General features: G+C 43.3%; 1 protein-coding gene across 1 annotated transcript; it reads right to left on the bottom strand.

Annotated features, from left to right (window-relative positions):
* Nucleotides 1–12,299: 12,299 nt before the first annotated feature.
* Nucleotides 12,300–102,122, bottom strand: DPY19L1 (dpy-19 like C-mannosyltransferase 1). The gene is made up of 23 exons (XM_090050166.1): nucleotides 101,806–102,122; nucleotides 101,199–101,267; nucleotides 90,861–90,885; nucleotides 89,390–89,477; nucleotides 88,519–88,656; nucleotides 84,573–84,693; nucleotides 82,580–82,673; nucleotides 67,531–67,588; nucleotides 59,264–59,355; nucleotides 58,093–58,192; nucleotides 55,305–55,382; nucleotides 51,763–51,849; nucleotides 49,505–49,564; nucleotides 46,999–47,079; nucleotides 44,576–44,677; nucleotides 42,701–42,772; nucleotides 41,881–41,930; nucleotides 35,987–36,011; nucleotides 35,110–35,229; nucleotides 28,952–29,126; nucleotides 24,895–24,994; nucleotides 15,171–15,296; nucleotides 12,300–14,367 (listed from the first exon to the last, which is right to left on the bottom strand). The coding sequence occupies exons 1-23, from the start codon at nucleotides 102,041–102,043 to the stop codon at nucleotides 14,211–14,213; spliced, it is 2,256 nt and encodes a 751-aa protein (XP_089906292.1). The 5' UTR covers nucleotides 102,044–102,122; the 3' UTR covers nucleotides 12,300–14,210.
* Nucleotides 102,123–121,896: the final 19,774 nt, after the last annotated feature.

Below are 121,896 nucleotides of genomic sequence, written 5' to 3'. Positions count from 1 at the left end.
GACATCAGCCCAAGTGGGTTGATGGGTCTGCCCAATAGATCGAAACAGGTCCCTCATCTTTTCAGGGTCTTCACGAAAAGAGGAGCTCTGATTCTTCCAGTTAAATAAATCTGAAGTACTAAATGGGGTGTAGACAAAAGTTGCATTGCCCCCCTCTCCGATAACCTCTTGCATCGGGCAGTTCAGCACCGGCTGTGACTCTACAGGCTTGCGCAAATAATAGCCCTTATTCCCCGATTCAGATGGGGCACTTGGCTGAGGCTCACGCTCTAAATCATTAGGTATGTTTTGATACGCCGGTGGTAGTCTCCCTGAGGGAGGGAGCGGTGGTGCAGAGGGACTGGATCCCAAGGAGTTGTCTGATTCATCCTCACTACCTGACAGGGCAACCGGAGAGCGGGTCCGATACTCAGCCAATTCAGAATCCCCCCCCTCATTAGACTCAGGGAGTACAGGCGGTCCTCCTCGAGTCTTTCCTTTAACAACCATCACATGAGACTTTACTAAGCATTTTTTAATCCAAGGTGGTTGATTTTGAACCACCCACAACCAACAATCAATATGAGGAAATTGATTCCAATACCCATTCTGCATAACTATTTCATGGATAGCTATCACTTCTTTTACTACAAAGGATCCTTTCGGGGTCCAGTGGACCCCAAATGTTGGCCACTCGAGTTGACAAAACTTAATTAAATCACCCTTTTTCATCTTCACTCCATAATCTGCCGGCTTTGCAAATTTATTAAAATTCCATAACATGCATTTTAAGGGTGTATCCGGGTTTTCTACACGGGAGCTACCCGCACCCATTGCCCACAAATGTGCACCCAAGGCACACCAAATACCAAAAGATCCTTAACGACAGATGATTTACAATGAGAGCCAAGCCAAAAATCTCTCAGCAATCATTCACATCCTTTGTTTTTGGACCCAGACACCAAACTGGGCAAGGGAATTCGTATACTCACTCAGATACCCCAGAGATCTCGATCAGAATGCCGGAGTGTGTGCCTGGCAACTCCAGAAACTAAAATTTGCACAGGAGCCTTTAACTTTCCGAATATCCCAACTCACGTCTCAGACTTCAGGGCGAGCCCAAAAAGTCGGCTCGGTGCGCACTCCCCGTGGTGCCAGAGGCGATTTGTCGCTGGATTTTGGAGTAGTCCAAAAGACTCCTGGCTGGCTCACCAGGAATTTGATGCAAAAATTGCGTTTCTTTTGGAGACTCGCAAATAATAATTCTCAGGCACACACTATTAGCAGCACAAAAGGTGTATTTGCAAATAGGGTCAGAGCAGAGACAGAAAATCTCAGATTACTCTGCTGCCGAGGAAACCTCTTAGCTGGCTTTTATCTCTTTCCTCCTGGGCACGTGTGCAGAAACAGGAACTCTTACAACTCATTTCCGGTTCATACAAACATACATGTGATTACGTCACGTCATCCGTCGCATGTGCATTATAATTAACTACTTAAGTATGCGGGGCGGATAGGCATATATGCATCAGCTAATTACGCACGCTCAGAAAGCTCTCTAGGTCACCAAGAGTTGAAATCCCCCCCCCCTTTCAAGGACACAGTCAGTTGAATTCCAGCTTCTGTAATCTGCATGTGAATTGTCAGGAGGAGAAGAAAAGGGAGTGATTTAGTATAAGAATAGGGGGAGGAATGTCCTTGGCGGTGTTGCTGCTTATCAGGTACGAGATGCAAACTGTGCAGTTCTAACAACACTTTATTCATTATGCGTTTCTAATAATATTTCTAACATAATCATCACAACTGGTTATTTAGGGTCCTCAATTTCAGTCATCAAAGTGTCATTTTCTGAGCCTGGGTTCTTGGCCTTTTCTGAAAGTCAATCCCCTTTAACACTAGGCACTTCTAAATCACTAATCACTTAGGAATCTTTTAGTTGAATATGCATCCATGCAGTTTCCTTGACAAAAGTGCTAAGGAGCCAGCTGCTCACTTGATGAGAAGTTGAGTTCTCAGTGCTTTTGAAAAATCAGGCTACTCCAATGTCAAAAATCTAGATTAATTTTGGGCATCTAATTTGAAAACCTTGGCCAACAGAACAGGATTTACTATGTTAACTTGCCTCTTCCTAAAAAACAGATGGCTGACACGGGGCTGAAGTGTTCTGATTATATTCTCTGAATGAATTGATTTTGATTTTAAATTCAGCATTTTGAGGTTCTACTGTGCCAAAAGCTGGATTTCCCCCTTCCAAACAAAGCAGCAACATGCAATTTGGACTCAATAGATTTTTTGCCTCTTGTCCCTTAACAGCAATAAGGGACTATAGCAAAATGGATGATGTTGTACTTTTTGGCATAAATGGGGAGGACAAGAGTCTCAAGTAGCCTCAAGAGTTAGCACCGAGGGCCTGATTCAAAGCCACATAAAAGGTGATAAGAACAATACTTTAGACATCAGGAAGAGACCAACTATAGGAAAAGTTTACTTATAACCTCAGAGATCAGCAGCCAAACTGTAGGTTTACCATTTCTTGGTCAGCCACTAGCTGCTGTTTCTATTTTTATAGCAAATCAACTGTGTTTCATGTAGCATGTTTTCCTAATTGTAACTTCACACTAGATCTCTTGGCATCTACATGTTCTAATTGGAGGTAACAAAGCTGTTGAACTTCCAGATGATAAATCCACTCAAACAGCTGGTCTGTTTTGCACATTTCTTGCAGCTCATTTACAACTGAAACACACAGCACACGTTGAGGAACAGATGCCTGTTTGCTCAAATGGAGCCTTTGAAACTGGCAGATGTATTTTCAAATTTATTTAGATACCAAGTTTTGCGTTCAAAATAACTCTGTATAATGTTCTATTCTTTAGAGAGAAAAACACAGCTGGGTAAGCAAGACATTTTTCAATGGAGAAAATTAAAGTCTGATTTTTTTGCCACAGACACACAGACATGGAATTCTTCCTTCATCCCCGCCACTGTACCTCCTTCCCTGCTCCCCAAGATGACTGCATCACTTTGAAGTAGCCATGGACTAGTGTGCGCTATTAAGCAGAAATAGGATCTATTCCAACATAAGAACAAAAGATGGATTGAACATTGTTACAAGATGAATGGAATATAATTTTCATCTAACATAGGAGGGATGGTCTAAATCAATATATATAGTTGAAAAAAAATCATGAAATATGAGGAAAAAGATAAAGGCGAAGAATAGGCCATATAATGACCTACAGACAGTCCCACAAATGCCAGAAACATTCCCAAACATCTCCTATATCTCAGGTGGTAGAAAAGGAAAGAGAGGAACCACACATTCAAGGAATAAGTCACTTGTTTCTTTAGTAGACTTTTCAACAGCACCCAGCACAATGCAGGAAGGGCCTCCAGGGGTCTCTTGTAATGTCAGTGGCAGTTTTTCTATCGACTTCAAAAGGGCAATAGATCAGACCCTGGAAGGAAAATTAAAGATAATGTCTTGTTAGCTACTCTAAAGTATAAAATGGATTTGTTCAGGAGGAACTGGGTAAAATGTAACGCCCAGTAACATAGATCAGAGTAAGTGATCTAATGGTTCTTGCATCAAATAAAGCTGACTGAAACCCAACATTTCTTGTACAATACTTATCACACAACTTGCCCAAGACATTTAATATTTTGACTAAACTACGGGTACAAATAATGTATATTTATCCAATCTTCCTGTACGGCAGGAAATACATTCTTTTATACTACAAAAAACTGAGTTAAATCTACAGGTTGTTCACAAAGTAGAAAAATCATAAGACTATATGTAAGACTATAAGGAATTATTTTTCCTTCAGCATAAACTTCCTTGATGCATCAGTATAACACAGATGGCTGTTTATTAGATGCATCAGGGGACAGCACATGTGACTAAATGAAAATAGCTGTTAGCATCTCAAAAGGGTACAGATATAAATATCAGGATAAATTTGTTTATAATTTGATTATTTTCTTAATGCTTCAGTAGTTTGCTTGCAAGGAACAGAAAAACCTTTACATTTAAATGAATCGTTTTACTTTAACAACTGCAGACACTGCTTCTGTCAATACAAACTGAACAAAATGTCTCACAAGGCAGTGAAAGCTCTCAGCTTCCAGCAACTTGCATAAAAGGTATTCTGCACCTTGCAAGATTAGGCAGTAAGTCTGCAACATGCAAGACATTTTTATTTACCCAATAAATGTAAGATGCACATATGTGAATGTGTGCGCACGCATGTTACTCTAGAGCACTATACAGTATGCACACACGCACATACTTTTGCCATAATGATATAAAACGATTACCTAACTGAATAATGATTAGAATAGCCTCAATTCTGCATTTTTTGTGCATAAAACTGCACATTAAAACTGGTGAAACTACTATAAGCATTGCCACTACCAATGTTTAAAAGGATTCATCTATGGTTTCCTCCTAAATCCCTCACTTTCAAAGTTGAAGAACAGAACAAATAATCTCAATCTCACGGTCAAAATCAGTAATATTTCATGTTGGGTCAGTAATATTGAACCTAAATCCACTCGATTAAAAATGTAATTAATTTGTGGGTGTTTAAAAAAGCTACAAGAATTTTAGCTGGCTAGGAACCAAGAATTCTCATCTATACTGAGGCCTTTATACCACACTCCAGCAATACCCAGAAGGCTTGAAGTGCCTATGTATTATTTTACATATATGCCTTAAGGCCCCTGGTAAGTGCCAAGCCATTACCAGGGCCACTGTGTAATTAAGAAACAAATTCCAAGACCCCAACAAAGCTCCTGAACATAGGTTTCATTCAGAAATGGCCACTCATGCTGTAATAAGATTCCACAAAATGATATACAGGCATACCTCGGAGATATTGCGGGTTCGGTTCCAGACCACCGCAATAAAGCAAATATCGCAATAAAGCGAGTCACACGAATTTTTTGGTTTCCCAGTGCATATAAAAGTTATGTTTACACTATACTCTAGTCTATTAAGTGTGCAATAGCGTTATGCTTAAAAAAACAATGTACATACCTTAATTAAAAAAAATACTTTATTGCTAAAAAATGCTTACCATCATCTGAGCCTTCAGCGAGTCGTAATCTTTTTGCTGGTGGAGGGTCTTGCCTCGATGTTGATGGCTGCTGACTGATCAGGGTGGTGGTTGCTGAACGTTGGGGTGGCTGTGGCAATTTCTTAAAATAAGACAACAATGAAGTTTGCCGCATCGATTGACTCTTCCTTTCACGAAAGATTTCTCTGTAGCATGCGATGCTGTTTGATAGCATTTTACCCACAGTAGAACTTCTTTCAAAATTGGAGTCAATCCTCTCAAACCCTGCCGCTGCTTCATCAACTAAGTTTATGTAATATTCTAAATCCTTTGTTGTCATTTCAACAATGTTCACAGCATCTTCACCAGGAGTAGATTCCATCTCAAGAAACCACTTTCTTTGCTCATCCATAAGAAGCAACTCCTCATCTGTTAAAGTTTTATCATGAGATTGGAGCAATACAGTCACATCTTCAGGCTCCACTTCTAATTCTAGTTCTCTTGCTATTTCCACATCTGCAGTTACTTCCTCCACCGAAGTCTTGAACCCCTCAAAGTCATCCATGAGGGTTGGAATCAACTTCTTCCAAACTCCTGCTGATGTTGATATTTTGACCTCCCCCCATGAATCATGAATGTTCTTAAAGGCATCTAGAATGGTGAATCCTTTCCAGAAAGTTTTCAATTTACTTTGCCGAGATCCATCAGAGGAATCACTATCTATGGCAGCTATAGCCTTACGAAATATATTTCTTAAATAATAAGACTTGAAAGTCGAAATTACTCCTTGATCCATGGGCTGCAGAATGGATGTTGTGTTAGCAGGCATGAAAACAACATTAATCTCATTGTACATCTCCATCAGAGCTCTTGGGTGACCAGGTGCATTGTCAGTGAGCAGTAATATTTTGAAAGGAATCTTTTTTTCTGAGTAGGTCTCAACAGTGGACTTAAAATATTCAGTAAACCATGTTGTAAACAGATGTGCTGTCATCCAGGCTAGGATTTTCAGAATGGTAAATGAGCATTGGCTTCAACTTAAAGTCATCAGCTGCATTAGCCCCTAACAAGAGAGTTAGCCTGTCCTTTGAAGTTTTGAAGCCAGGCATTGACTTCTCTCTAGCTATGAAAGTCCTAGATGGCATCTTCTTCCAATATAAGGCTGTTTCGTCTACTTTGAAAATCTGTTGTTTAGTGCAGCCACCTTCATCAATTATCTTAGCTAGATCTTCTGGATAACTTGCTGCAGCTTCTACATCATCACTTGCTGCTTCACCTTGCACTTTTATGTTATGGAGACGGCTTCTTTCCTTAAACCTCATGAACCAACCTCTGCTAGCTTCACACTTTTCTTCTGCAGCTTCCTCACCTCTCTCAGCCTTCATAGAATTGAAGAGGGTTAGGGCCTTGCTCTGGATTAGGCTTTGTCTTAAGGGAATGTTGTGGCTGGTTTGATCTTCTATCCAGACCACTAAAACTTTCTCCATATCAGCAATAAGGCTGTTTCGCCTTCTTATCATTCGTGTGTTCACTGGAGTAGCACTTTTAATTTCCTTCAAGAACTTTTCCTTTGCATTCACAACTTGGCTAACTGTTCGGCGCAAGAGGCCTAGCTTTCGGCCTATCTCAGCTTTCGACATGCCTTCCTCACTAAGCTTAATCATTTCTAGCTTTTGATTTAAAGTGAGAGACGTGTGACTCTTCCTTTCACTTGAACAATTAGAGGCCATTGCAGGGTTATTAGTTGGCCTAATTTCAATATTGTTGTGTCTCAGGGAATAGGGAGGCCCGAGAAGAGAGAGAGAGAGACGGGGGAATGGCCAGTCGGTGGAGCAGTCAGAACCCATGCAACATTTATCGATTAAGTTCGCCATCTTATATGGGCGTGGTTTGTGGCGCCCCAAAACAATTACAATAGTAATATCAAAGGTCACAGATCACCATAACAAATATAATAATAATGAAAAAGTTTGAAATATTGCGAGAATTACCAAAATGTGACACAGAGACACGAAGTCAGCAAAGGCTGTTGGAAAAATGGCGCTGATGGACTTGCTCGACGCAGGGTTGCCACAAACGTTCAATTTGTAAAAAACGCAATATCTGCGAAGCGCAATAAAACGAGGTATGCCTGCATATTCTCATGTCATGGATGTTTATAGATTTTTTCCTATAGTATCACATCCCTATTTGTCCATTATGAATCCACTGTTAGTGTAAAAGGTTTAAGTATTAGACTGAAAGAATTTATTCAGGTTTGAAATCCTTTTCTCCAGAAAGGCCAAAGAGAGAAAGAAGGAAGTTTAAGATCTCAAGAGGGACCATTCACTTTCAGAGATGTGGGATGGAACATTTTCCAGTGCTTTATTTTTCCATGGGAAATTTTCCATTTCTAAAAATTCATTGACTCATAAAATTCAATAATAACAATGAATAGATAACAATACAGTATTAGGCAAGCTTGGCAGTTTCAAAGTAGTAATTAATGTTTTTAAGGTGATTATCCCTAGGAAGTGAGAGAGACAGAGAGAGCTCATGTATATATATTTTATTGATTTGTAAACAGGAGGGTAAATACACTCACATAATAATCCAAACCAAAAATCAGGTTATGAATTCACCTAATTGGCTGTGCAGGTCAAATCAAAACCAAAGTTAAAATTCTTATTTCATCTCAGACTGCAACTGAAAGCAAAACTAAAACTGTGATTAATTTTTGTTTCACTTTCAGTGCAAACAAACACACAGAGCAGTGTCTCATTCCTTTTCTTGAGTCGGGGAAGTTGGAAGTGTTTGCATAAGCTCTTTTTTAGTGCTTTCTTAGATAGTTTTTTAGTGCTTTTGGTTTGAAGTAGTCATAATAATGCTTAATCAGAAAAAAACTACTGTGTGGCATTATAGTGAAGTTCAAGCCACCGAAGGAAGAAAGTTGGCATATGTAAATATTGCAGGCAGGGTTATGTTAACAACATGACAAGAATGAAGAAACCTTTAATAACATGTAAAAACTGTCCTGAAAGGAGTACAAGTCATGTACAGAAAGCTAATACAACCAAGTGGTGGAACATCATCTGAGAAAAGTCTACTTCAGGAATCCTATGTAAGTAAACAAATTAATATGTTAACCAACACACAATATAGACTAGCATCCATATTGTTTTAAAACATTATAATTTCAAAAGTTGTTAATGCAACTCTGGACTATTATTTATTTTATTTATTTAAAATATTTGTATCCTGCTTTTCTGCTTGCACTAAACACCCAAAGTAGCTTAGGTTTAATAATATATGTATTTTTTAAAGTACATAAAAGATAAATAGTTAACTACTTCAGCCCAGCAGATTGAGCTTAGTCCTCTGGCTGATGGCAGAAGCTATACCATGCTTCCCTTTGACGCTGCAGTCCCAGGGCAACTGAGCAGCACTGTTCTTTCTGGCAGGGAGGGGTGAAGCAAGCTCTCTGCCGCTTCTCCTTCTGATGAAGCCAGACTAGAACAGGCTAAAATAAAAATCTTTTCTCCCTTTTGTTGCAGGAACTTGGTAGCTCAAGTGAAATAGCAGATTTGCAAAACATGGAAAACGAAAGTGTTGAGCTCCCAGGTCTGGAGGAAGAACCAGCAGGATCCTCGCTTTCAAGATCACACTCACCAGGTATATGATCCACCATGAGTAGCTGTTCAAGACAACCAAGCTTTTTATCAAGCTTTGTGGACAAAATGTCAAAAAGATCAAGAAACAGCAGATGAGACATTAGCTCAAGCTGTATTTGCAAGTAGTACACCTCTTTCCATATCTGAAAATCAACACTGAAAGAATATTACAAACTAATTCGCCCATCTTATAAGTTACCGTCACATTACCACTTATCACATTCTCTCTTAGACAGAGTTCAAACAATGGTTATTCAAAGGACTGGTCAAGCAGAATCACTGACTCTGATGTCAGATGGATGGACTGCTATACAAGGAAATCCTTTATTGAACATTTTGTTAGCAACACCTGACCCAATATTCCTGAAAGCAATTAGCCAAATTACTGAATGAAGAGATTGAAAGTGCAGGTCCCTCCAGGGTACAAGTCCTTGTAACTGATACTGCAAGTAATATGAAAGCTGCATGCCAAAGTACCCTAAAGGCAAAGTATTCTCATTGAATATTATTTGGCTGTCTTGCTCACGGGTTGAATCTTCTGGCAAAGGGCATAGTAAGTGTGAATACAGTGAAGATAATAATCAGCAAACTGCAAAAAAATTGTGAAAGTATTCAACAAGCATCATGTTGCTAATCAGACTTTGAAGAAATTACAAGAGAAGCAGCGGAAGGAAAGTACACTTTTAGTGCCAGGAGAAACTAGATGGGGCTTAGATTCAAAGGGTTACATAGTTTGCTATACACAAAGAACTGTTTGCAGCCTGCTTCAATAAATGACACAGTATCCCAGATTATTCTCATGAAGCAGATTCTCGACAATGATGTGCTCTGGGTTTGAGTTCAAGGAGCATTCAATTTGCTACTACCTGTTTCAGCAGCTATCAAGAAACTTGAAGGAGATGCACCAAGCCTTTCAAGTATTCCAGAGATATTCAAACAACTGAATGAACATCTAATTGAGCCTTTGCCTTCTTCACCTCTATCCAAAAAAGTAGTAGTAGTAAAACAAATGTTTACTAAGAGACCTGAGTTTTGCTCTCATCCAGTTAATCTGGCAGCAAACCTTTTGGATCCTCAACACAGAGGACATTTATCAAAAGATGAATTATTGACTGCTGCCAATACAATTATGGAAGTAGTTCAGAATGTCCCCAACATCGATGAAACAGCCGCGATAACAGTCATTGCCAAGTACCATGCAAAAGAAAAACTTTGGGGCAAATATGTCATTTGGCAGGCAGCAGAGAATGTCTCCTCTCACATGGTGGAAGGGATATTGTAACACCCGACTGTTGTCCAGGATTGGTCTAAGGATCCTAAGCATTCCACCAACAACAGCTTCTTGTGAATGGAACTGGAAGGTTTTCAGCTCAATCAAGACAAAGAAGAGGAATAGACTAACAAATGAACACACCGCTAAGCTTGTTTCTATTTCTCAAAATCTCTTGCTTTTGGAGAATCAGTCAGAAGCACAATTAGTGAAGAAGATGCAGTGTGATAAGTTGCCATTGCCCATAGACTCATTAGTAAAACCATTCTTTAGTGAAAGAAAATGGGTTCAATTCGTTCTAAATCAGATTTGCCTCAATCTGATTCTGAAATAGTTTCATAGTTGGTAGGGTCGGAAGGGACCTGAGCAGATCAAGTCCGACCCCCTGCCATGGCAGGAAAGAGTACTGGGGTCAAACGACCTCAGCAAGGTGATTGTCTAGCCTCCTCTTAAACACCCCCAGGGTAGGAGCCAGCACCACTTCGCTTGGAAGTTGGTTCCAGATCCTAGCCGCCCTGACAGTGAAGTAGCGCCTCCTGATATCTAGCCTCTGCCAGCTTGTGACCGGTATTTCTTGTCACTCCTGGTAGTGCTTGGGGGAACAGGGACTTTCCTAATACCTACTGGTCCCCCTGACTCGTTTGTAAATGGCCACTAGATCTCCCCTCAGCCTTCTCTTGTGGAGGCTGAACAGGTTCAGGTAGCCTCTCCTCATAGGGCCTGCCCTGCTGCCCCCAATCATGCAAGTGGCCCTCCTCTGGACCCTCTCCACATCCCTCCTGAAGTGCAGCGCCCAGAACTGGATGCAGTACTCCAGCTGCGGCCTGACCAGTGCCGAATAGAGGGGGAGGATCACCTCCTTGGACCTGCTTGAGATGCATCTGTGGATGCACGACAAGGTACGGTTGGCCTTCCTGACTGCCTCCCCACACTGTTGGCCCATGTTCATATTGGCCTCAATAATGACTCCAAGATCCTTCTCTGCCTCTGCACTGACGAGAAGGGAGTTCCCCAGCCTGTAGGTATGGTGCTGGTTCTTCCTCCCCAGGTGCAGTACCCTGCACTTGTCAAGGTTGAAGCCCATCCCAAATAGATAAGTGGACAACCATGGCATAACATGCACAGTTTTTTGGGTGTGCTAAAATTAGTGTCAACAGTTTTTAGTGCCTTCATTTTTTCCCCTTAGATTTAAACAATATAAGGGAAATACATGCTATTCTGTATGGTCTTCACATTTTTTTCCATATTTTTACAAATATTCCAATAAAAATAATTTCTTTCCACATAAAGCTTTGAATTTGTTTGAATATAACATTTAAACCACGTTAAGTGTGCTGTATTTAATTTTGTTCCTGATCAAATATTCAGTTCATATAGTTGTGGCTATTGGGACATAAAATTAACATGGGGGTACTTGTTAGCTTTGTTTATTAAATGCAAGTAAAATAAACATGCTAAATCAGATCACGCTGTATTTAGGGCATTGGAAAAAATTCCAGAAAACCTACATCTCTGTTCATTTTCAAAGAAAAGTATACCTCAATAAAAATAGTGCCTGGGAATATACTCACTGACATCTACAACTGCCATTACCAAATGAGTAGGGTCTTTTACTGAAATGTATAGAATTTCTGAAGACTACATTTTCTAAAATGTTTCTTTGAAAGTTGAGCACAAGCATCAATAAACAAACTGATTGAACCTTAGGGTTTAGGAACCAATTTCCACAGAAGCAAACCAAACATTTTACACTGGGCTCAAGACTATTTTGCATCTACATTATCAGGTCCCATTTAACAAAACTGAATATATTATCTGCTAAAATATCTTATTACCTCTGATTATTAGGACTTTGGTATGCCTCAAATCAACATTTCACAGTTATGATCCCCCATAGCGTCTAACAATTCTGTTTAAGCACACAAGTTAGCTGAACATTTTAAAAATATTTAGATATTCTCTAGAAAACTAGGTTCTCAACCCCAGGCCAGCATGTCTGATCCAGCCCATGGAATTGTGTTATTCAGCCTGCAGGGATCCCCATGAGTCCAAAAACTCAGTGGTGGAAGAACACAGCTGCACTGTCACTCCTCTGCTGCCAAATTTTAGAACCCCTGGAGGCCAAATAGCGTAGCCTTGCATGCTAGATTGGGAACATGAGGCCCATCAGAGGTGGTGTGTGGGGCCTGACCCCATTGTGCACACTAGCCTTGTACCATTCATCCAGCCCACAGGCCCAAAAGATTGAGCACCATTGATCTAGAAATAAGTCATATCTGTCGTGATAATCATAACGTATTCGTAGTAACCTATCTATGTAGAGTAAAAGTATGAACACACTTTCAATTAATTTTTTATTTAACCACATATAAATACATCAGCAATTGGCATAATTTCCATAAAAATACAGTATTTATTTGTGCTATAACACTGTTTAGTCACAATGTTATATAAAGATATCCTTTTACCACTTTCTTGCATCTCAAGAACTTTTAAAAATGTTACTTCCTCCAAGCCCTTTAATGTGAGTTTCCTTATAGAAACTTTAAAGTCCTTTTTGTAAAAGTTAAAAAAGTTAACATATTTATTTTCAACTCTTCACCTTCACCCTGCCAAGGAGGCAGATATTAAAACTGGCAAATACTTATTATAGTGAACAGTTCTCTTCAAACTTTTTTTAAACATATGTTCACATTCTATTACTACTGTCACAGCTGTACATTTTTATTTCTACAGCATCCACTACCACTAAGGTGCAGTCAAGGCTGAATATGCAGTACAGGCACCTAAAATCAGTGTCCTGTAATTTAGCTGCTGACTGAGCAGAAAAAATAAAAACACTTATGACATTCAAATAAGCTATCAAATATTATAAATTGAGATTACTGCAATGCTTTCCACGGCCAGTAACAACACATGTAACTTGTATATGTGCTAATAGCCTTTATAAATGTCTTTGCTCTGATACAAAGGGAAGTGAAGACTTCTGGGACATGAGAGCCCTGTCCATCTACAAATTCAGGGCCACATTTGGATGACAAAAGTATCAGCAGAAGGAAGAATAACTACACTACCTGGTAAGACAATTCAAACAGAGTATATTTAAACATTTGTTGTAGTGATTATATTTACACAATTTTTGACCATGCTCATACCACAATCAAGTTAATTTTATTACAAAGTTTTCTCCACTATTGTTTAAAGGATTTTTTTCCAGCAATTTTAACACAAAAGCATTAATTTAATGAAACTAGATGAACAATATATAAGAAAAATCCAAGAGGGTTTACATCACTGGGAAGGAAATGTGACATGAGCTAGGAAAGATTTTTTTTTGATACTGAGTTAGTTTGTAGCTCTCGTTGAGTTAAGGCAGTTCAGGGTTTATTCTAGTACTTTAATAAGGCTATACAAATATAAATGATACATTTTTCCTGAATATTCCCCCCTCTCCATATAAAACTTCCTATGTTTATCTGGTTATTTTAAATGCACATGGATGCTAAAAATTCTCGGACAGCAAGACGCTAAGCTATTCCTCAGGTGCAAATATTCCTCTTAATAGTCTACAACTTTTAAAAATAATATCCAAGTTAAGGTTCCAGTCCAAGTACATGCATTGTGTACACCTAAATGATAATGTTTAAACATGGTTTAAAAACCTTTCCCTTAGAAGGCAAGTTTAAATCATGACGTGTTTTTAAAAGGGATCCAGGACTAGCCGAGATCTTCTTGAGCTTCTCTAAAAAGAAAAGAAAAATTACTTCATATAGGCATGGCTAATGAATTGATGTCACTTCTTTGGAAATGTGTGATCAGTATCATGTTATCCAAAAGGAAGACCGGGGTGGTTAACATTATTCTGTGACGGTGATGGGAAAATCTTGATGCTATAGCACCATCCCTTAGCACCAGTATTTTAAATAAGCTTGCTTTGCTGAGACATACTGACAGCCTTGTTTCACAAATTCATTGGTTTTGAGAGCTGTAGTTGCTTTCTACAGTCATTTTGAACTTTTTTTGGATCAGTTAAGTAAAGAGTATATAATCATTTGCATAGCAAATTGTGAGGAACTAACCCTAAAACAGAAACCCACACAGTTTAAACAAATTCTGATTCTAGAAGTGCTCAAAGTGATAAAAGAAAGAATACAGACCTTCTCATTTTGAGTTGAGTATAAAAGGCGTTTCTAACAAGGATTTTTATAAAGTTACCAGCTTAAAAAGTTGAGATAGTTCTTTGAACAGAAGTTAGTCCTTTATTATCTTCAACACTCTATAAATACTGTTGTGGAATACTGTGATGAAATATGGCCTGGGATCTTTACTCATCACGTTACATAAGGGAATTTTTCCAACATTGACAGGATCTTCTACATCCCAAATTTCAGGCATACTGCAACCAGGCCTAGAAAATATTTGAATATATAAATAAAAATAATGTAACAGTAAAGAAATATAATCAAGTAGGTGCAATTAAGTTTACAAAAGGAGTTAAATGCAACTGACCTACAAAAAAAAACTAGGGTTATGAACTCTTCCCGTTTTACATAGAATTAAAAATTTGAATTGTACAGAGGTAGTCTCCTACAATACATTCAGAGACATTCCTAGGAAGTTTGGTGACACAGCACTAAACACAGATATTTGCCGTGATGGCTGCCTCCCCTCTAACTCAAAGCCCAGTGCTTCTATCCCATTCACTCACCCCCCTGCTACTGGTAAAAATGTCTCAGAAAATTTTCCCAGAAAAAAACAAACTAGTTTTTTTTGGTTCACCCAGTATAAAAGGTATTCATGTAGGTTGAGGGTCTGTTTTATATTAATTCAAGCACTTTAAGTTTAATTCAACACATTTCAAGTTTAATGTACAATAAAAATGTACCTATTCTGATGAGTACTGTAATTCTACCATTAACTAGGCACTTTGAAGATAAGATATAGGTTATCTTAATTTAGACGTTATAATGTATACTGATATACAGAGACGACCCAAGCAAGGTGTGGGGCCTGGGACAAAATCAGCCTGTGCAGGACCCCACCCCTGGATGCAAGAAAGCCAATGGCAGATTTGGGGGGGGGTGCTGCTGAGCAGCTGGACATTAAGCTGGCAGCAGCGTGGAGTCACCATGGCCACTCCGCCAGCCCCCCAAAGCACGGGGCCTGGGGTGGTTCGCCCCCACCCAGGGACAGCCCTGCTGATATACTCACTTAGCTCTTCTTATGCACCATGACTCTTCCAGAATGTAATAATTGACTCCCAGTTTTAACAACCCTTCCTTCACTTCTTTTGCTGGCTTTCGACTATACATGGAATATACTACTTTAGTTCTGGCCCTTCGAAAAGAAAAAGAAAAAGGTGTTAGCAAACAGCACGGCAGACAGGACTACATATTTCTTGACAAATGTCAATCTACTGGATCACGGTGTACATGTAAGTGGTCTATGCAACCATTACACCAAGATCTTCAGAGCATACATCTAGGCAAGAATATCAAGTGGAGGCTGCCCTAGATCTGCCAGCCCTCCTCTAGACCATCAAGACAGAATCCAAAGGCCAGTCTAAACTCTGGACATTCAGTGCCTTGATGGTTGTAGCTTCTGCCAGAGAGCAACAGATTAGAGTTGCTGCTGACTGCCTCAGCAAGGGCACATTTCTGTCAGAATGATGTCCCTTAGCTTTTCTCCAATCAAGGAGTACCTGCAAGGCACTGGCGGCTAGGGGTTTCAGGTGCCGTATACTCATCTTACACTGGAGGCTGCAATACTGTGGCATTTTATAGGAGCTACCCCCACCATGTTGCCACCCAGCCCTCTAGTCAGATGCAGCTTACGGTCATACCCATGACCAACAAGATATTAAGTATGATTAAAACGAAAAGCCTCGAATACTACAGTGAGAGGCTTATTATAATTAAGGCAAAGAACAGTGGATAAAAAGGCTGTAATAAAATTATATTGATGTATTGATGTAGTTTATATAATTTGGCATCATTTAAAATAGAATAGCAAAACCAAAAGACTATAATGTGAATTGTGCACTAGCTGGATCAACAAAACTGGGAATTAATTCTAAGATAGATTTTACACAGGAACGTGAAAGCAGAAATGTCAAACAGCAAGTAGATGTTAGGCTGTAATATAAAATGGCTACAAAAATGCCAACAGGCTAAGGAGACAGAGGTACATGTCACAAGAAAATGGATTTGAAACAAAGCTTATTAACCTCAAAATGAACATGGGCCACCAACGCAATGCCATAGCTGGCAGAGTTAATCAAACACTGGCATGCATCTACCGAGGCATCTCGAGCAAGGCTAAGAATGTCATCTTCCTGCCCTATTTGGCCTGGTGAGACCACAGCTAGAGTACTACATCCAGTTCTGGGTGCCGCACTTCAGGAAGGATGTGGAGAAGCTCAAGAGAGTCCAATGGAGGGCCATACACATGATCAGAGGCCTAGAGACTAGGTCGTAAGAGAAGAGGCTGAAAGAGGCTGTTCAGCCTGGAGAAGAGGCAACTCAGAGGGGACTTGGTGGCAGCCCATAAGTATGAGGGGCATATATCAGGGCCTGGAGGAGCATTTATTCACCAAGGCCCCCTAGGGGAGGACGGGAAATAATGGGCACAAACTGATTGAAGATCGCTTCAAGCTAGACATAAGAAAAAATATAATTACAAGTCGAGTACTGAGAGTTTGGAACCAGCTCCCCCCCGAGGTAGTACAGTCACCCACCCTGGTGAACTTCAAAAAACATCTTGACACCCACCTTGCTGGGGTCATCTGACCCCAGCAGTCTTTCCTGCCCAAGTGCAGGGGGACTGGACCTGTTTATCTGTATGGTCCCTTCCAGCCCCTAACATCTCTGAAACTATGAAATATGATGTCTGAAATTTCATAGATTTCATAGACATTAGGGCTGGAAGGGACCTCGGGAGATCGAGTCCAGCCCCCTGCCCAAAGGGCAGGAAGTCAGCTGGGGTCATAGGATCCCAGCAAGATAAGCATCCAATTTACTCTTGAAGGTGTTCAATGTAGGTGCTTGAACCACCTCCGCTGGCAGACTGTTCCAGACCTTGGGGGCTTGGACAGTAAAGAAATTCTTCCTTCTGTCCAGCCTCAAACGGTCTTGTGCAGGAGTTTGTGACCGTTCGACCTCGTCATCCCTTGGGGTGCTCTGGTGAACAGATGTTCACCCAGATCCTGGTGGTCACCCCTGATAAACTTATACGTGGCCATCAGATCACCCCTGAGCCTGCGCTTTTCCAGGCTAAAGAGTCCCGTGGCTCTCAGCCTGTCATCGTAAGATCTGTTTTCCTGACCTCTGATCATGCGCGTGGCTCTCCACTGTACTCTCTCAAGCTTCTCCACATCCTTTTTGAACTGTGGAGCCCAAAACTGGACGCAGTACTCCAGCTGCGGCCTCACCAAGGCCGAGTACAAGGGGAGAATGACGTCCCGGGATTTGCTCGAGAAGCATCTACATCTATGGATGCACGCCAGCATTTTGGTCGCTTTACTAGCCGCAGCATCGCATTACAGGCTCATGTTCATCTTGTGGTCAATGATGACCCCCAAGTCTCTTTCTTCTGTAGTGCTAACCAACGTAGCACTGCCGAGCCTATAAGGGTGCTGCAGGTTTTTCCTCCCAAGGTGGAGAACCTTGCATTTTTTGGTGTTAAACACCATGAGGTTCTCGTCTGCCCATTTGCTGAGCTTGTCCAGGTCAGCCTGGATCACCTGCCTATCTTCTGGCGTGGATGCTTTGCCCCAAAGTTTGGCATCATCGGCGAACTTGGCCAGTCCACTCCTAACTCCAATGTCCACATCATTAATGAAGATGTTGAACAGTATGGGTCCCAGGACAGAGCCTTGAGGGACCCCACTGGTTACAGGGCACCATGATGATTGACTGCCATCAATCACAACCCTCTGGGTCCGACCACGAAGCCAATTTCCCAGCCAGCGGATCGTGGTGGAGCCAAGGCCACAACTGGGCAGTTTGGCCAAGAGGTGATCATGGGATACCAGACCAAAAGCTTTTTTGAAGTCAAGATATATGACATCAATCTCTTCTCCCTTGTCCAGGTGATAGGTCACCTGGTCATAGAAGGAAATGAGATTGGTCAAACAAGACCTACCCGCAACAAACCCGTGCTGGCTGTCCCTTAGAATGTTAGCCTGGGCCAGTCCCTCAAGGATGGCCTCCTTAATAAACTTTTCTAAGATCTTCCCCAGGATAGAAGTCAGGCTAATGGGCCTGTAGTTACCCGGATCCACTCTCCTCCCTTTCTTGAAGATCGGCACCACATTGGCCTTCTTCCAGTCTTCGGGCACTACACCAGAGCGCCAGGAGTTTTCAAAGACCCGTGCCAGGGGCTGGGCTATGACGCTCGCCAGCTCCTTGAGTACCCTGGGGTGCAGGTTGTCAGGGCCAGCTGACTTGAAGGTATCCAGCTTCTCAAGGTGTTCCTTCACGAGGTCAGCATTGATGGAGGGTAGGGGATCCCCCTCACCCAGATTTCCCTGTCCCATAGGAGGCATGGGCATCCCGTGTGACTGATGAAAGACTGACGCAAAGTACCTATTTAATAGGTTGGCTTTTTCCTGGGCGTCAGTTGTCAGTTGCCCCATCTGGTTTAGCAGGGGTCCAACACTGCCCTTGCTTTTCCTCTGGCTCCCCTGAAAAAGGACTTTTTGTTGTCCTTGATGCCTGAAGCTAGTTGGAGTTCAGTTGCAGCCTTGGCTTTCCTGGTTTGCTCCCTGCAGGACCGGACCAGCACGGAGTAATCCTCCTTGGAGGTGAATCCCGTCCGCCATCCTTTGTAGGCTTTCCTTTTTAGCCACAGTAGGTCCGCTAGGTCCCTGGAGAGCCAGGAGCGCTGCTGTGCCTTCTTGCTGCCTTTCCTCCATGTTGGAATAGATTTAGCTTGTACACTGAGGATCGCTTCCTTGAGAAGCAACCACTCTTCTTGAACTCCCATCTCCCTGGGGTCATGGTCCCTGAGGGCCTGACCGACTAGCCTCTTGAGTTTGTCAAAGAAGGCTTTTCTGAAGTCAAGGACTTCTGTGTTGCTGACTGACTTGCCAGCTTTACGGCGGATGGTGAAGGTGATCAGCTCGTGGTCGCTGTCACCCAACTTCCCATCGATCACTAGGTCGCCGATTAGGTCATCCCCCGTAGCCAGTACCAGGTCAAGCAGCGCTTTGCCTCTGTTGGCCCATAGACCTCTTGGGTCAGGTAGAGGTGATCCACGCATGAGAGAAAGCTTTGCGCCCGCTCAGATTTAGCTGAGTGATCTTCCCACGAGATGTCCGGGTAATTGAAGTCACCCATGACAACCAAGGTCCTGGAGCAAGCCGCCTCAGTCAGTTCCCGGGCAAACTCCTGGTCAAGCTCGGGACTTTGAGTGGGAGGTCTGTAGTAGACTCCCACCATTGTGTCCCCTGTGCCGAATTCCCCACGAATTTTTACCCAGAGGGTCTCTAGCTGTCCATGCCGGTTGCCAACATCAGCTTGCAGGGACATGTAGCTTTCCTTCACATAGAGAGCTACACCCCCGCCCCTTTTGTCAACACGATCCCTCCTGTACAGGGTATAGCCCTCTATACCCGTGGTCCAGTCATGGGTGGGGTCCCACCAGGTCTCCGTTATCCCAATGACATCATATTTCTTCGCACTGAGCAGGAGGACGACCTCGTCCTGCTTGTTGCCCAGGCTCCTGGCATTAGTGTACAGGCAGGCAAGTGTCCCCTTGGGGGCTCTTGCCTTGCCCACAGATTGTGCCAGGGCTGGGGCAGGGGTGAGCTCCCTTAAGTGCCCCCTTAAGTGCCTTGGTCCGCTGGCTTTGCAAGGGCCGTTCAGCGGGCCAGCAGGGGCAGTAGTCCCCGCATCCCCCAGCGGGCTTAGTTTAAAGCCCGGTGGAGCAGGTCAGCCAGCCTGGCTGAGAAGAGCCTCCTCCCCAGGGGAGAGAGGTGGAGGCCATCTCTTCCCAGCAGCTCGCTGCCTCTCGCTCCAAAGAGTGGGCTGTGGTCATGGAAGCCAAAGCCTTCCTGATAACACCAGCGCTGCAGTCTTTGGTTCACTGCGTGGATCCTCTCCCTCCTCAGCCCATAGCCCGAGACTGGGAGGATCGAGGAAAACACCACCTGAGCTCCCAGACCCCTAAGCCCCGCTCCCAAATCCCTGTAGCGCCTCATGACCTGGCTGGGGGTGCTCCGAGCCGTGTCATTGGTGCCCACATGAATAAGGAGCATGGGGTAGTGGTCTGTGGGCCGGAGGAGCTGCGGGATCCTCTCCGCAATGTCTCGGATGCGGGCCCCCGGGAAGCAGCAGACTTCCTGGGCTAAGGGGTTGGGGCGGCAGATTGCCCCCTCAGTGCCCCGCAGGATGGAGTCTCCCACAACAAACACCTTTCGCTTTGTCTTGGGGAGAGCGGGGCCAGTAGCTGCGGTCGAGCCTGGGTTGCCTGCGGGAGCTGGCAACTGTGTGGGCTCTGCTGGGGCTGCAAGAGGTGCGAACCTGTTGCTAAGCTCCGGCGGGGCAGTGGCCTTGGTGCGGCGGGCCTTGGGGCCCTTGACCACCTTGGTCCATGCCCCTGGCTGGGCAGAGCGGGAGGTCCCAGAGTCCTCCTTAGTCACGGAGGGAGACGGAGCTCTCCCCTGCGGCTTCCGGGGGAGAAGGGCCTGGCAGTAGGAGTCTATCTCCTGCTCACAGTCCCTGATGGCACGCAATCTCTGGACTGTGGCCTGGAACTCCTCCAGCTGGCGCGCCAGAGACCCCAGTAGGGAGCAGACCCCGCAAGGGGAGGGGGCCATGCTCCTGGGCCCCAGAGCCTGAAAAAGGGACAGGCAGCCCCCGCAGCCAAGAGCCAGGGGCTCCGTCTGCGTGGAGCCCGGAACCATGGGCTCCATCTGGGTGGCCGTCTCTGAGGTGCCCAGTGGAGGGGCCGCAGAGCCTGAGGGGACCCTCGGGGTGCGGCGCGTGCCCATCCGTGTCATGCCTCTCGTAGGCTGGCTACGGCTGGGGCTGGCTATGGCTGGGGGGTGGGGGGGTTGCAGGCAGGGTCTCGTGCCCTCCAACGCCCTCTCCTGTGCGAACTCCGCGCTAACTCAAGAGCCTGTTTACGCAGCCTGGTCACGGGGCTCCGGTCGCGGGGCTCCCTGGGGGGCTGGGCCAAGTAGGGGCCTGGGCGGGGGCTTGACCTGGCCCGGCACCAGGCAGCGGCCTCCTCCCAGCAAGCGAGGAGTTAACCCCTTCCCACCACGAGCCCGCTTACCTCCGGCTGTGCTGGGAGTCAGCAGGGGGCTCGGTGGCTGCTGAGGGGGTGTCTGGGGGGCTTCAGGGGAGTGGAGGCGCAGCGGGCTTCACCCGCGCGTCTCTCACCGCTCCAGAGCCTACCTGAGTGGTTTTTTTTTGTTTTTCCCCTGACTGGCGGGCGCTTTTAAACTACGCGCATGCGCAGTGGGCCTGCCGTCGGGGAACGCTGGCTTCTCAGGCCAGGGGGGCCCTGCCCGGGATTTGGGGGGCCCTGCCCTACAGGAGGGGGACTGGTGAGTACCCCGTCCTTCACTCCTCTCTCCCTGGGGGGCTGGGCCAAGTAGGGGCCTGGGCGGGGGCTTGACCCGGCCCGGCAGCAGGCAGCAGCCTCCTCCCAGCAAGCGAGGAGTTAACCCCTTCCCACCACGAGCCCGCTTACCTCCGGCTGTGCTGGGGGTTGGCAGGGGGCTCGGCGGCTGCTGAGGGAGTGTCTGGGGGGCTTCGGGGGACTGGGGTCGCAGCGGGCTTCACCCGCGCGTCTCTCACCGCTCCGGAGCCTACCTGAGTGGTTTTTTTGTTTGTTTGTTTGTTTTTTTGGGGTTTTTTTCCCCTGACTGGCGGGCCCTTTTAAACTACGCGCATGCGCAGTGGGCCTGCCGTCGGGGAACGCTGGCTTCTCCCTTCATGACCATAAAAGTTATTGAGAATACTGTACCCAGTTGTCCTGTCTTTGAATTGTGCAGAGATTGTTCCCTAGAACGCAATAAGAAGCCTTCCTACAACTTTAGGTTCCTGGATACCAAACCTGGGTAGCCGCGACTGGCTTGTCCATGGGACACAGGGGCGGGGAGGAGGGGCAGTTCCTGTCATTGCATGTACCCCTTGAGGGAGGAATGGGGGCACGTGCTTCCCAGATCTGCATGTGGGGTGAGGAAGGGCTGCTGCTGTAGGCTGGGGCTGCACTTGGGGCAGGCTGTGGTGGTGCTGGGAGGGGGAGTTTTCAGGGAGGGAGCTTTGGCAAATTTTGGGATAGCTGTAGCCCACCCCACAGACCCCCCTCTCAGCGCCACCGCCACCCACCTTCAGCACAGCCCTGACCCAAACCCCTGCCAGGAAGAGCCCAGCACAGCCTACCCTTGCCCCACATACAGATCTGGTAGGCACGTCCCCCCCTCCATGCTTCCCCTGGGGTGTGCACCCTACCAAACAAGCCGCTCACAGCTCTATCCCATGCCCCACCCCAGTCCAGCAGCGCCTGTCCCAGCCCAACTCCCACCCTCACCATGGAGGGGCCTCGATCTGCCCCCCTACACCCCTTCCCTCCCCCTCCACAGACTTACAGCCTGGATGCTGCTTTCCAAGCTGCCGGCTGTACTCCTGGCCACATGCATGCTGCAGCTCAGCACATGCACGTGGAATTTATCAGCAACATTACTGGCGACATCAGCCAAAAAAGCTGAATGGGATAATGTCAATTTTCCTTTTATCTGTGCCGATATAAAATGGACTGATGCATCAGTGCACCTCTATTGTGCACCCCTCCTGCTACTGCATTCAGCTACTTTTAAAATCTATAGCTCTTGGGGATCCACATGCTAAACATTTCAAGTCAATAATGTTTAATGTTTAACAATCAATATTCATTGGCAAGAATAAAAAGGAAGTGTATCAATTTGATTCTGGAAAGTTTCCAAAAACAAGAGCCCATTTTTATGGACATGATCCAAGGAAAATTACAGCCCATTATTTCACACCTACTGTATTATCAGTGTTTTAAGGGAAGCAATTATCTTCTGGTAAAATTAAGCCTATTCCTGCAAATATGTTCAGGGAAGATTTCATTGAGGCATCTTGTTTTAACTTCACTTAAATCAGGATGCAGGCAAATGCAGATAAATTTAATTTTGGTTTAATGAAAGTAGAATTTGCAAGTCCATGTTAGCAGGAAAATGATATTTTTTTTAGGTTTATAAAAAGAAACCCCAATTTTAATTTATTTCCTTTTCCCACTAAACTAAATTAAGATCATGTTAAATTCAAAGACTAGAGAGTTGGGAGATTACCACTGAAAAGCAAGGCCTACATGTATGGTCCTTTAATATACTAGATTTACGTATGTAATCATACAACCTTACATACAACCTTACATACTTCCCATATAAAAAGTTCGGTCAATGGCCAAAGATACAAAAACCATTCAATAATCCATTTAAAATGATCTCCACAAAATCCTTATTTCAGTTCTGTGCTTATCATTTTGTAATGGAGGAAGAAAGGACAACAATATTTTGACGTTTTTCTCAAAACGTAATTCCGAAACCATGCACAGCTGAAAGATTATCTGGAGAATCCTAGCAGTACCTTATGTGCATTCAGATAGTTTATTTATGGTATGGTGTAAAAAAAACAACCCAAAGCAACTCATACGTTCTCCAGTTCAAATAAGCTCCACCATGCTCTGGTTCCCCCAAATTCTGGAGATTATAGCATGCACCTCCTCAGCTGAAAGCATCCAATACTGCATCTCTATTACTTCTAGAAGTGAATGCTGTGTACTTCCATGTCCCTTGTCACCTTTCCAGCTGACTGTGTAAGGCTGGCAGGAAAATAAATATGCAGATACTTGCATGTAATTATCACTAAGCTCTTATCTTCTCTCCGCGAGATAGAATTACAAAACATCATTGCCATTGTACTTTGGCATAACATAGAAGTTTATCAACTTAAGCAAAAATAAGTGATTAGACACAAATTTACAAGAGTTCAATTTTTTTTAAATTCCAAGAAAAACAAAGTAAGACTTCAAAAGCCATGTGAAATGATCTGGTAAAAAAGAAATTGCAAAACTGCAACCACTGTAAGCATTTCCCAACTTAATCAACATTGCTATAAGTGAAGGCAATATCCAAAGAAAAATAATCTTTATCATAATTATACCTCACATATTTTTGATTAACAAGTCTGTAGCAAAATCCTATTATATCCATGTCTACTCTACAGAGGTCTCTCATTCTCTAAATTGTTAAGTCTGAGTTCTGAAAGAATGACTTTAAAATAATTCTAGAACTTTGTAGGATTCAAAACCCCCCAACAAATAGAACTTAAGAAATGTTGTATTGGCTCAAGATCAATGGCCACTGTCTAGAGTATCCTGTCTCTAGACAGTGGCAGAAGTGGATGCTATACATGGACAGCTTTGAACTGAAGAGCTCTGGAGTGATCTATCCCCTATTCCTTAGGCTCCCTGGCATCCAACACTTATTGGGTTAAGAGATGCTAGAGGAAATATCTCCAAACAACCTGTTCAATAGCTATTAACAGATCTATCATCCATGAACTCATACAGTCCCTTTTTGAACCTGGCTATGCTGTTTGCCTCCACCACCTCCTGTGACAACAAATTTCATAAGTCAACTACATGTTGTGTAAAAAAAACCTTTTTCTTGTTAATTTTTGACTTGTTACCTACTAATTTCAGCAGTTGCCCTCTAGATCTAATAAATGAGACTTCAAGAACAAGTTTCCTATTCACTTGATCCACATGATTTTATAGACCTCTATCATATCCTAATTCAATTAAAAATGCTGAGTATGATTTGCATTTCTACTGAACATTATAAAAGTTTTTAAAAGTTAATTTTAGTGGAATAAATTATATGAATTTTGAAATTTACCTCAGCCCTGCATCTTCATAATGGGGATGATTTACAATAGGACGAAGCGTAGACAACTTGATACTTGCCATTGTAGGCATTGCTCCTGCAAAAACAGCATCTGAAACATACAGATTTAAAAGAAGAATAAAGTAGTAAAAAGTAGTGAGAAAATTTGCATTTTAAATACTCAAGATCATATAATCATAGACTAATATATAAGAAAATATACAGAAGAACAGAAAGTTTCTTTTTTGCTTAAGAAATTACTTTGGAAGGGGACAAGTCAAGCTCTTGGGCAATACAGATGCGGGCTGTTGTGGAATAGCCCCCCTTGCAGCCTGTCCTGAGCTTCCATTGTTTATAAGCCTCTTTCTTCTTTCTTAAAAGGACCACAGTTTCCCTATTCAGCCATGAGGGCTTCCCAGCCCTTCTGTTACCTTTTCTCCGCATGGGAATGGACTTAGATTAGCAATAGGAATCAAGGACAACAAAGGAATGGACTTCATTTGCACAACATAGGCCCTCTTCCAGTACCCAGGGACTCAGTTTGTAATTCACTATTAGCTCTCAGATCCTTTTACCATACTTTTGTCTAGCTAATTATTCCCCATTTTGCATCTGTGTGTTTGAATTCACCTTCCCAAGCATGCAACCTTGATTTATACTTATTAAATTTAATCTTGTTGATTTTGGATCTTCTCTCCAATTTATCAAGAACATTTTGAATTCTGAGTCTGTTTCAAAACTGCTGGCAATTCCTCCTAGTTTAATTTTATCTTAATTTTTTATAATCAGTGGTCTACATTCAGTGACAGACAAACTTTTTGCACTGGCAGGCCAGATTGACCCAGGTTGGACCTTAGGGTACCCAAGTTGCTGATGTTACTGCTGCTTCTCCCTGCCACACCACAAACAAGGCTGCCCAACTCCCAACCACAGCATGACAGTGCAGATATAAACCGCTGAGGCTGTAATGTCACCAAAGCCCCACCCCCAGGTTCACAGGCCATGGGTTACTGGTCCCTAATCTAAATCATTAGCAAAAGTGTTGAATAGAATTGAGTAAGATGGACCTCTACAAAATCCCACTTGAAATGCCCTCCCAGTTTGACAGTGAACCATTAAGAACTACCCAATGGTTTTCCAAGCATTTGGTACCTACCTTATGGGTATTTCTAAACCTTGTTTTTCCTATGTTATTTGCAAGAACATCACATGGGACAGTACAAATCCATAAAAATTAGGGGTGCACTGACAAAGATTTTGAGGGCCCAATACCGATAGCAAATTTTTAAGACTTATTGGCTGATACCAATCCAAATTTCCAATACGCAGCCCAGCAGCTTGAAAAGCTGCAGCCAACTGGTAAATTTGTTGTGGTGGAAGGGGAAGGAGGAGAAGGGAAGGGGCATGGGGGGACAGATCAAGGCCCCTGCAGTGAGGGAAGGAGTGGGGCTGGGGCAGGTATTGCCCAGCCAGGGCAAGGTGGGGCGCAGGACACAGCCATGGCTTGTCTGAGGGACAGGGAGTGGGGGGTGGCTCCCACTGCTACCTGCACCCCAGGAGGACATGGGAAGGAGGCGGGGTGCCCAAGTCTGCATGAGGCAGACTGCAGCTGTGGACTGGGGCTGGGGGGGGCAGATCAAGGTCCCCATGGTGAGGGAGGAAGCGGGGCTGGGGCGGTGGCAGGTGCAGTGCGTGCTTATCTGCACTGTGCCCCAGCTCCAGCCTGCAGCAGCAGCCCACCCCGCCCATGTCCCATGCAGATCCAGGGGCATACGCCCCCCCCAGTGCCCTCCCAGGGTGCATGCAGCAGCAGAAGCTGCCCACCCATCCCCACACCCTCCGGATGAGCCACAGCTCCTTCCTGTGCCCAGCCCTGGCTGGGCAGTGCCTGCTGCAGCCGCATCCCCAGCCCCACTCCCTCACTCACCATGGGGCCTTGATCTGTCATTCCCCCCCCACAAAGATCCCTCCTTCTGCCCTACCCTTCCACCACAACAGACTTACCAACCGCACACAGCTCTCCAAGCTCCCAGGCTGTGCTCCTCACCCCCTACGTGCTGCTCTGCAGCTGCACACATGCACGGACATTTATTGGCCAAATTTTCAGCCAAATCAGGTCAATTTCTGATGGTCAATTTTCTTTATATCGGTGCCTATCCAATATTGGATCGATATTTTGGTGCACCTCTAATAAAAATACGTACAATATTTACTCAATTCCAAGCTGAAGTCCTGCCCCTCCCTCTTTAACATGGGGGGAAAAGATCCCTCATCATGGAATTGAGCAGAGGCTGTGGGGCAGGAGGGTGGCAGTGCAGAAGCAGCAGGCAGCTGCTGTGGCTATGGCTGTGGCCCCGACAAAGAGTAGGGGCTAGAGGCACTACTGCCTTCCCCCACCACAACTGCCTCTGCACCCTACCATCTCCACCCCCACCTCCATCATTTCCTCCTCCTCCTTCAGCCTCTGCTCCCTTCTCATCCCACCCCCTTCCTCTTACCTTCACTCAGGCAACCTCCATTCCCAGTGCAGCCTGGAGCAGAGCTGGTATGGCTGCTCTGAGCCTGGGCTGGGAGTGTGCTCTGTGCCCCAGGCTGCAGTGGGGACAGACCTGGCGGCATTAGAACAAGAGTGAGGGGGAGGGCCAGGTGACGAGCAAAGGCTGTGGTCGGGGAGAGGTAAGTGGGGGTCCTGCAGGCTGCAGAAGAGGTAGCATCAGGAAGTGGGGGGGGGGGAGACAGCAGTGACCAAACTTTTTGACCTCTCTGCACCTCCTACTCCCCCTTCTACCCCCACACTGCCTCTCCCCCCACAGTAAGGAAGACAAATTTAAGTCAGGCCTCCAATAATTAGGTTTGATACATGGAAAATTATAACAAATTTATAAAATGTTTCATGTATAAAATCCAATTAGTGAGGTGCTGTCTTGAAATAAAGGTCATCATGGATTGGGGTGAATGCAGTCCGTAGACAGATACATGTCCCTCCAACCTACTAATTCCCCATTATTCACCTAAGAGGAAATTAGATGGATTTGTCAGGAAAAGATTATGCCAAACCAAGGTTGGCTGCTGATCACCACGTTATCCTTTAGGTGCTGATGAATGGATTCTGGAATAAATTATTAAACTATCTTTGCTGAAATCAAAGCTAGGCCTGATTTGTAATTCACTGGGTCATCTTTTTATTCTTAACCTTTTCTTATTCTGGTCTGCTCTTCTGTTTCTGTTTAAAATTCCACTTGCTTAAAAATGTATCTGATCACTACTAATCTCTCCATGAAGACTGAAGCAGAGAAGATACTAAAATACTTCAGCCTCAACTTCTATTGTCTTTCCTTCCTTATTTAGTAATTTGTTCATACTTCTCTTTTTTCACCTCTTACTTGTAAGGTATTTTATAGAACCTTGCTTGTGGCCTTTAAATTCCTTGCTAGTTTAAACTTCTAATGTTGCACCTATATTCCTAAACTGATACTGTTCCTTTAATCTTATCCTAAGTGACCTACCTTTGTTTCTGTTTTTGTACATTTTTTTTTACTTTTCATGCTTAGGAGTTTTTTGATGGCGCCCTAAAGGCATCTTATTAAGTTTCTTGTTTTTCCCTTCCCTCTATGTTGGGATGACCTGACGTTGAGTATTTAATATAATTTCTTTTAGTAACCAGCTCTCCTCCACTCCTTTATCCCTTAGATTTTCTTCCCAAGACACCCAACCCAGGATCCTGAGTTTGCCAGAGTCAACAGGTTAATGATACTGTTTCTGCTTCTCCTTCCTTTTGTTTAAATAGAGAATTTATCATTCCAGGATCACTTTCAAATTTAGATATTCAAATAGGCCCTCCCTGCTAGACAGAACCAATTCTAAAAAATGGTAACTTCTTCTACCTTCTGAAACAAAAAGCTACAATTCAGATTCTTGGAATATGCTGAGAACTGTTCAAGACTCAATGTTTTAACTGGTCTCTACTGAATGTACTTAGACAGAAAAGTCAATAAATGTTATTGTTAAATATTCCTGCAGTTATTGCTTAAAGCTCAATAGGGTTAACACACACAAACAAACAGCTTACCTTGTCTAGTATTGATTTTTATCCATTCTAAAAGTTCTTCCTGTGGCAAATTGCTAAATTCTCCCACAATGTTCCATTGACTCTGAAGGTTCGCTGATCCTTCTATTGCCATTAATGCTAAAATGCCAAAGATCAGTGTCTTGGGCTGGATTTTACAAAAAAGCCATCCAAACAACTGAAACAGAAGAACCAATAAATTGTCAGATGAACATTATGTAATACAGTAGACAAGCCTGATACTTATTTTCAGTAGAAATATGTTAATGCACATTACAAAAAAAAATAGTTGGTTGTCAAGTGCCTAGTGCTACTTCTATTGATATTAGCAGGAGTCTTGCCGTCAATTTCAAAAGGACCAAGACCAGGCTCTTTAACTGTTTCTTTGTTGACTATCGCACACTACACCCTTCTTTCTTACAAAATGCAAAGAAAATGTAAATAAGTAGAACCTTAAACATTGCTCGAGTTTATTTTACGTGCAATGTACCAATGTCAACTTCACCTATGCAGTATTTTATCTTCTTACCAAATTAAGTGCTTAGTATATTCTTGGATGTTAAATGGATACCATCAAAATATGATAGAAAAGTAACACTATTTTCAGAACTTCAAATGCAAATCACAAAGTTTAACTTTTATATTGCTTTATATATCTACTTTCTCCTTTGCTGTGCTTAAAAAAATTTGACTTTACATTAAAATGACTAAGGTAATAAACACTGCAAAATATTATTTTTAATTCTCTATTATTTGGTTTGACCAAGGAGAACTTAATACAGACATATTTCACTTAAATCCCAGTTCCCAAGGAAATATACCTTGTAATTTTTATCAACTTGTTTAAGTAAAAAATGTAAAGCCTTTTTAAAAAATTTGCAACACTTGCATTCACTAAAGTTATTCCCATTAATAAGAATTCCTGAGGCTGCTATCCTCTTGCACCAGGGCTGTCCAACTGGAGGCTCATGACAGATCAGTTAGCAGCTCCCCAGGCTCCTGCCCAGCCATCAGTCCACCTATTCTCTTTGCAGTGGCAGCCAGGAACCCCTTATGGGTTCTAGTTCCAGGGGGTGGGATAGCACAGCAGAAAGGGGCCAGGCCAGACTGTCTGCTGCACATGCAGAAAGGGATCTGTGTGAGCTGCATGCTTGGAAAAAGAGGCAGCCAGGCCTCCCTGCAGGTGGGCTGGCTGCCTGTGCAATGCACAGGGCAGGGGACTGAGGGTGCTGCATGCATGGATAGGGGGAGCTGTGCTGGCACAGACAAGCACGCAGGGTGTGCAGACTCTGGGTCTCTGTCTTGTGCTGTGTGGGGCCCTGGGCTGCCAAGAAGCTGGAGCCTGTTTTAGACCATAAATTGAATTGTGTTTCTCCAAAGAGAAAGCGTTTTGTCCTGCCACCCTGCAAATGAACAAGTTCAGTAGAACTTGAAGCAAGATGATGAAGTAAGCAAAACGTACTACTGAATTTCTTTTATTACTGAGAATATTAAAACAGTGCCACCCAGTAATTAAAACGTTGCATCCTACAACCTTTGCTGTATTTTAATAAAGGCTTTCTACAAGGGGAGGTTTGTGAGTGGTATGCTGCACCAATGTAGAGACCTCCACATGTATGCAATGTTATTTCCTTAATATAATGTAACCAGCAAAATTATTGTGGTGTTTTTACTCCTGTTGGAATAAACAGTAAATTCATCTAACAGTAAGTTACAGGGTAGTAGCAAAAAAATCAGCTTCCAAGTGTGGTCAACCACCTATTATACTGTGGTGAGCTGGTCAAGTTTTTGACATGAAAAGCCAGAACTGATCTACGTTTAATCTTCAACAGGAGCAAAACAAAGAGAATTCCAAGGTCTGCTTTACAAAGCTGCACCTGACAACAAGGAGCTGTTTGATGTGTGGGAGCCCAAAGAACAGCCCAGAGACAGACATGAACATCCAGTCCACCAGCCCAATCACTACTCAGTTTTCCACCCTTGAAAATGCTCAGGCTGCCAGCAGCATTGGAGACCTCATTACATATGCCTGATATGTTACTGAAACGCTTGTATTTTATTTCTAGAGCTGGATGCTGCCATCTGATGCAAGGTACTATTGCAAGTTTTACTCCTTTTCTTTCCTGGTTCCCTCCTTCCCTATTAAGTTATCTTCTGTACACTCAAAACAGTGACTAGTCAGCAAGAATGTAAAACCAAGCCCATCAGGCACTGTTCCCTCTCTCCTCCCTCTATTCAAATTCTCTCTCTCATCCTCCCTCCTGGTATAACCTCCTCCCCCTGGCACACTTAAAATGGTGACCACACTAATGTATGCCCTTCTGCCAGCTGCCTCTCCTTCTCCAACAGTGGGCTACCTACTTGCAACAGTGCATATTTACCTGCTGACTACACAGATTCAAAAGAACACCTTACAGAAGGTAAATTATGGAATGCTTGGTTCTCGAAGAATACCATGCTTTTTGATCAAGCAAGCAATTTATGTTCAGACAGTATGTACAGTTTATCAGTACAAACTTTACCTGGGCATATGTTTCTCGGTAAAAACAGACTAAAAAGTTACACAGCAAAAAGAAGCAACAAACAGCTAGAAAACACAAGGCATGCCTACATGTGATGCTACATCACCATAGCAATGTGGTTTGGTGACAGAGTCTGCAAGCATCCACACATGACCAGCAGCTACACTGCCATAGAGACACTCCCCTGGTATAGCGCGCCACTATGGGAAAGTAGCTACTAAAAATAATCATCCATTGCGCATACAGCACAGTATGGGGTGTTACTGCATCACAATTTAGTACTTCCTTCCTATGGCAGTGTAGTATCACATGTAGATGTGCTCTGTGTTTCCCAACTGTTTATTACTTCTTGCTGCCATGTAACTTTTTAGTCTGTTTGTACTGAGAAACATATGCCCAAGTAAAGTTTGTGCTGCTGGCAGCCTTTTGGAAGTACTAAATCACGGCGCAGTAACAACATCACCATAGTGGCACATGTAGACGCACCCACAAAGACATGGTACCAACACTAATGCCTATGTCACAAACCTACTGCAAAGCAGTGTTAATGGCACAACAGAACTTTGAGTAGAAACAAAAGAGATATCAAGTGGCATTTTAGATACAGAAAGTGCTCCAGTAGGGCTCTAATATCACATGGCAGGTCATCATTCTCCCTCACTCTCAAATACATATATCTTGCTGCAGCACAGGACACTTCAGGTGTATAACAGCAAGAGATTTCTTGGTGGGTTCCCCTTGGCCTTTGTAAATAAGCAATTTCTTTGCTGTCTTATCACACAGATAAGGAATCTTTTCTAAAATTTATGCTGCTTGGGAAGTGTGACTATGATCATTAACTGGCCTTCTCATTCTTTCCAAACCTATGCTCTGAAACCACTGGGAATAAGGGTGCAAACAGACATAATTCTTGTGCCACTATAAACATTTTTATGGTGGCACAGGTTGTGAGCAAACAGATATCCTAGCTCCTCCTCACATTTCAAATGCCCAAAAACATTTGCCATGTCCAAAGGAAGTCACAGTTTGTGATGTCTTAAGAGAAAAGCATCTGTTTAATTACTGTGTGCCCTAGTAACCCCTCTGCAGGGGATTCCTGAAGCACGTATATCAGGCTGCTGCACCCTGACTTGGGGCACATGCCTGCAAACAGGAGAAGTCTCATGGGGTCACAGGATTCCACGGGGATTCACCTGCTTGCAGATGTCTGCCATGGAAATCTCCTGCAAGGGATTCCTATAATATGCATACCTTCCTGCCAAATCCCAACCTGAAGTATTGCACCCTAGAACCATAGGATCAGGCCTGTGAAGCCCTAGGAGGGGCAGAAAACTGACCCCACCCAGGCAACAGCCCTGGATGACAGCTGTAAACACCAATGAAGCAGATCAACTTTACCAGAACATATGCTGGCACAGCTGATCCCACCACAGTGATGCCTGTTTATACCTTCATCAGTAACCTAATCCTGTTAGCTCGCTACAGTGAAAAGCAGTACAACAGAATGGCAATCCAACATGCCCCATAAAGTGCAGTCAAACAGCTACTTAGCAGTAACAATTTATGTAAGCTAGGGAGGTTCCCTGCATTAGTTTTAAAGTTATGGGAAAAAAGGTGGAAAAGGACATATGGCCAGAATTACTCAATGAAAAGCTCTGAGGATGATACCTCAAAACTGTCAAGTGAAAGTGATTAATTACCCAGAAAACTGCAAAAGGACCAACTGGTTGTTAAACTGCTTGCCTTAAGCATTCCACACCTGAGATGTCCAGGCCCTCTAAGACATACTCTTACTAACTGCCCAACATCTGGCAAAATAAGTATTTTAAAAAAGCGTTTAGTGACTTGGCAGATGCCTCTGAAAAGTGAGTTCAGTCAACTCAGTTACAGAGGTTCTGAGAATGGGAAACTGCAGGATAGAGGCCAAAACAGAAGGTTTCTCAGTGACCAGGAGCTGGGAAAGCAAAACTCTGCTGTGACCCAGGAGACTGCTGAAAAAGACAAGATGATGCAAAAGGCACAATGAATTACGGGGAAAGGTTTCTACAATTTTGGGTGCTCAATATGAGATGACTTATTTTCAGAGTATGTTGCATGTTAATAGTACTGTGTGTATAAAGCAAAAAACTTCCATCAGCTTTAGCTGCAACCATTAGCACTCATCACTTCTGCAGATCAAACCAAAATCAGGCACCCAGAAAAAGAACGAAATTTATTAACTCACCTGAACTGCTCTGGTCCAAGTGATTTGCACAGCATCAAATACCAAGGACAGAACACAAGCCTCCCTTCATCTCAACCTCACACCTGCCCATATTGGATTTTAGTCTTTTTGTCTCAGTCCCCTGTTATCATCAGCTCCACATCTGATGTCAGTGCCCCCCCCCCGCTCCCACCACCACTTTATTTACCCCTTACTGGCTCTCAGCCCCTTGCCTACCCTATCCCAGTCTCTGCCTTACTCTAGGATCCCTGTTTACATGCCAAACTAATTCCAGTTCATCCAGAAGTAAACACCTCATTCAGAAAGTTTCAGTCCTTAAGGTTTCGCAAAGTTATAAGCAACTGTAAAGAAGGTCTTAGAACTGCCAGGTTCCCTGAGCACTGCATACATAAAACCAAAGTAGTGTAGACTACACAACTTTGTACACTGTATACAATGCTGGAGTGAAGTCCATTTACTACAGATTTTCCAGTAATTCTCAAAATTGTTGTTCTCTCAGGTTCATTAGTGAAAAATCTACAATGTTTCTATGCATATCTATTTCTTGCATATATTCCACATCGGGGGGAAAAAACTGGTCAATTTCTTACAGCTGGAGGGTATAAACAGATGAAAAGTTCTCCTCCAAAGCCTTTTGTTTTGGGATCCTACAGATGTTCCAGTCCACTGCCTGGCTTTAAGCGCTTGTGAAGTATGTGAAATAAAATATGTTAATACTTTTTTCCTGGGACAATGCTGTAAATTAACTGCAGTTAATTCAAGTTAAATTGCCAGTTACTCTAGGGACAAGCCCATTAGGCTGTGTTCTCTCCGGCCACCTACTGGCAGAGAAACAGTAATATACCTTGAAAGAATTACATGGCATGCTCTGGGTTTTGACCTGGATCAATCAGGACCACCTCAAATGAGACAGCTGTTTATAGCCTGAGTGATTTAAAACTGTAAGTTATATCCTTATTTCCCAACAAGGTTTGTCTTCAAAGAAGCAAAATGCTTTCAGCTTCAAGCTATATTCCTAAATAAATAATAAATTACATTAGGTGCTTGAGTAAGTGATTCTAATATTAGAGAAAAATGGAATAATTCCTAAACATTAAAATAAAGATTAAATTTAAAACTTGATATTAACCTGCAATGGCAGTGGAATGTATAATTTAAAGTTAATGAAAAAAATGTACTTCCTGTCTTTCTATAAAGGAAGCTGAGTAACAAGACACAATTAGGTAAACATTTGATTAAATGTTAATATCTACTTAGAGACTCAATTTTTATTTACTAATTCAGCATTTGCCTTTAAATACTCAAGTAAAAAAAATTAGCAGCCATCAACTTGTACACTTGTGTGATTTTAGACAATATACTATGGTAGCATCACAGGTACTGAGAGAAGGCTTCAGGGTTAAAAAAAATCTTACCTGCTTTGAACATATCAAGGAAGCCATAACACACAGGTGAGGTGTCAGAAATAGCTTCAGTCTCATAATTAAAATACCAAGTACAGTAAATGCCACTAGCTGCAATACATGGTATACCAGCTGCAGAGAAACACACCACACAAAAGATAAGCTAACATTCAAATAAAAGGTTACTGTATTACAATTCTTAAACTCAACTCATTTGAAAGCTTGTCTTTCTACCAAAGTAAAAAAAAATCTTCCAAATTCAAGACAATGACAAAGAGTAAATGAGCTTCCTTTTCCTTCTGCTCAGGTTAAGTATGCTTAGTTGTGGATGAAAAACATAACTGGAAAAAGGGAGGAGGAAGAGCAGCATGAAAAGGGTAGCTGGAGAGGTGACTTAGTATACAGGAGGGCATGAAGCAAGACAGGTAGCCAATAATGTTTGAAATGTTTCCTGTACAAGTCACTTAACTTTGCAAACGGTAGAGAGACTTATTTACATATTGGTTATTGGATCGCTATTGGCCAATATGGCTGGTTAATAATTGGCTATCAGTATCAGCCACAAAAGCCTTTAATCGGTGCACGCCTAAAATCCAATACTATTGAAAAGGGTACTCTTCAAGCAAGGGGCACACATCAAGAAAATACTGAAAGCTAGACTTTATGGTAGCTTATTTATATTACAAATATTTTTATCTTTTTTTCTTTTAGTAAAAGCATATAGCTATAAAAAGTCACTCTGGTGACATATGGAAAGCAATACTGAACAGGGAATGGGGAATTAGACATGAAAACTTAGCTTTGAACAAGCATCCAATCATACAGAGATCATCCTGTTTAAAAACACATTAGGAAAAAGCACATCAAATCAAGCAGATGGAAGCCTTACCTCACCATGGTTAAAACGTTCCTCTCTGAATAAAAGGAAAAAAATATTTGTTCACATTAGAATAATTAATAGGGAAGCAGAAGTTTTATTAAATGATCTGTAAGATCTATACAATTAAACAGAACTAAATCAATAATACTGGCACAAACATTTTTCTGCCATAGATTTCATTAAAATCAGGCAGAAGAGAAGGCAAGGTGGTACAAACTAAGTCATTCAAAGAGCCATAAGCATCTGTAGACAATAGTTTTTTTGTCAGATGCTATGAATACCCGTGAATACTATGAATAGCAGCTGACAAAAAAAATAGGCTGTCACTTACAAAAGCTTCTGCCTCATTAATTAGTCCCATCCTGCCTTGCCTTTTGACTAACTTCAGACTACAAGTTACATGTAACTCTTGATACAGTCAGTTAACTGTTTTCTCTCCATTACATACTAGTTTATCTTCAAAAGATGAAAAATGTGCTTTACATGTTTTCATTACTCTATGAATAATCTTACAAATTAAGTACTTGGACATTGAACCTAAGCTCATGAAGTAAATATGTAATCAGTACTGACTGTCATAATTAACAAAAAAGTCAATCATTTATACAGTTTCTGGCTCATTTGGAGAAAATGATAGAAGCTATAACTTAGGTCTCAGCAAAAAAGTAATCATAGAAGAAATTAACTTTGCTACCGAATCACTGCAAATCTATTTCCACATATATATACTGTATGTATATCTACTGTGCTCATAAAACTGTGAGAACAGAATCTTGAATCTCATATTTGTTGAAAATTCAATGGAAGACTACATCTGCTAAGACAAACACAAAAAACCCAATAGAAGAGAAACAAAAAAGGCACTAGTGAGGAAGTAACAAATCACTGGTTGCCTAACTCATCACTGTTGAATGTTGGAGTCAGTGACAGGTATCAAAACAGACTTCAAAATAACATACAGTTAAAATGAAGATAAATTCAGTGCTGAGTAAGGCAGCAGCAATTTGTCCAAATCAAACATCAGCTGTCTAGTATGGCTGTGCGAAGCTTCGGTAGCTGGTTTGATTCAGGGAAGATTCGGCCCAATTCTGGGACCAAATCTGAATCGAATCGGGAGACCAATTAAAAATTCCAAATCAATTTGGAAAAGCTTTGTCCACTTCAGAGATTTGGCCATAGGCTAAACAAACAGCTGACACAGCTACCTCCAGCTGGTAAGTCTGGGGCTGGGGGAAGGAAAGGGTGTGGGGGAGGGAATGATTAGGGCTGGGACTGGGACAAGCTGCCCAGCCCAAGGGGTGGGAGGAGGGTAGCTGGGGCAGCTTGACATGTCAGCCGGAGCCCGGCAGCGCTCAACCTCTGTGGCCCCAGTTCCCAGGCAGTGCGCGGTGTGCTGGCAAGCTGTGCGGCACCCATGCCATAGGGCAGTTGCTGTGCAGGTGCCAGGTGAGGGGGAGGGGGGGCAATCCCCACTGGCCCCCACTGTGCGGGGGGGGGCTCTGCCACAAGCCCTCAAAGGCCCCAGCTGCCACTACCAGAGCCATTGAGTGCAGGGCTTTTTTCTTTCTTAAATTAAAGTGCTGGGACTAGGCTGGGATTGGTCAGGCAAACATGAGGGCTTCTCCCATGGCTCCCCCTTCCCGGGGAGAGGCAGACACAGCCGGTGGAGCTGTGGGAGAACATGCAGCTGCACGGCTGTGTCTGCCTCTTCTCAGCTGATCCGAATCACTGAATCTCTCCGAACTAGCACTGAATCTTTCGAAGTAGATTCAGTCAAATTGATTCAGGACAGTGATCTGAATCTCTGAATCGCTGTCCTCTGAATCAGCCAAATCCAAATCAGAATCGAATACTTCCCTGTTCACATGGGCCTACTATCTAGTATTTTCAAGATATGCCCAAGCGATTCAGGGACAGGATTAACACTAGGATGCTGAAACAGAAGTCCATCACATCAAGTATGTTGCCAGCTGGCTCTCTCTCAAACTTTGGGTGTGTCTACATGGCACAGTATGATACCATGCAGAGATGCTCAAGATATGCTATTTTTGGGACTCAAGCTAGGTAGTTCAGGTTTATACTTTCACAGCACTGCACTCCCCAATTCGGCTACGCTTCATACTAAGCAACCTCTTTTCCCCACAGGAAGCATATATTTATCGCTGTGGAATAAGACTAGCTACATAGGAAGTAAAAGGAAAACTAAATGGGAGTGTAGGGCCACTGCTCATTGCCTCAGGATAACCTGGTCACTACCACTCAGGAAAAAATAGAACTCCTAAATGACTACTTTGCCTCGGTCTTTCACAGGACCAAGGGGAACGACATGCCAGGTAGGGGACAGAATGAGCAGGCTGGGATTGACACCGCTCCCACCATTGCCACAGAACTGGTGTACAATCAATTAAAGAAACTGGACGTACATATAATCAGCAGGACCGGATGAACTCTACCCAAGAGTGCTGCAAGAGTTGGCTGAAGTAATTGTAGAGCCCCTGGCAAAGGTCTATCAAAAATCATGGGCCTCTGGAAAAATCCCAGAGGACTGGAAGAGGGCAACTGTTGTGCCCATCTTCAAGAAGTGCAAGTGTGAAGACCTGGAAAACTATAGGCCAATTAGCTTAACTTCTATTCCAGTGAAAATCTTAGAAACATTCATCAAAAAGGCTATACGTGACACACTTACAGAAGGCATGATACTGAATGACAGCCAGCACGGCTTCAACACAGGCAGGTCTTGCCTGACCAACTTCATTTCTTTCTATGATTAGATGACTCATCACCTCGGCGGCTAGGATCTGGAACCAACTTCCAAGGGAAGTGGTGCTGGCTCCTACCCTGGGGGTCTTTAAGAGGAGGCTTGATCCCTACCTAGCTGGGATCATTTGAGCCCAGTTCTTTTCTCCTGCCCTGGCAGGGGGTCGGACTTGAAGATCTATAAGATCCTAGAAAAGTTTATTAAGGAGGCCATCCTTGAGGGACTGGCCCAGGCTAACATTCTAAGGGATAGCCAGCATGGGTTTGTTGCGGGTAGGTCTTGTTTGACCAATCTCATTTCCTTCTATGACCAGGTGACCTATCACCTGGACAAGGGAGAAGAGATTGATGTCATATATCTTGACTTCAAAAAAGCTTTTGATCTGGTATCCCATGATCACCTCTTGGCCAAACTGCCCAGTTGTGGCCTTGGCTCCACCACGATCCGCTGGCTGGGAAATTGGCTTCGTGGTCAGACCCAGAGGGTTGTGATTGATGGCAGTCACTCATCATGGTGCCCTGTGACCAGTGGGGTCCCTCAAGGCTCTTTCCTGGGACCCATACTGTTCAACATCTTCATTAACGATGTGGACATTGGAGTTAGGAGTGGACTGGCCAAGTTCGCCGATGACGCCAAACTTTGGGGCAAAGCATCCACGCCAGAAGATAGGCGGGTGATCCAGGCTGACCTGGACAAGCTCAGCAAATGGGTAGACGAGAACCTCATGGTGTTTAACACCAAAAAATGCAAGGTTCTCCACCTTGGGAGGAAAAACCTGCAGCTTCCTTATAGGCTCGGCAGTGCTACGTTGGTTAGCACTACAGAAGAAAAAGACTTGGGGGTCATCATTGACCACAAGATGAACATGAGCCTGCAATGCGATGCTGCGGCTAGTAAAGCGACCAAAATGCTGGCGTGCATCCATAGATGCTTCTCGAGCAAATCCCGGGACGTCATTCTCCCCTTGTACTCGGCCTTGGTGAGGCCGCAGCTGGAGTACTGCATCCAGTTTTGGGCTCCACAATTCAAAAAGGATGTGGAGAAGCTTGAGAGAGTCCAGAGGAGAGCCACACGCATGATCAGAGGTCAGGAAAACAGATCTTACGATGACAGGCTGAGAGCCATGGGACTCTTTAGCCTGGAAAAGCACAGGCTCAGGGGTGATCTGATGGCCACCTATAAGTTTATCGGGGTGACCACCAGGATCTGGGGGAATGTCTGTTCACCAGACCGCCCCAAGGGATGACGAGGTCGAACTGTCACAAACTCCTGCAAGACCGTTTCAGGCTGGACAGAAGGAAGAATTTCTTTACTGTCCGAGCACCCAAGGTCTGGAACAGTCTGCCACTGGAGGTGGTTCAAGCACCTACATTGAACACCTTCAAGAGCAAATTGGATGCTTATCTTGCTGGGATCCTATGACCCCAGCTGACTTCCTGCCCTTTGGGCAGGGGGCTGGACTCGATGATCTCCCGAGGTCCCTTCCAGCCCTAATGTCTATGAAATCTATGAAGGTCCCTTCTGACCCTACTTCTATATGATTCAATGACAGAAAAGTGGATGACATCATATACCTTGACTTCCAGAAAACCTCTGACCTGGTATCCCACAAAGTACTGATTAGAAAGCTGGAAGATATTGGGCTCAACTGCAGGACCACCAAGCGGGTGCAAAACTAGTTGCAGATAGTCCATATGAACGGATTGGTGTCGTCCTGGCAAGAGGTGGGGAGTGGCGTACCGCAGGGGTTGGTACTTGGCCCAGTGCTGTTCAATATCTTCATCAACAACCTGGATGAGGGGGTGAAAACCCCACTGGTCAAGTTCGTGGGTGACACCAAGACATGGGGTTGTGCAGACACCCCCACAGATAGGCTACAGATACAAGCAGACCTAGACGGCCTGGCATGTTGGGCAAAACAGAACCAGATGAAGTTCAGCGCAGAGAAATGCAAAGTGCTGCATCTGGGAAGGAAGAACCCCCAGCACACCTAAAGGCTTGGCATCGCTAACCCGACCAGCACCACAAATGAAAGGGATCTGGGGGTAACAATAGACTCCAGCATGAATGTGAGCCAACAATGTGACACTGTAGCCACTAGGGCCAATAAAAAACTCTGGCATGCTTCTATTGATGCATCTCCAATAAATCCAAAGAAGTGATTCTCCCGCTTTACTCAACATTGGAGCAGCTGGAGTATTGCATCCAGTTCTGGGTGCTACACTTCAACAAGGATGTGGCTAAAATTCGAGAGGGTCCAGAGAAAGGCCACCCATATGATCAGGGACTTGCATGGCAAGCCATATGAGGAGAAGCTGAAGGATCTCGGACTCTTCAGCTTAAAGAAAAGAAGGCTGAGAGGGGACCTGATTGCGGCTTATTGCTATAATCAGAGAGGGTCTCAGTGAACAACTGTTTACCAGGGTGTCCTGGGGGAAAACTAGAAACAATGGCCACAAACTCCTGGAAAATAATTTCAGGCTGAACATTATGAAAAACTTCTTTACAACTAGGGTGTCCACACTATGGAACAAGTTCCCTCTTGAGGTGCTGCAATCATCTACCGTAGAGGTTTTCAAGAGAAGAATGGATAGTCACCTGGCTGGGGTTGGCTGACCCCCCAGATGTCTTTCCTGCTCATGCCAGGAGCTGGACCTGATGATCCTCCAGGGTCCCTTTCAGCCCTACCATTCTATGATGATTCTATGAAATATATTTATTGCCCTATCCTAAACAAAGAACATAACTATAACAAACATTGTCAAATCTGAATTCTCTGTTCTGTATCTGAATATCTTGGGATTTTTAAATTGAGCATGATAATCCAGAAGGAAGAGAGAAAAGGAGATGCTTGTGTTTGTGGGAGATGGACAGAAAAACAGAAGAGTAGAACAAAACACTTAGAAATTAGTAATCTAAATGTGTATGGCTAACAGAGAGCTCTACAGCTATATTTACATTGACAAAATATTATCTGTACGTATTAAATACAGCTCAGCGCAATAAACTGCAAATATTTTACCCTCAAAAACAGATCTCCAATCAAAGTTATTGCTTAGATTATTTGGCATGTCTCAAGTCAAATGAAAAAGAATACTAATATTTCGTTTGCAATGCATAAATTTTAACATTAAAAGATATTTACCTTTCACAGAGATCTTTCTGAGATAAAACCAAGGTGATGTATTTAACTGCCTGAAGAGAGTGAAATTTAAGATGAAGTTACATTTTTAGAAAGCATTTTCAATATCTGCAACTTATATTTTAAGAGGGCAAAATGCCAAATCTGAGACAGTGAAGCTAAAAAAAAGATGATCTGCATATAATATTTCAGACAGACATGCAAAAAAAATCTAATTAAGCAAGCAGTTTGTAATTATTCCATCTGTTCTTGTGTTAATTAAATTGTATGTTGTTTTTACACAAACCATAAATAAATATACAAAAACAATTAGTTATTAAACATATTTATAGTCTGTCAATCTTGCACAACGTATGCTCCAAGTAAAATTATAGTACAATTATTATTATTATTATTATTATTATTATAAGTTTCACATTTACATTGCTGTAATTTAAAAATGAACAGGAGAATTAGATTTAACTTTCTATATCCACCCAAAGTTTAAATTAAACAAAGGAAGCTCTAAGAAAGATCAATTTCTAATGTTGAAAATTAAATATGGAAAAATATGCCCATATTCACGGGCACATTTTTTGTTCAGTTACTTTTCTCTAACTTTCTTTTCTCCCCCCACGTGAAAGATCCTTGTATTTCCACAAATAACACATTGAAATTTAGTCATTTACTTCAGCTTATGAAAGACTAGGTCTTTGCTTCATATCTTCACAGAAAATAATTCAACTTTTTATTTATTTATATATTTAATAAACACCAATAGCAATATATAATTTCCCCCCCAGAACATACCAAGAGTAATTAACCCATTAAACGAATTGCATACCTTCTTGAAAATTACTCCAAAAATCACAAGAACAACTGGAAGTAGTAGTGTCTTTGTGTACCTTAAAGGAGTCTGAAATACAGATAAACAATTATGATTTGCTTCAGTTATAATTCTGTTTATTGGTCAGCTTGAAAGCTGCTATACTTGATACTTCAAGTAAAATATTCTTCCTCAGGATAACCAGAAATTTCAACATTAGCAGAAACGAAGTTGGTTGAAAACAAGATTTAAGAATGAGTCCCACCCAGCTATCCAGGGGGCTGTATAAATACGCCTGTGGCATTAAATTAGGCAACTACGGTATTTATTTGAATAGAAGACAACCCTGATTATAGGACGACTTCCCAATAACACTCCACAACACTTCTGAGCAGCACTTTGGTACCTTCCTATATGTAATACAAACTATGCATATTATTACCCCAAACCCAAAGGCATAAGCAATTTACAACATCATTTATTGGGTTAGGCCTCAGCAGAGTCAACAGCATGTCAAGTCATGGTGATCCCACACCACAGCTCAGCACTGTTTAGTATGTGTGTGTAATCTAGATACCTCTCACAAAGGATTTATATGGCAGTTAGCCCCCATTCATGATTAGAACTCGGTATTCTTGTCACCCAGTGACAAAGGTGTATATGAAGATGAGAGGCAAGGCAACCTTGTCCAGCTTCACCTCATGGAAGGTAGGGCCACACTCATCATACAAGCCAGGCTGAGAGAGGGGGGTAGCACACAGCATCTGGGTAAACTGCATGGGGCCCCAGTTGGTAATGTTTGTCAGTTTTTTTAAGGCTGGTGCAGAAACAGGAATCATTTGAAACGGAAAAGAATGGCACAGCTCAGCTGTGAGAGTGAAGAGGAAGTCGAAACGTATACAGTGTAGTGGCTCGCTATGACTTTAAAAGAGTTGGCAATGTGGGAGACTCCACTTAATGGGTACTACTGTGTCTTTTTTTCAAGTGGGTTGCACTAATCTATCCTTGTAGTAGGCTTCTAATAGCACGTTTGCCCAATGCAGGCCATGTGTTTTAGTCATGCTTAGTATTAGCTACGTTTAGTAAATTTTGTAACTGGTTTTCATTGCTGAACACATGCTATTTTTTTGGCAGCGGTTTAATGATAGAAAATGTATTTAGTGAGATTTCCTCGGATGCAATAACAAAACAAGGGGCTTTTTCCTAATATCAAATGGGGGGGGAGGGGACATTGTTATGTATTCAAGTAAATATGGTAAGTTTTCAACTTTCATCTTACAATTCCTTTTGGAATCTTTTTGGAGGTTTCAGTCTTATCTCAAAGCAAGCTGTTATAATGCCAGAATTGGATGGTAGATCACTTCAAACAGAGTCACTTTAAACATTTATAAATGTATCATTGCTCTAAGGCATATCTTCAGAACAAGCTTGTTCCTCCTAAAAGCTTATTGACTAACTTGAACAGTTTTCTGCCTAGAAAGCTCAGGAAATGTTTGACCTTGAGATGCGGCTGTAATCAAAAAACTTCATCCTCCTCAACATTTTACTGAGGATTACATAAAACAAAAAAGCTTCACTAAATTTAAAGTCAGCATTCCTAAATCAGTACTTTTGCATATGGTAAGTCTATATGCATACGTCCATATGCCAATGCCCTTTAAAAAAATAAACATCAAACCAATCCTTTTTCTACTTTCAGAAGGATCTCCAATGGATTTCAGTAACTTCACTGAGCATTTAAAATTGCTTTTAAATGTGGAAAGAAAAATCTTGTTTATAACCATATGAAGCTACATGGCTCTCAGATCTGTTGGGGAAAAGGGACAAACTAAGAAACAAAAGTTATCACTAAGTTATCACCTTTTTAAAATCATATTTTCCCCTCAAAATTACCTCTTTGTCCATGAAATCAAACTCCACAGCACAGGTGTACATCAGTGTATCAAAATCCTTGTAGCCAGTAAATTTTGATTTTAACAGATTACTTATATGAGCCTGGTATAAAATACAAAGAAGAAATGTAACGAAACATCAGAAATTGTATACTGTAATAAAGAACTCTATCATAAACACTTTACTATTCTGACAAAACCTTAGGAATTATTTTACTACTATAAATGCACACTGAAATGCTATTTATATAAATTAAATTAAAGTTAAACAATGGCAAAAAATGATTAAGTGCTTCTACATAAATGCCAGAAGCCTAAAAAAAAAATCAAAACAGATGGGTGAACTGGAATGCCTACTGTTAAATATTGATGTGACACAATAGGCATCTCAGAGGCCTTGTGAAAGGATGAATGGAATATTGTCATATCAAGTTACAAACTATTTAGGAATGACAGAGTAGGACATGCAGATGGAGGTGTGGCACTGTACGTTATTGATAGTGTACATGGTAACACCATAAAAATCTCATCTGAAAGGAAAACTACCACAGAATCCCCGTGGGTAGAAATTCTATACTTGAATAAGATAATAATGGGACTGTACTGCTGACCACCTGACTGGGAGGTGAAAGTGATTACAAAATACTCAGGGAGAATGAAAAAGGTAACATAGGACACGAAGTAATAATAAAATTTCAACTACCCTCACCACAGACTGGGTAAACACCTCATCAGGGTGCAAGGTGCAGATAACATTTCTGGATGTAACAAGTGACTGCTTTCTAGAACAACTAAGCTTGGAATCCACAAGTGGAGAAGCAACTGTAGACCTAATCCTGAGTGACACACAAGACCTGGTTCAAGAGGTATCTGTTGGTGAGCTACTTGGCAACAGCAATTAAAATAATCACATTCAATATTCTAGTGGGAGGAAGTAAGCCAAAATGTCCACCACACTGATATACAACTTTAGGAAAGGTACACAAAAATAAGGAAGTTAGTTAGAAAGAAGTTTAAAGGAGCAGTCAAAAATGTAAAAGGCTTGCAGGAAGCTTGAAAGCCGTTCAAAAATACCATATAATAAAGCATGAACAGCGTGCCCCCAGTGGTTGGGGGGGGCATGGCTGTGCTGGCGGCGGCGGGAGCCCAGCGGTGGCGAGCTGGGAACTCCCACAGATGCCCCTGGCATTGTCAGTGGTGAGGGGGAGGGGTGGCGAGGGCCAACCAGGGGTCGGTAACCACCCACAGGTGCCACAGGCAGCATCAGCATCAGCCAGCGGCAATCATGGACTGCCCACCGATGCCGCCAGCAGTGTGACAAGCGGTGACTGCCTGCAGGTGCCACTGACACTGTTGGCAGCGCCTTTTTGCAGGGGGTGCACTGCCACACTTAGAGGGTACACATGCATCTGTATGCACCCCCTATGCGCTGCCCCTGTAATAAAGAATAAAATCAGCAGCCATGTAGATGAATAGGAGCTGGTGGGGAAGAGTCAGCTTGATTTTTGTACAGGAAAATCATGCCTTCCCAATCTGTTCTTTGATGGTATCTTAAGCACGTGCAAAAGGGAGATCCAGCTGATGTAAATATATATGGACTTTCAAACAGTCTTCACCACCCTTCACCTCCCTTTTGACAAAGTCCCTCACTAAAGGCTTTTAAGTAAACTGAGTTGCTATGAGATTGCAGGAGAGGTTCTTCTGAGGACTGACAGCTGGTTAAAAGATAGGAAGCAAAGGGTAAGACAAAATGGTCTATTTTCAGAATGGAGGGAGGTCAAAATCAGGATCGTGCAGGGATCTATGTTAGACTCAGTTTTCTTCAACATTTTCATGAATGGTATAGAAATAAGGGTCCACAGCAGTATCTCCAAGTTTGCAGATGATACCAAATTATTCTTGGTAGTCAAATCCCAAGTTAAGAGAGGAGCTGCAGAAAGATCTCACTAAGCTAAGCAAGTGGGCTTAAAAAAAAAATCACATGAACTTCAATGTCAACAGGGCAAGGTAATGCACACAAGAAAAAATAACCTCAACTATATGTACACAATACTTGGTACTGAAGTACCTGTTACAACTTAGGAAAGAGACCTTGGAGTCACTGGTAGCTCTGTCTCTAAAAATGACAGCACAATATGCAACACAAGCCAAAAAAAGCAAAAATGTTGTGTTCTTAAGAACGGAATCAAAAACAAAGCTAAGAACATGGCTTAAGAGGAGACAACCCACTCGCAGAACTACATTCCAATCAAGTAATCTTTTTTGCATTTTTGAAGTGGCTTCCACATAATATTTGGGTTAAACATTGGAGTCTACATAGTAGGAGTCACAAGAAGATGAGCTGAACAGTGGTAGTTAAATAAGCATACTTAAATAAAAGTAAAGGCTATAATATCTGACATTCAAAAAGGAAAAAGAACTTACATCATCAGCTACTCCAAACATTAGAGAAGTCAAGCATTTCAAGATCACAGTCCCCAAAAGCCAAGCACATCCCTCAAGGAGCTAAAAATAAACAATATATTCATACTGAAGGAGAAGAAATAAAAAGGTTTACTGAAGTTGATCAGGAAGTTCAAAAAAGTAACTGGAAGGAAAGGTATGAAAACTAAGTGAGAAAAAATTATAAACTTAAAGTGTTACCAAAGGATTTTCCTATTGGAACTAAAAAAAATACAGTGCTCATTTTTGCACATTATTTCAGTGCTTAGTGATGTCCACAACACACTGCAGTTTACTAAATAATAGCACTGCACCAATAAAGATTTTTTTGGATGATATCAATGGCCGATTATTAACCGGCCATATAGGCAGATACAGATCCAATTGTCAATATGCAGCCCAGCAGCTTGGAGAACAGCATCTGGCTGGTAAGTCTGTGGGGAGGAAGGGGCGTGGGGAAGGGAAGGGGAATGCAGGGGGGCAGATCAAGGCCCCTACAGTGAGGGAAGAAGTGGGGATGGAGCAGGGACAGGTGCTGCCCAGCTGGGCCAGAGCAGGGAACGGGACAGAGCCACAGGCAGCTCATCAGGGCACAGCAGAGGGGGCAGCTGCTACATGCACCCCCATGAGAACCCATGGGGGTCTGGGCACAGAGTGAGGGTAGGCTCAGGGCTGTGTCAACTTCTTCCCGGCAGGGGGGGCTGGGCCAGGGCTACACTCGGGGCAGGCAGAGGTGGCACTGGGAAGGGGGGCTAAAGGGTGGGCTACAGCCACCCCAAAGTTCTCTGCAGCCCCCCCTCCCAGAACTGCAGACCAGCAGACCCACTGCCCACCTCCCCCCAACCCATCCTGAGCAGAGCCCTGGCCCAGCCCCTCCCCACCAGGAAGAGGCCAGCACAGCACCCAGCGACAGCCTGCCCTCACCCAGTGCACAGATCCAGGGAGCACGTTCTCCTAGGGGTGCACGCATCAGCTGGAAGCTGCCCCACCCCTCTGCACACCCTAAACAAGCCACCCGCGGCTTTGTCCTAAGCCCTGCCCTACCCCAGCTAAGCAGTGCCTGACCCTGGCCCACTCCCCACCGTACTGTGGGGGTCTTGATCTGTCCCCCTGTGGCCCTTCCCCGCCATCACAGACTTACCGGACGGATGCTGCTCTCCAAGATGGTGAGCTGCATTCCTGGCTGCGTGCATGCTGCAGCTCCGCACATGCACATGGCATTTATCAGCAACTTTACTGGCCACTTCAGCCAAAAAAAAAGCAGATTGCCAATAACAGCAATTTTCCATTTATCAGTCCCAATACAATACAGACAGAGATATCAGATACAGTGCACCTCTAGTAAATAAATATTGGAATTAGCTTACACAGCAGAAAGAGTTAGCTGTGGTAGCAGGGCACTCCATGAGGAGTAATTTACCCTGCTTCTCACTGTGTCCGTACTACACTGAAGTGTACCATGTTAACATAACTTTAGAGTGAAGATTTCCTCTTCTCTGTTAGTACTTTAAAGTATGCAGTTGATAGAAATAAGATTTAGTTTCCATAACATTATTTTACAGTTAATCTTCTGAAATATTAAATAAAAGTCCTGAAAGGATGAACAATATAAAAACAAACAAACAAACAAACCTGAACAGTGTTGAGAATGTAGAATGCAAACTGCAGGATGCAAGTTTGATTTAAAAGCTCATTCTAATTTTACAATCTATCCCAGTTTGTTCATCCTTTATGAAAAGTTTGTTAGTCTAATAAAAACAGAATGTTTCTCATTCCATTTTTCTCATTTATCCTATCCTTCATAACTACCCTCCTTGAAGGGGCATTTGGCTTTCCATTCAAAAGAATGACGCCCATTTACTGGCTGTGTTCAAATGGAATCTAAAAGGATTGGTTATATTCAACAAAATCAAGACATTTTCTCAATCTCAAAGTAGCAGGAAATTGCTATTATTTTTTAAGCAGACCAGGTTTTTAGGAATGCAAGGTAAAAATATATATTTTTTATGATACAACATCCCCTACCCAAATTATGATGAATTTTCTTTACTTTCTTTTGCAATATTAGTATGGTAAAAAGCATTGCTTTTCATTGGTAGTCTCTCCATGATGGTGAGGTTGTACTATTATTGTTACCCAATTCTTTGGAGATATTTATTGATTTCACATCCTGTTCTCAAGCTGAACTCACATTGTCAGAATGTTTCAGTAGTAAAAGTATGTACAATTTATGCTTATTTCAGATACTGGATCACCTGTATTGTATATTTATTGCATGTTTTCCTTGCTGTACATATTTTTCTTTTTCACCAAATCTGGCATAATTTCCCAGACGTTGGGCTATTTTACTTGAAAAATTTTAGTTCTTATAAAACTCAGTATTTTAAGCACATTGAAAAAACCTTCAGATTATGTGGCAGAAAAGTAACTAGCAGCCCTTTTATAACTATTGGGGGGAGGGGGAAACCCAACACAACACAACACTTACCCATAAAATAATTCTGCTTCCACTGATTTTCAGAAATTTGGGCCTCGCTTTAAGAATACCCTAAAATAACAATTAGAAGTGAATGCATATATTTTATAAAATATATCCATACATTATACATGGTAGCATGCATTAATTTTTGTTTTTGTTTTTTATGACACCATATAAATGTCTGTAAAAATTAAGTTTCAAACCACTATAATAATTTGAAAAATCATAAAATATGATGATACAGTTTCACTGACAGTCAGACCCAAAGGTACAGAATCTACAATAACTGTTTTAGTAGTATATTGTGGCCACTCCTTTTTGTTAGATGAAATTCCCTAATCCCCAAAATCACAATTTTGGGATCAGCAAAACAAGCTGTCTGAGATCTGCTCCACTTCAAGATGCTGACTTTCAGCAAGAGAGGACTGCACCAGGGCCAGTTAGAGACCCCAGAGCAGTCCACCTTGCCATGGATTCAATTTAAGGAGCAATGGAAGTCAGCCGCAAAATTATTATGCGTATTTTGTGGAATAATTTTGTCACTTATTTCCTGTTTTACTGAACCATTAATTGCCCAAATGTGTGGCCAGGTTACTTTTTAAAATGTGATTAAGGCTAGGGACAGACATTACACATAAACTGGTTTAAGTGATCAGAAACTGGTTTAAACCTGTAACAGAACAGATGTTCAGTGCACATAAACCAGAGTGAAAATGGATCAAACCAGTTTGATATAAACCTAGCTGAATGTAGTATCAGACTTAACTGATTTGCGTCAAACTGGCTTATGCAATGTCCAGTTTTCTGCTTCTTTCTGCTAAACAGGGATTATTCCTGCCCCCACCCCTCTGCTTTACATAGACACCTCTCAACATTAGCTAGCAGACCACATGCTGGCTACAGTTCATGCTGTGGGAGACAACAAAGGCAGACCGGCTTTTTGAAGCTAATCAACAGGTAGCTGATAATGTCCTTCCTTGGAAAAGCTGTTTAAGAAGAGCTTGAACTAACAGAAAGAGGCTTTGTTTTCTTGGGTTGATAAGCACTGAGTAAAGGGGTAATGAACATTCCCTGCTGGGCTTCTCAGGAAAGGGGGTGGGGAGCACAATCAGAGTGTCCTACCAGGGCTTGGCCATACCCACTTCAGCTCAGTACTGTGGAAGGGAAGGGAGGGCTGCTCTAGCACCTCCCAGCTTCTAGCCTGAGCAACTGCAGGCATGTGACTGAATTTTTTTCAGTCCAGAGGGGATGTCTGTAGAGTTACAAACCAGTTTAGCCTAGCCATGTTAGACTAATCTACAAAAGATTGAATCAATTCAGGCTCAGGCTTTTTGAATGTCTGTCCCTAGCCTAACTGGTTAATGACATCTTAAACATAATATCTGCCTGGGGCCTTACATTCTGTTCTGTATCTGTGACTTTTGCCCAAAAAATCTTAAATAGAATTAAGATCAAGGGCTTTTGTTGTTAAATTTTATACTACTTGATTCTTCAACCAAAAAATTACTTTAAAAGGGATTCTGTAGCTTACTCATGTCATGAAAGTTGATCATGTGATTTTCTTAACATTTGATAGCTATTTTCCAGCACCTAAATAACCAAATACACTTCAAAACATGATTATTTTTATAGCCTCATACAAGTTTCTATTTTTTTGTGTGAAAAAGCCTCAATGAAACTAGGCAACCTTTTTTCCCCTATTCCCCAAAATCTTAAAAATTCTTTGTCAGTTACATGAAAACAGTCTTTCCTTCTAGTTAGTGAAATCTAAATTTTCCATTTTGTGTGTCAATCCATAGACTTGTGCAGCTACGTGCTCCTACTGCAGCAACTCTCAACCAGGGCACCACAGCAGATGCAAAACATTAAGTACGCAGGCACATACCACAAGTCATTAGATAAACCCAGAGATTTTCAATAGGAATCCAGAATCTCAAAAGCATTCTGACTGGTTAGTCAGAGTTCTCTGAAATGGAAGAATTGCTCTATTGTTTTTTTGTAGTAAAAAAACCCCAAAAACAACAACAACAACAACAACAAGTGACAGCTAAAAGCTAGCATTTTTCCTGGGGCGCCTCAAGTCTAATGAGGTTGAGAACCATGGTCCAAGAGCAGCAGTGCTCAACCCACAGCGCGCACACCAATTAACGCTGCCACTGCTTATCAACCACCAAATTTCCAGGCCTCTAGGGAGCCCCAAAGCCTGGATGGGTTGGGAACCACTGTCCTAGAGTATCTCAGATGAATTCTCTTCTGAAATAACTTACCCAGATAACTACTAACGAAGCAGCATAATATGATGTCAACAACATTGAGTTCCCAAACATAAAAATGAAACAGAGTAAAAGTGATACCTGAAACAAGAAATACAAACAATCATTAAACTTCTAAATAATTCTTAAAATTCTGCAGCATAAAACTTGATAGCAATACTTATGTTATGGTTTTAAATTCTGCATCAGTTTCAACCTACTACACAGGAACTCAAACTAGATTCCTAATTTACAAGACTGTGGTATAAAAGGTTTCTTATAAAAGGTCCAAAATGGTGCCAGCATAGTGAGCACGTACTAGTGTAGAGGTGATGAACCTCTGGCCTATGGGACAAATGCAGCCCACAAAGCCATTGTATCTGGCTCATGGGACTCCCCTTGGGTCCAGAAATTTGGCAGCAGGGGAGCAGTGGCTACCAATATGGCCACCCTCCCCCAGCCAAATCCCCAAACCCAATTCCCTGTGTGGCCAGTCAGAGCAAAGCCAGCCACCTTCCCCCAAAGGCCAGGCCACACCCCACAGCTTCTGGACTGGGGTTAGGTTGGGGCCTGGCCACACTCCCTTCCTCCACAAGGCTGGGCCATGCGCCTTCCTCCTGTGGGGTTGGTTGGCACCTGGCTACAGTGCCCAAGGCCAGGCCACACCTCTTTTTCTCTCTGCAGGGCCAGGTTAGGGCTACACTCCCTCCTTCCCCCACATGTCCAGGCCATGCCCCCTCCTCATTTTTTAAGGCAGTACAAATGAGAAATCATGATATCTGTTCCCATCCTAAGGGATAAATCTGTAAGAATCTATTAAAATTAATTGGATTGAACAAGAGGACAAAGTTAAATTCAGAGAATGAATAGAAGACATCTGACAATACTGCAATAAGGAAGCACGGGCACAAATAAACAGTTATTCCACTTAAAAAGGTAGGGAGAACTTAACACAACACAGCTACATCTAAATGCAACTGTTGTATTTCCATTACTATCCCACGATAGGGGAAGCTGAACTGCAATAACTTACCCCAATTCATTCAGAGCTAAATTACTGAGATTTTGCTTCACTTACTGTGGGACAGAAACTGATAAACTATGCAGTTACACCATACTGAGTAACATACAGTCACAAGTGGTAAGTCTCTCCCCACCTTTAACTGATATAATTATACCTATGCCCATGCCCAAAGACAATTAATTGTGGGGAGGAAATAGTAAAAATGACAGAGTACCATGCAAGAGAAGGAGAATCAGTTGAGACTATTTTTTTCATCATAAACCTATATACTAAGTTATTCATTCAAGTGGATAGGTTATAGAACTTCAGATTCTAGGTAATTTTCCCTAAACCAGAATATTTTTAGAGACTGCATTTCTACAGTGTAAGGATATTTATTGCAACTAGAAGACCATAACCTGCAAATTCCATGAAGTATTAGAGTCAGATGTTTCTCAAAATAAATACATTATCCCATAAATATATAGCCAGTCTCTAACAACATAGGAACCCATCTACTAAAACAACTGCAAAAAAAGAAAAATCACTGGGGGTGGGGGTGGGGGGAAATCAAGGTCATAGCATGAATTCCACCTGGTATCTTGATTTTTGATATGCTTATTTCTATTTTTAAAATATCTGCCCATCAGGTGAGCAAATTCATCCCATTACTTCTCCTATATATTGGAATGATTTTGATATAATGAATAATACCAGAAAGATTTTGCAGTTATTGTATTGTTCTAAGTCTACCTTCTTACCTTCCAGAAGAATGATAAAAAGTCACAATAGAAATCAGGTCAACCTATGATTGAGTCCCTTGAGGTGCTGATTTATGTATTTGCAGTCTTTGTGTGTGCAATAAAGAGATCAAAGTCAGATATTTTTTTTCAGTGCAGTTCAGTGGAAAATCATTTACTCTTCCTGGGTGATGATCTATAGACCAAGTGTCCCTATTATGCCTCCTCGGTTATAATTAAGAATATATATTTTGTATATTTTCAAGCAACTTAGTTCCAAACTCGTTGCTTGTTGGTAGTCTAAAAAGCATAAGCCTACAAACTCTAACAACACAGCTCCGGGGAAAAATATGTAATGATTACAATTCTTCAAAGATTTAATTTCCAGCTTCCTCTGTGATATTTAAGTAACCTTTCACAGCATCAGGCACCAAGCTTTTGACATTATGAGCACTGACAGATCTGGGGGGAGAGGGCGAGAAAAAACAACAACAATAAAACTAAACTAAACAACAAGCTCTATCAGAAGCAGCAGCACATTACTTTGACCTAGGTCCACAGCATCTGTATAGATCAGGCAGTTCAGTGGGGCTTTTTGGTCCTTTTAGCTAAAGTTGATTCAATCAGCTATTATATTATATAAAGCACCAAAAAAACCCACTAAGGTGCCCAATCTCAACAGACATAGGGAAAGTCAGGTACAACTAATGCACTGCCTCTTCTGGGCATGTGCTGGGCTTGGCATGGCAGTGCGCTGATTTTAAAAGTAAAGCACTATTCTGGGGGGGGAAGGGGGGTTCCATGTCTGCAAGCAGACGAATTATATCCTGCAGTGGTTCCTCATATTTTAACTTTGATTATTCTGACCCTTAATAAAACTGTCATGTTTATTACTTTATTTTGATGTTTTCTTGCCCTTTTAGCTTTTTTTGGGCAGAAATAAAAACATTATTGTGCAGAAAAATCCATGCTTATTTGTGATTTTTTGCTCCACCAACATTTAAAAAAATCATTCAAACCGCAATACTTTTATAAAATTGAGTTTCTCTCTTGAAGGACAATTAGAACTCATCATCTTCAATGACACAGAAGCTTTGAGAAGATGAAGTTTTGATTTGTTAGTATTTCATTTTTTTTTTAGCTGAAACTATAACACGACTGATGATTTTTAAGATATTTACCATTTAAACTAGCTTATTATTTAATACATTTTCTAGTCTTCAGAATTTAAGACTTCCCTCGGAGCTGCAGGAGTGGAATGAACAGGAAGAAATCAACAGGTGCAGACAGGAAAGACAGACAAACATTTATTTGATAATGCCTCTATGATGACAAATATATTAGAATGAAATACCCAGAGTCCACAATAAGTTTGTGGGGAGGGAGAAATCAGTGGACCTAAGAATTTAGAATCTTAAAAAACTGTCTATTTAGGCAAGTCTACAATCAGTTATTCATCACAAAAAAAACTGCTAGCAACACAGTGGGAAAAAAATCCATTTGAAAATGCTGGTTTACCAAATCTAATGGTTTAAAATAAAATACTAAGGTATTTCATAAGTAATTGTCAAGGACAAATATTAATATAATACTTGTCAACATTCTAATTCTAAACACACTTATTTTGCAGTTCAACATTATTTATAGGCATTGTATCTCCTATTCTTCTACACCTTACTTGCATTTTTAGAATCAACTCAGCATCCACTACATACCTTGTGTTTTTGAATTAGTTCACTGGTTCTCATGACACTCAAATTGGTTCAACTGAATTATTTTAAGAATTATTAAAAAGAGACAGAGAAATCAATTACCATATGTGCACACAGTATCTTCTGTAATTTATCCGAGTCAATATAACCCACAACATATATGGCGAATAATGAGGCTATCTGGAATCAGAGATAGAAGATTAGTTAAACCAGTTGTAAAAGGTGCATATCTTTCCAGAGAGACTATACTTATGCAGTCAAAGTACATTATGCAACTAATAAATCCCAAAATTCTGATTCTTTCATAATAGGAAAATGTTCATGCACTTTACAAACTCTTAGCTGGTAAGAGGTGTGCTTCACACTAGGGCTGTGGAAAAACAACTATTCTTCTCAAGTAAATTTACAAGTTTTAGATTTAGTGGCCACCTGCAAATACTCTTCACTTTTGTAGCAACAAAATCTGCCCACCTCTGCTTAGGATGTTTGTTCAAGAGCATCTGATTTAAGCAAGACAAGAGGGAAGGTAAACAGACATGTGGGATGGCTTAAATGATCCAGGCAGCAATATTACCAATTTAAACATTGATGAGGAACATTTCTTTGCTCCCTGTCTTAGACTAGGTGTTTAATTGATTCCTAAAGGGACTTGCATCAAACCATCTGATGCAAACCTTACTCTGCCTACTTTTAACTTGTACTCTTTTTGCATGGGTGGGAAACCTGAGTCTGCAAATACTTCTGTTCTTCTTTCCTATAGCATGAAGGTCCAAAAACAAAGTACCAGGTCTTGCTTACCTCTGTCCTGAGCTTATCAGTCTTTTTCAGCTGCACTGGACAATAGCCACAATTTGTGATAATATAACATTTTAATTTTCTGCTCTTCACCTTTGAAGCCATATTGCCATCAACTGAAATATGCCTTTCTGAAACTGTAAGGCAGGCAAAAAGTAGCACTTGGACTTCTTGCCTATTTGGCCCTAGAGGAAAATTCCTTCTCAAATCCAAATAGGCAAATCAGTCAGATCAGCAATAACTTTTAAGAGACAACTTACTACAACTACTGAGAGGAACAATGGGAGAGAGGAACAAAAAGCTTTAAAAAAATCTTCAACAAAATTAGAAAGCATGCCAATATCAATATTAATTAGCTTCCTACTCTCAGCAACAGCAAGGCAGAAGGTCAGCGAAAGGGGGGTCAGTCACAACCCTTGTCCTATTATGCATGCTCTCTTATGCAAATAATGTGCCAATGTTCCTCTCAGCCAAGGGATTGCTACAACAAATTTGTGGAAGAGGTCATTTAAAAATGCAACAGCCCCAGAATAAATGCTAAGCAGCAGCATCCCAAGTCATCTGGAAGCCCAGGTGGGCAAGTAGAGGAGCATCCTTGTTTTTTAAAGATAAATAGAGATAAGGACAAAGAATTAATGGCAGAGAAGTACTTTAGGAAATGCTGTGTTAATTACTTCTGCACACACCCCTCATTGAAGTACTCCTTCCAGCTTATGGACCAAGTTAAAAAAGATGAGTCCTATAGATCATACACTTAGACAAGTACCCATCCTACCATATCTAACCTGCAATCTAGCTTTTTCAAGCTTGCACTGAAGTAGTGGTTTGCCTGTTACAGGAAGATACCAATGCCCAAGGGCAATTATTGCTAGCTCCACTTAAGTTATGTAAAGGTCTGAAGAGAAAGCAGAATTCTACTGCCAACAGAGAACGTGGACTCAACTAATTAAATCACAGCAAATTACCTGACATTAGTCATTAATTTGCTATATTACGCCCCTTCCCTTTTTTGAAGAGTCAAGTGATTGCAGCAGCCCTTTAAATTGGCTTATCAGACAGAACCAGATGCACAAAGAATAACTTTTCCAAAGTAAAAGTTAAAATTTGTGTAATAAAGCATTGGGCAGCTTTCCATTTGGGAAAAGCAAGCAATTACTTTTCCTTTATAAAGCCAAATGTTCATCTACATCTGTTTGACTGAAAGTTTCATATAAACTAGGATTACAGAACTTTTTTGTGCTAATTTGAACTTGAACTACATTTTCTCTAAATTAAATGCATAAAGATGGGTACGTGCTAAACATAGAATTAGTGTTCTAAATCTCTTTTAGCAGTCTGTTATATGAAATGTTAGGTGTTCTCTAACAGCAATTCCATGCCTTTATCATTAAGTTCAAACTGAACAATTCAAAATCCTGTGAGTGTCATGCAAGACAAGGATGACAAGTGAAAAATATCTAATTAAAAGAATTTTTTAGCATCATATCACTTTCAGATTGTGTTAAATCTATTACTGTTAATATTTTCATTTTTTACATGTCAGTTTGCACAAGTTTCTAAGCCTCCACAAGATATTTTCATTGAAATATTTTATTTTATACCACAAAAAGAAATATTTGTTTTCATATGTAATTTTTCAAAACCACCTGCAGAGTTTAAACCACCTTCCCTCTCTCCAGGGCAGAGAAATCTAGGAAAGGCTCAGAAGGGTAATTCTGCGTGTAGAACTGAGAACCAAAAAAGACCATTTTTAAATCGTTCTGAAATTGGTTAGAAATCCAGTAAATGGGATGGTATGACATGAAACACTTTCCTGGGAACAAGAGTGAAATTTGAGTGCTATAAACTGATAGCTAAAGAACAGTCATTAAAACAATTCTGATTCTAACAGATTCTGTATTGCTGACATACTGAATGACAAAAATTAGCGAGGCCTTTTTAGCCACATCATTAATTCACCTGTTTAGTCTATATATAAATCTATTTCCTTAAGAAAGAAAAGATTTTAATTGAATCTGAATTACACATTTGGCTTAACATTTTGCCTACAAAATACTACCATAAAATCATATGTCATTCTTAAAAATTATCTTACTTGTGTCAGAAGAACAAACTGAGCAAACTGCCAGGGAAGCATGAAAAAGATATTAGAAACACACAGTGCAATCAAGCTTCCTCTATTAACATTCGGAATCCTTGGGAAAAAGAAATAGAATAGATACCAGTAAGTTACACTATAACAGCTCTTTGTACTTCATTCAAAAGAGCAGCAAAGAATGGAAGCAAAAAAATGAGACTGCCCTGCAACTTGACTTGCAATATAAAATAAGCAACACTTATGAAGAGTGTGGTTTAAAGGTAACTCTTGTGTTCATTTCTGTAAGAACATATAATATAAATTTCAGCACTGCTGATTTTTGTAATTCAAAATGGCAGCGACTTGCAGCTGAGCTTATATATAACATGAAACTTCCAAAGTTTGTAATCCTGACAATGGGGGGCACCAATTAAAAGCTGCAAAGACCCACATATCAGGCGTTCAAACAAATGGTATTATGATCCATAAAATGACTTAAGTACCCAATATGAGATTTAGGTAGAATTTAGGCACTTAAGGTCAAAAGCACTATCCTTAAAGCCTTGGCTTAATTTTTTTTTTTTTTTTAAACCAGTAAAATCCCAAAGGAACCCAAAGTTCCACTCCTGTGCATTCCTGTCATGTAATGGTATAATCTAACTCACACCTAAACCCCTGCAAAGATCTACAAACTTGTTTTTCTACCTGCCTCCCAAGAGATCAGATATAGTAGGCATACTCATAGCCTATAAGTGCTCACAGCATGCTCACAACAGGCTTAACACATGGTAAGTCCACACCAAAACACAGTAAGGGCTGTCACTTTTGTTCAAAAACACAGCTGGAAGAGTCCCTCTATTGTACGCTAGTCTAGTAATTACTGCACTCAAAAGTAGAAGACCCTGGTTCAATTCCTGTCTCATCCTGAAGAAGTTAATGCCTATCCCCCAGAAGTGACTTCGCCATCAGACTATACATGATTCTCGGGTTCTGCACACTCAGCCCCTATGGTGGAAGCTTTTTCACTCTGCAGGGGAAAAAAAATTGAGCTAAATTCCCTATGTTAAATAGTATCACTTTTGCTCCCAGTTATGGAGTTGCATTGGTATTGGCAAGAGTGGATAATGTTTGAAAAAAGCCCTAGTGTATACCATGAATTCACTGTAACCAAGTGCAAGTTAGAAGTTACCTGAGAATGTAGGTCAAAACCAACATCTGGAGCACATGGAATGGGTATGAAAAACTTTCACGCAGAGGTGGTGTCCACATCACTCTTGTGCACTGAAAGAATTTAAAAGGTTAGTTCATAGTGTTCACTGGTTTCTTTTATAGGTGTTTCCATAAAAAATAATGCATTTACAAGTAACATGATCAACTGTAGATATGGCAGAACTACAAAAAAATTGCTTGAAGAATCGTTCAATAAGTCAACAAAATTCTTCATCCAAGAATAAAAGGAAGGAAGAAGCATGTATCATGAAGAGTGACGATTCAGTTTTGGTGTTGCGATCTCTAAGATAAACCACTACTATTACCCAATTCTAAAATGAGAAAACTACTGTGAAAAAGCAATCTCTCTCACAAAAATAAACGCAACAGCTTGGGAGCAGATCTTTCTAATAAGCCTCAAAGATGCCTTTTACACATGTTCTTTTACTTTCTCCCCATTATGGACACATCTTCAAGCTCCTTATTTATAAAAGCAGCCTTCCTGAAATCAATTACTCATGTAATAAAGGACCATTCACAAAAACAGACTGTGACTCATAAATGTAATTACACAAGAGAAATGTGTGGAGGGAGGAGGGATAGGGACACATAACCTTCCCACTTAAAGGTCCACACACTGTTGTTCAATGCAGACATTATAGCCATGCATCCCTAAAAAGTGAGGAGTGTGTGGCTCTTGCATCTGTCTGTGAGAGAGAGAAGGAGCCAGCAGGCTCCAAGGCTCCCGGGCTAAGCGGAGGGTCAGCGGCCCCAGGTCCGCAGCCACAAGGAGCCCGGCAGAAATTCCCCTTACCCAGATGTGTTGGGAAGGGAGGGGCCGACATTTCCCATGCTGGTATAAAGGAGAAGCCGGGACCGGAAAGTGGCAGCAATGCAAAACCGGAAAGAAGAGGAGGAGGAGGTGGAGCACGCCAGAGCAGACTGCAGGGAACGCTGAAAGCCACGTAGAACGCTGGTAGGAGCCTCTGGCAGAGAGCAAAACCCCAGTGGGGTTCTGGAACCCAGTTTACAGGCCCCTGCAGGGAGTAGAACTGTTTGTTTACTGGCCAGGAGCTGGTTGAGCCCATAGGAGAAGGGTACCTAAAAACCCTAACAGAGGGACACCATTGACTTTGGGTACCGTAGTCCCTGTAATAGGGGCACAGTTCAACAGTGAACTTAAGCTGTTAAAAAGGAATCTCGCCAAGCCCTACAAGGGGGCTCTCCGAGAGCCCTCGGAGGGCAAGTCTGAGTTGGAAAGCGGCTGCAGACAGACGGAGCAGCTACACAGATCAAGGGAACCTTCCTGGTTGTCGTGTTTGTTTTGATTCTCATTTCTTTTGTGGATTATCTGAGTGGAATTGAGGATACGTGGCCAGACCAACCGGTTGGCCACCACCTGGTGGAACGGGCGAGGGTGTAGGGGTGGCGGAGCCCTCAGAAACTCGGGACCTCGCAAGATGCCGGTAAGACTCATAATTGGACTACACGCTGAAGACATCTGAACCAACTCCGTTAATATCAAGTCGTGGCAGGTGAAACGTACGCGTGTAAGACCCCAATTATAGGTGAGGACACCCTAGGCAATTGGCAGGCAGCGTCTGTTAGGTCCACAGGGGGCGGTGATCTCCGACACTGTCCCCCAACATCTATGCAAGTAAAAATGAACCAGTGAAGGTAATTACTGTATACCATTTTCAGCCCCAACCAAACCACTGACTTGAGTTCTAATTTCACCTGGTTATTCTGGCTCCTGTTCACTTCAATAACAGCCACCATCACAGCAACAGCTCTGGCCAAGACTGGGTCGGAGCTGGGACAGAGCCTCAACTGAGGGTAAGTGGTGGCAGGTGGGGTGGAGAAGAAGGGGCAAGGAAGTGGAGAAGAGCAAAAGTATTGCGGATCAGGTGGGGAGGGGGAGGAGGAAAGAGGCGGTTTGACACAGGGCAGAGGTGAAGAGGTAGGTAGTAGAGGGGACAGAGGTAGCAGGGGCAGGTGGAGGCAGCAGCTGCAACTCAACCACAAACATAAGTAAGGGCCAGAGCCACAGAAGCCACCTGCCCCCATGTTGAATGAAGGGGGAAAAAAAACCTTGTCCTGGATTTAAGTAAATATGGTAACATCCCTTTAAAGTAAATGATTCCCCCCAAACAGCCTGCTAAAGCAAAAAATTAACATTTTTTCCAAAACTTAATGACATTTATGATTTGTTGAATTTGTGCTTCAGTTACTAATGGCTACACTGCACCACGCAAGAGGGAGGATTTATAATTATTTTTAGTACTTAGTACTTAGAGTAGGAATACAGTAAGTAGTTGGAAGCTGTGCTTATGCAGCAGTAAAGTACCTAAGAATAACAACTGGGAAGAGAAGCCTACCTAGGTAGCATATTTAGAGCATATTTTGAAATTCCATTTAAAGGTATTAGCCATGTCACCCCTCCTGTTTTTATTTCATGTTTAGAAGAAAGCTGTCAAATACAAGTCTGACTCATCACCAAGTTAAAGAAATACGAATACAATTACAGAGTTACAAATATTAAAAGATGTATACGTATTCAGTTTGCTGAACTGAAAAAAGCAGAAATTGCAACTCTAATCGCAGCCATATGGCCCTAGCATCCATCTAAACAAGTAATGAAGTCAGTCATATCTTTGTCAATGTCAAAAAGCAACATGATAAAAGTGAACTTGAACAAAAAACAGTAAATTTATTCTTCCAAAGCACAAGATATAAGCACAGTAATAAAGTACTGTATTTACCCAAATCTAAGCTGACTTCAAATTTAAGACAACCCCTAATTAAAAATGCTACACATGGATAAATTCTACACATTTGTTATTATTTTCCACTTATAGATCTAATTAGTGGAAGGTCATTTTCAATTAATCTCCACACTGCTGTGGCAGGGGGTGAGGGGCCAGATCCTTGCCTCTTATACTCCCCATTATCTGCCCCCCCGCCCATCCCCACTATGCGTCTCCCTGCCATGTGCCTTCTCCCCTACTTCCTTGCTGCCCCCACACAGCTTGCCACGGTGGGGGCGCAGGTTGCAGGCAGGAGCAGTATAGCAGACTACGGCAATCCCTGCTCCCATTTGCAGCTTGCTCCTCCCACACCATGCACCCAACAGTAGCCTGCCCCCGCCTCCCCACAACACTCTGCTCCCCTCCCTGCCCACTCCCTCCTTACCTTCTGCTGTTCTGCTCCAGATTGGGGCATTCAGTAGCAGCAGCAGCCCTGTCCATCCCTAGTGCAGCCCTGGCCAAGGAGAAGCAGCAACAGCTGTCAGTTAGGCTGGGTCAGGGCTGGAGGAACCAAAGCTGGAGCAGAAGATAAGGTGGGGAGGGGACATCTGGGCTGGTGGGGGTTGGCAGTAAAGAGACCAGGGAATAGGTACAACAGGGGTTGGAAGAGAGCAGGCACAGGGTGCAAAGAGTGGGGATGTGGGCTATACGTTTTGTCCTCCCCACAGCTGCATGGCCAGCCATTCCTCCACCAAACAAGCCTTTCCAGCTCAGGGGAGACTCAGCTCCAGCTTCAGCCCCAAGTCTGGGTTCAAAACCAGAGCTGAGCAGCCATCTGCCCCAAGCTGGCACTCAAATCCAAGACCAGGGCTTTTACCCCTCCCCCATGCTGACAGGGGGCATGGGGAGATAGAACAAACCAAGAACTTTGTCTTAGATTCAAGTAAAATACAGTACAAAGGAAGAGAGAGAAAAAAAGAAAGATTGGCTTTTGAATTAAACCAGCTCTTTCTAATATGTATAGGGCTTTTTTCTTCCAAAAGTTTAGCGTTCAAATCCTGCAAAGATATAGAGTCATACAACTCTAGTAAATTAAAAGTCACTATACCGATAGAGAATTACCTTAAACTCAACATTTGTTATAATTCATGACCATCAGATAAATTATACTGAACATAAAGAAAAACTGGTCCCTTGGTATACTTTTGAAGAAAGTCATGTCGACAGAATTACAAGGCAATACATCTGCTGCCCTTTACAACACAATGCAAGACGTTTTCTTCTCAGGCTACAAAAGTGGAGGACCTGGAAAAACCCTGGTGAAGAACAGCCATGACAGGGCTTTCATTATCTGCGTTGATACAGTGTGTATTCTTGAGGATATAAAACACCAGAGATTGCAACCTGTAGTTTTACACACAAAGAAGCACTGTAAATATAAGAATGCCTATCTAGGAATTTCATAAATAAATCCATGCAGGAGTAGAACAACTATATTTTCTAAGGTGTCCTGAGATCTAAAGATCTCTCTTAGATAGGCACCTAGTGGAGACTTCAGAATCATCTGTGCAATGCACCAAACAATGCTATACTCAGGATAAGCACTTAATATTCCACCATCTATGTATTTCTAAGCAACACCAATTATGAAATTAATTTATATAATTTTCCTTTCAGCAGCAACAATAACTATGCAAATATATGTTGAAAACTTAGTTCCAGTGAAACAAATTGGTGGAGGAATACAGGCCAGGCCTCACACCAAGGTAGGAAGGATCAAGACACTGGCCAGCAAGAAGCAATGGGTGGTGGTGACTGAAGATCCATTCTGCAGGAAATGGAGGGAGCCATCTGCCAACCTGACCTTTTGTCAAGTCTGCTGCTTGCCCGGAGCCTGGATTTGAGGATCATCTGGCCCTCTGACTACTACCCCATGCTGCTCAACCACGTAGGTACCAATGATACTGTGCGGGGAGACCCCGAATGTAACAAAAGCGACTAAAATGCTCTGGGGGCAAGGGTGAGGGGGTCTGGGACTCAGGTTGTGTTCTCATGGATCTTTTCAGTGAAGGGGAAAGGCCTAGGCAGCAGCAGGTGCATCCTGCAGATCAACACCTGGCTGCACAGGTGATGTCACCAGCAGGGCTTTGGAATGTTCTTCCAAGAAGGACTTCTGGGAAGAGATGGGATCCACCTGACAAAGAGAGGAAAGAGCATCTTTGCAGTCAGGCTCACTAACCTAGTGAAGAAGGCTTTAAATTAGATTTGCCAGGGGATGGAGACCAAAGCCAAGAGATAAGTGGGGAAGCAGGAGACCTGGGCTTGGGACAGACATTCAAAAAGCTGGAGCCTGAATTGATTCAATCTTTCCAGGTTAGCCTAGCCTGTCTACATTGAACCAATTTGCAAGTGAACAAACATTCCCTCTAGACTGAGGAAGTACAGGCACATGCCTTCAGCTGCTTAGACCAGGCGCCGGGGGGGGGGAGTGCGCCATGCTAGAGCATGCCCTCAACTGCAGAGAAGCTGTGCTGGGGGGAAGGGGGTGCATGACCAGCCTGGCAGTAGCCTGGACTGAACTGGCTGGGGAGGGGGCAACCCAGCCTCAACCACAGCTACTGCCCCCGCTCTCCCCAAGACAAAATGAAAGGTGTTTGTTGTAGGAGACTCCATCCACTGAGGAGGCAATCTGCTGCCCCGACCCCTTAGCCCGGGAAGTCTGCTGCTTCCCGGGGGCCCGCATCCGAGACATTGCGGAGAGGATCCCACAGCTCCTCCGGCCCACAGACCACTATCCCATGCTCCTTATTCACGTGGGCACCAATGACACGGCTCACGGTCATGAGGTGCTACAGGGATTTGGGAGCGGGGCTTAGGGGTCTGGGAGCTCAGGTGGTGTTTTCATCGATCCTCCCAGTCTTGGGCTATGGGCTGAGGAGCGAGAGGAGGAGCCACATAGTCAACCAAAGACTGCGGAGCTGGTGTCATCAGGAAGCCTTTGGCTTCCATGACCACAGCCCACTCTTTGGCGAGAGAGGCAGCGAGCTGCTGGGAAGAGATGGCCTCCACCTCTCCCTCCTAGGGAGGAGGCTCTTCTCAGCCAGGCTGACTGACCTGCTCCACCGGGCTTTAAACTAAGCCAGCTGGGGGATGGGAGGACTACTGCCACTGCTGGCCCGCTGAGCAACCTTTGCAAAGCCAGCAGACCAAGGCACTTAAGGGAGCCCACCCCTGCCCCAATCTGTGGGCAAGGCAAGAGCCCCCAAGGGGACACTTGCCTGCCTGTACACTAATGCCAGGAGCCTGGGCAACCAGCAGGAGGAGCTCATCCTCCTGCTCAGTGCAAAGAATTATGATGTCATTGGGATAACGGAGACCTGGTGGGACTCCACCCACTGGACCACAGGTATAGGGGGCTATACCCTGTACAGGAGGGATCGTGTTGACAAAAGGGGCGGGCGGGGGTGTAGCTCTCTATGTGAAGGAAAGCTACATGTCCCTGCAAGCTGATGTTGGCGACCAGCATGAACAGCTAGAGACCCTCTGGGTAAAAATTTGCGGGGAATATGGCACAGGGGACACAACGGTGGGAGTCTACTACAGACCTCCCACTCAAAGTCCTGAGCTTGACCAGGAGTTCGCCTGGGAACTGACTGAGGCCGCTTGCTCCAGGACCTTGGTTGTCATGGGTGACTTCAATTACCCAGACATCTCGTGGGAAGATCACTCAGCAAAATCCGAGCGGTCGCAAAGCTTTCTCTCGTGCATGGATGACCTCTACCTGACTCAAGAAGTCTATGGCCCAACAAGAGGCAAAGCACTGCTCGACCTGGTACTGGCTACGGGGGATGACCTAATCGGCGACCTAGTGATCGATGGGAAGCTGGGTAACAGCGACCACGAGCTGATCACCTTCATTATCCGCCGTAAAGCTGGCAAGTCAGTCAGCAACACAGAAGTCCTTGACTTCAGAAAAGCCGACTTTGACAAACTCAAGAGGCTTGTCGGTCAGGCCCTCGGGGACCGTGACCCCAGGGAGATGGGAGTTCAAGAAGAGTGGTTGCTTCTCAAGGAAGTGATCCTCAATGCACAAGCTAAATCTATTCCAACATGGAGGAAAGGCAGCAAGAAGGCACAGCAGCCCTCCTGGTTCTCCAGGGACCTAGCGAACCTCCTACGGCTAAAAAGGAAAGCCTACAAAGGATGGCATTCACCTCCAAGGAGGATTATTCTGCACTGGTCCGGTCCTGCAGGGAGCAAACCAGGAAAGCCAAGGCTGCAACTGAACTCCAACTAGCTTCAAGCATCAAGGACAACAAAAAGTCCTTTTTCAGATATGTGGGGAGCTGGAGGAAAAGCAAGGGCAACACTGGACCCCTGCTAAAGCAGAATGGGTCAACTGGCAACTGATGCCCAGGAAAAAGCCAACCTATTAAATAGGTACTTTGCGTCAGTCTTTCATCAGTCCCATGGGACGCCCATGCCTGCTATGGGACAGGGAGATCTGGGTGATGGGGATCCCCTACCCTCCATAAATGCTGACCTCATGAAGGAACATCTTGACTTGAAGGTATCCAGCTTCTCAGCCGGCCCTGACAACCTGCACCCCAGGGTACTCAAGGAGCTGGCGAGCGTCATAGCCCAGCCCCTGGCACGGATCTTTGAAAACTCCTGCGGATCTGGCTAACTACAGGCCCATTAGCCTGACTTCTATCCTGGGGAAGATCTTAGAAAAGTTTATTAAGGAGGCCATCCTTGAGGGACTGGCCCAGGCTAACATTCTAAGGGACAGCCAGCACGGGTTTGTTGTGGGTAGGTCTTGTTTGACCAATCTCATTTCCTTCTATGACCAGGTGACCTATCACCTGGACAAGGGAGAAGAGATTGATGTCATATATCTTGACTTCAAAAAAGCTTTTGATCTGGTATCCCATGATCACCTCTTGCACAATTAAAATCTTAACCTTTACCAGATACATTAGAAGTAAAAAAGGTAAATCAAAAGAATACTATTCAAATAAAAATACTATATTTTATTAAAACTTGCATGGGTAATTCTTGTGAGGAATAAAAACAACTGTTCCAGGTTCATTTAACAGCATGAAAATATGCTGAACAAGAATGAAAAGCTACCTTCACGCAACAGCAAAGCCCGGATAATACCCATTTTCTTCCAGTTTTAAACATTTATTTGAACCTAACTTCTCTTATTAAAAAAAAATCCGAGAAACACTCAAGTATGAAGGAATCTAAAATAGGGGATACATATTAAAAGATTGTCTTTACATAGACAATGATCAAGTTCAGCTGGAGGGAAAAAAAGCTCTCCTACAGTGGCACATTTAATCCTACCAACACAAATCTTCTTTTCATTAAATATGTGACTTCTCCAAATTTATAAACCCACAGTGAAATAAATAAAATGTACACTGTTGAAGGAAATTACATGTACCTCATTTGGTCTAAAAATCAAAACTTGGAAAAAGATTGAAAGACCTACCTCCCCATGGTTGAAAAAGTAGCACAATACAGTTACTAGGCCTCCTAGACGGCTCCCACTGTAAAAAGAATGTGACAAATGAGTGCAACAGCTTAATACCATTCAGTAATATCTTCTGAAAAATTATATTCACAAGCTTTGCCACATTAAATCAAATACTGAATATCATTTTAAGAATAAAGGAGATAGAAATATATATATCTTTATCTGAACCTGGAAAGGAAAAAAAAAGAAAAAAAGTGTAAGCCAGGTAAGATATTAGTTAGGCAATAAATGTGATGTTGAAATCAGTCTACCTTCTGCAGAGCACCTCCTCTATGACTTCCAGAAAACCTTTCTGAATTTGCTATGCCTTTAAAATGAACATCTACTGGTTTGCAGAGCTACCGTAGGTCTACACTGCTTCTTCACAACTCTTGGGAAACGTGCTGGCACCCAAGCTTGCTTTACCCACATACACATGTCAAAGAGAAATAAGGCTGCGAACCTGTATTCAAGGTGTCCACCACCAGCAAGCAGAAAAGCTCAGGGAAAAACAATGCTGTAAACCAGTAGCCTTGGCTCCACACAGTCCAAAGGTTATCAGACTGACATACTGCATAAGCAGCAGCTCTGCAGACAAGGACCTAGGGGTTACAGTGGACAATAAGCAATGAACCAACTGTGTGCCCTTGTTGCCCTGAAGGCTAACAAGCATACTGGGCTGCCAAGCTAGACCTTAAAAACCTCCAAGGATGGAGATTCCACAACCATTCTAGGTGACTTGTTCCAGTGCTTCCCTATCCTCCTAGTAAAACATTTTTTCCTAATATCCAACCTAAACCTCCCTTGCCACAACTTGAGACCGTTGCTCCTTGTTTTGTCATCTGCCACCACTGAGAACAATCTAGCTCCATCCTCTTTGGAACCACCCTTCAGGTAATTGAAGGCTGCTTTTAAATCCTCTGTCTTCTCTTCTCCAAGCCTCTCCTCAAAAATCATGTGACCCAGACCCTGAACCATTTTTGTTGGTCTCTGCTCGGCTCTCCCTAACTTATCCTCATCCTTTTTATAGTGGGGGCCCCAAAACTGAACATAGTACTCCAGATGTGGCCTCACCACTGCAGAACAGAGTGGAATAAATTGATCTGCTGGCAACGATCCTAGTAATGCAGCCCAGTATGCTATTAGCCTTCTTTACAACAAGGGCACACTGCTGGCTCATATCCAGCTTATTGTCCACTGTAACCCCCAGGTCCTTTTCTGCAGAGCTGCTGCTTAGCCAGTCAGTTCCCAGGCTGTAGCAGTGCATGGGATTATGCTGTCCTAAGTGCAGGACTTTGTACTTGTTCTTGTTGAACCTCATGAGATTCTTTTGGCTCAACCCTCCAATTTGTTTGGTCACTCTGAATCCTAGCCCTATCCTCCACTGCATCTACTACATCCCCCAGCTTGCTGAGGGTGCAGATCGTTAATAAAGATACTGAACAAAACTGGCCCCAGGACCAACCCCTGGGTGCACTCCACTTTATAACTGGCTGCCAGGTAGACACTGAGCCATTAATTACTACCCACTGAGCCCCATGTTCCAGCCAGCTTTCTATCCAACTTACAGTCCATTCATCCAGCCTGTACTTCCTCAGCTTGCTTGCAAGAATGCTGTAGGAGACCATATCAAAAGCCTTGCTAAAGTCAAAGAGTAAATGTTTTCGATCCGAGCCTAACTACTACATCCACTGCTTTCCCTGCATCCACAGAACCAGTTATCTCAATACAGAAGGCAATCAGGTTGGTCAGGCATGACTTGCCCTTGGAACAGTCAGCATGGATTCACTTAGTCATCTTCTCCTCCAACTGCTTAGAAGTGGATTCTCCGAGGACCAGCTCCACAGTTTTTCTAGGGACAGACCAATGAGTTTCACCTCAGTAGTTCCCTGGATCCTCCTTCTTCCCTTTCTCAAAAGATGAGCATTATTACTGCATCTGGGACCTTCCCAAATGCCACATCTTTTCAAAGATAATGGCCCGCGGATCTGCAATCACATCAGCCAACTCCCTCAGCACCCTTGGATCCATTGTATCCAGCTCCACAGACTTGTACACGTTCAGCTTTTCTAAACAGTCCCTAACCTGTTCTTTCACCACTGAGGGCTGCTCACCTTCTCCCCAGACTGTCTAGCCTGGTGCAGTAGTCTGGGAGCTGACCTTGCCTGTGAAGACTGAGGTAAAACAGTCATTGAGAACTTCAGCCTCTTCCTCATCATGTCACTAGGTTGCCTCCCACATTCAATAAGGGCCCCACACTTTCCTTCACCTTCCTCTTGTTGCTAAGCAGGAGCACTGCCAACAGATCAATGGAAGTGATTATTTCCCTCTATAATATTGTGTACTGTGTCCAGTTTTTGGCCTCCCCCTACAGAAAGCATGGCACTCTACATTAAGGAGGAATACACATCCTCGTCAATTAGCAAGGAGTCAGGGGAAGGGCACTCTGAAGTGCTTTGGGTTAGAGTACAAGGCAGTCAAGGGGAAAGAGACTTAACAGTGGGAGTCTACTACAGACCTCCCAACCAGGGAGAAGAGCTTGACCAGGAATTCCTGGGTCAGCTCACAAAGGTAGTGAAGGCTAAGGATGTGGTAGTCATGGGGGACCTGAACTTCCTGGACATCTGCTGGGAAGAGCAGTCAGCCAGGTCTGAACGCTCACATAGGTTCTTAGACAGAGTGCAGGACCTCCATCTAACCCAGGAGGTGCACAGCCCAACCAGGGGAGATGCCTTGTTGGACCTAGTGCTGGCCACGGGTGATGACCTGGTGAGGGGGCTGAGGGTGCTCGACCACCTGGGCGACAGCAATCATCGCCTGCTGGAATTCACCATCCAGCGCAAGGTGGCAAGGGCATGCAGTAAGGCAGCGGCCCTAGATTTTAGGAGGGCAAACTTCAGAGAGCTAAGGAGGATAGTTGGAGAAGCGCTGAGGTCCTGGGTGGGGGGGAGCCAGGTGTCCAAGGAGAGTGGTTGCTCCTTAAGGAGACGATCCTCCAAGCCCAAAGGAAGGTAATCCCAACCAGGATCAAAGGGAGCAGGAGAGTGCACAAGCCTCTATGGCTCACCAAAAGCATCCGGGAATGTCTCCTTGCTAAATAGGAGGCTTACACCCAATGGAAAGAAGGGGTCATCACCAGGGAGGACTATTCTGCAGTTGCTCGGGGATGTAGGGGGGTAGTTAGAAAGGCCAAGGCAGAGATGGAACTGGGACTAGCTTCCCAGATTAAGGACAATAAGAAGTCCTTCTTTAAATACATAGGGGGTAAAAAGAAGGTCCCGGGTAATGTGGGGCCCTTGCAGGACGCATTGGGAAACTTGGTCGTCACACCAGACGGCAAAGCTAACATGTTTAACAATTTCTTTGCCTCTGTCTTCCTATGTAGGTACCAGAACAGCCACCTCCCTGATAGGCCCCCCTTGGGCCCCAGGGGAGGCACACCTGGGCCAAAGATTAGCGAGGATTTAGTTAGGGAGCTTCTGGAGGGGCTGGACGTATTCAAGTCAGCCGGTCCGGATGATCTCCACCCTAGAGTTCTAAAGGAATTGGCCAAGGTCATTGCAGGACCCCTGGCACGGCTTTACGAGCGCTCATGGTGCTCAGGAGTGGTGCCGGAGGACTGGAAGAGGGCCAGCATGGTTCCCATCTTCAAAAAAAGGAGGAAGGAGGACCCGGAAAACTATAGCCCAATTAGTCTTACCTCGATCCTAGGCAAGCTGTTTGAGAAAATTATTCTGGCACACATCCAGGAGGGGCCAGCAGGGGACTCCATGCTTAGGGGCAACCAACACAGGTTCATCAGTGGCAGGTCCTGTCAGACCAACCTGGTGGCCTTTTATGATCAGATCACCAGATCATTAGATGCAGGGATAGCAGTGGACATAGTCTTCCTGGACTTCCAGAAGGCATTCGACACCGTCTCTCACCCCGTTCTCATTAAGAAACTGGGGGGCTGTGGTGTAGACACCCACACAGTCAAATGGGTTGCCAACTGGCTGGAGGGTCGCACCCAGAGGGTGGTAGTGGATGGGTGCTTCTCAACCTGGAAGGACGTGGGCAGTGGGGTTCCGCAGGGCTCGGTCCTCAGGCCCGCACTGTTCAACGTCTTCATCAGTGATTTGGACGAGGGGGTAAAAAGCACCCTGTTCAAATTTGCTGATGACACTAAGATGTGGGGGGATGTGGGCACACTAGAAGGAAGCAACAGGCTGGAATCAGACCTAGACAGGTTACAAGGGTGGGCAGATGAGAATAGGATGGGATTCAACACAGACAAGTGCAAGGTGATGCACCTGGGGAGGCACAACTGGCACCATACCTACAGGTTGGGGAACTCCCCTCTTGTCAGCATGGAGGCGGAAAAGGATCTTGGAGTCATAACTGACTCCAAGATGAACATGGGCTGGCAGTGTGGGGAGGCAGTTAAGAAGGCCAACCACACCTTGTCAAGCATCCACGGATGCATCTCGAGCAGGTCCAAAGAGGTGATCCTCCCCCTCTATGCGGCATTGGTCAGGCCACAGTTGGAGTACTGAGTCCAGTTCTAGGCGCCACACTTCAAGAGGGATGTGGACAGCATGGAGAGGGTCCAGAGGAGGGCCACTTGCATGATCAGGGGGCAGCAGGGCAGGCCCTATGAGGAGAGGCTACGGGACCTGAACCTGTTCAGCCTCCAAAAGAGAAGGCTGAGGGGGGATCTCATGGCCTGTTATAAACTAGTCAGGGGGGGATCAGCAGGCATTGGGGGAGTCACTGTTCCCCCGACCACCGCCAGGAGTGACCAGGAATAACAGTCACAAGCTGGCAGAGGGTAGGTTTAGGTTAGATATCAGGAGGCGCTACTTCACAGTCAGGGCAGCTAGGGTCTGGAACCAACTTCCAAGAGAAGTGGTGCAGGCTCCTACCCTGGGGGTTTTTAAGAGGAGGTTAGATGAACACCTTGCTGGGGTCATTTGGCTCCAGTACTCTTTCCTGCCATGGCAGGGGGTCGGACTAGATGATCTGCTCAGGTCCCTTCCGGCCCTAGAAACTATGAAACATGAAACTATGAAAGGATGTGGACAAATTGGAGAAAGTCCAGTAGAGGGCAATGAAAATGGTTAAGGGGCTGGGGTACATGGCTTATGAGGAGAAACTGTGGGAGCTGGGCTTATTTAGTTTGGAGAAGAGAAGACTTAGAGGGGATTTAATAGTAGCCTTCAACTACCTGAAGGGTTGTTACAAAAAGGATGGAGCTAGACTGTGTCTATGATTCTATTATTTGTTTTTAATTTTCTATTATTCTATTATAAAAATATATATGGAATAACTGCCACCTTTTTTGCTGAGCACAGCACATCCAGTGCTCTAAATGCGATGGGATCCTTTGTAGTAGGACAAGGACAAGTATGATCAGGTAATTCCAGCTCATCACAAGCATGCTCAGAACTACTTTAGGATTACACAAAACCACTTCAACTGTGGTGTTTTATAACTTCAAGTATTTGACTTTGAAACTTTATTAAGAACATTCTTTTTAGCTTTTCTAATTGAAATACACTATGGATAAGGTTAAAAGGAAAGTGGTGAAAAGTAATATAAAACTGTTGATAGTTATTTTCTCTTACCAGTAACTTAGGAGCCTAAAGAGATAAAAATTGTACCAAGTCAAAAGTCAAAACAAGAACAAAGTGCAATTTCTTAGTATGCTGTAAATTTAAAATGTACTAAAGTGGCCAGTGTATTTCTTTTTTTGAGTAGAAAGAAAATACTTATTATTAGTGATGGATTGGCGTGGGCGAGGGGAGAGGGGAGGACTAAGTAATAAGATACAGCTCCTTTTTTTTTTTTTTTTATCTGCAAGGTTTTTACAACAACACGACAGTGTTTTACAATATAAAATACTGGTAAATCTCAAAGTATTCAGTATATAAACTATTTAATGTAGTAAACACTGAATGACCAGGAGAGCTATAGAAGGAATTAAAAACAAGCCAGTGCTACCTCTTTCATTTCTGTGCATTTTCGGACACAATCTTCCCTAAACAAACTGCTGAAGCCTCTCGCAACACAGCAATTACGGGCCCAGAAATCAAATTACATTTGGATTACAAGTCAGACACTTACACATGTAAATACATCAAAATATCATTTGCATATGTAACTGCACATAAAAAGTAGTTGCTTGCCAAAAATTAAGCCCTCAACATAAACAAAATCTATTCAGCATGTTCAGTAGTTTATAAACTATTATGGTTCCCTGATAAAGGTAGCAGTAATGAAACCTATATTAAGGGCTAAAAACACCTAATTAGAATTTTTAACATAATACTCACTAGTCAGTATACTTAGAAATGTCTGCCCCTTGAAATGTTATGAAAATAACATGGTTTGTTCAAGACAAAATATTCAGAAGGTGAACTATGCTTTGTAAGTGCTAAATAAAGTAAACTGGGAATAGTTTTCCCTTAGAAGTAGACTCAAAACAAGCTTGTTACATATTTACAAATGACTACAGGTTTCCCTTGCCAACCACGGTTTTGACTATCTATAGTTAATATTCTGTATGCCATACTGGCTACTACGGTATCGTTTTGAGTAACCAGTTTTCCACAGCTGCACATCAGCCTGCCAACCCCCTGGCCCTGCTCTGCCTCTCCTTCCCCCTGCCACAGCCCCTGCTCCCCCAGCCAGAGATGGCCCCAGCCCTGCCAGAGGTGCACACAAGTGCAGGGAGCTGCCCTACTCACAGTGCCCGCTCATCACTGTTCCCTGCTGCCTGGTTTCCCCCCTCCCCATGACCCGGTGCAGCAGGGAGCAGAGAAGCCACATGGGGATCTCCTTGCCCCGTGCCGCCCCAGCAACGTGCCTTCTGTGCCTGCCACTAGTTTGAGGGGTGCAGCCCCATGCTGCTGCCCTTAATACAGCCCTGCACGTCACCAGGGAAACACAGGGTGAGCAGCAGCAGTAGAGGAGATTCCCACACAGCTGTTCTGCTCCCTACCGTGCCAGGTCACAGGGGAGGGAAGCAGGTCAACAGGAGACAACAGCCCCGGCTGGGCTGGGTCATGGGACAACCTGAGCCCAGAGGGTCATCCACGTGTGTGGGCGTGCAGCTCCTGCTGCCACTGGGCTTGGATTGTACCACAACCCAGCCTGGCCAAGACTGCTGTTCCCTGCCGCCCTGCTTCCCTCCCCCAAAACCTGGCATGACAGGGAAGAGAGAAGCCGCATGGGGATCTCCTTGTTCATCATTCAGACAGGTAGGGGCCGGGAAGCGCCACAGTATACTGCGCAGGGCCAGCCGGCGCGTTCCTCTCCTCCCCTTCCTCTTCTCCCTCCCCCGGGTAAGAGATGAATGCACTGGGGATGACGCTGCCACCATGCCCTGGGTGTGTTCTGTCCCCGCCTGCCGGCACATACCCCTATAACCTGCCTAAGTACACCTAGGGGTATGCCTACACCTGGTTGACCACCCCATGTATTAAAGATAAGTAAAAATGATTTTTATACACTATACTGTACAGTACTCAAGCCCCTAACTCCATTTATCCCATAAGCCTTTAGTTTTACCAACTGTAGTTTTGCCAGCCACAGGAACTTTCCGGAACCTAACTTCCATGGTTGGGAGGGAAACCTGTATGCAGAAAACATAGTTCAGCTGAAACTTTCAGTTCAGAGAACAATAAATTTTATTTGCACTTCTGTTTGCAACCAACATACTCTATTTAATATAATGGAGTTCAACACAAAAGCAATGATGTTAAAATGGGGAAGTGTTCTTTAGGTTTGACATGTAAGGTTGGTTGGTTTGTTTTTTAAACATTGTATCAATCCTTGGATAGCTGAACAGGATACCCGGTGCTACCTTAAAGGTGTCTTCACGGAAAGCAAAACAGAGATCCTGTTTCTGCCCATTTCAAACAAAAGAGCACAAGATATGGATAATTTACTGAAATCTTCATAGTCTGCAACATAAAAAGACTTCTGCAAAACACAATGTCTGACACACCTATAAGAATTCAAGCTGCAACCCATTACTTATTCAAGCCTATCCTTCAAACCTGATGACTGGCAAGATGCTTCTTCCCAGCCTTCCTAAACGCTTCCCAAGTTCCTAAGAAGCCTCAAGCTAATAAACATCTAGCAAACAAGAGCAGGGAAGTCTGCTCCTGAAGAGAAAAAAACGCCCCTGGCTCCTACAAGCCAATGTCTCGCTATTTTCTGCCTCATTCCACAGCCTCCTCAGTTATAAGGAGTACATCCTCATTACTGTACACACAAACCTCCTAATCTCCACTTTATGTCCTCCCATCAGTCTCACTGTTGCATCCAGGCTTCTGAATACTTTCTAGTTTTAAGAACTATAAGAAACGGCAGGTGATTTTTAAATTATGCCCAGTTTTGGACAGAGACTCTTATCTACACAAGCTTCAAAAGCGTCTTGGAGATGAACAACAGCAGCATTCTTAGTAAAATCAGTCTGTAAAACCCCCCTAAGCTTATTCTGCAACCATAAATCCTGCACTTTTTAAAAGAAAGCTTAAATTCTGTAAAAGTAATGGCATAGATACTTCTGTATGTATTAAAGTACGTTAAAGTTCTCTTTGGTAATATTTGATACCTTGAATCTTATAAGATAAAACTAACAGAAGTACAACATCAGATTTTGTGTTCAAAGTTCAACACGTAAATTCTCAACTTGGAAGTGAAGCAAAAAAGGTGCAAGGCCACAGTTTTTCCAAGTATGTATATGAAAATGAGACAACAGATAATTCAAACGTTGCCACCTAGGGGATTAGAGAAACAACAATAACAATGCAGCCAAATGAATTTCAGTATTAACATTTTTATGTCAATGATTCCTGGTACTTAGAAACCAAACAGAACCAAAGTTGCGATTAAATTCCTAACAAGTGGATTACTTTATTCCTTGTATAAAATGTACATTTCTCTGATGCTGCATCTTAAACTCAGGATGAATAAGGAAACCTTTAATTCTGCTGCTACAGCTAAAGTAGTGTCAGAGAAGTTACAATTAATCAGTTATCTAGCAGCAGGAATACTTTAATGATGCTGAACTTTGTTTCTAAGAATTTCATTAGTTCAGCACAAGAATTGAATAGATCCATTGTGCTATCAACAATTCACTTATCCAAAGTAATTCAACTGAAGTTATATCCAGTGGTTTCAGTGGAGTTACAGCAGTATACAAGTGGAACAATTCAGGTCATACTGCATATTCACTATATATTAGAAGAGCAGCCAAACTGGTTTGTGGACCACATACAGCTTCCAAACAGTTTGAATGCAACTCCTGAAGAACTTAATTTAACAAATTATTACCTGACCTGGGGCACTGTACACAGAGCACTGGCTCTGGGACACTGTCTCGGGACATACACAGTTCTGTGCCCTGCAGGTCTGAGGCACATCAAGATATAGTTTATGGCTAGAACAGAGGTTCTCAAACCGTGGTCCGCGGACCACCACTATTCCACGAGCTCCATTCAGGTGGTCCACAGAAAGGTGACCTAAAACTAAAGCTGACAAACATCACACCAGACTCCCCAGAACTTTGCTCAAAAAACAAGCATATCCATCACATTAGAAAGGTAAGACTACCGATATTAAAATATGAGTTGTGTGCTTTGATTTGTAGAACAGAAATAAGTTTATTAAATGGTCTGCCAAGACCCTCAGCAATTTTCAAGTGGTCCGCGAAAAAAAAGTTTGAGAACCACTGGGCTAGAAGAATTTGAAGGGATGGCCACATCCGGCATAATGCCTAAAGCACTCTTGCACTGTATAAATATAGGAGGACCTCAAATGAATATGTTTAAACCTGTTATATCACAGGGAAACTGCCAATGCTCAAAAGAACTGAGGTTTCAAAACAGTGCACATTCATTAGCAAAAAAACCCTGCCGTATCTAACATGAAAATTATTTCAGCTGAGAACACTTATTTTGAAATGTAACAGGCTCCTGACACCACAGATTAGCGTTGCAGAGCTGATACAAACAACAAAAATAACTCATCTCAAGAGTATCAGGGAGTACTGATCACTGCATTTTTATAGAATTAACTAACATCACTAACAAGTTCATTTCCAAAAAAAAAGGCTGTAATTAAGCAAGTTAACAAATGCATTTGATAGTTTATGTCCAAGACCATGTCCACATGAAATGTCTGGGGAAAGGTAAGGGAGGTAAGAACTAAAATATTACTTTTAAAGCAGGAGAATATTATACTGAAAACTTTAAAATATGGCAACAAAGCAAACAGACTCATTGTTTTAGTCTTAAAACACAAGAACAACTTCAAGAAACTGGGTAGTATGCTATACTTTGCTGGAAATACGAAGTTACCGCAGGAGTGCTCTCATGTTGTTGTATAGGTTGTTACTATCTCACTATAAAAACATTTTTACTACTCCATAGTTTAGAAGTAGAAATGTATAATGTGCCCAAGACACAGGAAGGTTTAGTTCTGGAGTTCAAGATTTTAAAATTTTTTTATACTAATACTGTTTGTATTAGTTTTAGTAGGACTAGAATATTGTTGTAGACATGACAGTCTATAGCACAGACCAGAAGCATATTTTATACCCAAAAAGGCTGTTTAACATTTCTCCCAACCTATAAATTTGGTACAATAAAGATACCACCAAAAAAGGCCCTTGCCTCTAGTACATTAGTTTTGAAATTCTGAAAAAAAATTATTCTAAATTTATTTTGTCCTTATATGACTTTGATATTAAAAATATAATTTTTGCAAGCTAGCAATTAAGTTCATAGCATGTTCTTCAGTTAACAGTTGTTAAAATCCTCAGAACAGATAGGAACTTTACACAAAAATAGCTATTTATTATGATGGGATAGGCAGGCATGAATACTAAATTGCTACCTTTAGCAACATTTTTCCAGACAAATTCACTGGGATAGCCCCCATTACAGAGGAGCATAATGCCAGAAAACCATCTGTTCCCTCTTCATGATAGGCCAAGAACTCCTGAAGGCTGAACTCCACAGAAAGAATTTCACAGAAATTTTTCCTTTGCATTGAATGCCGTATCTTTCTCTACTTCAAAGCTGGGATTCATCCAATAAAAGTTCTTTCTGCTCTTACGCAGTATATTTGATAGAATATTAAATATTCTGTTATTTGTAAAAGGAAAACTACTGAAAAAGTTTCAATACTTTTGTAAATTCCACATCAATAACGGCTTCAGCTTCACCTGAAATACTTATGTAAAGTAGATCTATGACTTAGTTGAGATAAATTTTTAATAATGTTTAAGTTTATTAGGAAGTAACCCTATGTTTTTATTTCTACATGTTGGTGAACTCAACTAGCCAGTAAATGTATGCATGCTAATTATCTTTTTTCTTTTTTATAAGTGGTTTCATTTTCCTTCCCTGTTTACAAGAATATAAGCCTACCAAGTAAAACAAAATCTGTAAGCAAAAAATAAATTACAAAAATTACGACATTAAGAAAACATAATACTCTCAAAAAGTTAATTACTGTTATTTTTTAAGGCTAAAAAGGACAACAGAATAAAGCTGTTTAGCAATATATGGGCAGAAGTAACCAAATTTAAAAAAAAGACTAGATAAATACTGCAAGATTTTTCACCCAGGAAAAATAAAGAGGTCATGGAGAATCAATGAGTTCCGGGTACAACTTAAGATAATTAAAACATACCAACTGGGTGCTAAGACAATCACCATGGTAAATACACAGAACTATTCACTGCTGCAGTTAACATATAACCTTTCCCTTCTATTAATACAAAAATATCAAGATCAGAACACAAGAATAAACAAAAAAAAAGAAACAAAACTCTTACATTTGAAAAACAAAGAGTATAAATTTAAGTTAAGGGGAATATAGTTTGAGAAATATGCTAACAGGAAACAATGTAGTGATGCAGTCCTATATCCTAAACATTAATTGTATTATGCATGCTGTAGCACTATATTAGCCTACGGGGAACATTAGTTTACTTCATGAGAAGAGATCAGAATACTGAAGCACAAAATAGCAAAGAATATCTGGTTAACTGCTTCTGGGAAAAACATGCTGGATGCATCTACACAAGGTGCTTTGAGCACAGTAGATTAATTCTACTGTGCATTAGCATGGTGGGCAAAGCCTGTACAAATAAATACATAGTAGATTTAATCTAATGCACAGCAACATCACAAAAAAAATTCGTCTACACTAAGCACAGTAGCACTGATTATGGCACGTTAAGTTAGTACAGCAAAAGCTTTGTTATCTGGCACCCATAGGGAATGGGGGGTGCCGGATAACAAAATATGTTGGTTAATTGAGAGGCCCGAACAGACATCTTTGCCTGTTCAGGCCACCGCTTCTCCCGCCACATCGCTACCCCTCCCACAGGACAGGGAGGCAGGCCCCATACAGCCTGCTTTCCCCCAGGCCGTAGGGGCTCAGCAGCGCATGCTGCTTTGCCCCAGGCCGTAGGGGTCGGTGAAACCAGAAGTGCCATGGTGGGCAATTCTGGTTTCGCTTTTACCTTACAAGCCAGCATGCCGGTTAACAGAGCATGCTGGCTAGTACCTGTCATTATAGGTGCTAAGCTTAATGCACCGTAATCACAGAGCATTAATGAACATGTAGACTTGCCCACACCATGTTAGGTTGCAGGGGCGTTTTCACAGTGTTGTTTGATGGCAATAGTGCCATGTAGCAGTGAAAGAGATAAAGGAAGAGAACATACATGCTCACAAAAGTGGGGGGGGGAAGGAACTACACCACACCCCTTGTAGACCTCTTGATCAAATATCTTACTAATAATACTGAAATACAAGTACAAAATTAAAAAAAAAATTAAGATTTCACCCTCCAGTTGACAGAAACTAAATTTCAGATTTTTGAGTCTTAGACTCATTAATTAAATCCTACTTTGGATTCTTCTACATTAAAGAAACACTGAAGCTTCAGCTGGCCACATGCCACACGTCAGCTGGCCACGTCAGCTCTGGATGAAGGAACTATTAGTTTGGCTAAATGGAACATATTGACTGAAAATTCCTAAGATTACACCAGCACTTTCAACATCCAAATGTCTGCCCTTTCTAAAAGCAGCAATGCAAGACAATGGTTTTGATCAGATTGCTAGGAAAGCGAAAACAATGTCAACAGATTCCTGCCAAGATCTTCAAAGTCTGGAGCATCCTAAAGGAAAGTTTCTGTATACCGCTACATATGACGAGCAAAACTGGCTAATAAGATAGGTAAACTTCTGATGGCTTAGTGGGATTTTGAAATTTTACCTCATCCATTGGCCACAGTAGTAAAGAGACTAAAAATTATGCAACTTGTTTAACCTAACACGATGAGGGCTTAGAATGCACTCTCTCTAAAATAGGGTGAACAATGAAAGGGAGATTATCTATTTAAACCAGAGGGTAATGCTGGCACACAAGAACAAATCAGAATAAATTTAGCACAAACAAATTTAGACTGGAAATTAGAAGAGTATAACCATTGTAGGAGCGCAGTTCTCAAACAGCCTTACAATAGCAGTGTAAATCACTTAACTAATTTAAGACAGACCTCCATAAACTTCTTATAAATTTAAAAATGTTAATATTACAACTGTTTGCAATAGCAAGGGAGATGCCTTCAGTTTGTGCCATCACGAAAAGTTAAATGAACTAGGACAATACAATGTTAAAATGCATCAAAATGTCTGTGCTGCCTTTTGATTTGTTTCCCTTCATATTTCAGGGGGATGTCCAAACCTCTCCAGTCTCCCTGTAGTCAAGCATTATAAGAACAAGCAAAGAAACATAATAGATTGCTGGTTGTCAGAATTTGGTATTCTGTCTGAAAATGCTTTAGAAAAAAGAATAAGAGTTCTTACATACCAATAATAATATAACTTCCTAAGAGGTTTCTTCAAAAGTTTATTAGATAGCTAGTAGTTGGCTTAGGTCTTCAAACATATGGCTTTACGTTATTTATCTTCATCGGACTACACATGAGTTATGTTTAAATGCAAATAATTTCAGTACTTGATTTTTTTTTTAAGGATTGATTCATGCAGCACAATGTAACTGAGGAAAACTACTGAGTATTTTGGACAATCATGGGTGTGTGTGTGTGACATTTACCAAAAATATGGATTCTACATCAAATAGCCTGCTGTACAATAGGCATCCTTAGTATATATAAAGGTAATCTATTGTCACAAAACGTGTAACATTTGGTGATTTAACAGAAAAAATGTGTGGGAGTGGGGAGGGGGAAAACAGATGCACACTACTCAGGCACAAGAAAGGCCACCCTCATCCCTGTAAATATCAGCTGAACTAAACTTCCCTATTTGAACTGCTACATTTAGTTTTTATCCACGATATGGATCTTCTAACTTTGAAAATCTAATAACCAACACGGCTACAACCAACAACCCAAAAACCTAACAACCAGGACATATTAAAAAAAAAGAAGATAGAGGAAAAACACAGATACACCGTTTTGTAATTTAAGGCAATGCACTCTCCTCCCAAAAATGTGCATGACAGCCCTACAAAAATAAAAGGGGGCACTGAGAACACATTTATGCTTCTGTTTTTCTCCTGAACACTTTGTTGGAAAGGGCATTTTGGTTATGCTTATTGATAGTGTAAATAAAAACGGAAATACATAGCAAGAAGCAGAAAACTGGTTATGTTTTCATTAAAAATATTAGTTTCTTTTTTCATAAGCAAGGAGTGCCTTACAACTGTAGCTACAGAGTGATGAAAGTTGTACTTTTAGTCAGAGGTAAAATTAAAACTGTAAAATTTAAAGAGAAGCCATGATGTCATGATACTGTCAGATACTGTAAAGACAGGTATTACACTACATATTGATTTCCAAATACTACCGCCTTGAAATCTGGAGGAAAAAATAATAATCACTTGCACTTTACTTTATAGTTTTTGTGAACATATGAAGAACCATTCAGTTTAACTAAAGGCACAAACGATTGTTATCGCTTAAAAAGACTGGTGCTCAATGTTCTTACCTTAGGTATGTCCCATATAAGAAGAACACTGACATCATTACTCCATTTAAAAGAAAGATCACAGCAACATAAAAAGAAGCCGGGTCACCTAATCCTTGGAAACAAACAGCAATTAATACATACATTGACCAAAATAAACTAAACTAACAAGACGAGGTATATCATGTTATATGCTTATCTATTCTAGCGAACACATCAGCATAACAGCATGTATACAGAAAGAAGCAAAGCAAGAGTTAAATTTTCTGACTGCTTATCATCACCAAGCTCACCAGGAGAGTCAGTAAGAGGAATGTACCCCCAGCAATAAGAGAAACAGAGTCATAATCCTCTGTTTGCGTCTCCTGTACACAGAGTACTATTACTGGGCAGGGAAAGCCTATTTTCTACTGTAGTATCTGTATGTTATCTTTATTTTCTATTTTTTCCCCAATTTTAGATCAGGTAACTCAGCCAACCCAGACACACATGTTTCCAACACAGAAGTCCACTTTCCTTTGATCAAAATAAATATTTGTCATCTGCGTATCTCACTTTACCCCATTTTAAGGAGATGCTTTCAGATTCATCATACTGCTACTCAGTTTCCCCTTTTATTCATACCGGTTGTGTGTCACACTAACAGATAAAGGGAAAACACTTCAAAATAAAAAAGCAGTACTGTAAAACCACGTAAGTCAGTAGGGTATGTCATGAGTAAGTGTAGCACTGACAATACTTTCAGACTTCATTTCAAGTTTACCGTATCCCTTTAAACAGTTGCCTGGTGATCCCTTTTCTTCTTAAACCTTCTCAAAATCACTATTCTTTCTCTTACCCTTTAACCAAAGTTCTCCTTCCATTATTTTATAAGGAGCCTTGAGATCCTCCACCAATACTTACTCTAATGATCCTGGTCTTTCTGTGCCCCTTATTCTTCTATTCCTCATTATGCACATCACCTCTTTATAAACTTCCCACCTTCCCAAAATGATTTGCAATACAGGCAGCCCATATTCAAAGATTAACAAGGAAAAGATGACATGTGGGTCTGCAAAAGTTATTATATGCTGAAAAACTGTTAGGTGGAGGGGTTACCCAATATAGAAGAATGAGAAGCATTAATATTCTATTATTAAAAGCCAGGGCCTTCTGTCAAATGAAAACAGCCGAGATTCTGAATAAAGCCCACAACTCTTTATGTAGATTAAAAACAGTGAAATATTAAGATTGCTTCAATCCTTTAAATTAAGTGACAAAAAGAAATATAATTCTACAATGTATTTGTATTTATATGTGTAAAAGACATCTTCCATTACAAAAATCAACAGAATGTTCCATTGCCAATGAATTTTTTTATGACAGTATCTAGTTTACAAGCTAATAGTCAGTACATTTCTCCAGATTTGTAATAGCACAGAGTAGAAGTATGAACATCCAACCTTGGCAATAAATCACAACAGATGTGAAGTCCTCACATCCAGTCAGGTTCCTCTTTAAAAGTCTGAATACCCAGAAAGTTAGCTGCAAAAGGATTCTCCCAGTGGTATCATTGCAGAAGAAAGCATTACAGCTCCTTTCTGAGACCTCTCGAAACAAGTTTTGGCACGGGGTAGTATGCAAAGGGAAGATCAAATATTAAATCTGAAGTTGTTTTTTTAATACGGCACTCCAGGAGGGTTGCTATAAAAAAATTAGACAACTGCAAAATTGTGTACAAGGCACTTCAGGCTTTAGAAGAAACAAAAACTCAGAGGTGGCAAAATCATCTTAGTCTACCCCCGCATCTTCCTAAAATGAAAGTTCTGTGCTGTGACTCTAAGACACATGGAGCACAGTCTCACCTTTAAAAGCTCCTCTTCCATGCTTTTCACACATTGCAGATTTGCTAAAACATACGCATGTAAAAATGAAAATGAGCCAATAATAAAACACCTGAACATCAATGCTTCTGAAATGCACAAAACCAGAAATATATGCTTGGATGGATGTGGTGGGGGGATAGTAATCCTACCTTCACAGCTTTCAATTGGTCTAAGCCCTTCTCCTCTGTTTACAGTCCAGCATGTCTTGGTCTGAATACCAAGAAAATCCATTACTGCTATGTATATGCGGTACCAGCTGGCTAGGACCACCTGTGTAGAAAACAGGATTTGAATTTTCTAACAAGAAAATTTGTCTGTGATTAGTATAATGCCCAAAAGAGCCTGACATTTTAAGGTATCTTCAACCTTCTATAACCTAAGCAGTTTAGAAAATGATTCATTCATTTGGGAAATGATTCATAATGTAGCCCTACTAATCAGTACAGACTGAACATTATCCCTGCTTAAGTGTAGGAGTCTATTTATCCCATCAACCTAAAGTATTCAAAACCATGGAGAAATGTGATATATTTGAACATTTTATGTTAGGAGCTCTTAGCAGATATCCAAGAAGGTTACAAATATTACTCAGAAGGCATACAGAAAACAATCTTCTAAATAATGTATCCAAGTTACACTATGCATGCTCCACTAACCATCTACCCAGGTGCTTACAAAGTGATAGTTAACACACAGCTCAGTTATTGATATTGAATGTGCATCTATGTGGCCATGATGAACTCTGTGGTCTGTTTGGAACACAGTGAGAAAATGGAACAGGATAAGATACCTCTTGGACTGATCAGAGCAGTGGCAATGGCCTGAACCATGAGATTGCACCTCTAAGGTAAGCAGAATTTTCTAAGCAAGGAGTTCAGAATGTAACATAAGACCACACTTCCACAATGTCACCTTCAATCCAATTTAATAGATTTTGTAGGTAGTAATGAATTGAGTCTGAACACCTGATATCAGAACTATTACCCTTATTTTAGAGACGGAGAAACTGAGACATAAACATGCTTTGCTCACTGTCACACAAGAACCTAGCTGACTAAAATACCATATTTTCTTGCATACAAACACCTTTAAGTAAAACATACACTTTGTTCTGGAAGATAGAATGTAGAAAAAAGGTTTTCCAGAGTCATGACGTTATCTCCTAGGATGTTATACTTCCTGGACACTTTGGGCATGTCCAGATGAGTGTGCATGTGCCTGTTGTGGTGTCTCAAACCAGTTTTAGATTGTTTGCCATGAACATACTATGGGTCAGGCTGCGCCATGCCACCACGAGGCTGTGCTGTAACAGACATGGCTCAGCTAGCTGCTGCTGCCACAGGGGGTGGCAGGGGCAGGTGTGTGGTGGTCCCCTTCAAATCCCGCCACCTACACACAGTACATCCCCCCCCACATCCTACCCACAACCCTCACATGAACCACCCCCTCCCCACCCCAGACACACACGCCCCCACCGCACTACACCCCAGTCCTGCAACCCTCTCCCTTGCAAACCCCACCCCCTCCATCTCATAATCTGCATGCCCAGCTGCCAGACAGGATAAGACCTCCCTGCAGGAGTTGTGGCTGCAGGGGCACCTGTCCCCACATCCTGGTTAGCCTAGGGAACTCTGATTTTTCTATGATAAAAAACCAAAAGCAAAGACTAAAGCAAATAGATATTTAGAATTTATTTTATTATGGTTATAGAAGCACTGGTAGGCTTCCAAACTGCTTTAATCTTGTAAATATATTAATAAAACATTGCCCAACTCATCTCTCTCACATATCTATATGAGAGTGGAGTTTTCTCTCATATATATCTATAGAGAGAAAGAAAGAGAGAGTTGTGTTTTGTTTTAATCATGGAAGAACACAGATTTGGGGGTATTTTAAAGAGTAAATTTGGAATTTTTTTTTAAATCAGAGAATTTGAAATTTTTATGCTAGGGAGGCAAGCGGCAGAACCCAGTCAGAGGAACCTGCCCTGGGCTGGCACCAGGGACGCAGCTGGAGGGCAAGGGCAAATAAGGTGGCTAACCTCCCGGTCATCTGGGGCCAGGAGGACACGCTTTGACAGTTTAAAGTAGGCCATCACACTGAGAACATCTTCCAGGTGACAGCTGCCCAGATGGCAGGGCAGGGGCACACTTGGCAGCAGTGCCGCACAAAGGCCAATTGTGCAGCCACAGCCCATTGGCAGCTGGCCCAGAGGTGCAGACAGCTGTGCTGCAGTGCTCATGCCACAGCCCAGGCAACTGTGCAGTCCCTAGCCAGGTCTTGCATGCATGTTGCCATGGGGCTGCAGGGGCTGCAGGCCCAAGGGGGCAGATGCTGTCACATGTGACAGCAGGTCATAGTCAGACAGCAGTCTACACTGCCGACTGCTGCAGGGGACACTCCAGGTCACAGCTGCTGCAGCAGCTCAGCTGGCATGGGGGGCTAGTTTCCCCATATGTCAACTGGCTGGGCCTCAGAAACTGCTGAGAACAAGTAGCCCTTAGCTCCTCACCAGGGCAGCTTTTTATACTGCTGGGGCCAGCACATGTGCTGGCCCCATCCTTCAGTTCCCCCTGGCTGCAGCTCCAGGAATAGCTGGGCAGGGTCAGTTTGTCTCAAGTGGCACAACTTGCCCCACACCAAAGTGCATGTTCAGGCATGAGTGCCCAGGCACAAATCTCCAGCACAAATTTGTGCTGCTGCAAGCACACGTGCTTACATGTGTGGACGTGCCCTTTGTGTTTTCAGGACTATTTTATGAGGCAACAGGAACTTTATGGCATGGCAGAAGATGCTTACTACCTCACCCAGATTGTCTCCTGGGATGCCACAGTTCCTAGACACATTGTGTTCCCAGGACTTACTCTATTTTACATATGATTAGGCCCCAGACCATTGCACAGGCAACAGAAAAACCTACCGAGCCTAACAAGTGGGAGCCATCTTGGCAGCTACATGGCATACAAGGTGTTTCCAGACATGCTTCTTCCTCAGCAAATAAAACAGCTTTCCTGCTTAATACACACACCCAACATTTTTGGGAGAAGAATAAAGGTCTATATTATATGCAAGAAGATATGGTAAAACCCACCATACCTTTGACTCAGATCTGTACTTGAACCACAAAGCCATCCTTTTCCTATTTCCATAACAAAACAGCTAACTGGACTAGAAGAAAAAAGTGCATTAACAACACACCTGAGATTCATATCAATGAGACCAGTGATGCAATAGAGACGATTGGGGAAAAAGCGTTATTCACAGGAAGAAAAACCCTGCCCTCCCTTTAAATCAGTGCAAATTTTGCCAGTGGAAACAGAAATGCAAGCCAGATAACCCCAGATAACCTCATGTTTCCTTTCTTACTCTGCCATGAACACTCAGAAGAGAAAAATCAACTTAAAATTCTTAAATGTTTCCTCTTTTCAGCATAAGAGTTGTGCAAATATTACTTTCTGTAGGATACATCTACATCACTCAATTAATTATGTCATCAGGCACTGTGCATTTGGTCCCCACATGCTACCTGCCAAACTAGAAGTAGTTGAGCCACCTTCATGCAGCACTGCACACATGCTAACAGGTGCCACTGAGACGCAGCAAGCCCAGAGAAAACAATACGATAATAATCCTAGATGTAGTTCTTATGGAGAGCATCCATATGAACATACCCTACCTACCAAGTCAGTCATTTATTAAAGACCTGGTGATGCACAAAAGCAAGCAACATCAGCCTCGCACTCTTTCAATGGAGGCAAAAAACGAACAGGAAAAAAATAAAAGTAGATTGCAACTACAGAGTAAGAAAAATTAAGATATGAAAAATGCCAGTTTGACTGCCACCTGCTTGCTGTGGGTCAGGTAAATGCCAGTTGCAAACAAATCACAATGTGCAGCAGAACAGCTTCAGAAAGAGAGGACAATAGAATACAGTACTTAAGCTTAGTGTTATTAATGACTGCATATTTCAGGGAAGATTTCTTTCTGTTTTATAGCACTACATAGAAGCACTTACATTTTAAAACAAATATTAAAGTTAAGTTAACCAGGAATTTTTTTCACTGGTACAGGCCTTTCTTTCAAAACATAACTTACCTCTGGGTAAAGGTTGAACCTTTTTAATGTGTTAATCACCAGAGGGTATTCGGTTAACTTGTCATTCATCATTTCCCATACTCCATTAAAAAAAGATGGTGCCTCAATAACAGTTTTGAAATAAGAATAATAAAGACCCTACAGGGAGGACAAAAATTTCATAGTGATTAATCAAACAGTACCTTCTAACATACTGCGCTATGCAAGAGTCTTTCTTTTAAGTGAAATTCTGTACAACAGTAAGACAGCTTCTAGGTTCCATCATGTTAATACTACTTTAAAACATCCAAAAAAAAAAAAAAGAGGTCTAGAATGTTATGAAACAGCTTATGTAAAATACCCTATTTAGCTAAAACACTTTTTGTAAACAAAGATGCTCTCATTTTTAGACTGCAGGTAATACCAGCTTAAGTTAATGCTTCCTTACAGGTCCCAGACAGCAATGTAGTATACAGTGTTTTCCAATTCTTGGTACAGAATAAGACTGCAGTACCAGGGAAAGTTATCTCTGAGTTAATTTCCACTTCTGATTTGTATTTAATTCTGTAACAATATTAATTTGAAATACCTTTTATATAAATCTTAAGTTTTATAAATGTTATAGTACCATGCATTTGAAGTAAAAAACCTTGAAGATCCAATAAAAATTATGTTCATATTCACCCTCAGTTTATAAATCAGTCAACATATTGGTACCTCAAAAACATCATATAATATAAAGCTACTTACAGAGCTTTTTTTTTCTTGCCTCACCATTTTTGCTCATTGTGAAATTTAGGAAGTTACACAATCATTTTGGTGCAAGCAAAAGCATCCAGGCTAAATACCACTTTGTTTAAATTGTTGAGAAATAGGAAAAAAAAAATCTAACCATTTCAGTACGAAAAGCCATTTCTCTTTCCAGCGTTGACAGGTGAGAAAAGTGACGGTCATTTTCAAAAATAGTCATTATGTGGTACCTGCAAAAAATTAATAAATAAATAAAGCCTCAAAAATTAAACTGAAGTTTACAAACCTGTATCAATATATACAAACCAAGAACTCCTTAGTACACATTTGCACATCGGAAAACACAGCAGATCTAATGCAGCTGTAATTCAGTCTGGTCTCATACATCTGATTAGATTCCAGTCTCCTTCATTCACAAAATCCCTTTTAAGTGTGTTAATTGAAAAATATATAAATGCAAATTTATAAGCATCTCTCTTTCAATACTCCAATAAAGGAAATGCAGAAACTTAAAAATCAAAGTTAAGTACTATTGAAATCAGCACATTTGTCCTTCAGGAAAGGAAATAGCAAAGTATGCCTGCCAAATCAATTAATGGAATGGATTAAAAAAAATTATGCAGACACTGAAATGAAATGGAAGTATTCTATGTCAATTATAAATTAGTATAAAAATATAAAAAGATAAGTTTATCAACAAATAAAGATACATGTCTTGAAAATCCCTTTTGATTGGGTAAATATATGACTTCTGCCAGTATGCTATGTAGGGCTGGAAGAGTGCTGGCTCCCTTCCCATACAGGCAAGGAAAGGAGAGAAAAGGAACTAAGTAGGCCAAATATCAGTGTTCTTGTGTTGTGGGGTGAGAAGGCTGCAAGAAATATTTTACAGTTCTAAAAGTGTTGTTTTGGGCTTTCTTTTTTGAAGAAGGTGGTGATGGCAACAGAACAGCTACTTCCCTCCTAACTAGAACTACTGCACCCACTTTTTTTTCTTTAAACACAGTTATTGCTCCTCTTAGAAGGGAATGGGTTGAGTTGGAAGACGGAGCATATGGATTATTAGGTATATCAGAAGCAGTTATCTATATTTTTAAGGTGTATATCCTGCCTTATGCAAAAGGTTCAGAGAGGCTTGTAATAAGCAAACAACACATGGGAAACACCCCAAACACCACCCAAAGAGGAAAGACAGTGAATTTCTGCAGTAGAAATGGAAATGAATGCAAAATCCAAGCATTCCTTTCTTGGGCAAAATTTAAAGGTGAACCTAAAGGATAACTGGAGGGCCCTGAAAAATCAATTGAGATGCTTCCCCTACCATTCAGTGAAAATGACCATCTTTGGGAACATAGTCCAGCAGCAGGTGTCTGTCACCCATATAGGGGAAATGCCACTTGGTCAAAAAGTTTTGGAGAAATCTTACAAGCCAAGGGAAAAAAAATAAAAAAGGTGATTCCTGTAAAGAGGAAGGTTCTCCTCTGAAAGAGAAGTATGGAGATAATTAATAAGTCTATCACATTTGTAACATTCAAATGAGATAATTCAAGTTGTTTTAAAAATGAATGAGAACTATTACTACCATATTGACATCAAACAAAAAGTAACCTTACCAGTGTAAAACTCCTGCAAAAGCAGCTGTAAGGAAGAAAGACAAAAAAAAAGGAAGAAAGAGTTTAGTGACATCACTGTTAAACAATCAAATTTATATACTGTCATCAGGATTAAGACATACTGTACAGAAGCATGTTTCTCTCTGGTACACAGAAATAAGGCACAAGATGCTCCTGTTCTACCATGCTCCCACTCACCTATCTAGGCTACCAGAAAAACCAGTGCCAGAACAACTGCCACCACCAAATTACAAGAGCACATGCACACCCACACTTTCTGGCCATTCTACCTGGCCACAGTCAACAACTGTGTCACAAGAGCATAAAGTGTACCCTGGGAAAGCACCTGCTGCTGAAGGAACTGTGGCAACCATCAGAAGACTCAGAAAGTGAGGATAGACACTATCAGATGCCAAAAAGTGGCTGTTTAATAGAAACATAGCCTTCAACTCTGACATGGCACACTTCAAAACACAGCAACATGGCAACACAAGTCATTCAGTTATAGACACTGTACTACTGGTGTTTTGTACTGTATAAAATCCAGAGAAAAAACAAAAAAAAAAAAAGAATAATTAAAAGGAAAATCCAAGCATAAACAATACCTGTGTATAATGTTAAGGAAAAAAAACCTACCTAAAATTACAAGTCTGCCTAGGACTACAAACCGTACATTTACCTTCCCCCTCCCCCACAGCAAACAAAACATAGCTGAAATGCATCTGTGCCAGTAAGTACACACTGCTTTTGAAAAAGTTTTCTTAAATAGAAAAACCTTATATTAGTCATAGAAATTTATAATTGTATAAATTACTCTTCCTCCACCACCCTGAAGACTGTCCTTTCAGTCACTGGTCCTTTAAAAAAAAGGACAATAAAGAGGATGGAGAGCATAATTCATACTATGCTTTTAAATGTAATACATCTGAGATTTATACAAGCACATGTGGAATTGGTTACATACAAAAATTATTCAGCATAACAGAACCCACATTACATTCAATGTCATGCTCTGGAATCCTAGAAAGTTAGGGCTAGGAGGGACCTCAGGAGGTCATCTAGTCCACCCCCTGCTCAAAGCAGGACTTAACTAGATCATCCCAGCAAAGCTTTGACTAGCTGGGTTCCCCTCCAAAGGATGGAGCTTCCACCATCTCTCTGGGTAACCCATTCCAGGGTTTACTACCCTCCTAGTGAGAAAAATCTTCTTAATATCTAACCTAAACTTCCCTTGCTGCAACTTGAGACCATTGCTCCTTGTTCTGCCATCTGCCACCACTGAGAACAGTCTAACAGTCTAACTCCATCCTCTTTCAAACCCCCTTTCGGGTAGTTGAAGACTACTAAGTCTCCTCTCAGTCTCCTTTTCTCTAGACTAAATAAGCTCAGTTCCCTCAGTCTTTCCACACACGTCATGTCCCTGTCGCAGGGCACTTCTGCGCCCTGCTCCTAGCGAGGTTATGAATTTAAGGGGGGAGGTGTGTCGCAGGGCACTGAAGTGCCTGCTCCTAAAGAAGGACAGGTATGCGTTGCCGGGGCAACCACAGGGGTCAGCTGACTGGAAGGGGGCAGGGCCTGGCCTATATAAACAGCCTAGGCTGAGGCCAAGCAGGCAGTTTCCCTCTGGCAGCTGAGGAAGAGAGAGCTCTGCTGAGAGTAGGCAGAGTTGAGAAGCCTGATGGCCTGAGCAGCTTATGGGCAAGGATACCAGGTAGAGGAACCCCTGGCAGGGATGGAAATGACTTAGGGTTAGAGTTTTAGCCAGGAGGCTTGGGTTTGAGTTAGGGCCAATTGGCTGATAATTTTTGTTTGTTTTACACCGGAGGACTGGGTGAGGCTGTAGGGGTTGGAGGAGGCCTCATGGGAGCTCCCCAGTAGTGGGGGGGTTCCTGGTGTCAGAGAGGGCACTGCGTTTTGGGGTGTCCTGACCCCAGCCCCAGTGTAGGCAGCATCAGGAGGAGCCCACTGGGGTGTAGGACCCAGAAAGAGGGTCTGGGGGCCAGGTAAGGCCAAGGCCGCCTGAGCCCTATTGAGCAAGGCCCCAGTGTGGGTGTGAGCGTGAGCTCGGAGCAAGGCCCCAGTGTGGGAGATCGTATCGGGATAAGCCCCAGGGAGGGTGCACACAGGCCCCAGTGCGGGCCGGAATCACACGAGCAAGGCCCAGGGAGGGTATGAGCACGAGAACAGAAGTTCTCCCGATCAGGGAGGGTGATCGGGAATAAGAGGCCCCGGAGAGGGTGAGCGTAACAAGAATAGACTCAACAACGTCCAGGACATCTGAGAGGCTTGGGGCGTGGTATTAGGGGTGGTAGGAGCCACGCATAGCCCTGTGGCAGGAGTGCACAGCATCATCGGTAGGCGGGGTACCAGCAGGAGTATGCCAAGGGGTACTGTGTTCAAGGGTGTAAAAGGCAGCCTCCTTTAATACTTTTGTCATCAAAGACGTGGCGGGCGGGAATGAGGGTGCAAGGGTACCCGCTTGGCACGGTAGCGGGCACCAGGAGAGATCACGGCCACTTCTGGGTCCCCTGCCCTGTGACAGTCCCCCAGCCCCCTCACCATTTGTGTTGCCCTCTGCTGGACCCTCTCTGATTTTTGTCTACGTCCTTTCTGCAGTGACAGGCCCAAAACTGAACACAGTGCTCCAGATGTGGCCTCGTAAGTTCTGAATAGAGGGTAATAATTATGTCCTTTCCTTGACCTACTGGCAACACACCTACCAATGGAGCTTAGTATGCCATTGGCCTTCTTGGCATAAAGGGCACACTGCTGGCTCATATTCAGCTTACTGTTCACTGTAACCCCCAGGTCCTCTGACACCCGCAGTGTCAAAGGTTTTTGTACTGATGATGTTTACACATGATCTTGTGAAGAGGCTGAAACTTTTGATGGCAAGAGAAGACAATAAAATCTGAGCACAGCTCTGGGTAATCATATTAGCTGTGTCAGCAACATAAGAGCTAATATTTAATTCATCAACTTTAAGCACATTTAACTCTAAAACCTAAAGAAAGGAGCTGTTCACACCCTCTTTTAGATATCCCTTCAGTCTGTTTGCAGGGTCAAGTTTTTCACTATTTCATATTCAGAAACATTTTTTGGTTCTCTCCACAACCATGAGAGAATGTTTAATAAGAAAGCTTACGTACTGAAACACAACTACATGACAAAAGTAGATTCTGTTACAAATTCTGTAGTGTAACAAACAGACTACAAAGAGTTAGACCCACTAACTTTAAAAAGAAGCCTCTTTACCTAACATGCCCACAAAATGATAACTATGAAGAGAAAAGATTCATACAATTAGAGACAACCTGTAATTTTTTTACAATGCATTAAATATGTAGGATAATTTTGACAGCATACATATTAAAAGCAAAGGATTGAAATCACACTTGACTTCATTAAGAATAGCATCTATATTTCATAAGGCAGCAATATTTTAAAATGTGTTCTTTCATCGTGTAGAAGTTCTACTGAAATCAGTTTCTGAAGTTAATGTATTATTGGTATTAACTGAGGATACATTCAATTAGGTTGGTTCTTACAGAAATTTATCAGAGATGTTTATTCAGCTTCAACTATGCCACTCTTCATTATATGCATGTAAAAGGAGTAGTTTCTACTGTGTTACAATCTTTCCTTAGTATCTACAGGTCAAGAGATAATGGGAGAAATTCTGGTCTGGACTAGCCAGAGCCTGGAATAATTTCATTGACTTTAGTGTGTCTGGACAAATTTCATGGATGTAAGTGGAAAATACATGCTCTTATTTGGAATATATACCTAAAGCCCTTTTACACATGCTTGACCTTAGAACAATTATTCATTTGCTTAAGAAAACTCACATACTTAAAGTTAAATATACTGACACCTGTCCCCCTTAGGATGTGGCCTAATTATGATGCAAAATGCAACTTTAATTTCAGATTTTATTGTTTTGCACCTGGATTTTATCCTATATAAACAATCTATTTCAAGAAGACCTAAATGACATACTAGAAACAGTCTACTAGAAAAAAGCACAAAACAATTTTGTGACTGAAATATGATAAACGAAAGAAGCCATTCTTATATAGTCACATTATAGTAAACTGATCTGTCAAGAGAATAGCAAAGGCTAAGATGTCATCATGACAATCAATAAAACTTTAGAGCGCAAACGGCTACACAAGGCATTACTGTGTATTTATTTAGTACTTGTATTAGTGAGTACTAAATAAGTGCGCAGTAACTGGAGCTACGGCGCAGCAGTGCTAGCTAATATCATTTAGGTGACACTACTGCGCAGTAACCTAATAAACACAGTATTTTTCAGCTACTGCACAGTTAGTATCTCATGTAGATATGCCAAGTAGGTAATTTACACCTTCACAGATTCTAGAAAGTATACTGCAATTCTGTCTTTAAATGTAATGGAAAGAATAAGGGCTCCCTACAATTGATGCTAAACCTATAAATATTTAGGAGAGAAAGATTCTAAGATTTTCCATAAGCTGCACTCCCAATAAACAAACTAATAGTAATCAGTTTTTTAAAAGCAAGGATGACTAAAGCTGTTGGCTGGTAAGCACTCAAATCTAGAAATTTCAGAGGGAAAATATTCTAGGGGAAAGAACTAACAAACACAGCACACTATTTCCAGTTAAAGTGTCTTATAATTTGAAAGTAGGTCCTTAAAGATTACTGTAGCCAAAGAAGTTGTCAGGTATTTGTATAAAGCAGATGTTGATGCAACCAGAAATATTTATAGCAGCATGGATGTTTTATAAGAATAAATAAGTATAGCAATTACAATTGTCTGCCTGTTCTGTTGTCATGACAAATTTCAGCTCTAAATATTCCATGCTGCCTGCCTAATCTCCTCCAAAGTTTCAGTGGAACAAAATATTCTTAATCCCTAATTTAATGGTTGTTTCAAGTTGTTATGTTTTTTAAATAGTTATTAAGTTTCAGTTTGAGAGGATCCTGCATGTCAGTGGCCACATGTACACATTTGCTTTACTGCCGAATAGACTAGCTGCAGAGTAAAGTATCACCATCTACACATGCAACAGTATTAAATCACAGTACACAAATTTACACCACAGTAAAATAGTACTTTCGGAGACATCAAGAGGGATATGCACAACATGGAGAGGGCCACTCACATGATCGGGGGAACAGGGCAAGCCCTATGAGGAGAAGCTACGGGACCTGAACCTATTCAGCCTCCACAAGAGAAGGCTGAGGGGGGAATCTAGTGGTCTGTTACAAACTAGTCAGAGGGGACCAGCAGGCACTGGGGGAGTCCCTGTTCTCCCAAGCACTACCAGGAGTGACTAGGAATAATGGTCACAAGCTGGCAGAGGGCAGATTTAGACTAGATATCAGGAGGCGCTACTTCACTGTCAGGGTGGCTAGGATCTGGAACCAACTTCCAAGAGAAGTGGTGCTGGCTCCTACCTTGGGGGTCTTTAAGAGGAGGCTACACGAACACCTTGCTGGGGCTGTCTGACCCCAGTACTCTTTCCTGCCATGGCAGGGGGTTGGACTCGATGATCTACTCAGGTCCTTTCCGACCCTACAAACTATCAATTACAGTGATTAAACACATGTGTAGATGCTGACCACAGGTGTAAATTGCACCCAGTCAGCTCAGCCAGGGGGAGAATCCTGCCTACCGCCTAGCCACATGGCTCCACACTTTCAGCACCCTCGTACCCCAGTCAGCCCCTCCAGTACCCAACAACACCACCCAGAGCAAGCAGTTGAGTGGCCCTAGTGTAAACTGCTCTCCCCTGGCTCAAATTGTTGTTGTCCCGTGTACATGCTGTGCCCAGGAATAGTTTATTCCAGCTCAAACTGCTCCGAATTTACTGTTTCACATTAACTGCACATGTAAGATGCACACAGTTAGGAGTAAAGCAATTCCTGGAGACTTTACTTTTGGATTAGATTTTAATAGAATATAATTTTTTAGCTGGCATTGCAGGGGCTGGGCTTTTGCATATCCTACTTTCCACATATTTAAGCTAGCCCACTGAATTAAAAGGTCTCTTGCTTCCCATTGCCCAGCCCATCCCCTTGGCCACTGGTTGCAACACAGCTGTTTCTTAGGTTTTCAGTTTGACTAATTGTCTCTCTGAGATCAAGAAGAATTTCTTCTTGTTGGACACCCTCAGAGTAAGGTTTAACTGGTTCTTTTATTAGGGAAATGTAACTATTAGCTCATTCCAACATCCAGCTTGGGTAAGAGTTAAAGAGAACTTCCAGCAATAAAACAGAACCAGGTATCTAGTGCCCAGGCTGTTGCCTATGAAAGCTTATACCTCTCTGAACAAACTAACCTCCAAAACAGTAAACAGATATCTAATCTGAGGAGAGCCTGATTTCCCCAGATCAGATATCCAGATCAGGGCTATCCAAGTTCTAAGCCCGGGAATTGCATGCCACACAGACTGCACCAGATGAGCCATGGGCCTCCAGGCTACATGCTGCACACACACTCCCCTCTGCTGCTCTGCATGCCCATGCAGACACACACACACACCCACCACCGCACCAGACACACTCCTACTGCTGCATTGCACAGGTGGGATTCTCCCACCTCCTGCTACAGCGTGGGGTCCACTCTCCCCCCATCCCTGCCTACAGATGCCTCCCCCTCCCTATACCTTTACCCTGTGGAAATGCAAGCCACCATGTGGTTTGGACTTATCCTCAGTTCCCTGCACTGCCACACTGACCTGCCCCCTGAGCAGAGACAGGAAAAGGTAGCTGGAGGGGGAGGGAAGCCCAGAAACTGTTGCAGCCAGAGCAATGGGAGCAGCAGTGGCTAGGTGTGAGCCCAGAGGCCACAATTTAACCTTCACAGGTCACCAGTTGGATAACCCTGCCCCAGACCATTTACACACATCACTCTTCCAACTTGCATTGTTGTTCCTCTGTCAGTAGGTGAGAGCGAAAGAGTATCATCTAGCTAGTTTGTCCCTAGAATAACCTGCAACAGCCCTACATACACAACCCTACAGCCTGGGAAAAAGCATTAGCACATTTGATTCCAAATACTTTGGAGGGACTTGACTTGTACAAAAGGCTGTCTCCCAGAGCAAATGAGACATCTACAGTCTAAGGTGCCACCCTGCCCTGCCTTCTGCCTGACTTCAGACTAACATAGCTTACTATCTCTTTCTATTTGTGCCTATTGCAAATACTACAGGTGTGTTTTTGCTAAATCAAAGTTTCTTCTTAACCTTTATTGCTTCTGGCCCTACTTAAGAGTAGGTACAGGAAGAATCCAGATACAGATTAAGAAGGGGCTATACCAAGTTATGCCTTTCCAGTGTTTATAGATTAGTTATAGTTTGAGGTGCACTGATACACTGGTCCATGTCATATCGGCACCGACAGAAAGGAAAATGGACATTATCACCAATTGGCTTTTTTTGGCTGATGTGGCCATTAATGTCACTGATAAATGTCATGTGCGTGCGCACAGCAACAGCACACACAGGGCCAGCCCGGCAGCTTGGAGAGCAGCGTTTGGCTGGTAAGTCTGTTTGGGAGGGGGAAGGCAGATCGAGGCCCTCGCAGTGAGGGAGTGGGGCTGCAGCAAGGGCAGATGCTGCCCAGCCAGGGCAGGGCAGAGCAGGGCATGGGATGGAGCCGCAAGCAGTTTTTCCAGGAGGCACAGGAGAGGGGTGGCTTCCACCACTGCACACAGCCCTGGGGGAGGCAAGGGAAGGTGTGTGCCCCCAGATCTGTGCACAGGGCAAGGGCTTGGCTGGGGCTGCACTTGCAGCAGGTGGCAGCAGCACTGGAAGGGGGCTATGGTAAATTCTCAGGTGGCTGTAGCCCCTCTACAGTGCCACTGCCCATCCCAAGCACAGCCCCAGCCCAGCACCCCTGCCAGGAAGAGCCCAGCGCGGTCCCCCAACCCCAACCCACAGCAGCAGCCCATCCTTGCCCCATGAGCAGATCCAAAGGCATACACTCCCCATACCTCCTGCTGGGGTACACGCAGCGACAGGAGCTGCCTCGCCCCCTCCCCATGCCCCCCAGATGAGCCACATGTGGCACCCCAGCTGGAAAGTGCCTGCCTCTGCCCCACTCCCTCCTTCACCGCAGGGGCCTCGATCTGTTGGAGGGAAGGAGTGTGGGGGGTGCAGACTTACCAGCCAGATGCTGCTCTCCAAGCTGCAGGGCTGCATATCGGCAATCTGATTGGTATTGGCCAATATGGCTCATTAATAACTGACCCAAAAAAATCTTTATCGGTGCACCCCTAGTTATAGTATACTTTTTACATTCATCCCATACAACTGTTATTCACCTCCACCTACCCTGCACAAGGATAAATGTAAAGACTCATGAGTGGTAAATCATCTTATTTTAGTAGAAACTATCATTTTACAGGTAATATTAGTACACATGTCTTGTGAGACAATAGATTTGTGATCAGCTCGCTGACCAGCTGCAAGTGGCTTTAGAGCCCAATTCTTGAATGACAGTCACTTCTGTACTTATCCTATGTGAAGTTCATATCTAACAATTCTGACTGAATGTGAAGTGGGTTTCCTCCTAATATATAAGAGATGCATCTTGATAAGATAAAAAAAAATAGTCTGGATTATATCCATCAAAATACATAACTGTCACAAAAATACACAAATACACCGCATAATTGTTGTCAAAAGTATAAAAAAAATGCTGAAATAAATTAGGAAAAATATCAATGCAATTGTGTTAAATTGATGTTCATTTAAGAGAATCTGTACTGTAATGGATCCATGTACAGCTATCCAGTAATGCAGTCAGCATTCTTCAGCAGGCTTCTAGGGATTACTACTGGAACTCCATGCAATCACTGCAAGCTAAACATGTGTTAGCAGTAACTATTTCATAAATAACTTCTATTAGGGAGAAACAAAATTCCATTAAACCATACACAGGCATTATTCTAGAACACAGGAGTAAAATTTCCAGATTTTAAATAGCCAATCCAAATAAGAGACTTCACATTTTAAACTAGAGAAATCTAGCTGACTAGTAAGTCCTCTTTTACCACATCATCATTACGTGGATTGCCAAAACATTTCCTGTTGTTACTTACACAACACTGCTTCAGGCATCAAAAAAGAACTATGTATATCAGGTAGCATTATATACATTCCTGGTACATGTTACATATAACCATTACCTGGTTAAATTGTGCAATAAATTTAGACTGGCCATAAATGCAAAGTAATTATCACACCATAAATATGATTATCTGGTTATAAAATGAGCCAAACAACTATAAAACTAATGCTTGAAAATGTGTAACAACTCTATAGCTGTCCAGCTTGAATTGGAACGTGTAGCAGAGCCCTTATACTATATCTATGACAGGTACCACATATGACATTTTAAACTGTTGCCATTTGTGACTGTTTGTGTAAATTACAAAATAAATTAAAAGATCTCCATCTGTCCAAATCTTATTCCTCTGTATGACAAATATATATTTCCTATTTTAGATAAATTAATCTAAAACCACATCCTCTGTATTTGGTATTACTGAACCTGTGAAGATCATAGGGCAAGAGGCACAGGACAGGGAAATTTCTAGTTATAAAGGAACAAATACTAATCACATGAACATACTTATTTTGATACTTGTAAAAATTTTACCTCCAACTTAACTCTTATTTAATCCAATGTTTATCACAATTGGAGCCAACCTTTTTGGCAGGTATGCCACAAATCAGCTCCACATCCCCCCCCCAAGTGGCACTCTGATCCCTTTCCCTTCCTGATTTGCTGCCCTGCTTTCTGCCCTATGCACCACTATCTTCCCTTCCCCAACCTGCTCTGCATCATACTTAGAAGCTACCCATACCACCAGTGGCACCCATGCCGCAGGCTGGCAACCCCCAATTTAGTATTTCCTGATTCTTGTGTGCAACACAACAGGCACTCTCATACTTACTCCACATAAGCACACTACCTCATTTTCAAAACAACATTGCCAAACTTTCACATCAAGTACAGTACAGGAGCACCAGGGCCCAGCAGAAAATAAAGGTATTATTTATTAAGGATGCTACCATCACTATTTTTCACTCCCTAAGCCAAGTTGCTCCACTTAATTTACTACTGCAGGTACAATTTCCACCTCTTTTGGAGCAGCAGGAGTAAAGCAAGTGCGATGGATGAAAAGCAGAAATAATACCGACTGAAATAACAGTTATTTACATTTACCTTCTATAATACAAGACATTATTCAGTGCCCAATATTAGTGTTTGAATGAATGTAAAAGCACATTAACCATCCAAATCTGTAGAGGAATTTTTCCAGTTAGTTTTCCTCCTTACCAAAGACCAAAGCAACCCAGATCTTGCTGTCCGCCTTGATGACGAAGGCCTTTTGGTCTTGGACAAACCCTGGGAAAAGAAAACAACTCTGAGCACCAATGGTGAGGTTTTAACATGCATGCAGTGACAGGCAGTGTTTTATTTCCCAGCCCAGGGTGAAAAAAAACCCAGGGAAACTAGAAGGGGGAAGTCGGGGCAACACACAAAGGCTTGCTTAAAAGAAATCCAGGTGGCCACCCAACGTGCCTCCAAGGTGGGGGGGCTCCCGAGCTCAGAGGATCAAGGGTGTCCAAAAAGAAATGCCTCAAACCAAAACAAGGAGTCAAAGAGCTTTCTATCCATCGACCATCCAGTCCGGGCACCCATTTCTAACACCCGGGGCAGGTTCACAGGTGATGGCTACATCCCACCCAGCACATAACCAGCTTCTTGGCTGGGGTGAGATCAGCCCCGTGCCTGGGGGGTTATTTCCTGGCTGCCCCCCAGGCTGAGGCGGCGCCGGGCAGGGGCGCAGTGGCCTGACCCCGACACCCCGCAGGCGGGAAGGGGAGGCTGCGCTGCCCCCCCGACGCCCGACGGCGAGGAGGCTGCCCCCGGCGCCGCTCACCTCGCAACCGACCCCCGCAGTCGCGGAGCAGCTCCGCGGCGCCAGCCCCCAGCACATGGCGCAGCCGCTCGGCCAACGCGGCCGGCCCGGCTTTGCGGGGCTCGCCGCAGGCGCCCTTCCTGCCGCCGCCCGCCTTCCGCATGGGGCCGGGCGAGGGCGAGGGCGAGGGCGGGGACAGGGGGGCTGATGCGGCCTTGAGCGGCGACTCCTTGTATCTGGCTCGGGTGTGCACGGGCATCTCCGCGCCGGCAGCCGGGCCCGGGCAGGTCGCGGCGCACGGAGCGGGCGGGCACGGGGGACTCGGCGGCCACTGCCCCGCCCCGGCCGCTACGTGCGGGAGGGGGCGGGGCCACACGCCACGCCCCCGCCTAACCGCCCTCGCCAACTGCAGCTATGGAACGCGACGTCCAACTGTCACCGCCCCGCCCCCCGCCACGTGTTGCCCCTCAGAACCTCTACCCTTTCCTGCCCGCCCGTATACCCTTAATGCCCCAGTGGCGGGGCGGGGGAGGTTCTATCTCTACTTGGTGGGCTTTGGCCCACATCCAGTGTTGCTAAGTCAGCTGATAAGAAATCCACTTACAGTAAGCGGAATTGGGCTTGTTAGGTTTTTTTAAGTCACTTTAATTTTTTGAGAGTCCCAGATTCATAAACACCCCTCTCTTTGAAATGAGTTGGGCTTGATTTTAAAGGCAGTGCTGCTTTCCCCTCTGCTCCCATCCCAAGACTTGGCAATGCGGCCTGTGTGTAGTATGGTGTATCAAAAGGCATGGGGGACTGGTGCCTTCGGAGTCTGGGGGAGCACCAGATCACCAATGGGGGGGGCCCCCAGCAGCCGATTGCTGAGCTAGCAGCAATACTGGAAGTGTGCTTCCGGTTTTGTGGCTGGCGCTTCCAGAGGGTGCACCGCTGATCTCAGGGGGTGACGTTGGCTACATGTTGCCAATGTCAAAAGGCATCACTTGCCCCCACTTTCTTGCCTCTTGCAGGGCTTATCTTTGGAGGCCTGTCTGGTCTGCAAGTTCATTCCTCAAAGATCACCACTTCTGAGCCCTGCCGGCCCATGGCCATCTTGGCCTTGTCTCCTGCAGGGGGTAGGAGACAAGGCCAAGCGAGCAGCCAAAGCAAAGCTGCTAGGAAAGGGGCACTGCCCACGCTCTCAGCACCTGGAGTCCCACTTGCCACTCTTCCTCATTTAAGGACCAGCCAATTACCTGTCAAGGATGACGGGGGAGGGGAGGGTGGGCGGGGACAGAGTGCCACCACCCACCACCCCATGCTGCCACTGCCTCCGAGGAGTAGGGGTGGAGGGAAGCTTGCCCGCGGTCTCCTCCGACCCTCTCTGTCAGCACCCTGCACCACCGCCGCCTCCAGCAACACTGGACTCGCTGTCTCCCACCATCCCCCCCCAGCTCCACGGCAGTGCTCAGCACTCTGACTGGCTGTTTCACTAACCAGAGTGCTCCAAGAGCAGTACAGACAGACAGACAGATGGACTGAGCCCTTTATTGTATAAAAATGGAAGTCAGGTCCTGGCATTACGTCCCCAGCTAAGTTCCACGCAAGTCAATGGAGCTCTGCGGATTCACACCAGCTGTGGGCTTGGGGCACAATGTCCCTTGCTATTATAACGAAGGGTTATTTATTTTTTTGCCAATAGGCTTCCGAGAGACATTCAGTCTTGCTTTCTCCTGCGTTGTACTTGCATGTTGTAGTAGCTTTGTAGGGTGTAGTCCAGAGGGGCCGATGGGGGCGGGGAAGGGGGAGCAGGATGCACTGGTGCACTTGCACTCTGCTTTGATTCCTGCTCCAGAAGAATGAGTTTTAAAGAGAATCAGTATTCTGGGCTTCTGTTCTAAGCAGCCTGTACCAGAGACGACGGTCAGGGGAAGAATATTACCCAGCACAGAGTATATAACTGGCTATGGCCTAAAAACATGGATAGCACGACATCATGTCTGTCGGGCTGCTCTGTAACATGTACCTCTGGTGCCTGAAATCCTCTTTCAGAAGTTTCTAAAGCAGTCTTCTTCCATAAATCACAATAACTGCTGCATCAGTGCAACACCAACACTAACAAATAGAATTACTGATATAGATACTCACCTCTCATAGGCTGTGAGGCAGCACAGCGCTCTTTATCTCAACCGAGTTTATTTGGTCAGGGCACCGCTGAGGTCAAACAGGATCTAATTTGGCACCTATGCTAAACATATGAATTGAATTTATGTTTTAGAATGGTTATAAACTATAGCTTCTTGCCACATCTACCTCTCTTTACAGAATTTTTTCTGTTCCTCTTGTTTCCTCTCTGCCCCATTCTCTGTCATCTGACTTTAAACTCAGCTAGCTAAACATTTTATTCCTGTTCCTCTTTCTTATTTCTCCATTCAGTCTTTTTTTTCCTCCAGTCCCCTCTTTGTTCTCTGTCCTTCTCCTTCTGAGTTTTGTAGTCTCATGAATTTTCTGAGTCGTCTTGCCTCTTGCTTTTTTTTTTTACCTTAACTTCTGCCCTTTTTTACTCCAAAATAGCAGTTCTCTTGTCCTAAAACTTACAAAGCAGATTCAGTTTCTTTGTGCATCTCCTTCCTAGGATCTTTTTTGGCAGCTGACAACCAGGAAGCAGGGTTTCAAAATGATGGAGCAAATATGATATTAGCATATTTTTCCATCAATACATGAAGAAATTTGCAGCAAGAATAAACAATTTTGGCCTGGGCTTAACTATCGAGATTATGCATGTATTATAAGAAAATAAAAACAATAAACTCATCAGAATATTTTTTTTTTTAAAGAGAAAGGTCATAAACCTGAGAGTGAGGAGTGGGGAGATTATGTGGTTTAGCCACATTCATGGAGGAAATCTGTCACACTGTGGGGGCAGCCCCAGGTTTTCAGTTTATTTTTGCCATTGATGGGTATTGATGGTTGGCGCGTGTGCAGTTGTGCCTACGTTGATGTCATCTCCAGAAGTTGCTGTAGTGTTTTAACTTTTGACTTGAAGGAAAAATCTGCCCAGTGATATTAGTTGGAGCACGCGCACTTTCTAGAAAGAAGTGGCAGGAAAGTGCCAGATAATTGACAGCTACCTGACTGAGGTGATCGGAAAGATGATCGGGGAGAGAGAGAATGTATGATGGATGTATGATTGACAAGCTGATTGATAGGTAAGAAAGGATGATATTTGGTTAAAGAATATGGTGTGATTGAGTAGTATAAAAGATGCTGCCGGATGCTCTGTCTGCATCGGTTCGATGATTCTTGGTGTGGTCTGGTTATTGTCATTGACTAAACTTGTGATCCTCAGTGATAGAGAGTTATCAGGGTCAATAGAGCAAAGGCTCTCACTCTCCCCATTTCCTCGGAGGCTGAGTGCAATCTAAGAGTGACGTGGGAATCTCTTGATAGTTTTGAGACAAAGAGTGAATGGTCCTTGTTTTGTATTCATTCCGTCTTTATGTATGCATGTAAAACTGTAAGGCCTGGTATTTGGATGTCAGTTGCACTCGGACTTGCGTTCTTGTTTGTCTTGGCAGTCTTTGTTGTGGTTTTGCCTCTCAGTGCAGCTCTTTGTCCTGTGGCAGAGAGAGTGAATCCATGTGTGAGTGAGTGAGCCTGAGTGCCATTTTTAGTTGCCTGGCAACAGGCTGCTGTGTGAGCAAGGACTGCCCAGCACAGATTCTCCTCCAGTGTTAACCTGTTGGTGATAATGTATCACCCTTCCTTGGAAATTGCCTTCCATATTGCACTTTCCCTCTTTCCTTTTGTATGTCTGTATTTTGACATTGTTTAATTACCTTATAAATAACCAGTTATTTGTTCTTTACTTTTGTGTCTGATGCAGGGGTCAGCAACATTTATGGGCAGAGTGCCAAAAACACCCCAGACCTTGACTTGTAAGATGTTGGTGTGCCAGGGATGGGTGACAGGGGAGCCAGGAGGGGCCCAATCTTTACTGTAGCAGTGCAGCCTTAGCCCCTTCCCTGCCGTCCATGCCGGGGCACATGTGCCAAGCAAAATGCCTTTGAGTGCCACACTCTGGCACCCATTCCAGGGGTTGCCAACCCTTATAAGCCAACAAACCAAGCCAGGCTTCTAGCCAGCATCTGGTGAACTTGGGCTAGCAATAACTCTATGAAGCCATCCCTTTCATGGGAGGTCTAGTAGCTTATTTTCGTTAATTCTGTGGGCTCTTAGCAATTAACTAACTTCCCTTGTTAACAGTGGGAGCCCAGATATTGTGATTCTCAATCCTGCACTTCAAATACAAATTGTTTTCTCTTAACATCCACTTTTCAAACAGTACTTTTCTAAGATCCAATCACTCTGCACAGCAGGAAAATATTTGGGGTGGGAGAATTTTGATTTTTCTTTTAACAGGTTAAGGAACATGGGATCAAAAGTTTCTATGGGAACTAAAAAGGGGGAAAGAGGAAGGTAAGGTAGTGGCAATGGATTTAAGACTGAGCTAGTGCTAACTGGACCTTCTCTGCTTTGGGTTCTTCTCGGTCCCACTCTCACCTCAAGATAAGACTTAAGGAATTCTCTGTGCTACAACCCCCAAGTCTAACCAACACCCCCACAGCAAAGCTCCTGCCTATTTCTATTTCTTCTGGCCTCACTTTGCTTTAACTCCTCCACCCCATGAGCTGTCTGTTCCACTACTGTCCCTCTTGACATGGTCCAGTTTGTCTTTACATCCAACCTCATCAGACCCTATCATTGCAGCCCATGTTTCACTATCTGTGACTGCAGTTTTGTGCTGCATTGTTTATAGATGCAACACAAGGAAAGAAACTGTCTTGGATATTTCCAGCTCAGGGATGCTCTAGGAATCACAGTATAATGGCCCACAGTATAACTTAAGCAAGTCAGCCCAAATTATCTGTGGCTGGCAGTAGACATCTACATTAGAAATTCTGGAAGAAGCTACATAGGGACCCCAGCAGGTGGTATATACAGTGTTTGAAAGAGAGAAACCTCTACTTTATAGACTGCATCCAGTGAGGGCCAACTGTTTTGGCAGGAGTGCTACAAATTAAGGCCTACACACTCCCCAAATGCCTCTTCAACCTTTTTCCCCTGACTTCTGCTTCTCTTCTTCCTGCTCTGTGCTGCCTGTCTTCCCCTTATCTGCCACATGCCACACACAGAGGCTGCCTGTGCCACAGGTTGGCCACTCCTGACACCACACATTAGGCTTGAGGATCATACTCCACATTTTTATCTTAAATCTGAGCTTGCGTTAATCTTGGGGCAGTGTCTTCTATGCCGTAAAGCAGGGATGGGCCAAATATGGCCCATGGGCCAGATCCAGCCCATGAGGCCATTCTATCTGGCCTGTGAGGCCCCTAAAAAATTTAGAAAATTAATATCTATCTGCCTTTGGTTCCTGTAAAAAATGACAGTAATCAAGGGCAGTAGGACCCAGGGGAAGCCCAGCAGACTTCCACAACAGTAGGGCCCACCCAGTCCTGCCCCCCTAGGTGGAAGCCCCAGCCAGGGCTTCTGGCCTGGGACCACAACGCTGCCCTGCGCTGGAACCTCAGGTAAGGGGGAAGGAAGGTGGGGAAGGGCAGGGGAGGAGCCTGGGAAAAAGTGGCCTGGGGAAAAGCTGAGTGTGGGGGTGGGGAACGCAGCCCCTCACCTGCCCCATGGCCGATGCCCCGCGCTGCAGCCGCTCACAACCTGCCTGGGGCTGTCCAGAGTGGGCACAGGCAGCACCAGGTGGGCTGCGTGCGGCTGCAGCACAGGGCACTGGCCATGGGGCAGGCAAGGGTCCGCTTTTCCCCGCACTCATCACCACCTTGTAACCTGGCCCCACTGCCAGTCTGAGCCCCATGTGGCTCCAGGCTAGCCCGTCAGGCCCCTTCACTTCCTGCACCAGGCAGTGTTTGCCACCGCCGCCTGTGGACTGCCCAGTGCGCGAGCTGCAAGCGGGCGGCAGCAGCCAACACTGCCCGGTGTGGCAAGTGAGGGGGCCACAGCTGCTGCCGCCACATGCAGCCCCAATGGGCGAGCCCAGAGCCAGCGCGGGGCCTCGGCTGGCAGCAGGGCCAGGTTACAAGCTGGTGCTGAGCGTGAGGAAAAGCAACCCCTCCCTTGCCCACGCTGTAGCCACTTGCAGCCTGCGTGGGGCTGCCTGTGCCTGCTCCAGACAGCCCTGTGTGGGCTGCAGGTGCCTGCAGTAGGGAGTGCCGGCCACAGGGTGGGTGAGGGGTCACTTTTCCCCGCGCTCAGCACCATCTTCTCCCCTGCCAGCGAGCAGGGGGTCAGGGCTGTACGCTGCCCACTGCCTGTACCACAGGGCTGCGGGGGGGCACAGGGAGTGAATGGGCAGGGAGCCAGCGGGAGCACGGGGCCCATGCCCATGTCCCAGGGCCAGTGCCAGTGGGGCCTACAGCAGGGTGGCAGGAGCATGGGATCCCAGCCAGCAGGGGCTCTATGGAGCTGAGCCAGCTCCCCTCCTTCCCTGCTCGTGCAACCCAGCCTGGCTCCACAGACCCCTGCCAACCTGTGCTCCGCTTTGGGCCCCACCGGTGCTGGCCCTGGGAAATTGGTCCCAAGACATTGGGACACTGGTCCCAAGATGATGACCAGGGGGTGGGGCAGCCTGCCAAAACTGAGTAAGTGGCCCTCCGCCTGAAATAATTGCCCGCCCCTGCCCTAAAGCATAGCAGAAAGAGGCCTAGCAACCCTCCTGTATTTTTTCTCAATCCTTCTCTTGTCCTTTCCTCTCTGTACCTCTGTCTACTTGCTGTTTGTTCTAGGAGTTTCAGTTCTGTATCTAATCTCTGCAGTGAACACTGGTGTAGGCTATATGCCATGCAAAGCAGCCACACAAAAGTACCAGCAAGGGTGTACCATAGGAAATGGGGGACAGGGAACAGAAAATGAGAACTCAGGACTTTTTAAACTTCCTTTTATTTGGAGTCCAAGATTTTAGATAAGTTGTTTTCCAAGTGAACTTATTGTGGTGAACACCATAGGATGCATTTCACTTCTATTTTGCTGAATCTTAACACCTATGAAGCCTAAACGAAAGTAAAAAATTTATCTTTGATATGCTTGAAAAAACTGTAAAACTATCTTCTTTCCTGTTTTCCAAAAATTAAATTAAAATTAAAATTGTGTGTTATATTCTTCCTATTTACTTGGGTTTTGTCAGGAAACTGTTACGAAACTGGTAACCATTACTACTTTTGCCGGTTGAATGTTGTGACACAATATACTACTCCCCATGGGGTCTGCACTTAAATGAATCAGGTTCTGTGTAGTAAATGGAGAGTGACAAGTACTTTTTGAACTACCTAACGCTATTTTAAAACACTGGCGAAGTTAACATGATGAAGATCTCTACAGAAAAGAGCAGAACAAAATGGATTGGGTTTCAAATGACTGTTACCCATTCTCATGGGTGACTCTGCTTTTGAAAGGATTAGGATTTGTTCAACCTGAAATTAATCAGTTGCCTCCCAACTGATTTCTTATATTAAAACTCTTCAGAACATTTTATCTGGAGAGAGATTGGGAACAATACATACAGGCACATACTACATGACTCAAATGACTCAAAGAGTTTACATAACTTTTACAAGAACCCCCAAAATAGTATGTATTAAATTCTTTACTGCAGAAATATCCAGTAATAGCAAAATGCAATAGATAAACTATTAGCAGGGTTACAGTAACCTGACATGCCCCCAAATGTAATTTAGGCCTTTAACTGAAGAAGATACAGTATAAGCCCCTTAAAATGTTCTCAGGTAAGTTTGGTTAGCATTTAAACTGAACAAAGGGCAATAACTATGTAGCAGGCTTGTCTTTCGGAGTTCCGGTTGAGTCCCAGGCTTGAAATCTTGCTGTTTTGATTGGTGGAGCCCATCCACATATCAGGAGGCAGCAAGAGGAGTTCAGTCATGCTCCTTTCCTGAGGGGAGGGGGAGAGGAGTTCCCCCCCACCCCCAGACCTGACTGAAGACTGCAACACTCAAGTCCAGAAGACTTCAGGGGCAGAGCCCTGGAGAGTATAAAAGGAGCTACATGCCCAGCATGAGGGGAACACATCTGGGACAGAGAAGAGAGAAGAGCGGAGCTTAGAAGACCTGAGGAGAGCTGCTTAGCAGGGTGAAGCAGTAGCCCAGAAGCGCCCCTGAAGACTTCCATCAGCGGGGAACAGCGGATGGCTCTAGCAGCTAGGCTCTCTGTGTGCAGCATGGCGCATGGCATCCAGACCCAGGGAGCTGCATGAGGCGGCTTGGGTCTGCAACCTCTGGCATGCGGCCAGAGACATGGTACACAGGCCAGTTCACGAAGTAGGACCTTTGGAGCGCTTGGGTGGCTCAGGTCCTCAACCTCCAGAACAAGGCTAGGAACTCGGTGCAAGGAGGCACTGCGCAGAGGGTGCAGGAGCAGACTGAGCCTGGTGCTGCACGAGGCAGCCCAGGCCTCCGACCATAGCAAAAGGTTGAGTCCAGGGAGCCAGACTGAGCCAGCAGACAGGACCAAGCCAGAGGCCCCAGAAACCCTGCATAGAGGAGCCCTGTTCCAGAGGACAGCCACCCCCCCAAAACCCACTGCAGGTGAGAGAGCAGCTTGGTGCAGAGGATGAGGACCACCCTCCAGGCCTGGGAGCTCTGAGTTGCAGGGAAAAGAGGATTCCCACAAGGGAGGGGGAGTCCCCCCTGTTTAGTTAAGGGCTCCTGAAAGTGGACGTCCCAAAGTTACCAGCTTCCTTGTAGGGCTTGGGAAAAGCCCAAGGGCATTGGGGATTAAGTTTATCTTCGGGGTTCTTGAACCATAAGTGTTGTGATGTCATGCCTTATAGTTTGTGAACTCTCATGTTTGGTAATTAGTAGATGAGTAGAGTCCTAGGGCTCTTCTGGGACCCGCTGTTGCTATTATTTCACCTGTTGTTTATTTGTATTTATTTGTGGCTTATTTATTGTTCACTCATATTTATCAATAGTTTATTTGTTAGCTATCCATGTTTATTTTGGGGTTTATTGGTTTCAGATCAGATACTTACTTGTGACTTACCTGTATCTGGAACACTGGTATAAGGTTTTATGGCATTTACTCAGAGGGTATTATTTATGTTATTTGTTTAGATAGCTTATAAATATATATTATACATATGTTTATATCCATGTTTCTTTTCCTTGTGATAAGTTAATGTAAATAAATTTGTATATAGTTAAGTCCCCTGACTGTCCTGGCCTGGTTCTATAGAGGCGGAGGGAAACTGAGCAGTCTGCAGTTCCCCCACAGCACATCTGCCAGCTAACAATCCCCTTCAGTCGGAGAAGAGAAGTATATACCCGAGTTACCTGGGCTACAACTATTTGTCAAATACCATCTCAGTGGATGCCTGTACATGAGTGTGGAGGCTGCTCTGTCCCACTGTAATTACAGCTCTCATATTGTTACAGCCTTCTCTCTGCAATTACCACACTCCAGCAGCCTCCCATCTCTCATGTTCAAAATGGTGGTGGGGGCCTCTTGAACTAAAGCTCATTGAACAGGGAGGTAAATACATAAGACACCATAGCACTTCAGTTACAGCAGCTCCCCTACCCCTGGAGCATGTACAAAAATGCCTGCTTTCAACATTAAAGGCATATCCTAAACCAGTTTAAAGGTTTTTCCTAATTCCTGATGGGAAGAGTCTGCTGTCAGCTTTTTGCACCTCATTACTGCTCAATCCACCATTGAGTAGAGCCTGCTCTCAGCCTCTGGTCAGCTGTTCTCATCTCATTAAAGCTTTGTTTCTTAGGGGCTTGCCTCTAAAAGCTGCCCGAAAATAGACAGGTCTTAGTTTCAAGTCTGATGATCCCACATTACTGACAGAGATTGAGATGGGCTACTGGGATTAATTCTGTACCTCAGACGTTTTTCTTATTGCCAGGAAAGTGGGCTATATGGGACTTAAGCAATACTACAATAGCAAGAAACCAAGCCAGGTTTATACCAGGTTTTGGAGACATATTTTCCCAATAACACTTCCCCTCCCTCTGTCTGGGATAGTTTATTCTGAACACTACAAAGCATAAACTCATAGCTGACTCAAGTGATTGCAGAAGTAATCTGCCTCCTTCCCTTCTTTTGCCTTCATGCTGGGGGAGGTCATGCCTAACAAACCTGGTGTCCTTTTATGACCAGGTAACTAGCTAGCTGGACATGGGACAGGAGGTGGACATCATCTACCTAGATTTCAGCAAGGCCTTTGATACTGTTTCCCATGAAATCCTCTCAGTTAAGTTGGAGAGTACTGACCTAGATCAGGCTACAGTGAGGTGGGTTGGTAACTGGCTCAGTGGCTGATCGCAGCGAGTGGTAATTGATGGGGTGGCCTCATCCTGGAGGGCCATCTCCAGTGGCGTCCCCCAGGGATCAGTGCTTGGGCCCGTGTTCTTTAACATCCTTATCAATGACCCGGATGAAGGAGTGAAAAGCGCAATGGTTAAGTTTGCAGACAATACCAAGCTGTGGGGACAAGCAGGCACGTCCAAGGACAGGACAAAGGTCCAGGATGACCTTGACGGCTGGTCCTGTGGGCTGAATGCAATCAGATGGGGATCAACAGGGCAAGTGCTGGGCCCTTCATGTAGGTAGGAAGAACCCTCACCATATCTATATGATGGGTGGTGGTCCACTGGCTGGCACTGCATCTGAAAGGGACCTGGGGGAGACAGTTGACCAGAGGATGAATACAAGCCATCAGTGTGAGTCGCCAGCAGGACAAACAGAACTCTGGTGTGCATCAGCTGGTGTGTTGCCAATAGATCCAGAGGGTGCTCCTCCCCCTCTATTTGGTGCTGATGAGGCCACAGCTGGAGTATTGTGTCCAGTTCTGGGCACCGCACTTCAAGAAGAATGTGGAAAAACTCGAAAAGGTGCAGAGAAGGGCCGCCCACATAATCAATGGCCTTGGGGATAGGCCTTATGAGGAGAGACTTTGAGATCTGGGTTGTTCAGTCCAAGTAAAAAAAGGCTGAAGGGTGACTTGATAGCTGCCTACAAATATGTCAAGGGAGAACACAAGGATCTAGGAGAGCAGCTTTTCAGAAAAGCACCTCCCTGAGAGAATGAGGGCCAATGGGCACAAGCTAGTCGAGGAAAAGTTTTGGCTAAACATAAGGAAAAACTTCTTTTCTGTATGGGTAACTAGAATCTGGAACACACTTCCAGCAGAGGTGGTGCAGTTTCCATCCCTGGCAGTGTTCAAGAGGAGGCTGGACAGGCACCTCGTTGGGTTCATTTGAGTCCGTTACCTCCTGCCCATGGCAAGGGACTGGACTTGATAATCTTACAGGTCCCTTCCAGTCCTTCTCTCTATGATTCTATAATACTTTGTTGTCTTCTGTTCCACTGCTTCTCAAGAGAGACACTTCATCCTTTCCTGACCCATGTAAAGATGGTTGTTGTCAACACTACTACTGAATGAGGAGACCAAGGAAGATGCACCGATTGTATGAAGAAGGGGACTTGTTTCTGATTAATTCCTCACACCTATGCCATTTTGTCACAAAAGCACTTCCAACCAGCAACCTTTATTTTCTTTGCTAAGATTCTTAAAGCTTTTGAGCACAATGGAAATAATAAAAAAGAACAAATAGTCACATCAAATATTCCAGGTTGTCTAAACTTCAGGCTACTATGTTCCTTATGCCAGCAGGTTAAGGCCTTTTCACAAGATGGTAATCGATCTTCGCACAAAAATGTCCCACCAGCTTCCTTATAAATTACTCTCAGACCAAAAAATGTACCTAACCCAAGTGCTAAAGCATAGGAGAGTTTTTTACTAGAAGAATACTTGCTTCTTTTGGAAGTGCTCAACTCTAGTAGCTGCATTCTTACTTATAGGTTTGCTAGGAAGAAAAGCTCTCCAAAACATCCTTTTCTGTACAGGTGACTCACAGCTTTTCATTACATCCTCACTACATATTTTTCTATCTGTTTTCACTCTGAGACTCTTCCTTGTTCACTTAACAAGTACCCCAAGAAACAACATCAGTTCCATCCCCCACTTTCTGAGCTAAAACCTACTCTCACTTTATTTCTCATGCTAGCAGCATATGAGTCAAAATGTTGATTGGCAAGCAAGATTGATCAAATCTCTAACCTGAAAGGCACTGGCTGTACAGACGCAGGCTTTCTGGGTGTTTGTGCAGCCACGAGCCTCTTCTCTTCCCACCACTGAGATTCTTCCTTCAGCAGAATCTCTGTTACTCCCATACCATTGGAAACCATCACATTCTTGATAGCTGTTCGCCACTGTTTGGCTTGTGTTTGTATGAATTCTTGATCTGCTATGCAGAATAGCACTGTGGTAAAAAAAAGAAGTATTCTTTGTGAAGAGTAATGAGTACACAGTGCAGCAAAGATCCCTTTTCCATCAGCTTAAAAGGGGAGCCAGGTTTTGCCTTCAGTTTAAGATAGCACCTCTTAAGTCTGTTGATCTAAATGCAAGTATTACTTTTTAAAAGTGAAAGGAAAGAGGTGAATTTTATACATACTTGTGCCAGTAGGGATCACGCACACCAGGAGCACAAAACCTCCTGCCCCACTCCCCCCTCCCAGCTCCCCTTTTTAGGATGCGAATAACTCTTAAATCAGAGGAAGTTGCTCATAACCTGCATACTTGCTAATTAGGCTCTTGGAGTAATTACAAAGATCAAGGTACACATTGTTGTCTAGTTATGTTGCTCTCCACATATTCTAGCAATTTCCTTATTTTCAAGCTCTTGGTATCAGTTATCCCTTCCCAGAGAAATTTTTCACTCTTACCTGTATTCAGATTATTCTTGAAACTAGAAGATTTCCCAGTTCATTTTTACTCTTTCATGTAAAATGTTCCCAACACAGTTTTAACCTCTGGTAGTTACCTCTGGTACTGATAGCAGTGTGTCCACAGAAGCATAGCTCTCAGTGTGCTCTTGTGACCGAAATATTTATCTGTAATCCCAGGACAGTTTTGCAGCCCATTCCAAACACTGTCTTGCTGCAGCTACATCATCACCATAGTATTCATGCTTCTTAGTTTAATGCTAGTTTGGTTAATGTTTGACTACTTTGCAGTGACTGCAACATAGACATATCCAGTGGATCTGCCTTTACTACCTGCTGGCCATTGTTAGGGAACTAACTTTCTACTGTATGGTTTCATGATTAATATTAACACATGCTACCTTGCTTGTACCTGCATTGAATTGCACATGATAAGCCATGATAAGCAACAGATCCCATGATTAACAGGATGTGGTCACACAGATACTTGGAGAATATTTCAAAAGAGAGGTCTTTCAAAAAGGCAGCAGCTGGTACTTCTACCTGTTATGGGTTAAAGAGAAAATACTTTTTTTTCCCCCTCTCTCTTTTTTCTCCCAGCATAAATGTAATGGCTGTCTGTGGCCTAAGACATCCTCATGCTTTCTGACTTCTCCTCTAAATCCATCTACTAGGCACAGCCCTTTGACTAACATGCTCCTGCTTTTCTCCCTTACTTCTTGCATGAAGTACATGCAAGTCACTTGTTCCCCAGATAATTAGATTTGGGGTGAAATTTATCCCAGGTGCAAATCTTCTTAGATCACTAGAGTTATATCAGAAATAGCAAAGTGTATCCAAGAAAATATTATGTGTAGAAAATAGATCATTTATGATGGGAGATACCATCATCATTTTTACCCCATAAGCCATGTTGCCCCACTTAATTTACTAATGCAGATGCAATTTGCAGTATCAGTTGGAGAACAAGAAGTAAGTCAAGTCTGATGGATGAAAGGAGAAAATAATACCAGGGAAATAACAGTCAGTCATTTACATTTACCCTCTATATTATAAGACATTATTAAGTGCCAGATATTAGTGTTTGAACGCATGTGAAAGCACATTAACTATCCACATTTATTGACATGTCATCCTCCACGGATACTGTTACTGCCTGCTCTCAGTAACAAGCAGCTTGCTAAAAGCATATACATATTCAGCAAGTGCAAGTGGCAGGTATGAGGTAATTTTATATAATGATCTATAATTAGAGAAATGTACAATTACAGCTAGACTCAAGAGATTCAAGCAAGTTGTCATGTCAGTCACTATTCTATGCAGTCTCAACTGAACACACCAGCCTGGTTCAAAGCCAAAAGTACCTAATTGTCACAAAACAGATAAACAGTCCTCATGTTCTTTGGGGATAGGAATTTTTGTTTTGTCTCCAAAGTGTTACTGAAAACCACTTCAGATAAATACAAATAAATTCCCTGCACAGATTTAACATACATAAGTGACATAGCTGTGTATGGCTACAAACACATGCAAATAAGTAACAGAGCAAAATGTGCCCGGAGGAGCTCTTCAGCTGGTAAGAAGTGCCATAGCTTAATTGAATTGCAATCACTTTCGCCAGCAGAGGGGCTGCCTCCTTTCATTCCCTAAACCTTAGGGGGCCACAAATGTGCTGTTTAGGTTGTTACCACAGTAAGTTACGCTGTTACCATAGCTCTGGCTGCTGATTTAGAGTGGGGACTAAAATGGTAGTCACCAGGGAGTCTGTGCTGCCGTCCGCACCATGTTTGGAGAGCTCTCACTGAAGCACTACCAGCATGTGCTCCAGCAGTTTCAGTGGCCCCTTTGCAAGGAGATAAGTGCTCACTACCCCTCCCTTCCCCCCCCCGATGCAGGGCACCAAAATTCAGAACTGGTTGAAACCAGTCGGAACTGGTCAGAACCAGTCAAAACTGCTCGGAACCATTGGATCCAGTTCAAACCAGTCGGAACCAGTCAGAACCGGTTCAAACCATTCGGAACCAGTCGGAACCAGTTCACACCAGATGGAACCAGTCAGAACCGGTCGCAACCGGTCCAAACCAGTTGGAAGTCGGAATCAGTTGGAACCAGTCGGAACCAGTTCAAACCGGATGGAACCAGTTCAAACTGGTTGGAACCGATTCAAAAAAAGGATTGAGTCAGCAAGTGCCTATTTTGTGAATCCCACAAGGATTAGGGATGATCTAGGCTACAGTCTGTTCAGTGCTGCCAAGACGTAGATTGTACACATGGCCAACAGCAGAATGGAAACACAGGGCTAGGTGTGGGGCAACATTGTCAACATCATTAGCAATGTAAAAGTTAGACAGAAGGCAGGGTAGAATTGCACCTTATAGCCCAGTGATTCTCAACCAGGGTGCTGCAGTGTGCAGCATACACTAGCACCAGGGCTTCCTCTGGACCTGGCACACAGGCTGGACCTGGCTCAGGCTGTGTGTGGCACCCAGGCTGGACCAGCCCTGTACACTGGTTTCACTGTGCACAAGCAGCTGATCTGGATTGGCCACAGAGCCAGCATGCAGGGCTGGTCTAGTGTGGACACTACATGCAGTCAGGGGGAGGGGGATGGGCACAATGATCCAGTGTGGTCCCTTCTGACTCTACAGTCTATGAATCTACAATCTATGAATCTGTATCCTGGACTCCCTGTGCTACATGCAGTGCTGGGCCCAGCCTACAGACTGCGTGCAGAGTGAGCCCTGGGCTGGCACATGCTGCATACACTGTGCACGTACTGGACCTGGTGCTGCATACACTGCACACAACACAGGGAGCCAGCTTGGAGTGTGTGTTGCATATGTCACCCCACCAGACTGGCCCTGCACTCTGGCTCTGGCATAGGCTGGTCTGGACTGGCCCTGGAGCCAGCGTTCAGCCTGCAGCCTGTGCTCCAGGCCAACATGTGCAGTATGCAGTACATGCAGCACCAGGTTCAAGCCACATGCTGCATGCAGTGACCAGGGCTGGAGCTGGTTCATGCCTTGTGCAGCACATGGAGTTGATCCAGAGACCCACAGGCCAGATCATTGTTTCATGGGCCAGATCCATCCCACAGGTTGATTGTCTGACACCCCCACAGTAGTACATTCCAGACAGCCAGTCTGACGACCTGTTGAAATCATTATTGTTTTCATTTCTTTATGACCTGCACTTCAAAGGTGACAAGTACTCATCGTTCCCATTAAAGACAGGAGCAGTTATGGATGGACAGCACTTTGGAAAATCATAACACCAAAGTCAAAACAAATGCAATGGGACATTTAGGTGCTTTACAATTTGGTTTGACTCCTAAGCATTAGAGTGCAAATGATATGAAAATGGTCTCTTCAGGAGCTGCCATTATAACTTTAAAGTAGTAACAAGGTTAAGTAAATGCACAATGCAAGGGACATAGAAGTATAGCATATACTGAAATGTTATAAAACCAACTGTAGGTTCAAAAACAGGTGTATTCGTTTTTCATTGTGGCAGCATCATTTTGGTCTTCCCCCACCCCCAACAAATTCAGATTTTTCCAGAACATTGGTCAGTACACTCCACAGTGCTGGTGTTTTGACCTCAGTTTGACTACATACGACAGTCTTCTACTTTCCGTTCCTTTTTTACAACAGAATTTTTTTTGAACTCTTATCCTTGGTGGTTATGGTCAGCAGTTCCTTTGATCATGTCACTTCGTTTTCTCTACTCTGACAATCTGTTTCTGAACTGTATTACTGATTATTTGTATCATTTCATAATGGGTTTCATGACCCAAACAGTTCAAGTTCGTAGTGCCAAGCTGCAAAAGAAAAATAAATTATTGCCAGAACAAGTTTGGAATGCCCTTTTAGTTTCACTTTTCTCCCTTCCATTATGTTCTCTAAGTGGAAAGTTTAATTTATAATCCTCATGAAGTTCAAACGTCTTTCAATAGCTATTCAGCCTTTTTTAACACAAGTCATACAGGGTTCCTATACACATGCTCCAACCTGTTCCGATTAGAATGCATAGGAGCTGACTTGATTAATCAAGTCTGCTGGAGCGTTCTAATTAGAACACTTCAGCATGCTGCACTGTCTCATGCATCCCGCGTTTCAAAATAGTGGCCCGTTGAACAAACTTTAGTTAAAGTGCCATTTTGAAATGCAGGATACTGAATACAGAAGATGCTGCGGCATTTTAATTAGAGCAGCTCCCAAGAGCATCCTCTTTGCCCCAGGGTACATGTATAGGTACCCACAGTTTTTTGAACCACACATCCATTGATGCCCTTCGGTTTACGTAATCTTGTCATTGCCTTGGCAGCCAAGCTAAAACAGACAGAAATCTTAGCTGTTTTCATAGTTCATTTTTTAAGTTGCAGTGCCCTCTTCTGATAAATGCAGCCTTTTTATTTATGCAACTATATTTTATCAGCACCTTGTACGTTACAGAGAACACTGCATCCTTTCAGACAATGTACTTAACACTGTACTTAATGCTGTCCTTAAATGCTAGGAGTATATACATTTTTCAGGGAAAATACATCCATTTGTATCTCATGACACATTTACTTCTGAAAGCATGGGCCCAAGTAGAACTGAAATATCAATTGTTATTGGCCAGAAATTCGGTTGCCCAAGGCATGACCATTCTCTGATGACAATTACAGTGCCATGTCAGAGTTGAAGTTAACTCGAAGTTAACCCAATATTTGAAAATATTTAGAGTCTTATTCAATGTATATCTGCATTAAATCCACTAAAGCAAATGGATTTGAACTATGTACAACTGGTCAAATTGAGAGCAGAAGCAGCCTTATAGTTTAAAAAAACCCCACAAGCATGGTTTCCATAGCAATTTTCTAAAAAGAATTTGCATCTAGCCTGGAAATCATTCTGATTCTGTGACCATTACCCATAGATAGTTTGGCAACCACTAATCCAGCCATTTCTGTTTCTTTCACAGACTACTTCCCTCCATTATACTAGTCTTGCCTCTGTCACTGCTTCAAGCTCCACAACCATTGTCAAAGTGTGTTTCACAGGCCCCATCTTTTTAAGTGTAAATGATATCATATAAATGTTCTAGGATCTGGGTTCTTGAATTTCTGAAGAGCAAGCAACTTAAAGCCACTGGATATTTTGGTGTATACAGCTATGCTTCTATTTTTTTCCATGTTTTTTCCCTTTAAATGTAGAAGTCTAGCTATCTGCCCAGAAGGGGACAGAGCCAGTTCAGGTCAGAAGCAGGTGGGCACTACAACCCAGCCACCACTGCTGCTTATCCTTCTGGCAGCATAGGGAGAGCACCTGCAGCCAGCACTTCTTCCCATGGCAGCACGGGAAAGTGACCGTTGCTGAAGCCCCACATCTATGGGCCAGATCTGGCCTGTATGGGCTAGAGCTGTTGACCTGAAATACAGCATAAGGGTAGGGACAGACATTACGCATAAACATAAGTTCAGGGCACATAAACCAGTTTCCAAAAGGCTGAAACTGGTTTAAGATAAACCTGGTTGAATGTAGTATCAGACTTCACTGACTTAGGTCAAACTGGTTTATGCAATGTCTGTCCCAGACCCCTTCCTGGTTTAAGTTAAATCAGAGTCCCCCAGCATCCTGACATACTCTCTGAGCTGGGCTCTCTGCTCCAGACAGCAGAGCTGGTTCTGCCCCTCTGCTCCCTGGCCAGAGCTCCAGCAGAGACTGCAAGTACAGTGGGGTCTGCCTGGCTTCCCCCTGTCCCACTCTGACTTGCTGCTCAAGGAGGGATCCCTCTCTCCGTCCCTCCCCTCTCCCACAGCATGGACCCCAAGCATGTGGTATGCCAGCCCCATGGACCCCAAGCATGTGGTAGGCTTGCTAATGCTGAGAGGTGTCTGTGTGAGGCAGACAGGACAGTGTCCACTTACGGCTTTTTGGAGTTAATTAACAGATCAGTTGGTAACGTCCATTCCTTCCTTAGAAGAAGCTGTTTAAGAGCTTGAACTAATGAGAAAGGCTATCGTTTTGCTGATGGAGTGATAAACACTGTAATCAGACCCCTGCTGGCTTGTTTGTCTGTCAGTTTGCTGCAGACAATATAAAGAAGCAGGGAGAGGGAGATTGAAAAGCTCCATATCATCAGCAAATGCATGCAGTACACATACCCCTTTGCCTCAGAGTGCTAGCCAGGGGCTAGGGTCTGGAAACACGCCCACCCCTTGAGCAGCAAGCAGGGAAAAACCTGGGACAGTGCAGGCTGACTTCCCTAATCAGAGCATCCTGCCAGGGCCTGGCAGCACCCCCCACCCTCAGCTGAGCACTATGGAAGGGAAGGGAGGGCTGCTCTAGTATCCCCCAGCTTCTAGCCTGAGCCACTGCAGGCATGTGCCTGAACTTCCTCAGTTCAGAGAGAACGTCTGTATGGTTCAGCCTAGCCAGTTTGAAGTAACCAGTTCAGCCTAGCCAGGTTAGACTAACCTGCAAAGATCGAATCAATTCAGGCTCAGGCTTTTTGAATGTCTGTCCCTAGCCTAAGAAACCATATACTCTTACATTTCTTTTACATTTATTTCTCCAATTGTTATTATAGATGAAAGCAAAGTAAGTCAACTAAAATAAGGAATGCAGTTTCCCTTTCTGTGTGGAAAGCATGCTAAATATCTATCTCCCAACAAGGGACTTGAAAGCCAGGATCTGAGTTCCCTATACCACTCTACTGTAACTATACCAGTAGTGCACTGTGAGTGAATCCAAGGCTGTGTCCAGAAGGATGGTCTTGTGGCTTAGGATGTCTTTTCTGTGGTGCAAGGAACATAGCAGTGAAAAGATTCCTGGATATAGTCCTAGGATCTTGTGCAGAATTCTGGAGGAACTCTGATTTTGTAGTCACTCCCTCCTAGGAAGTAAATGGATGAAGACCAAGGGAAACTGCTAGATGGGGGAGCATAATAGGCCCCAGTTAATGGCAAAGAAAGCATTGTTGTGATTGTGTAAGAGGGCAAGTACAAAAGAGACCTAGCATTGCACTGGACTGCAGGGTAGCCTATAGTCAAGGGTGCAAATGTGTGCTAACAGAACTTTTCGCATGCAAAATACTTCAAGGTTTGGAGTAAATGAAAGTACTAGAGCAACCTCCACCAGTTTTCTATCAATGAAGAGTTCCACTGCCCACAGAGAACTCACCACTGCCTGCCTCTGGCAGATTTAAGATCACTTAGTACGATACCACTAGCAAACCAGAGAATTTGTCCATACATATTTACCAACGTCCATGCATGAGAGGATACTTGCAAACTGTTAGTTTGGTATAATAGCT

The sequence above is a fragment of the Crocodylus siamensis genome, chromosome 5 (assembly GCF_052110815.1).
Source record: "Crocodylus siamensis isolate JL-2025a chromosome 5, ASM5211081v1, whole genome shotgun sequence".
Taxonomy (NCBI): domain Eukaryota; kingdom Metazoa; phylum Chordata; order Crocodylia; family Crocodylidae; genus Crocodylus; species Crocodylus siamensis.
This window is presented reverse-complemented; position numbering and strand designations above follow the sequence as displayed.

What these genes read in the sequence shown, in the direction of transcription:
- DPY19L1 (XM_090050166.1), bottom strand. Translation starts at nt 102,043, where the DNA reads ATGCCCGTGCACACCCGAGCCAGATACAAGGAGTCGCCGCTCAAGGCC. An exon ending in TTTGCAGGAGTTTTACACTG is followed by an intron (nt 89,478 to 90,860) that starts GTAAGGTTACTT and finishes AATTTTTTGCAG; the next exon opens with GTACCACATAATGACTATTT. An exon ending in GTTTTGACCTACATTCTCAG is followed by an intron (nt 58,193 to 59,263) that starts GTAACTTCTAAC and finishes CTTTTTCCCAAG; the next exon opens with GATTCCGAATGTTAATAGAG.